At 40.1% G+C, this 143,226-nt stretch overlaps 10 protein-coding genes across 21 annotated transcripts; 4 read left to right on the top strand and 6 right to left on the bottom strand.

Moving 5' to 3' along the window:
* Window positions 1-33,318: 33,318 nt before the first annotated feature.
* nkx2.5 (NK2 homeobox 5) lies at window positions 33,319-36,483 on the top strand. Its single transcript, XM_067517599.1, has 2 exons — window positions 33,319-33,861; window positions 34,461-36,483. The coding sequence occupies exons 1-2, from the start codon at window positions 33,516-33,518 to the stop codon at window positions 35,072-35,074; spliced, it is 960 nt and encodes a 319-aa protein (XP_067373700.1). The 5' UTR covers window positions 33,319-33,515; the 3' UTR covers window positions 35,075-36,483.
* On the bottom strand, window positions 36,472-40,030 carry LOC137133736 (vesicle transport protein SEC20-like). Its single transcript, XM_067517610.1, is given in 6 exon segments — window positions 36,472-37,948; window positions 38,205-38,322; window positions 38,464-38,572; window positions 38,719-38,810; window positions 38,944-39,036; window positions 39,907-40,030. Coding segments are annotated over 6 exon segments (690 nt in total). The 5' UTR covers window positions 39,988-40,030; the 3' UTR covers window positions 36,472-37,751.
* Window positions 40,031-40,329: 299 nt separating this feature from the next.
* On the bottom strand, window positions 40,330-42,628 carry atp6v0e1 (ATPase H+ transporting V0 subunit e1). Of its 3 annotated transcripts, none has more exons than XM_067517609.1 (4): window positions 42,398-42,628; window positions 41,814-41,861; window positions 40,795-40,904; window positions 40,330-40,715 (listed from the first exon to the last, which is right to left on the bottom strand). In XM_067517609.1, the coding sequence occupies exons 1-3, from the start codon at window positions 42,499-42,501 to the stop codon at window positions 40,811-40,813; spliced, it is 246 nt and encodes an 81-aa protein (XP_067373710.1). In that variant the 5' UTR covers window positions 42,502-42,628; the 3' UTR covers window positions 40,330-40,715; window positions 40,795-40,810. The 3 variants fall into 3 exon arrangements, with proteins under 3 accessions (XP_067373710.1, XP_067373708.1, XP_067373709.1); XM_067517607.1 differs by having other exon boundaries at window positions 40,330-40,688; window positions 42,398-42,626; XM_067517608.1 differs by having other exon boundaries at window positions 40,330-40,685; window positions 42,398-42,626.
* Window positions 42,629-43,819: 1,191 nt separating this feature from the next.
* On the bottom strand, window positions 43,820-48,109 carry rpl26 (ribosomal protein L26). The gene is made up of 4 exons (XM_067517606.1): window positions 47,956-48,109; window positions 47,055-47,226; window positions 46,824-46,964; window positions 43,820-43,985 (listed from the first exon to the last, which is right to left on the bottom strand). Exons 2-4 carry the CDS (start codon window positions 47,220-47,222, stop codon window positions 43,857-43,859), a joined length of 438 nt encoding a protein of 145 aa, XP_067373707.1. The 5' UTR covers window positions 47,223-47,226; window positions 47,956-48,109; the 3' UTR covers window positions 43,820-43,856.
* Window positions 48,110-48,890: 781 nt separating this feature from the next.
* On the top strand, window positions 48,891-87,202 carry ppp2r2ba (protein phosphatase 2, regulatory subunit B, beta a). Of its 2 annotated transcripts, none has more exons than XM_067517596.1 (10): window positions 48,891-49,249; window positions 77,470-77,567; window positions 78,014-78,179; window positions 79,028-79,140; window positions 81,487-81,664; window positions 81,868-82,032; window positions 84,011-84,180; window positions 84,718-84,809; window positions 84,901-85,024; window positions 85,273-87,202. In XM_067517596.1, exons 1-10 carry the CDS (start codon window positions 49,171-49,173, stop codon window positions 85,426-85,428), a joined length of 1,341 nt encoding a protein of 446 aa, XP_067373697.1. In that variant the 5' UTR covers window positions 48,891-49,170; the 3' UTR covers window positions 85,429-87,202. The 2 variants fall into 2 exon arrangements, with proteins under 2 accessions (XP_067373697.1, XP_067373696.1); XM_067517595.1 differs by lacking the exon at window positions 48,891-49,249 and adding an exon at window positions 68,881-69,809.
* A 127-nt stretch (window positions 87,203-87,329) lies between these two features.
* Window positions 87,330-90,399, top strand: gpr151 (G protein-coupled receptor 151). The gene has a single exon (XM_067517594.1). It carries the CDS (start codon window positions 87,999-88,001, stop codon window positions 89,334-89,336), a length of 1,338 nt encoding a protein of 445 aa, XP_067373695.1. The 5' UTR covers window positions 87,330-87,998; the 3' UTR covers window positions 89,337-90,399.
* A 5,162-nt stretch (window positions 90,400-95,561) lies between these two features.
* adam19b (ADAM metallopeptidase domain 19b) lies at window positions 95,562-114,323 on the bottom strand. 4 transcript variants are annotated; one of them, XM_067517590.1, is made up of 24 exons: window positions 114,185-114,323; window positions 111,959-114,045; window positions 111,545-111,663; window positions 111,354-111,424; window positions 106,295-106,373; window positions 106,032-106,108; window positions 103,503-103,698; window positions 103,320-103,385; window positions 102,965-103,036; window positions 102,676-102,842; window positions 102,381-102,465; window positions 100,559-100,698; window positions 100,268-100,445; window positions 100,100-100,189; window positions 99,764-99,959; window positions 98,968-99,076; window positions 98,617-98,833; window positions 98,395-98,472; window positions 97,925-98,033; window positions 97,713-97,842; window positions 97,507-97,603; window positions 97,063-97,416; window positions 96,872-96,966; window positions 95,562-96,782 (listed from the first exon to the last, which is right to left on the bottom strand). In XM_067517590.1, the coding sequence occupies exons 2-24, from the start codon at window positions 112,071-112,073 to the stop codon at window positions 96,776-96,778; spliced, it is 2,847 nt and encodes a 948-aa protein (XP_067373691.1). In that variant the 5' UTR covers window positions 112,074-114,045; window positions 114,185-114,323; the 3' UTR covers window positions 95,562-96,775. The 4 variants fall into 4 exon arrangements, with proteins under 4 accessions (XP_067373691.1, XP_067373689.1, XP_067373692.1 ...); XM_067517588.1 differs by lacking the exon at window positions 114,185-114,323 and having other exon boundaries at window positions 111,959-114,072; XM_067517591.1 differs by lacking the exon at window positions 114,185-114,323 and having other exon boundaries at window positions 97,063-97,413; window positions 111,959-114,072.
* On the bottom strand, window positions 114,213-122,904 carry thg1l (tRNA-histidine guanylyltransferase 1-like). 6 transcript variants are annotated; one of them, XM_067517602.1, is made up of 7 exons: window positions 122,769-122,904; window positions 118,547-118,738; window positions 118,252-118,428; window positions 117,981-118,150; window positions 117,501-117,589; window positions 115,888-115,995; window positions 114,213-114,585 (listed from the first exon to the last, which is right to left on the bottom strand). In XM_067517602.1, the coding sequence occupies exons 2-7, from the start codon at window positions 118,726-118,728 to the stop codon at window positions 114,424-114,426; spliced, it is 888 nt and encodes a 295-aa protein (XP_067373703.1). In that variant the 5' UTR covers window positions 118,729-118,738; window positions 122,769-122,904; the 3' UTR covers window positions 114,213-114,423. The 6 variants fall into 6 exon arrangements, with proteins under 6 accessions (XP_067373703.1, XP_067373705.1, XP_067373706.1 ...); XM_067517604.1 differs by having other exon boundaries at window positions 118,547-118,735; XM_067517605.1 differs by lacking the exon at window positions 122,769-122,904 and adding an exon at window positions 119,652-119,792 and having other exon boundaries at window positions 118,547-118,735.
* On the top strand, window positions 119,862-123,221 carry lsm11 (LSM11, U7 small nuclear RNA associated). The gene is made up of 4 exons (XM_067517597.1): window positions 119,862-120,420; window positions 121,037-121,176; window positions 121,299-121,382; window positions 122,665-123,221. The coding sequence occupies exons 1-4, from the start codon at window positions 119,862-119,864 to the stop codon at window positions 122,971-122,973; spliced, it is 1,092 nt and encodes a 363-aa protein (XP_067373698.1). The 3' UTR covers window positions 122,974-123,221.
* Window positions 123,222-124,524: 1,303 nt separating this feature from the next.
* On the bottom strand, window positions 124,525-138,653 carry clint1a (clathrin interactor 1a). Its single transcript, XM_067517593.1, has 12 exons — window positions 138,479-138,653; window positions 134,949-135,053; window positions 133,663-133,759; window positions 133,291-133,399; window positions 132,872-133,036; window positions 132,581-132,764; window positions 131,630-131,852; window positions 130,817-130,907; window positions 130,022-130,087; window positions 129,242-129,546; window positions 126,771-126,972; window positions 124,525-126,637 (listed from the first exon to the last, which is right to left on the bottom strand). The coding sequence occupies exons 1-12, from the start codon at window positions 138,517-138,519 to the stop codon at window positions 126,357-126,359; spliced, it is 1,869 nt and encodes a 622-aa protein (XP_067373694.1). The 5' UTR covers window positions 138,520-138,653; the 3' UTR covers window positions 124,525-126,356.
* Window positions 138,654-143,226: the final 4,573 nt, after the last annotated feature.

Genomic DNA, 143,226 nt, shown 5'->3' with positions numbered 1-143,226 from the left:
AACAGACCATCCGCCAGTCACTGAAAAACATCTACCAGTAAGTGGTCTTTGAATTAATTTACATTATTAGATTTTGTTGGTTTGTTTTTACAACTATCAAGAATGAACCATCATGCTCTGTTAGTGTATTTTAATAAATTTACAGATAAACTTCAGTCAGGGTTGGGAAATGTAGGTGCAACCCCGAAAATTAAAACTGTCCAGTGAGTTCAGCATTAAGCATCATGAAGTGAATTATACTTTTAGAATCATTTAGCTCAAGCAAATTAAGTGACTTGTTGAAGGGTGTGGGAAATGATACTCTTAAGCATATTGCATATTTACAACTGCACCTGAATGCAACAGAACATGCCTAGCCTGGCAACGAAGCCAGGACATTCAGCGGTTTGACTACCCAAATGAATGAACATCATGCTTTAAAACTTTATTCGAATGGTTTAAAATAATCTTTGAATTTATGTTTTCCAGAAGAGCATACAACGAATGAGCAATCAGTGGCCAGTTACTGTATATTTTGAAACATACAAAATCTAGCCTATAAACACATGTATTTTAAGCAGGCTGTGTTTAAGCATGACAGAACAGTCTCAACATTCATTTAGTGGCTATTCGCTGCTTTCAATCATATCACATGGGTGTCCTTTACTTGGTTGTCATAGATTTGCAGATGTTAAATTTTCCATTTTCTAACTTCTCAACTATGTTCTATAAGAATAAAATTACATGTTTTCTCAGGACATCAAGGTGATGTTGCAGTTCATATGGAGACCTTCCACCTCACACACTTGTCATTCATATCCCAACTGCATCGGCTACAATCATATAAATACTGTCTAAACGCAACACGATGTTACTGTCATTGACTGGTTGCCAAAGTCAGCTGTGTCACAGCTAGAGGTGTGATTTTTTTTATTTATTTGTTTTATGTTCAAAGGCTTTTTCATGTGTGCTGTAGTAGATTGCCTTCTTTTGGTGACAATGTTCAAAAAAATGGAGATGCTTTGACACCAGCAAGGCTCATTCACTTCGACAGCTCTACTGAAAACATACAAAAAGCAGACGTGTTCCGAGTTGAGACCCCTAGGGCCCTGGCAAGTGATCAACTGATGAAACCACAACAGAAAGGCCTGGCTGGGGTCTGTGTGAGCATTTCTGTGTGAATGGGTCCGGGGGGGGGTCACTGCACTGTGATGGAGGCTTCTGTAACAGCAATTAATGTTGCCAGTTTAAAGACTTCTTATAGTACTTACGGGAAGCATGTGGCTGTAATTTGGCTACAAGTTCAAACTAAGTAATGGAAAGCTGTTAGAAACTAACTCTTCAGTGACCCCCTGAGAGGTTTCATTCAAAAATGTGCATTATGCTCTCATTTGACCCTGACTAATATTAAATATTATTAAATATGAAATGAATGGAAGTATTATTTGTTGTTTTCACTATGCATCTCAAATCCCTTCATTGTGACTTGAAACAAAATCAATTTGACCTTTTTAAATATGCCACATGATTCATAATTTGATACATATTTTATCAGGGAAATGTGACCTAGATCCGAAGAGTCATGTGGCAATTTATAAGAAGTTTAGAAAGAAAGAGAAATGCAGCTGCAGTGGAGCTGTTTGATGTTTGATGTTTGATGAAAAACAACAAGGGACTGAAGCGGTTGCCATACCATAAGCGTCTGTGGTAAATGTAAGAAAATGCATTGTTCAATCAAGACATTTAAAAGAATTCCAGTCCAATAAATGAAAGGTCATGAATCAGATGCATATTCACATTGTGCTTAGAGTGAGATGAGAATGTTGACACAGCCAATCAGCTCATCTAAAACTCACTAAAAACATAAAATCAAAGTCTAAAACTATTGATTTTACATTAATACTATTAATTTAACACTATACATTTTGTAGTTTCAGCAGGATTACCCTATTTTTCAGCTAAGGTAACCCATTGCTAAGTGCAGCTTCATAACTGTCAAACTAATGTTTGAGTGTCAGTAGGAAAGCACACGTTTTAAAATGTAAAATATACACAGCTTAAATTTATGTGACCACTTTAAACTGAGCAATAAACCTACACACAGAAAGTCAGAGAAAGCTGTGTAATGGCACATGTTCTCTGTTTGATTGACATATTTCTACACAAGCCTGCCAGTTGTTTGTTCTATTTGTAAAGTTATTTGGAATTAGAGGATCAGTTCACACTCTGGATTTGGTCACAAAAACTGTAATGCGACCAACCGGTAAGAAACTGCTGCAACCTTAAGAGCACGAGAAGGGAGCAGCGCTAGGCTGTGAGGAGAGAGGCCGTAACGTATCAAATACCAACGTCTTCGAGGAACCTGAAGATGATATCTTAGTTTCTAAATTTGGCTCAGTTTATGACTGTGTGCATTTGAGCGCCCGTGTGTGTGTGTGGGCATGGTGGTTGTGTCAGGTGAAAACCTTGTATCTTGTGAATGTGACTTCTTGTAAGGTGTATTTAAGAAAAGAAAAACATTAAGCATGTGCGTTCAGCAGGTTGACAGTGCACTTTTGGGTTTAACCAAGTGTGTTTTATAAGTGTAGGAGTTGAAAAACACTCTCATTTTATTACAGAGCATTTCAGCTTCACTGAGACGCGAAGCCGTTCTCCCTCTCCCCCATTAATGCAGTCTTTGGTGTGTTAACTCACCTGACTCGTGAAAAGAGAGGTTTTACTAGACCAGCTGTGCAGGCCAACTCTGGGCTCTGACTCCAACCAGTGTGAAAGCACCACATCTCAGACCCTCACGTAACTCACCTCAAACAATGTGCTATTATAGAGTTTTCTCTGTATGGGTTATATTGCAACAGTGCTGGCACATTACAAAGTGCTCCATCTCATTACTGTCCATATAAGCCTGCAGACCCTCGCCAGCACAAAGGAGTGATTGAGTGATAAGGGGAAAAGAGATGGGCCGTAGCTGCCCATGAGAGCCCTCACCTTGGCTGTTCCAGCCTCGATGAGAGCAGAGGTGATGTCATCATGCCTACGGACACGGGTTGACCTCTCTGATAGGTGGTCACGCTGGGACAAAAGAGAGCAGCTGGGAAACAAAGACCCCATTTAATGAGAGTTAGACATGAGGCCAGGACAAACTCCGTGGGTGGCACATAGTGTCATAGCTGCTGAAAAGACCAGTGAGCAATTAATCATCTGATTCAGAATTTGGGCAAAGGGCTTATTATGTAAGGATCAGTTTAGACAACATCAGTGAGACAAAGGGACTTTCTGGGTTACACTTCTATTTGATCACACTGATCCCCCACCTTTGCCTTCATCCCATAGTATTGGATCCAGGGATGCTATATTTATCATGATGGTCAGACCCAACAATTATGCAACATAATATGACACACTTATCCCTCATTAGAGATGAAGGGTCCATTGTGGCAGCCTGACAATCATTAAAACTTCTCCCCTAGCTTGGGTTGTTTACTCTTTTTATTGTAATTACCAGGTGATTGTGTAGCCTGTGACCCACATTCAGAGTCAGGTCAGCCAAGACATGGGGGATAATTGACAATATTCAGAGAAGTGCACGTAGAGAAAGAGTGTTAGAGTGGATAGTCATTTGTTCCTGCCTCATTAGACTGTGTTAGAAGACAAGCTGGCTCACAGTATTCCAACAATGGAACAATGCCTCCTTCCACTGTAGGACCAAAATGTGGGCTCTGGTGTGTCAATGTCGTTGCAAGGGCATATGGCAGCCTCATTTGTCTATTTATGCATTCATCTTTTCACTTACTGGTAATATGGAAAATAAATGAATAAACTGACTGTGTAATGTATATGTCTTCAAGTTGAGCTCATTTTGGCCGAATATAGCCTTCTGAATTTTTGGACAACTTGGCCCTTGAACATCTCCTGTCCAAGTGAGTGCACCACTTCTCCTGGCGGCACTCCTACCATGACAGAAACAAGTGACTGAATGCCTGGCTCAAAAACACACACACACACACAAACACACACGTACACAAACACACACCTACACACAACCTCTACCTTTAGAGGAGTATTCTGTCATATTCAACACTTTGAGGTCTGTTGGTCCAGGTCTGTTTGTTTAAAGGCATCCACACATGAAGGTAAACCTTGATGGTTATGTTAGGAACAGACACAACTCTTCAGTTCTTCGAAACAAGAAGTAAACAACTCGAAAAAGTCCAAAACATGAGGCTGAAAAAACTGAATGTAATGAAATATGACCACTACACTCTGTAGTAGGATTGTTAGTTTGGCTGCTTGCAGCCAACTGGAACTCTTACTTTTAGTTGCAGGTGCATCACCACTTTTGGTCTATGCCGTATTAACTGACTTGCAATTAAAAAACTGCAGTTAGCAACATTTTTAAACTGGAAACTTTTAATAAAACAGTTTCTAGTTTAAAGATCCAAAAAGCCAAAAGATCCAATGCATAATTCCCGCTATCACAGGGTGAGAGGCAGGCTATACCCTGGACCAATTCATATCAGGGCCACACATAGTTAGCTATTCACACTAACATTCACACCTATAGCCCATTTGGAGTCACCAGTTAACCCAACTACATGTCCTTGGACTATAAGAGGAAACCTTAGTACCCGGAGGAAACCCACACGGAGAGAACTTGCAAACACCACACAGAAAAGCCACAGCCAGCTGCAGGGCCTTACCCATGACTTTCAAGCTGTGAGGAGAGGTAAAACACAATGGTTCTGAAACAAACCCACTCATGCTTAGTTCTGATCATTGCACTCGAACATTGGAACACTCGAAAATTCACAATCCATATATTTAATGAACTATTTCACTTTAAAATGAAGTAAGAAACTGAGTTAAACTTGTGTTAACCACAACATAATTTCAGTCTTTTAACCAAAGCCCCGCTGAAATTTTAAACCAGCTGCTAAAAATGGCTAAAATAGCAGACTCATGTGCCAAACCCTTGAAGTAACAATATTTAATTTCCATTTCACTAACTCCTCAACTTGGTTTCATGTGGTTGTTTTGGGGTGATTGGAATATGGGCAGCCGGACTCCAAAGGACAAAGATCCAAACTTTTATTTGTGTCTGTGATTAGCCAGCGTTGCTCAGACATATCTTGGACCCTGCAGGACTATGCGTTGGTGAGCAATAATAATCTTGTTAGGTAGCTCATTATAAAAGTGTTGTTTGACATGGCATAATTGTAGAGAATTGTTTCTAAACTGGCGCCTGTGTTTATAGAAAACAGCACTGGACTGTTCTAGCGTAAATGTACCAGCCGTAAATAAGACTACCTGTTTGTAAAGAATAAAGCATTTTATCATTTTGATGAGGCGTACCATATGCATTTAGCCTTTTTCTTCCTTGTTTGGAAACAAACTTCCAAGGAATGAACCTATTTTCTGATAGTGGTATAATAAGCACATGATATATTTAGAATAGTTGAGGTTAATTAGCCAGCTCATGAATTAGTGGCTGAGTGCACATTAAACCAACATGTCACAGATGCTTGTGAACCTCAGTGCCATGAGGTTACAATTGTAGGATGTTTTGGGATATTTGTTGTTTACGATGTGTGTTCTACACTTAGCGGTGACTGATTGCTGTGATGGTGTGTGATTTGGAACATGTTGTGTTTTTCCGTAAGGCCAGCGGCTGAGAGGGGGCTGGGCCGCTGCAGCAGATGAAAAGCCTTCTAGGACCGTCCAACCTTCCCAGGAATTCCCAGAATTCCATTTCCTAATTATGACATCCACGTAGCAGAGGCCCAACAACCCCCCCTCCCGCCGTGACCACAACACCAATTACGAACACACACTTGCTGAACACATGCACACTCACACAAACATGTGCACACATTCCAGTTACCCTGCTGTGAGCATCACAACAGATGAGAGACAGAAAGTGACAGAGAGATGAAGGGAGAGGATGGATAGATAGGAAGGAGAAAGATGAGGTAGTCTGTTATCCACAGAAACACTTAAAGTTACTAGTTCTGTCTTTTTGGCAAGATGGCCCAGTTTCAGGAGGTTTTTAGGATCCATTAACAGGTAAGTCTTAAAGGTAAACCAACATGCAATCCCCACAGGTTGACTACTTTAAAGGCCTGCCAAACAAATTTACAGAGCTTTTTCTAAATAAGCTTGATTATCTTTGTCTGTAATTGTTCAAACAGAGCACGATGCAAAAAGAAAAATGTAAAAGAGTTCCACAATTGGTTCTGACTTTGGTTAAACCTGAAGAAACTTTTTAGCTTTTTGTTTGTCTCCACCAAGTCTTCAGGGAATCTGTCTCTTTTACAGCTAAATGGATTGCCAGGTTCACCAGCCACTTGGTAATGTTGTCTGACGGCTATTTGCCACTGGATTGAAAATGCACACTCAACATTTAGTGAAAATTAGCTAAAAACAGTTTCCTTTTGTGGCACAAAAACCATTACGAGAGTGGAGACAGTGAAGCAAACACTAAAGTTGATGATACTAAAGTGGTATCTAGAGCTGACGGTAGAGTTGCAGAGTAAGTTGATAATCCTCACTAAGAACACCCCCTTTCACACACCAGCAGTAGGAAAAATTGTTATATTCCCTAAGAAACATACTTTCTCTCTCTCTCTCTAACTTCCAAAGACTTTGCTCCCACATTTCCCATCCATATCGAGCTACATAGAGCGGGTTAACTGTGTTGTCAGCATGACTTTATATACAGCCTCTTCAATTCATTTGCCAGAAATGCTGTGGGACACAACTTCTGTGTTGTGAGTCGTGGGAGGTATGAACTGAGCACCGGTGTTTCTGTTTGCTCTGTACATTTTGTTCCTTGGGGAAATCTCCCTGATTAAGTGCTACTATTTTGACAATATGTCAACTCATGGGGAGTGAAGATAAATTTATGTGCTTGGCTGTTCTGTAAACAGCCTTGCTGACCAACATGTTCCCAACCTCATCCCAATGCTGACTGAAAAAAGGCGAGAGGACTGCCTATTTTAATGTTGCTGTCAGACTGAAAAACTATAACGAATCCTTTTAATTGAAACCCATGATGTTTTTCCTTTTGATCTTCTTAACAAATCTGTAGTGTAGCATCAATGACTGTGCATGGTTTCTCAGTGACACAAATATACCAATATCTAAAATGCATATGCATGTGTCTGTATTTTTAGGATCGAGCCCCTGGCCAGACCACTCCATGAGTCGCCGTGGGAATAAAGGGGCCCTTTACTAGAGATGGCACACAAGGGTCCTTCATAAACCCCACATGGGCACTTTATAACATCTGACATAAGCATTTGTGAGTCTGGTTGTGGTTCAATCTCTGCAAGGCTGATGGAGTCCAGTCTGGTGGGGTTGGAAGGCTCTCTCTTACACATTTTCTCTCCTCCCTGTCCTTAAACCATGAAAAGAAAAAAAGAGAGAAAGAGAGAGAGAAGCAATAAGATGGGGAAAAGCATAGTATCAGAAGAAGGATAGGAAGGCAAGGTCTAGTGATGCTGGACCAAAAACATGCAGAAGCAGTTGGATAAAAATCATGACGTTCATATAAAAGCTCTGAGGGGGCTTTGGCCAAAAAAGAAACTACTAATCATTATTAACCAGTGTTGTATAAGTCAGCATCAGAGGTGTACGCTGAATTTATTACTTGCTACACAAAGTGACTCTCAAACAACTCATGGGGTTGTCTCTGATCCCGTGCCCCGATCAGTGGGATAGCATCTTTGTCTGTGCACAAGACCACAACATCGATCATCTAGATCACTGATTTCTGATCTGATGCTGTAATGGTTTGGCTTTGATTAGGTTTAGACAACTAAAGCTACTTTGAAAATGTTAAGGAACATGCTAGCAATACTGAAGATGTACTGAAGGCAAAGAGATGGTTTGAAGCTAAATACTATAATGTCAACGTGTTGTTGCATGCTCATAGTTACAAATTTAACTTGCTGATGTTTAGTAGGTGTATTGTTAATCATGGTCACCATTATACCTCTGGTCATTACCTATAGTAATGTATGAATCAAACAATTTGACCTAATGATGGCCTGACGTCGTGTGCTCACCAAAGTCATTACAATTTGTGTAAGGTAGATGTCAATCTCTTCAACCGTTTTCAACAATTTAGTTGGATCCTGCCAAAATAATCCTTTGAACCATTTAAAACCAACAACTTATATTAGAATTATCCTCTAGATATCATGAATGTTTGTAAATAAATGATAATCCTTATGTTTCTCTGCATAATAATTTCTGGACTAAAATGGTGGGAAAACTAACCAATGGGCTGTCACTGCCATCTTTGGGGCCCTGTCACTAGTATGACTAAAACTACATTTAGTTAAAGATAGAAAACGATTGTGGTTTTTGCTACAAAATAACAATGCGGTATAGTTTGGGGAAAAAAATCGTAGCCATAGTTAAATATAAGAACTTCCGACGCTGATTGTAAATGTTGGGTCAATGGTGTCCCAGTTACGCAAACATCAACCAGACCTCTTGCCTAAGAGATTTGGCAATTTTTTTTAACAACATTACGCAGCTTCCACCTTTGTTTCTGACAGACAACAGTCATAATTCGCACAGCCACACGAGGTCCTTCTCAGAAAAAAGTATTTGCCATCAGTGATTTAAGACGTTTGAACAAACAACCAGAGCTACAGCTACGGGTTTCCTAATAAGCACCAGTCTCCAGTTTTAGCCAATATTTTCCAGGTAAGGAATGTCAGATAACCTGCTACCAGTTTTCAGGCCATGCCTGAGTGTTTGTGTTTGTAACCATATGTGTGAACATTCCTTGCAAGAGCAAGAAGCATTAGAGCTCAGTGCACAGACTGGAGGTGGGGGTAGAGGGGTAGGGGGCAGTGAAGTGCTATTAGACCAACTCGGTGACCCCTGGAAGCTTAGTTCATCCTTCATCATTACTTTGTGCTGAAAGATCATAATAAGAGAGGCAGAGCAGACTGTCTTTAGTTCTTTTAGTCCACACACAGAAAACACTTGTATCCAGGTCACAATCCCGTACCAACCCCTTAAACCCTTACTATTCATTGCTTCTAATAACCTTTTATTTAGTCAAATATGTAATAAACATGCTCTCTGTTGGATTTCAAGTTATTTCTCATGTCTGAATCAGACAAAAACCAAAGACCTTCGGCCAAGTTTTTAGATTAAAATGTTTAATTCTGTTTTCAAGACCAAAGAGAAAGCTCCAAATAAAACACACAGACATTTATATGTATTTAAAACTTTTTTTGTGCAAATATATCAAATGTGCTTGTATCAGTTTGACAAAACTCCTGTGACCCTGTGTCCATAATAAGCAACCACAAATAGCATCTCGACCCCAAGGTTGAGAGCTTTGGTGTAAATATTTGAAGCTCTGCTGCTCTTGTGCAACAAGTTGAAATAAACTGGACCTGTAAGTACTTGTTGCAATGTTGATGTCGTCCTCCAGTGCGAACCTTTTGTTTGGCTCTGAACTCTCTATCAGCAGAGACAACATGGCAGACCCAGGCATTTTAAGAGTCCAGGGAGCCTCAGTCCAACGAGGTGCAGCTTAGTTTCCATGACATTGCAATGGTGGGCGCCACTCATCTTCATGGTTGTGGATTCTAACCCCCAATCTGATGATTACACTGTCTTGGCCATTCCAGTGTGCGTAGTCATACCTGTGGGTTGGATGGGAGCTGCAGACAGCTAGTGAATTGAAGTTGAGCGTTTATGGTGTGAGAAGCAGCCCTGGGGTCTAATCGTGGTCTTAGTGGAGTCTGTCACAGTAGGCTTGGTGAAAGAGGCAGACAGTGGCTCCTGCGGTGCCTCTGTGGTTATAGGCATCTGTGGTTGGAGCTGATCCAGGCTACAGCATCACATAATTTGAGTTAGGTTAAACCTATATGTCTGTGGGCTAATGCTTCTGGTTAACTGGCTAGCCAGTTTATATGTGATGAGAGTTAGATTTAGCTGTTAACTCAAAGGCAGACTTCTTTGTGAGAAGCTGGATGAAGTTGCTGTGTGCGCTCCTTGCTGGCCGAATGTGCGCCATCGATTTCGGCTAGAGGGAGTTGGCCTGAGGAGCTGAGGATGTTGCAGACACAGTGGTGGGAACTATGTGGTAATTATAGTGTTCAGGACTGCCATATGTCAACTCTCCCCTTCTAGATATTTACTGGACTCACATTCCTCTTGCTGGATTGGTGGATGGGATGCACTATGTGTGTGTGTGTGTGCACGTGTGTGTGAGTCTGTGTTAAATCCATGCAAGCAGTACACGAAGTGATGCATATGGTATGTACTCCAGATTCAATGCCTTGGGCCATCTTCCATCACAATACCTCATTGTCCAGCCCTTCCTCTCTCTTTACTCTTTTATTTTTTCATGGTTTATATCACATCTACAGATTCAGTTTGTCTTCTTGAGTTATTTACATTTTTCAGAGATGCAATTATTCATTGAATATACAAATATGACTCAGTCTGTTTATGTGTTGTGTGTATGTTAAATTCCAAACATTCCTCTTGTAATGATGTGCAAAGCATTTGGTGCATTAGTTGTCTCTGTCTGCAAACACAGGGGGGTGAATGCATTCCATCAGAAAAACAAAACCCTTTTTGCATTTGTGGTTTAGCATAGTTATCACGGATAACTGTGCAAAACCACAAATGTTTTCCTTTCAAGAAAAACAAATAGGAAGATCTACTAGTTTGACTTTGTCCTCACCATTTGTTTAAAGTCTACCTGTCATGGTATGAGCTGGATTCACCTCCACAATATGAGTGTAGCTCTTGGCTTTGCAAATGGAAATCTATGAAGAGCTTACACGTAGGCATTTGAGTATTCTATTTGTGCTCAGTAGCTGGTAGAAATTGATTAAAAGTTTTTGTGTGAACTGATTTAAATCTGCAGGGAGTGATGAATAAATGAATACAGATGAATGAAGACTTGCTTATTCTCTGTCACTTTTTTGGCTCTGTCTCTGTTCTGACAGATGAAGGAACTGTGTTCCTGGTCTCAGGAGGGAGTTGCTTTAGTGGCATTGCCTGTGGAGCTAGAGCTGATTTGGAGGATTATTATAATCCACTCAGCTAACAAAGATATTCTTTTACCAAGAGCCAAAGGAGCCTGTAAAACTGTGAAAGTACAAGAAAATAGTGCACATGAGAGATATATATAAGACAGAAAGAAAGAGGCTGAAGGTCGTGCAAGACAGGCAAGTTACACAAAATTTATGTCTCTGAATATGCTGCCTCTCTATTACCAGAGATTCAAATACACCCACACTGTTGCTTTGGCCCAGTGATGGTTAATAGCTTATAACTCCACACAGGCCTACCTATCATGCCCTAACAAGCTAAGAGGTGTGGTGATTTCTGTCCGCGAGCTGCTATTGGCCACAGGCCAGGCAGATTGGTCACTTAACACAGCAAAGGTCCTCTGTAACAGGTATGATGTCTGAAATACATGCAGTGGGCAAGGCCCGAGCAGTAGTCTTGGCTGTCATAGTGGGACCCTCAAAAGAGTCTGTGTTGTTATAGGATGGGTCCCAAGCCATGGCATTAGCTCTTATTCCCCACAGCCACTCATGACAAACCAGCAGGCTTCAGATGTGGCTTTTCCACACAGAAGAGCAGAGTGGTTCAGACTAATATTTTATAGACCAGTAAAAACAGCACCATAAACAGAGGCCTCACCGAGTAGCACATGGTTGTCTCGTCCTGTAAACCAGCAAGCCAAGGAGGCAATGATTTTTGTGCACTGGTGTGCATGTGTATGTAGCCGTTAAAATTCTGGCACCATGACGCTGAGTGTTTAACCCTCATTTGTAAAATTAGGTGTGTGACAGCAGTTTATAACACCTGACAGTCTCCTTAGCACTATGTCAACCACGACTTTATTGACATCTCAGCTGTTCCTCAAGGGTCCTTGTTTCTCATGACAATAAATGTTATTTGTTGGCTGCATCTGAAACTGGCTTGACTTGCAAACTCACACTTTCCTAAATCAAAAATATAGTTCTCTGAAGCACTTTATAGTAGCCTGTTCCCAGAATATATTGTTCCTAGAAACCTGGGTGCTAAATTTTAGCAATGCGTCTGAAACCAAAATGTGGGCCAAATGGTTTCTACGAAAGTCAAACTTGGAAACAAGTGTCACCAAGACATTTTGGACCATCAATAGAGAGTATTATGGTAGGGGATGGGATTTTCAGGGGGAAGGGTGGGCTGGGGGGTTTATAATGATCATGTTGCTTATGTTATGAAGTACTGAGATGAATGATCCTCTGAGCAACATCTCCCCCCTGCAACCTTAATGGACTAGGTGGTGGGGAATGAGGTCGACATTGTTTTCTGAGTCACACAAATGCACACATACACACTGCAGGGAGAAAACCAGGCACGAGTGCCACCACACATGAATGGATATAAATGCAGTGAGTGCCTGAGGTTTCCATTGTGGCTGTGTTATATGAGTAAATGATTAAACTGCATAGTTGGACCCTGTCTCCTGTCCGCAGCAGCATACTCCAAGGCCACACAGCTGGTACCAATTTGCGTGCCCCCGCCACATCATGATCCAACTGCATGTGTAGGAATCATGGCTTATCGCGGCAGTAATTCACTCCTTCCTCTCATGCCGAAGCTATTCTTGGCTTTTCTGCCTCTTTATTTTTAGTCACGGCTGCTTCTCAGGATCATTGAAGTGGTCTGGATCTTGTGTGTCAGCTCAAAGCAATGGACCCCAGGTCCTAAACTGACATGAATCACCTTTGGGATGAATGCATCTGACCAACACAAAACTGCATTGCTTTGTTTCTTTTAAAAGCTGCAGATGTTACCAGCCACCTGGATGTAGTGTAACCAAGAATGTCCCCTTTGTTTTTTTAGTCTTTTCATGTTTGGGTGTACATTTACATGTAAGAGTGCGTGCCTGTTTGACTGTGCCCCACAGACCATCAGGTTTAAATGGTATCTTGCACAAAAGAATCTGGGCCCAATAAAAACACAAATAAAAATAGACTGGAGAGTGTCTGATAAATCTTTCTTTGAGCATGTCTTCTCTTAAGACATCAAAGTTGTCCCTCGTAGGACATGTGTTCGATTACCAGGCTGTGGCAGACCCCGAGATGACCTCACTGGAGGATGGACTGCCCCTGGGCTTCAAATTTGATGACATCATTCGCCGTTTGTCGAGAAATGAACTTGTCTCCCTGTCCTTTGTCTCTCGTCTCATACCCAGGTTCCTGGGTGGACTAAGAGCCACAGGGAACATGGAGTGCGTCCCAAATTAACATAATGGACTTAATTGATCAACTAAAGTTCAGTTGGGGGACAGTCTTTGAGTGCACTCACTTCTTTTGTGCTTGTTACTCACTGCGGTCCAAGATTACCTCACTCTATTCATTGCTTCACACCTGAATCTGAGCTCTCAGGTCACACTGATTCTAATGACAGCTCCCTCTGGCTCCTTCTCTTCCCTTGTCTTTGTCCAGCTGTCTTACTTCTGTTGAACTCATTCGGCACGTCCATAGATAGTTGCTTAGGTTCCCAAGATGAATGAAGAATTAATACCAATGTTAAAGAAACATTTTCATGTCTGGACAAATAGGCTCATTGTTTTTTGCTGAGATTTAGATTAGAAGACTGATACCAGCAAATACAGAGGTGCAGGAAACGCTATCTAACCTTAGAATACACACAGTCTGTTTATAGCCAGGCACAGTAACTTCCTATAGCCTCGTCATCATTATGAGTTTGCCAGGCAGCTTGCAATGACTCCAGGATAGAACTAGGCCCTGCCAAAAAAAGCCCAGCATATAATTCCCCATAAGGTTTTTATGCCTGGGTTTCTGTACAGCTATAACAAACTAGAAACTGTGTCATCATTATTGACCTTTAGAGGTGCCGGTAGGTGGATTTTGTTACATTTTAAATAGAGCAGGACCCAAATATGTGCCTGGTTGAATGTTTAGTCTTTTGGTAGGTATTCAGTTTTCAATTTTGGTGTTCAGATATGGTTTTTAATAAAATTTGCATTTAACATTTCCAAAACATGGAGGACCTACAGTATATACTGTCCCTGAACAAACAAATGAAGAAATGCAGAGGCATTCAAACACTTATTGTTCACTAGAAGCTTTGCATTTGAGATCATGCTACTTCCCTTTGTCTTCTTGAATATCATTCATAACAATCTGTAAAGAATGGAAAATGTTTATACAGAGAGCTGAAGGTATTGTCTGGGTTAGCCCCTGTTCCATTAGCATCAGCAAGTTAAAGTAATCTGCAATTAAAAATTTCTGTCATTATTTTGTTTTGAAAAAGAAACACAAGCTTTCAGAAAGTGAAACCATTGTGATTTTAAGAAAGTCATTATTTTTACTGTAATCACTGTAGTCACTGCAAAACGCTGTATAAAGCTTCTACATTGTCAGCCCAGTGTTTGTTAGGCCTTGTCATGGAAGTATTAAGAAATCTCGATGCAGCTTCTCAACGTTCCATTTCTTCTTGTGGCAACTTACGGAAAATACCCCTGCTGACCCAAAAGCCTTTTCCCTCTTTTATTTTTGAATCCATGGATATCTGTAAAACTTTACAAGAGCCTACAAAATTAAGTAAAGGGATTGAGGACGAATACGCCAACAGTGCAGCGCTAAAACATAAGTGCGCATGTGCAGTGGGCCGTACAACGTGGAAGCAAAGCTGGAAGCCAGAGCGTTTTCTTGGATCATACGCCAGGTGAGCAATTTTCAGTCAAGTGACAAGGTGCTATGTCTGAGTCCAATATCCAGCTCTCATAATCCATCCAGGGAACATATTCAGACAGACATTTGCACTGTGTGACAAAGTTCAGCAAGCTGGGTTAGCGTGGGTGTGTTGTTTCATGTACCAATGAGAAACTGTAATATGAGTTGGAGGAACAAAGTGTTTAAAACCTTATTGCATGCCAAAACACAACACTTGCTGCTGGATAACATCTGTAAAGTTATCCTGGCAGCATCTTTGGTTGAGAATATAATGAAGATCGCTAACACTCCTTTGACATAGGGGGATGACAAAATAATTATACAGTCCGTGTAAAGAAGAGTGTGTGCCACAGTTTTAATTTTCCCAGTGATAACTTCTATAACATTGCTCCACTATTCATTATCCCAGGACTGAAGACAAGACTGGCCTTGGTTCTGTGGAGCTATTCAGTGGTGTTTAACTCCCTCTTAACTCCTAACTGCAAATTATTTTACATTGCTATTACGGTAGCAGTCTATAAAATGTAAAACCTGGTCAAAAGCCTTCTGTATTTGAGCTTGGAATGGATTCCCACCATTCTGGGAGCTGAAACCATATTTCTAAACCTCAAGTGACACCAGACAGTCAGAGAAACCAAAGTCTTGCAGAGTCTTCATGTCTGCTGTCAAAATGCATTTGTTTGAATGGCATATATGGTTGCAGTGCCAAGTGTAGTCTTCATGGTGCAAATACTGCAGACATATACACATGTGGATTTACACGTGTACACACACACACATGCATACATATCTTACCATTATAGACTACAAATTTAAAAGCAAAGGAGTGAAGAGAATCAATGAGGCTGGTGGTGAAAATTAAGTTACACTCTTGTCAGTCACAAACCATTAGCTGTAAGACTGATGTTGTTGCTTGAGCTGACTCCAGAACTGTCATTAGGCTAGTTTAAATGGTCTGACCAAGCAGAAGTGCTCACAGGGGGTATTTAGCCAGCTGCATCTGACAGAGATGAGCCAAGATGCTGTTCATCCTTCATTTTCTGTTTCTTTAGTATTGATGCAGCCCTGAGAATTAAAAGGCAGAATACAGGCGGGTTATAGTACAGGACAGTTATGAAAAGTAAGGGAAATGTGTGGCAAAGAAAAGCCGAAATAGTCACCAAATTTTAGACTGCATCCAATCAGCCTGGAGAAAGATAAAGGGAGATAAAGAGAGACACATGGTTTGAGAAATCTGAGAAAGCACGCGGAATGAACAGGTTAGGTCCTGCTTACTGGCTTATGTAGATCAGTTTTCTGTTATTGAAATATCTCCCTAGGATATACGTCATCCTCAGCTTAGGGAGCTATGATTTAAGCCTCATGAAATAGTGTGTGACTGCTGAACTGTTGTGGCTTTAAAAGGTCTATAACTTAATGATGCTATGTCAATCAGTAAAAATAAATGTACGTGGTGTTTGACCTCTTCTACCATGACACTTACTTTTACTTACTTTTATTTTCTACAATATCGGCTATGCTTAATTTGTCATTTTGACCTGCAGTTTGCATTACCATTTGGAAGGGAGCTCCAGAACAGCCATCGGTCATTCAAACCAAAATGTAATCAATAATGTACATCTGTGATGGAAATACCCTATATTAGGGAGTTTCTAACAGAATGCTTCACTGAGTATGTCCATAATAACACTTTATGAGTGTCTCAGGTTATAAAGAGGATCCATCCCTGCAGACAATAGTTTAATTAAATTTATTCTAGAACAATTTCAATGTAAAGAAGTCCTGAAAAAAGAAATCCTGAATTATAGAGTAATGCTAAGCTTAGCTGACCCCTATCTACATGTTCAGTGTACACATATGACAGCTGCATCACTCATCTCATTTTAACTAGCAAAGCATGTGTTTCCCAGATGGGTAGAACTAGTGCTTTAATGCGCAATTTTCCAACTATTAATGAGGCCACATAGCACTAATATGAACTCTTTATAAAGAATGCTTTACTGTATATTGAAAAAAGTGGTACCCCAAAAATCTCGTGTGTTTGCATGACTGTATGTTTTTGTATCAGCCTGGATCTCAACATGGGCCACCACATCGGTCACCAAATCTCCTAAAATAACCTAAAACAGACAGAAAATAAAATGAAAAGCTAATTATGTTCATAAATAATTGCACCTGTGTATGACAGGATTGGGCCTCTTGGGACATTTTGTGTGTGTGTGTGTGTGTGTGTGTGTGTGTGTGTGTGCGTGTGTGTGTGTGTGTGGCGCCAACACCTCAGTTCTTTCAACGTCTGGCCAAACACAACACTGGCAAGGTGGCAAAATGGCCACAGCGAACGCCTGGCAGGGGCATCCAATAGAAGAATGCCAAGCTGAGGCAGCAAGAATCAAGTCCATGCAGAAACAATTCACCTCACCTCACCTATGTCCTGCAGTCCACGCTGCGACAACACAGGTCTGACTAGCCATTAACACACAATGCATTCTTTAAGGTACTTCCACAACAAATATCTAATGATGCTGGGTTCTTGCTCATATTATCCAATCTAGTCTAATCTTTATAAACAAAACCATATGCAGTGAGGCAGCTGAAGATAAATATAAATCAGGAAAAGCAGAGGTCCAGGACCGCTGACTTTGGCCACTTGCTGAGTGCGCTGGCACCAATATCGATTCATATTACAGACATTTAGATTTTTTCAAATTAAAACACTGAAATCTTTCCTGTATGTTATAGTGACATTTGTGCATTTCTTCTGGTTGCTCCATAATTATTTAACTGTTTTCTGGGAAAAAGAAGCACTGATAGATATTACTGGTCAAATCCAGTTTTTCCACCATTCATCACAGGAGTCGGGGTAATTGTGGAGGGTACAGCATATGGAACATTCCACAAAGGGAGGAATGATGGGGGTGGATACATTCAGCATCTCTCCTGTGCTGGACAGAAGCTTCAAACTGTCCTCCATTAAGGCATGGACTCTGATGAGTGATTCAGTGTGTCTATATTGGGCAGGAACTCGAAACAGTGACATAAAAACGCAGTTGGCAGCAGCTTCACAAATCCCACATCAGGCCAAGAGAAACCATAATCACCACTTTCATTTTTCAGCCTTGTTTATTTCAGAGGCTGGGGTTACAATTAAGACCATTTGCCTTGCAATTACTGTGTTAAAAATAATAAAACAATTTCAGCCTACCTAAAATACCTGCGTTTTGTGTAATGATTCAAGGCTTGCAAATTGAAATTGCAATGTTTGGACATTGTCAGGGAGCTGTGCAAAGCTGCCAGGGTGACAGAACTATGTTTGTCTGCTTCTGGATTGCTAGCACTTTGTCAGAATGCAGCCAAACCCTGTTCACAATTTCTGCCTGACCTTCACAGGATAATTTTAGCTGTGTGGATGTATAATGTCATGATTTACTGCAGGGATTAGTTTTTCAACAGCCACAACGTAACTTAGGAACGTCTTCTAAGGGCCAGTAAGTAAATTCCCCTGTCAGTAACCCACTCCCACTCCAATTGGTCCCCCTTTTACCCACATGCTCTCCACCACACCACTTAGCCTAATTTTCCCAATAAAGTCACACAGCTCAGTCAAGCTCTGCCCTTGCAGCAGTCATTAGCCAGGGATGTACAGAAAATACGTTAAAAAAATACTCCCCACACTCAATCTGTGGTTTAAATACGTCTGTAAAAGGTAAAACACATTTTCCTGCATGTCACTCAGATGTAGCTCTTTTTTATTAGCAGAAATCTCAAAAAGCTGCATTAGTAAATAACTTTGTGCCATTCCAGTGTGTAAGTCAAGACAAGACAAGGACTCTATGTCTATACTCATTGGACCCAGGGAAGCCCGACATACTTTCTCGGCACATGCAACCATTGCAGCTAATCTAGTTCCATACATCCACATACTGATGGCAGCAGTGTGCTGTGAAAGGCAGCAGAGTGGACAAGAAGATCATTGTAATTTGTCAACACATGAAGGTTCTTAAGATTATTGTATTGTTTTTTGCATATATTTCATGAGTAAGGAAATTCATTGAATGTATATTAGTTTATTTAATTCACAAAATGAGGTCTTTTGTCATTTTGTCATGTCAAGTCTCTACACTAACAGTTATTTATCTAAAGTTACCTCAAAACATTGCCACACTACCAGTAAATCTCCTTTCATTATTTTTTTTAACTCTATTTTGGTCTTGACAAAATGCTTGGGCTCTTTTTCTGCCACATACTTTGCATAGTTCTCCAGCTAGTTTCTAACTCTGTCAATCTCCCATTTGCCGCTGTACATGTAGAGTAGGTGTCAGTGGGTTTATCAGCAGATATGGCTGCTGCAGTAGATATGTGGACAGATGTTTAATCAGCAACAAATTCTTCATTTACAAATCCTTTACTGCTTTAACACAAACCTCAAGCACTGACACAATTCCACAACCACCTTTCTCAGTGTATTACAGCCATGGGCTGAGGGTCTTTCACCGGGAACATGCTACCACAACTGCTTTCACACTGATGTTTTGTAAAGAAATCTACAATTTGATATCTGCTAACATTACTGACCTTTATTGATTAAAGTTATTTTCTAATTGTATTTTAAATTTGTTTCCTTATGGTTTTTGTGAATATTGGGATGGAGGTACTGCAACACCCCCAGGCCACCACCAATATTTTGCACAGTTAGTTTTCTGTATGTCTGTCACCAAAAGCAATCGATTTCATTGGACCCAACATTTTATCCATTATTGATTAGGGCTGCTTTAGGGATGTGTTTTAGTAAACCAAACTGTGAAAGCTCATCTTGAAATGTAAACACATTTTCTCATATAAACTCTGGACAGTGTTTAGAAAATCTGGTCCAGGCATTGTCCATAGTTGCACTTTCACACGTGTAGCACACAGCAGAAGAATGTCCATATCAGATGTGTTCTCACCTACTGGGATCACCCCATTTGATTTAGGTGAAGAGAAGCACCTGGACAGAACATGGAGGAGGCCGAACAAAATGAAAAGTATGTTGCCAACAGGAATACATTGCTCACTGCTAATTCTCTGGACAATAGCCTGTTCTATTCATTTTCTACCAGCAATGGTTTAATGGAAAACGTGTGGGAAAGTGTTTTGGACATTTGAGTTTTCACATTCTGCTCCTCTGGGTAATATCCAGAGATGTTCAGGGTTGCACTGGATGTCATAAAATCTGTTCAACTTCAGCAACTTTATTTCTATTCTTTCTATAGTCTACTGGCTTGCCATTTTATCTCCTTGCATTTCTCTCTACAACTTTCTTTCCCCTGAGTATCCTGTTTTCTTTGAAAAGGGCCTCATCCACTCAGTCTTGTAAGTCTTGTTTGGCATGAGCATTACAGCGTGTGAGCGAGGGCAGCACAGATATGGATGTTGTGTGTTTTTGATCCAGTTGTTGTGGAATCTTATTTAGACTGTGACACATGTGCTGTTAAGATGAGAACTAGCAAGCCCATAAAAGTTGTGCGTCACATCCCACGCAATGCAGGCCGTATAGGCACGAGGTCTGGCTGTGCCGTGCGGGGGAGAGCTTGCAGCGCACGGAAAGCTCATGCCTCACATCAAGCTCTGCGCTGCAGGCCCACGTACACTAATTAGACCTGATATACAGCCTGATGTGTGCTGATTGAAAGCAGGTTCATCTAACTCAGGACAGGGTCCTATTGCACTGTTGCAGACTGCCTGAGGGTGTCCTTTTGTTTCCAGGCACTGGTCTGAGGTCAGTCTCATGGTCTTCAGACAAATGTCTTTGGTAGTGATTTAGACCACGTAAACCAGTGCAGATCTATGGGCATTATGCAGCAACTTATTGATGATGTAAAAGGATGTGGTGGTTTGAGCTCTTGAAATCTTTTGCAGCTCGCAAACAGCTGTCCATGTGGCGACAGCTTCAGCTTCATTTCAGAAATGAGTGGCACTCACCAAGCCACACAAGCCACAGCACACCACCTCTGTCCCTCTTGCAGCATGTGCCCTGTGTTGGATGTGTGAGACTATAGTAGCTTGCTTGAGGAATGATAACAGACAGACAAACAGTACACCTTCAATCTTGTTTTCCAGCTGTGTCTCTCTGTTTTTGAATCTGTCTTTCCCAAGTCAGATACTCATGGATGAAGACAGTCTGATTTATCTGTTGTTTTCCAGGCAACACTCTTCCCTTTCCTCTCTGCCTCTCTCTCATAAAATGGAACACTGGGGAGTTATTGAGATGGCAGGACAATTTCCCAAAGAGCTGTTTTCACTGGAATTGCAATCAAGCATCTGGAAGACTCAGCCATCTATAATCAGGCTTTTAGCCAAAGCTTTACTAATTTCTATTGAGACAGTTTATGTATCTATTGTTGTTGAGCATACTATTATTATTTAGGTGTGGATTCAATTAGGAATGTTATATAAGGTTGGATGTAAGGCTCTTCATTCAGTATAGCAGGATCATTCAGTAGATGTACGAGGAGAATGCTCCCGGTGACCTCCAGCCGAGTTCAATTATATAAAACAAAGAAGATGCTGAGACTGTTTAGCAACTCAGATGAATAGCATGTAGACAACAACCATGCTTGTGATTTTTACAGCTGGTTTGCAATTGCAAAGCATTTACAGATTAAGAAAACACAACTTGTGTCAATGAAATAATGGCAGCCCATTGACAAAGATGCCTTTAGCAGCCCAACACCTGGTGAAAGACCGATTGTTAGGTTTAGGAGCATGCTAGCTTGAAAAGAACTGGGAACATTGGGTTCATTTTTCCAACATTTGTCTTTGCAGTGGAGCAGTTTTCTCTTTGGGATGGGGTCCTGCCATTTATATGAAATTTAAAGAAGTTGTTTTTCAAAGTTTTTCAATTACCTAATTTGACACTCAAACACACACCCGTAGTCAAAATTGTCCCCTTTTTTCTTTCTTCTGTAAAGAATCGTTTAGTGTCCAGCAGAGCTGTTGATTTGATTGATGGTTGCTTTAACATTAGTCAATTTCCTGTGTGTTTGATCATTCAAAACTCTAACACTGGCACAACTGTCCCTAAAACAATGGTTCAGCCTTTGGTGGAAATGCACTCACTGGCCACTTTATTAGGTAAAATCTAATTCAATCCAGTGCAGCTCTGTCACCGTTTTTCTGAAAATTCCTCATTAATCTCATTTATTTCTTTGTTGAAATTGTCAGAAACGTGACTATTCTAATATGTGTTTATTATTGAGGTCATAGTGAGTCGTACTGGAGTGCACTATATTAGGAGGTGGTTCTAATGTTTTCATTCAGCAGAACATGCAGATTCAACTATATTTCATCACAGTGTGCATGAAAAAGAGGGGTTTCGTTACTGTCACAGAGTAAATACATGAGAGATTCAAAATGTTCACAGTGACATTATACACTACTACTATACAAGTCATCTCAGTAGCACCAGCTGAGGCCCACAGTAATTATCTGTTGCAGTTTGGAAACACTCACTAACAGAGTCCTAAAACCTGTCTGTGCTGAGATACACCTTGCTGTATGAGTAATGAGTGAAATGTAGAAAAATAAGCAAAATAAAGGAACTTTCATATATATGCATAGACAATTAACACACCCACTGGAAAATTGTCTAGGTACACCTGTTCAACTGGTCTTTAACACTACCTTAATGGGATGTAGGTATGTAGACATGATCAGGATGATCTGCTAAAATCCAAACTGCACATTGGAAGGGAAAAGATGGGTGATTTAAGTAACCTTGAATGTGGCATTGTTGCCAGGTAGGCTGGTTGGAGAATCTGCTGATCTACTGGGATTTTCACACACAAACGTCTCTAGGTTTCACAGAGGATGATCTGATAAAAGACAAAACATCCAATAACCAGCAGTTCTCTGGGTAAAAATGTCAGGAGTCAGAGGATAATGGCCAGCGTGGTTTGAGCTGATGGACGAGGTAACGGTAATTCAGTTAACCGACCCCTTACAACTGAGGTACTGTATGCAGAAGACCACCTCTGAACACATAACACATCAAACCCTGAAACAGGTGACCACACCGGGTTTCACTCCTGTCAGATCCAGAGAGAGATTTGCATCATAGGTGTACAGCAACAAATCTGTCTCCATTGTGTGATACTGTCATTTCATACCATGATGGATTAAGGCAGTTCTGAATGTATACTAACCAGGTACTAGCAAGGTGTACCTAAAATAAAATGGCCAGTGAGTGTGTATGTAAAAGGACATATGAAAGGGCACATGTCAAACTTTACTTTACGGATGATACAGTTTATAAAGAGAAAGTTGTTTCTGTTTGTGTTGTTTTACTTTTCCCTCGTTCGATCCATCCAACTTGCCTCTTCCTGTCTCTCTCCAACTCCTCCTCCATCCCTTTTCTGTCTCCCACTTAAAGCTGCTTCTCCTCTCTGTTGACAGCTTTGCTCGGGTGAAAAAAAGAAGCAGAATTACTGAGTAAAAGGGAAAAAGAGAGCAAATAACAGCTCTTAGAATGTTTGGATTGTGAAACCAGAACATTAGTACAAACCATAATGGCTGGCCAAGAGAGCCCTGCGCCTCTCCAGAACTTAACTCTCACAGGCAATGATGTAACGCCAGCCATTTCATATGAAGCATTCACTTGTTGCACTCCTTAAATTCTATTTATACCTTCTTCGTCTACTCAAAATAAAGCAGCCTATGTTAGGCTGATGCCCTTTAAATAGCTTGTCTGTTTAAGCTAAGGGAATAAGCATACAACTTTATGATAGCCTTGCTTAATTCTGGAAAATTTTGAATTGCCTAATGCCTGCAAAGTTGAAAAAGTGAACTATTTATCACCGAAATAATGAAGAAAACAACTTTTATTGTCAAGATCTTGCCCCTTTGTGATGATGCCCTGTGCTCAGATATCTGTAAATGACTAAATGAATGGACATAAAAACATGGGAGGCACAACCTGCTGCGCTGTTTAGGACAGATCGTTTTACTACTACAAAGTAGGGTGTGTGTCTGTGTATGTGTGTGTTACATGTGTGTTTGTGGTGCCAACCAGGCCTCTGTGTATACTACACAGCAGAATAAACAAGTCTGTGTCTGTGTTTGCAGTCTGTAATTAAAGCCGTATAAAACTGCACACGCATGCAGTAACAGCACACGTCATGGCCCTCAGCGGCTGTTTCCCTCAGCCCTCAGCATGGGCTTGACAAAAGCTGACCTAAACCACCTATTCATAACTTCTCTTCACAGAAAGCATATGAAACATAAAAATGTAACATAAAAAAAAAGCAGCAAATGCGTAGGCGGCCATAACGCGATTCAGGGGAGCTGAGAGTGCAGCATACAATAAATGCAGGCTGATAACTTACTGCTGCCACTCCCCACCGCTCATTGGAGCCTTACATCGCCAAAGCTGGATTCACAGCAGCTCTGTATCAGCCACTGCAGGGAATTTGGATTGTATTGGCTTATTTTGAGGGATAATCAGACCAATGGTTCCACAACCGCCTCAGCCAAGAATATTACCTAGACATGAAAAAAGACCACATCAAGCTGAATCCTGCCAAAGTGAGGATTAAACCAAGTGGCTCATAATCTACCGTGAGGTCAGCTAATAGAAGAGACCGTTCCAAGAACTCGTTACTAACAAATGACAGTTACCTGTGTGAAAGTTTGATTCTGGTGAGCATTAAAAGGAATTCTGGGACTAATAACTCACATCTTCCGCCTTTTTGTTAAGGTCAAGCATTGCATTTTAGTTGAGGGAGGCTTTTCTGTGCTCAGTAAGTCTGCTGTGCATTCAGACCTATATACTCGACAGAATGTGTAACACAGTATGTAATATAACCTGTTCACACTGTAGACTGTATATACTATACCTACTGTATATACTGTGACCATCAGTAGAGGAATGTAAATGCTGACATAGTAAAGCCTGTATGTGTTGTATAGTGTGGGGTGTGCATCTGTGCATGTAGGCACATGAATATTTGTGTGTGTGTGTGTGTGTGTGTGTGTGTGTTTATTCATGTGTGTGTGCTTTTGTGTATGTGAAAGTGCCTGCGGAGATTCTCCTTCATAGTTTCTGACCAGATTTTGCCCTCTGGTGGTGCAATTTAGGCAGCACTGGTTTTGAACCATCCCCCTCAACAAGTGAAAAGCATCACTAAACAGCTACAGACCACAGCTGAATGATGACTTGTCTCTTTAAATGACTAAATATGCTCCAAATGCAAACACACTGGACACATTTTTTAGCTTAAATTAATAGATTGCAAATGCAGGCAGGAAGTTCAAATAAAAGTCAAGCAATAAATGCAAAGTTGTTGAGAAGGCTATTTAATAAAATAACACAGCAAATAAATGGCTCTAGACTAGTGTGTGTGTGTGTGTGTGTATGTGTGTGTGTCAGTCACCAAACAGATACTATCTGAGCCAGTGATGGTCCCACGCATTTCCCATGCTCACTCACACCAAGCAGTGAGTTCTACCACACTCTCTCTCTCTTTTCCCTCTCCTATTTTCACCCTGTTGTGTCCTCTTCTGCTCTCCTTTTCAGTCCCTCAACACTGCTGTTATCATCCCACTTTGTTTTCAGCTGATTTTCAGCCTGGCCTCATCTCTGGAGCAGGATAATTACCAAATGGGGACACTGTGTTTTACAGTGATTTCGAGGTCGTTGACTCACGTTTCTGGTGTTTTTTTGTTCTCTTTCCTGACCCCCGCCACCAGGACCCCTGTGCATACATCAGTCCATAGTGAGATTGCTTTAGAAGGAGGAGGAGTTGGCAGGGAACCCTCCATGCACTGCATCTTGGAACATTGTGTCCATGCAATGCAAGATGTTAAAGACTGGTGATTGCAGAGAATGTGGCATGGTTTTGCAGAATGCCAGCCTTTTTAGTTCAGCCATGCCAAAGCTATATTTGTGTTCTAAATGCTCTGCTGAATTACAAAGTAAAACATACATTATATTCTCCTCACTTGAAAACACATTAAAGCCTTGGCTTTGCAAACAAAAGGAATCATTTAAAACTATATGTCTCCCTCACCATAATGAGTTTTTATTTGTGTATACAGCCTGAGCAGCTGCCAAGAGTGTGACCTGTTCAAAGGAAGGTGTTGAAGCAGGTGGTCAGTGGTAGATAGAGAAGAGTGATGGGGACCCTGAGTGAGCAAAGTAAAGGGCTAATGGGAACAGTGCTGGTATTCCACTCACCTTGAGCATGTAAAACACTATCCCTGTAGAAACAGCGTGAGACCTGGGGGGAGGGGTCGAACTTTTCTTCCCTACTTTCCCTCCCTAGATCATATAACTGGCCCAGCATGCGACTGCGCCTGCTTTAACCCGCAGGTAAACTACAAACAAACAAACAAACAAACAAACAAAAAACAATATGTAAAACATTCACATTAGTGTGAAGGCAGCATTAGTGTGACAGGCAGAACTAGGAATGTTGTGCTGCCTCTTTTTATTTTTTTGTTCATTCATATGGTTTTATTTGCGGTTCTATGCACGAAAACCAGTGGAGCATAACAAGGAGATGTGACGACATGAAGATGACCCTCATAGCTACCGTTCCATTTTAGTGCCATTTTAATTAAATCAGCCACATGCCTGAACCCAGTCCCATCACTACCCTATTCATTCCACAGCAGCACCCATCACTGCCCCTAAGTGTCAATTTGAAGGAGCAGCATTCAGGGAATGTATCTCATGTCGTACGTGCCTTGAGGTTGCTACAGAAATTAAGCACATAGGTGTAAAGAAATGCCAGTCAGGCTCTCCATTGCTCCTTCAGTCCAACTCCTGGCAGTGTGCTGGCAAGAGCCAGGCCCCAGGAATGCTGTGCCCATCTGTCAACACAGAGCTGCCTTCCCTGGCAGATGCCACAGAGAGGATTTTTGTAACCTGGCCCTGGGCGGATTTCATAACCTGGCCTGGCAGTATCGCAGAGGGCTGCAGAAAGATTATGTGCTAGGATAAGATGGAGCTGCATATATGTGTGTGTGTGTGTGTGTGTGTGTGTGTGTGTGGGTGTCAAGCTTTCTTTCAACAAAATGAAGTGAATGTAAGGCTGTTAAGGTTGCATCTGTAGGATTTACTGAGTCGTCATCTAACAAATATCTAACATCTACTTGTGCTGCATTCCTCCATCTCTTTCCCCGCTCATCTCTGTGCCCTGCCCCCCCCTCCTTCACCTCCTTCTCCACCTCTCATATCTCTTCTCACCACTCCCTTTCTGCTCCCGTAGCACTGATATTTATAATGAATGGTGTTCTCTATGTGGGGCCTGAATGTGTGTGTGGTGGAGCCAAGGGAGGCCCACCTGAGTGATGATTCTGTGTCTCACACACACACACACACACACACACACGTGGCCTGACCTGCTGGGAGCACAGTGTCTTGCTGTATCAGGCCTCTGTGGCAAGGGCAATTAGAAAGTCCAGACGGAGAATACGTAAGCTCTCTTCTCAAACTGTCCCTGTTACAGATGGAGAGACAAGCAGTAAGGAAAGACAGGAAGAGAACACATATAAACCCTCTTTGTCTGTCTCTCTCTTTCACACAAAGACATGCACTCACACACACACACACACACGCAGAGTGGTCCTACAGTAACGTTATGCAGCCCTGTGCCTGCTAAAATGATCTGGTTAAACACCAGGTCATTTGTATCACTGAGCATTATAATTAACCCATTTTTTTATTCCTCTCGTGTGCTCTTAGTGAGTGCCAAAGACAAGTGTCAAGCCATCATGTCCTTGAAGTCCACTGTCAAATACTGAAAATAATGGGGATGTTACAGTCTCCAGTCCATCCAGCCAGGAGCTCTGTGCCAAGATGATGACCCAATGATTGATACTCTAAATGCTGCCGATCTGAGTTTTTGTTAAGGAAGCAGCCATGATGATATCAAGGACTTTTTTATTTTCTGTGCAACATCCGTATCTCACATCTATATGTGTCTGTGTGTGTGTGTTTATTTGTGTCAGGACTTGATGGGTGGCCCAGGGCTCATCCTTAACCAGTGACGTGCACAGAGACCGGCGCTCTTTCCACGTCACCTTTGTCTCCAGATAAATTATCCATCAAGCCAAATGTGGTAATCAAGTTGCTTTGGCAACCCTTATTACAACATTGGTCATTTAGCCCACTAGCAATGCTCTTACCTCATTTCTTGGTCAACTCTAATTGCTTGGAAAACAGCGCAGTCAGAATGTGAAATGGGCTCAGGGAAAGCTGGGTGAATTAAGGGCCGTAAAGTGACAACAGCTGATACAGAACAAGCAGGCTTGTGGAGAGGATGCTGTAAACCTAAGGGCTCACAGCAGGTGTTGGGTCACTGGAGGGATCAGGCTTGACGGGTGTACAATCATAAAACTAATATTCAAAAGGACAAAGGAGGACACATGGTTAGACTGTAGGCTATATTTCACAAATAGGCTGAGCAATATGGAAATTGTAGAGATTCTAGTATGACAGTAAAGTCTAATTTAAAGTGTAAAAAGTCCAAATGAGAATATGACATTAACAAACTTTTGATACAAAGTCATAAGTAGTGTCAGCACACACACTGAGTAGCATGGTCACATCTGCATGCACATGTGGTCACAAATCGGTTTACTACAATCTGAATATGACTCTAAGATGAAATAAAATATCCTATAATGTTGCTTTACACACGAGTTGGAGGGATTATTGTTGTGGATTAAACTACTGTGTGATGCTGCCCCTCTGTGGCCACACTACATGCTCACACAACAGACTGATGCAGAAGCTATGTGTCACACTATGGTCGGGTTTTGTTGCTAGATGCGTAATATGTATAAGTAAGTAGGCACAATAAGAGTTAACAGCTGAAAAGGACAAAACATAAATCATAAATGTAAAATCATCCAGTGGCAGGAAACTTATTGTTTAATCCAAAGGTTTGGACTCCATAAAAGTCACTTTACCTTTCATTTTTACTACAACATGGGTAGACCAATCCAGGGAACGTCAAAAGGGTAAGCTCAAATTGGATTAAGACATTGGTGTTTTCGCCTTATATCACATCTCATCTAAGGTGACTGGCAATTAAATCATTTCTGTTTGGAGGAGTGATTAGGGCTCAAGGAGGAGGCTTTGGTAAAGATGTACAAGACATCTTTTATGGACATATTTTATCAGACTAAAAATGTATCAGAGCTGACTCGGGTGCCTTAAGACTTCATTGCCAAATGTTCTACACTGGGACATGAACTCAGGTGTCTTGTTACTTAATTTCTAGACAAAGGAAACAAAGAGAAATCATTTTTTTTTAAAGTTAATAGATTCATCAAAAAGTTTGCTTAAAGATTTGTTATTTTTCTTTGCACGTTGTTTGTTTTTTGCCTCTACAATACTTGTTTTCATGTAGACGAATATTCTGTGCTCATGGATGAAACATGACAGATATCTACAAGAATATTGTCAATTTTGACGATTGCTTTTTAAATCTGTCTTTTGTGAAGCCCCCAGCATCATGGGAGTCCCATACTAAATCACTAAAGTAGCCCTTTAAAATCCCTGTTGCTTGTTCTCTCTGCATGTGTCAACATGGCACAACCTGTCCCTTAAAATCCATTCATCAGCTCATGAGCTTCAACGCAGCAGTATTTCACTACCGACCACAAACCTCAGCTGTATAGGGCTGTAGACAAAACTAAATCAGGCACAGAGTAAGAGCCATCCTCTTATGTCCCTTGGGTGCCCTAACATCACCTTGAACTCAGCGGAAGACTGTGTGAAGCCAAGCCAAGTCTATGAACATGACCTCGTGAGGGTGTGTGGGGGATGGGGGAGGCGTTAGGGGGTGTTGGAGGCAGAGGTTGGAGAGCAGATGAAGGGGATGCTGGTCCTTCCATCACAGACAAGACAAATGATGCAAAGACAGATGGCACTTCACATCACTGCCATATTTAGCTAGTTTCCCGTTACAATAACCTGACTCCGGATCAGCAGATGCTTTTGGTGACACTCATGTCACTTACTAATAAATACTGCATGCTCACCAGTGAATGATATTTGCTACAACGGTAAAAAATTCAACAGTATAATTATTATGAAAAAATGAAATAGACACTGGATTAAACAAGGCTTTGTGTGTGTTCCTCCAGCTGCCACATGGTGGGGGTGAAGCCCAAAATGCAGTGATGAGGGCGAACATTCAAACACATCAGCGTTTCTAAGATTATGTGAAGCATGCATAGAGGGAAAAAGAGCATGAGAGTGCAGTTGCCAAGACCCGACCTTGAACTGGAAGCAAACTGGACTGCATGACCCACTAACTGATACATAGGGGGATAAGGAAGTCCACTGGGAAATATAATATTTAATGAAGCCTTAAAAAGAAAGATGGAAAAACAGGTGGTGATATAACTTTCCAATGTATCAGGCTACAGATCTCCTGGTTCACACAAGAGTTGTGATGCCTGAAGAGATAATGATACCAAAATTGGAATTAGTTCAATTAATTTAATTTTAAATTTCATGAATTTAAAACGTAGATCATGATTATTATTACGTGAACTTACTGATTTTAAGATATAGATCATGTCGGAGGTGCTTGGTGAGAGGGACAGTCTGGGTTTCTTTCTGGAAATGGAAAATTGGTTTCTTGTTTATTTATTTAGTTGTTTGCTTGTTTGTTTGTTTATGAGTCCTCAATTGTACAAGGTTGTGATTTTGATGGATTGCTTTAGAAATTACGTAAATTTCTAGGAAGAAATAAATCTGAATGAAATCTACAAAATAAAGTTTTTTCCGAGTAAATTTGTTATAAACAATTTAAATGTTGAGGGTGGAAAATTGTAATGCTCCACAAATTCCCAAAATGTGAAATTGGTGGATGGTTTACTGCAGGTTATGCTTGAATTAGAGAAGCAGAGTTGTGTTGCATTGTGCAGGCTTGATATGTCTGCTTATATTATCATTTTTTCTCTGGAGTACAAATTTTCACATTTTAACATCTACAAAATATGAAAAATGTTTTAAATGTAATTTTAGAATAGACAGTTTCTTAAAGCTGTGGGCCATAATTTTAGAAAGAAATTTTCTCTTATTTAGCTTAGACTTATTGGAAGTGACTGAGTGATTAAAGACATCAGGAATAAGGCTTTCTGCCTAATTTGAGTTCTAAAAATTTTCACAATAGGTTAAATAAAATGTGGTATTAATTTAACCTGATTCTAATATTTTATAAAGAATGTTTGCATTCCTGTGAGACATATATCTTAATGTGCGCACACTTTGATGTGATTATCTGTAACAGTGTATATAGAGGCAGTAAAAAAGGCCTATATAATAATGTGGGTTAATATGTAGTTTTGCACATGTATTTTTGAGTATCCCTTGTACTCGAAATGCATTGATGTGCAGTAGACTAATTATTCCAGGCCTCTAATGTTTTTAACGTCTGAGTTTTTATATATGAATTGCTGTTATTCTTTTAATTTCAGCTTCTCAACAATATCATGCAGTGAAAGGAATTTATTTTGTACTACAGTCACATTTTAATGCACTTTTACTTTTTTCAAAATCTTTCCTTCTGCATTTTAAAGGTTTTACTGACTAAATTATTCTAGTGGATAAATCGATTTGCAATTGAGAACTTCTAATATAAAACAAATACCAGCGGAAGGAAACTGAAAAAACAAACGGCTCATGTATAGTAATGATGCATCTATAAATTAGCAAGAGGACATCATGATTCTGCAGAATGAGTCTTTCAACATTGTACATATTTGCCGCCTTTTGCTTGTGCAAAGTGTTGAACGCTAGAAATGTAAAAGTGTCACGAAGTGCCATCATTTGTTTTTTAACAGATAATGAGAGTCACCACTTTATGTGAGGAAACTGAACTGCATGCTTATGAGCCTGTTCAAACCTATAGTCTAATTACCAAACAGTTAAGGGATCTACATAAACCAAACGCCTCCAGGACAGAGAACACCAGCCCGTAGAAAGCGGCGTCGTTTGCCGTCAGGAACCTTTGGACAAGGCGCTCAAGTTTTTTTTTTTTTTTTTTTTTTGGATGTCACACACAAACACACACACACACACACACACACACACACACACATGGATAGGCTTCTCACTCAAAATACTCACAGGTTCGTGCAGCGGAAGTTTTCAAGCAACCTTATCTGACGCTTTATCTGAGTTGGGGATGTGCTGAAGAAAGACAGGTCAAAGGGGACCGCGGGGCTGCTGCAAGACGAAGCATTAGGGAAATGAAACACATGCCAGACCTGTCATGTTCAATTTACAGTTGACTAAATAGTTTACTATGCAGTGGAAGTGACGACGTATTGCATTTGCTGGATAATTTACAGCCCACTTAATAAATCCTTTGAATTCTGGGTTTCCTTTTGCAAGAAAGCATGAGAAATAGCTATTGCGTCAAAACATATGCGCTCAAACTGCGCGAGGCTAATGACAATCAATCAATCGTTTACTTTATTTCGCCAATTATTAAAGCGAGAGCCGCGCCAGTGTTGACTCTCCGTACGCCTGAGAAAGATTTTACGGCCATTCATCAGCTCGTGAGCCGCACAAATAGTCTTTAAAACTATAAACACCATCGCAGGGTCGGAGACAGGGGGACCCATTTACCCCGTGGCTGCGCTAAACGCTGAAGATAAAACAAACGATAATACTGTCTGTCTCCTGTGACCGTCTCCACAGGCATTAATAGCAGCTTTAGTGCCAACCGTGCAGGGGGAGACACATGGAGGCCATGCGTCATAGTCTCCAATTTTCTGTGATGGCATTTATATTGTTTATATTGTTTTTGTATATATTACTGATTGTATGCTTAACTAGCAAGCTGCTTGGTTTTTAGGAAACTATAGAGACTTGTTGTAAAACTTTGCGCTTAAAGGCAACAAAACGGACTGTTCAACAGGTTAAATCCTGGGTGTCATATATGACACTTCTCTAGGATAACCTGGCCCCGCAGCGTGGGTGGGAGTGTGTGTGTGTGTGTATGCAGGTTTGTTGTAATCTGTTATCACGTCCTGATAAGGCAGACGGTGGCTCCAGAATCTCTTGGGGGCAGACAGAAGAGTGTGTCGCCCTTGGTTTCAGGTTCCGTGTACAGGGACCCAATCGGTTGTCTGCTCCGTTTCCCGTCGGATTAGAGACAGACCCAGACCCCCAAAATACAAACACGCGCTCGGTCAGGCCTTGGCTCGTTAGTGGTCGTTCCATCATTATGATGTAGATGCTTCTCTTGATACTTGAAGATGTGTGTGTGTGTATGTGTGTGCGCAGGATTCATCAACTGGCAACTTGTTTCTATTGTGAGCAATAGTCAAACCACAAAGCTGAATGTAACACTTCATTTAAGTTATTTTAATGTAAATGGGGGCAAGGCAGAAGGAAGGAAGAGCTGTTCACTGGTTGACTTGCTGAAGGAACACATATGGATCTACTGGCAACATCAGGCCTAACGTGTACCAGGCTTCACTTTACGTCATGAAATGGGAGTACCACTGGCTCCATGAAGATGGTCCCTCAGACTTCCCCCACCTCCCTCCCTCCCTCCCTCCCACCTCCTCGTCCTCCTCCTCCTCTCTGCGTCACCGGTAGAAGAGAGGGAGGCCAAGAAAGAAGTTTGGAGCCAGAGTTGACATTCAAAATGCACACTTCACTCAAGATCAGTGCGCTAAACTAATACTTAAATCCAGTAAATATTAGAAGGAAGGACGGAGTTTGTTGAGGCCTCGTCGTTGCCTCCATATGAAAGGTTAATAGAGTTTCTGCTTGACTTCTTGGCAATGTTTCCCAGCTCCAGCACGTCCACTCCCTTCTCTGTAAAGGATATATTGAATTTGGAGCAGACTCATGACGTTATGGTGTCTCCTCTGGACGTTTCTTCTCGCATGGACTACTGCACCGTGCCGACCTCCACCTCCTCCTGCATGCTGGCCCGTCTGAAGCAGGAGCCTCTCCGGGACATGTCTTCCGCCGCCGCCTCGCTGTTTGGAGAAGACCCCCACGAGTCCAGATCAGGCAGAAGTAATGCACTCAACTTTGCTACATCCTTTTATGGGAAATCTCTCCAAGAGATGGATATGGTGAAGGATGGGAAATCAGCTTCGTTTGAGGAGACAAGCAGAAAAGGTGAGACGATGAGAAGGATGAAAGTTTTATTTTTGTCGGCCTGTGCATAATTAGGCCTACAAGCTCCTGTTATTTGATTTGTGCAGAGTGAAGGATATATATAATGTAAAGGCAACACGACTAAAGCAAAAAGCACGGATGCAAAAACATCTTTGTAGCTGGACACAGAGATTTAAACTTGAATTTAACTCAAGTAAATAGTCTATAAACGCTAAGTTGATGGTCATCAAAATCCTGTAATTATTTGAAAGTATATCAACATTACAAGAACTGTAGGCAATTTAAAGTCTATTACATTAAGTCATTTAAACATGCCAAAATTGTCAAACGTGTGTAAATTGAATTTATTTTGTTACAGTGATGGTACTGAATGTATCGTGGATGGGCAACGGAATTGAACCACCAACCTTGGCCGGATTAGCTTAAACCTAAAACCAAATAATAGTAAATGCAAATAAATCAGGCTGTTATAAATACCTTTTGTTGTAAAAGTAAAACCCAAAAACGGTTTTCCTAAGGAAAACAAAAATAAAGTGGGCCTTGTTTAAAGTCACATTTGAACGAACGTTTCCCATTTTCCTTTTTCTTTCACGGTCTAGTTAACTCAGAAGAGTTCAGCCCTCCGGCTGAGGCTTCAGAGCGCATAAAAACTGAGGATCCGGAGAGGCCCAGGCCCCGGAGACGCAGGAAGCCGCGGGTCCTTTTCTCCCAGGCGCAGGTGTACGAGTTGGAGCGCCGCTTCAAGCAACAACGGTACCTGTCCGCCCCGGAGAGAGACCACCTGGCTGGGGTGCTCAAACTCACCCCGACCCAGGTGAAGATCTGGTTCCAGAACAGGAGATACAAGTGCAAGCGGCAGAGGCAGGACCAGAGCCTGGAGATGGTGTCCCTGCCGCCGCCCAGGAGAGTGTCGGTGCCGGTGCTGGTGCGGGATGGGAAGCCTTGTCTTGCGGCAGAAACAGCCCCCTACAACCCCTCCTACAGCATGGGTCACATCAACCATTTCACTTATAACAACTACCCAGCTTTCAGTAATTACACCAGCACCGGCTGCAACACAAACTATGCCTGCAATTATCCTGCAGCCCCAATGCAAGGATCCTCCAGCAGCGGGAGTTACATGAACTTTGGGGTGGGGGATCTGAATAATGTCCAGAACACATTTTCCTCCAGTAATGGAGTGTCTTCATTACATGGCATTAGGACATGGTAAAGCAGGGACATGAAATACCCGTGTGACCACTTTAACGGGACTGCATGCATTTTTAAACCTGTCAAGACTTTGCAAGAGTTTGTGTAACTTGTGTTTCATGTAAAAATTTACTTTTGGAAGCTTCCGTTCTTGTTTTCAGCACCGGTGTTTCAGTGTTTCACCGGTTTCATTTAATATTGTGAAATTGGCGCACAGATAGAAAATTAGAGTTTTTGTAATAATAATAATAATAATAATAATAATAATAATAATAATAATAATAATAATTTCTTTCACAATAATTCTTTATTATAGCATTGTTAAATATTGTTTTATATAAAACCAGACGAACAATTTAGATAAATTTAATAATAAATATTTATTATTATTATTATTATTTCTAACTATTTTATTCTAATTGCTTTGTAATGCGTTAGTTGTTCTGGCTATCAATATTTAAATCATTAAACATACTGTCAGATATGTAACTTTGGTGCCTCTGGGTGAAACATCTGAACAATCATCGTATGGTTTGTGTCTGGTTAAAATGTTCAAGTGGCTATTAGGAAACTTCCCTCAACCCGCTGCAACAGGATTAAAAGGTTGTTAAAACTTTTCTCTCTTTACAACTCGCTGTCAGCCACATGTACAACCCAGACACATGTTTAAAGGTAGCTGGGTGAGTGGTGGCTGTGAGCCATGACCTTGACCTGCATTACATGTTTTTTGCTTTTTAAATTAGGCTGTTAATTATATGACACTATAGACATTTAGATTATCATTAATTGTATACATTTATCAAAATTCACTGTGAAAGTCACTGCATTGTATATGAGAACCAACTCAAGAGGTACCTGATCCAAGACATTTAGATATTTTAGAATAGAACATTAGAACATAATTAGTGAAGATTTTAAAACTTTATATACAACTGTAAGTACTTGTTTCATTTGAAAATTAAACTGGACGCGTGCTCAGCAGTAACAATACACAGACCTGTTTGTAATAGTTAATACTATCTGACGAAAACTCTGTCCAGCATTTAAATTTACTGTGTGAACTTGGAGCTGCAGAGATTCCTGCTCGCCGTCTGGTTCCTGTGTTTACAACAACAGTTTGGTGCCGTAAACGCTCCCCTCAGACCTCAACCCACTTGTTCAGATACACACCAAAACACTTCATTGACACCATCACAGTACTAAATGCAATAACAGTCCAATTTGCTTGACAGAGAGCCAGAGGCCTTGCCTAAGTGTGCAGTTATACGAACAGGCTACAAACTGGCTCAGCACAACTGCCACCACTTTACATGAGTATGAGATGCTTAGACATCTCTCAGGACCCTCCACACACAGTCTGTTTCCTTCTAATTCATTTCACAGAATACCCACACACATTTAAGACACATAACACATTAGGGCAGAAGACTTTGTATTTATTCAATACTGACGATAGTTATATACAATAAAAACAAAATGGCAATGCCAGGCAATTGCACAAAGGGTAGCAAGGTCATGTAGATCCTCTGGTCACCCTCTTCTCTGAGGTGTTGAAAAGGCAACGTCAGATAACAGTGCCACACAAACCTAAAAATATCCCCCCTCACCCTCCACCCACACTGGAAAGGGAGAGGGAAACGGGGTGGAATAATCTGCTTTTCCGGGTCTTATCTGAAGAAAGGCAGAGATGCATGCTGCTCTATCTCTGCCAGTGTGATCACTGCCACTACTTTTCTGAGCTTTTTCTGCTACTCTACAGAGCAGGGTCAAGCTAACACCGATTCCGATTATCTAGCTAATCAAACACAAACAGGAATTAAGGGCTTCCATCCAATTAAAGTTTAAAAGCATTTAAATATTTCTGTTCTTAAAATTAGTATGTGCTCATTATGATCAAGTTATAAATTATACATTAAGCATACAGTATATCATTATAAATAACAATTTCATTTAAAAAAAAAAATGCAGTGACTTTTCTGATATCAGGTGACACAAAGTTAACACAGAGAGCATTGCTTGGGTAAGGCATAAGTTACTGACATGTTTAAATCTCACCAGTGTTCCCAACCACACATACGTCTATGATATTAACTTTTTTGATAAATCACATTTAGCACTATACTTGGCACTATTGTGTACATGGCACTTGTTTTGTCACAAACAAATGAAATCTTTCCACATTATTTTTCCTTGGATGCTTTACTCTTTTGTTTTACCCTCACTTTTACAGCTGTATGCGTGTAAATAAATTAGCATGAAAGCACACATCCATAAAACACAATTTTGAGCACACTTTAAATATTGTGTATAATAGTGTACATCTGTGCTAAATTTGAAAAGAACGCCATACAGGGTATTTCACAGGAATGTTCAGACTTCGTCCATTTTGTCCCATCAGACTGCACAATTTGTGTCATCACCAAGTACATCATCTTTAATTAGTTATTTCCTTTGTGTGATTAAATTAAATGTAAACCAGAATCTTTTCAATAAACAAAACGGAGCATGGAGTTGTAAGAGCAAAGGTTTATCTTCCTCCCTGTGCAGTGTCACAGCTCAGCCGAGCAGGCGGTCGACATTCCACTGTTGCAGCCACTAATGCATAATGTGCGTAATGCGACACACAGTATTTAGAGTTGTTTAAATCATTTACACAGACTAAGGAAAGTCCTGTAGGTGATTTGGTAGTGCCTCCGCATCTACAGGAAGGGGAACAGTCTCTTCTTAAGAATATAAAGAACTGTGGCGAGAAAGAGAGCGAGCGCAAGAAAGATGAGCAGTTTGTCAGTAAGCTCTCTCCGGTTGTACTTGGTGATGAGTTTCCTCCCGAGCTGGATGGTTCCTGTCATGGCCTTAAATTCCTCATTGGTCTCTTGGACAGTCTTTGAGGAGGTTGCTTAAAACAGAAACATTGCAAAAATAACACAGAACACAGAAATCAATTTAAACACAAAAATATTTTTAAAAGAAAGGTAGGGTTACACATGCATATACAGTATATCTTTTTTTTTCAGTAAATCAAAACCTTGCAAAGTTTTTATATATAGAGATGCAGCTCAATCAAAATAATAAAAAAATATTAATTCTGGTGTATTTCACGGTACAAAGTGGGTAAGTTCCTGAACATTCCTTACAATAGATGGTTCACTAACCTAGTGACGTGATAGACTCCTCACTCTGCTGAACCTGCTGCGCCATCATCCGACTGATGCTCATAAGATTTTCAGTAATGTCACTGGTTGTCTGAGCCAGGCCCTCTTTGTCATCTTCCTGAGAAAGACATACAACTAATATCTGAGATCCTAGTGATTAATGTATTTTACTGATAAAATTTAGCACGTTTCTGAAATATCTATATCTATATCTATCTATATCTGTCTCTTAATGCCTCTTATTTATGGGCCTATTAGCTCACCTTTGTCTCACAGCACTTTCTGCTCCACTCAGAAGTGCCTGCTTTTCCATATTGTCAATTGACAGCTTGCTAGCAAGGTTGGCTTTCCTCCAAACTGTCTGGTTACTGCAAAATACACAAAAAACGTGTTACAAGGAAGCAGAAGGTATTCATAGCTAGGCATCTCCCAATAAATCTCCCCAAAAACTGAACATTTTACAGAAATGTGATACACATACAGTAAATAATTCAGTAATCTTGACAGTTATTACCTCAGCATCTGTTTTCTGTGTCCTTCTATCTGACTGATCAGAGCTTGCTTGTCGGACTCTTTGTCCTGCTCCATTGCCATCTGCTCTAAATCCTGTTGAAAAAAAAACAAAATAGAACATGCATTTCTGTTACATGTTTTATCATCATGCTTCATGCAAGTATTTCATATAAAACTCAGCATATTTTGATGTTTGCAGAGAAAATCCACAAGCAATACTTCTCACCTGAATTCGCAGTCTTAGGCTGTGAAAACTCTTTTTGACATCTGCGTTTAGTTCTGTCAGCTTGCTTTGAGGGCCTGTGCACTCACTAATATCCTGGTGAGACACGACAACAAGTGTGAGACAAAGTTATGAGCAGTTTTGCATATTTCTTTTCATCGTCCATTTAAAGTTATTGGTGTTTTTTTTTTTGTGGCTGTAAAAAAAAACAACAAACAAAAAACCCTAACAGAACTTTCACACAGAATCATCCAATGTGTTTATCCATCAAACAGAACAATGTACAATAAAACACATATTCTGATTATAATGCAGAAGCTGCAGCTCCAGGACTGCGGCTGATGATTATTTTTAGACTAACCTGTACATTGTTTATCGTCTATATGTAAATTTTTATGGATAAAACGCTCCATGTCCCATGCCCTTGTCCAGCAAACACGGAAATTAGAGAAACCGGAATTACCCTTTTAACAATTCACCTCTTCTTGTTTTGTTTAAAAATGATGTCAATTGACTTGATGGCATAGTTATTTCAGTACCAAATAGGCTTATTCACTCAGCCAACTGAAGAATATTAAATTGCCTGTAATCATACAAACATGCTTTAAAACTGGTCGTGGAAAAATATGAGCCAACAAAACTAAGCAGTTATCAGTTTCGATATGACAGAACGTGACCTTTCTAAAGCCAAATGTCATTATTATTATATAGTAACCGGTACAATTTTACTGTCCTTTGAATAATTATTACTTTGAATAGTACAACTTTGACTTGTCAACAAGCACATTTGGTTATTTATAATTTAACACTTATGATATATTAAAGCTCTTTTCGTTCATTTACAGCACATTCGGAGAGCTGCTCTAGGATAGATGCCATCAGACAAAACAGTTTCCACCAATGACGAATTCAAAGACATTCCCTGAAAGTTAGCACTTAGTAACTTTAGCAAATTATAAATTGTACCTGAATGAGAGCTTTGATTTCCAAGTCATATTTGAGAATTTCTTGTTCACATATTCGGACGTGCACATCTGAAGACGCCATGTTGCCAACGTAGTCGGCTCGAGTACGGAAAGCGGAAGGTCAATTTTGACATTCGACTTTGCTCAAAATTGAAAAAAGTTTTTAACATTAACTGTTTCAGTTTGGCTGTCGACAAAAACTACATTGAATCAGAAGACCTTATAATTAATAATTACATTAAACACATTTTTATATAACTGCAACATAACCCATTAATAACATTAATTAATAATAGCAATAAAATGCATACGCAGTATTCTACATTATTATGAGAAAAGACATTATTAAATTATTTACTTCAATGGGTCATTACTGTCAACAACAGAAAAACCTTAAGTTCAAAAAACCTTATGGACAAATGGAGTGGATTATACATTTATTAATTTACAACTACTTACACACATCATTATTTACTAACAGGTAAAACATGATCACATCGCACAAAGCACACAACCATTCAAAAGCAAGGTGATCCATTTTAACAAGAGCATTAAACACAATATACATGAACACTAAAGGGAGGCTGCTTCATAAAGCAAAGCACATTCGCTGAGACCTCTCAGAAGTCCTTTAGGAATCCTTTTTGTACATGGCACCAAGTGTGTGCAACTCTCAATAATCATAAAAGGATCTGAGTACAAGGCAATTCAGAAGAAATGTCATCTGCGTGAAGTGAGGTGCAAACATCCATTGGTATGCAGCCAGTCTCTGGTCCTCCCCTGCTGACAGAATTGACAATAAAATTAAAACTAACTAAACATATTAAAATATGCGCCAAGTACAGAATTTATAAGCTGCCTAATAATAATCGCAAAGCTTTCTGTTTACCTGCCAGGAGTCCTGGTTAAGGCCAGTGATTTTTCAGGTACCAGATTGTGTCATTGGACAAAGCAGGCCCAAACAGCGGGTTCAGCTGAGACAGAATTGCTATCAACCAACTGATAGAATAAAAAAAGAAAAAAAGAAAAGAAAAAAAAACACATTAAAAGTAATTTGTGACAATACAAAATTACTTTGCAACAAAACTGCACTTCAAACTCAACAAGTTCAATGGCAGGAGCCATGTTCTGCTCTCCAACAAGATGTGTTTCTAAATTTAGGCAGATATTTCTCACAATACCAGAGACATGTATTATAAGTTTTTACACAACATTAAACTGAAGACCTTGGGGAAATGTCCTCATTTGGTTGCAACAATGCTTTGCCGTTACTGCCCTCTTTCTCATCTGACATGTAAGACGATTCCTTATACACATTCCCACCTAACCATGAACATAAATAATGAATCACGAGAAAACCGACTGGGACAACTCTAGTGACAAGGTTATTTTTTAAATGTTACAGTAGTGGACAGCAATGTATACAGTATCAAAGTGAGAAAGATTTAAACCGCACTTGTGGATTGTTTCATTTGAACAAATGAAAGCCTTCTATTTTTTAAATAAGTGATCTATCTTCTTTATAATGTATAGGCTGTAATTACTATAAAAACGGCCAAACAATTTTAAAATGCCTTGTGATTTTCATTAAACCCAAGGTCACATTTTCAGATGTCTTTATTTGTCTGACAATCAAAAGCCCCACATATTATGTGGTTATCATCACATAACAAGAAAAAGAAGTGAATTCTCACATTTGGGAGACTGGAACTGGGGGTGGGACCAGTTATTTAATGTTAAGTAATCTTCTGTCAATTGACCGGTCAACTCATCATTTCAGCAATTTACATGACACACTTAATTTACTATATAATGTTTGGTTAAATGTGTTTAATAGGTTTACATGATAAGCTAACAATATTACACAGTGTTAGAGAAAACCTTGCCCATATAAAGGATAATACTTACAACAAGTAACAGCAAACTGCAGTTAACACCAGCATTATGACAATAACTCTGTGGGGATAAGAGAAAATCAATAATGAGGTATATTTTACACTTAATGACATTACAATTGTTTTCAAAGATGTTTCAGGTCATTCATGCACCAACACAGATCTCGTGACACGACTGACAAATAGGGCAAATTAGGGAACTTGCATTTTCCAGACATATATTCTGGAGTCTCACATCTGGACAACAGCAAATATATAACTATTTATTGTAGAGATGTCAACAATGGGAGTAATAAGTATAAAGCTTTCACTGCGACTTACCCAGGAGGAAAGTTGTCAAACCAGCTTTAGGTAACATTAGCTAACTTAAGCTTAACCCTAAACTTGTATTTACTAGCAACACACGTTTCACTAGGGTTAACATCTCTTAAATGGTTCTAATAGTAACGAGAAACGATTAAAAAGCAATGCTAAATTTAGATCACACATTTTATCACCCCCTTGTAGCAAATGAGAGTCACGGGACAACATACAGTAAAATTTAACTTAGCTAACTCTTTGTAGCGGCTGCAGCTAAAGAGAAGCTAACAAACTTACCCTCTGTTTGGTCCTTTGGGGATAAAAAAGGGCACTACTCCTCCAACAAGGGCCCAAAACAGGGTGATTACACACATGGAGATCACGAACCTTAGATCCGACATGGTGGCAACGTCTTATTTAAAACCAAAAAAGAGCTCAGAAGTACAAACTTTGGACCTGACTCAACTTCACTTCGGTTTAACTACACCTTACACCACCCGACGACGGAGAAAAGGCAGCAGGATCACATGACCACCGCCCAGTGAGGGAGGAAGTAAAATAAGTCCTCGTGCAAACGTCTATTTGTAAATATGGCGTTTAAGACTGAAACTGTGTGAAAAGACGCAACGTTGGTACAGTGAACAGTGAAAGATGTGGCATCTCTTTTCAGATAAAAAGATCAACAGTTTAGATAAACTTTTTTGTAAAGTTGACTTAGTACTAAGCATTATGAGCATTTATCACGAGAATCTAACAATTTATGCCAGGCAGCAAAATTTAACCGACATACAATTTCTTTGTAAATTATACATTACTATTATAAATTTGGGGGTCTAGAAAATACAACTGGTATGAGGGGAAGGTGACGCCTACTGCTGATAAGGTGAAACTGCACAAATTAGTCCCTTAAAAGTAACCCCGGCATAAATCTTACTTTATTCCAATTTGATTAAAAAGCATGAATCGTGTATATTTAAAGTGTTCTCATCCATCAATACAAGCTGCAATTTTCATGTACGATCAGAACCGAAGCCTAATTTCAATGTTCTGTGTGAAGTGCAATGTAAATATCACATGCAGAAATATGCATTTCTGGACTTCTGAATTTTGATTATTGTAAATGATAATATTGATAATGGTAAATGGTCTGTGCTTTTCTACCTATTGGCACTCAAAGCGCTTTACACTCCTTCTTATTCACCCATTCGCACTCACAATCACACACACCGATGGGGGAGCTGCTGATAAGTGTGATAAGTTCAGTGTCTTGCTCAAGGACACTTGGACATGTGTAGAGGTGGGGATTGAACCAACAACTGTGAGATTGGTGGACAACCACTCTACCTTCCTGCGCCAGTTAATTGTAGTTTGAGGTCCTTTTATGGTTAAAAGACAGGCGACACACATCACTGTACTTACACTCACTAGTAAGTAAAACTCAACTGATCAGCACCCTAATTTTTATTCTCTAGGGATAAAAACATCCATTTCGATACAAGATTTACTTTAATCCAGCACTGCATCGAAAACATTGTATGTGTGGCTTCCCTTGACTGACTAAAACTTAGTTACTGTGCAGTACAACAATTTGTTAGGACAACTGAAATTAGTTATGTATGCTTGTAAAACTATTTCACTTAAACCAGCTCAAACTGTCTTTAGAACCACACAAGGACAAAATTACCCGACATCTGCAATCAAAACACAACACAAGTTAAGTCCATTTATACAATTTATTGATAGCAAAAGATCAAAGTCACTCCTGCATCTTCTCAATGGTCTCCTCCTTATATTTTCCCTTCTCCTTTACACCAGCGCGAGATTTGGCCTTGCGCTCCAGGATCTTCTTACGGTCCTTGTCCAACTTTAGCCTGGTGATGACCACCTGCAAAGGGGAAAGACACCATTACAGGGACCTGCACAACACATTTTAATGACTATTGGGCATTTTGTTGGTACATAACAACCTAAGCTTCAGAGTGGAGATGGTGATATGCTGTTGCAGTGTTTAATTCCAGTTAACCATGTGATTGAGTCCAGGTTTGGGAGGAGCAATAAACACTTGCACAGTCCTGTGCCTTTACATACACGGATGAGTTCTGGTAGCCAGTTCCAACTTTGATCGGATTCCAAGTTTGAACAACATCCAGAGTCATAAAACTTTGCGGTGAAACAAATGTTTTCATTTCGGTGTCTTTAATTAATTCAACAGGTTCTTTGGCTGTTTACCAACATGTGATAAGTCAGTGACCCTTAGTACGGTGGAGAGATTTAAATACTCTTCAATTCACTTCAATGTCAATGAACCAGAGAGATGTAGTATCTGTTAAAAGATGCAACAAAGGGAGTCCTTTGCTTAATCATGTGGCAAGCTTTCATTGGGTTTGAGTAAAAACTTGTCGCATGGGTGGTAAATATGAAATGCTTAGCCTCAGCTTACTGCCTCTACCACTACAAGTCTTCACCTTGTGATATTGCTTGCTATGCTGTTTTTAAATTGGCTTCTAGGGCTACAGCTGTAACACAACCTCTCAAAGCATTGAGTGAATTTGTCATTTCAGTTACCTATACAGTTTAGCTATACAACTTTTTACAAGTACAAAAAATTACAAGTTGAGGGAAAACCATGTTTAAATAGAATAAGTTTTTTTTTAAAGTATTTTAATTTCATAGGAGAAAAGCACAGGTGTAATCAATTAAGTAATCCCCATACTTTTGCAGCGCCAGGTGTGTGTGAGCGCTTGTTACAGTATAGAACATAAACCTGCATTACCTGTACCTATACTTTTTCCACCATGACATGTCAAACAACAGGACCATTGCCAGTAATGTAACTGAAGCTTGCAATGGCCTGTTTAGATGCAGCTGTGAAGCAAAGTAAAATGCTGCTGTCTTGTTTTTAAACACATTTGTGAAAGTGTCCTATCACGTGCTCACAGCCCAATGACATTCTGTACTTTATTGCTGCAGTCATTCCACGAAAAAGTAAAATTTCAAAGGTAAGAAAAGGAAAAGATTGACATTTTGACATGTCAAAGTAGGAAAAGCACAGGTGTTAATACTGACATGAATGATGGCTCAGATTTATTCAAGTGGAGCACTTAGCTACAACACTGAAGAAGCACGTACTTACAGAGACAGAAACGTACCTATATGCTGGGCTTTGTGTAAAAATGTTGTCAGGAACAAAGGAGGGCTACTGACCACTGGCTAGCTCTGCCTACCAGGGACCTGTTTTGGAGATACTTTGAGACAAGTTGTCCCACAATCTGACTCATTTCAAAGTTACTTAAATCCTTATGCTGCCCATTTCTTTTCAAGAGCTCTCTATAATATATTCCAGCTGACAACAGTCTACTGTAACAAGATAATCTCAGTAATTTTAAAGATTTGGCTGATTAACAAGTGCATTTAGATGAACTTAAGTAACCAGGCCATTGGAAATCTGCAATTACGTGCAGCAGACAAGAAACCTGATTCCTCCTTCACCTCTGACTTATATTTAAAGTATAGCGACATAAAACACTGCTTTCTGCCTTTTCATTTGTGTGTGAGCACGTGTTCATGTCGCAGCAGAGTGGCACTGCAGGCGGAAAAAAGGGAAAAACATGCAGCTGAAGTACAACAGAAACTGTCTAAACTTTTAACAAATTGCGAGGGAAAGTTACTTAGACTTCTACAAGACACTTTGTGTAAGTTACAATTTATGTCAGACTTTAAGCAGACTTTGTTAAAAATAATAAAGATGAGGCAGCCTCTCCCCATTAATCTTTACTTCCATTCATACTTGCACTCAGCTGGATGTTCCTTTATGGATATATATGATTAGATCCATTATCCAGATAATGCAACACTCAAACAAAGATCAATGGCCTTCAACTTCGCTACAATGGAACATGTTCCGCACGTTGGCATATGTGTTTGCCCTTCCTGCCGCAACCCTCCCATTTCTATCTGGGCTTGGGACCGGCACCAAGGGTACCATTCGAGGCTGTGTGGGGCAACCCCTGGTGGGGTGGGATTCGAACCTAAGGCCTTCTGCATGCCAACCCAATGCTCAAAAACCATGTTACAAGATTCACAAGCATCTTCAACAACAGTTACATAATAATGAGTAATAAGTAATAATTTACTTATATGATCACTGCATACAGGACAAAACTTAAGGGTCACATTAGGTTTTGCTGAAATATTGTTTTATACTAGAACAAATCATTGATGATTGAATTAAACTGTGTTAAGTTGCTTATGTGCTTAGAAAAAATGATTTTCCCAATAATTAAAGCAAACATTTTACTTTTAGCAAAAACAACTGTTTAGTTGTTAAAGGTAAAACAACTCTGTAACACTGTTTTATGTTTTCAATCTGACAAAGTTCAATGTTGCCACTGGCATTACACTGCTGGCAGATTTATGCGACACTTAATTTAAACTTATAATTACATTACTCCTGATACATAAAGAAAGGTTCTCTGGTGCCTTAAGACTTTAAAAGTGGAACAGACTTAGTTTTTGCACTTCCAATTTGTGGCAGTTTTACTTTACACAAGTAACCTATCAGGTAAAAGAACACATCTCAAGTGTGGTACTTGACAAGTGCATATACATTATTTAAAAAGTTGGCATCTGCTTAGTTCCCCAGTGTGATTGGCTTCTACACTTCCATCTGTTGCATTTTGATTGAGAAACACAACACACATCAATTTGTCGAATTAAACCTTACCTTGCTGGGGTGGATGCCGACATGGACTGTGGTTCCATTGGCCTTTTCTCTCTGTACACGCTCGATGTAGATGACGTACTTCTTCCTGTAGACCTGCACAACCTTGCCAATCTGCTGGCCTTTGTAGTGTCCACGGACGACCTTTTGGTAAACAAAACAAGCAAGTTAGGCAAGCAAACTCACTTTTTTATATCAATCATGACAACGTTTTTGCAATATGAACTATAATACCTGGACTTCGTCATCTTTGCGAATAGGCATGGACCTCACGTTGTACTTTTGGCGGAGCTCCTTGGACAGAGGGGAAGACATGATCTTCCTCCTGATGTGTGAGGGGGCATTGAAGTGCCTCTTGCGATTTTTACGACGGGAGGATGTTACAAATGGATTCAGCTTCATTATGCTAGAAGCAAATCAGACATACAGATTATAACCAGGCAACAACCTATGTTGTCAGAACAGCTAAAAATGTCAATTATGCTAACAAATGAACACATTACATAAAGCAGTTGATTCTAGTTAGCAAATTTAAGCTAATTCACATCCTTTAAGTTTTTCCCATCTTAATAATTTAACCTAATTCACATCCTTTAAGTTTTTCCCCATTTTAATTATCCTATATATCATATTCCCTGAAACACAAAACATAACTTTATGCAGCTACACTCGGGATTACTTACAATATTTGCTAATGTTTCGCGTGTACTAGCTATGCATTCAAAACTATCGTATGCTAACGTTAACTTAGCAGAAATAAGCTAATCGGTTAGCATAATATAGCCCACATACAAAAGCAATAATGTCTTTATCTACAATGCTTCAATGTTACAGAGCAAGCTGAAGAATAAGAAGAAAAATATCAACTGCAAATAAAACCAAATATTAATCGCAAACAGGAATCCAGCGCCTTCATTATGTGTAGCGAACATGCGGATACTGACGAACCGAACTGGGTGACCAAATACTGACAGATTTTATTTAGTCATCTACTAATAACATGGGCTCAATATTGATATTTTTTTAATTATGACAAGATTTACAAGTACTATGCACAATAAAAAGAGTACTTTGTGACACTGTGCAGAGGATGGACAACGATAACGTTAATGAATTGTCTGCTTGGGTTTCTTACCCTGCCGTTTGCTCCCCTATGGCCGGCCGAAAAGAGAGTCGCTATGTACTTCCGCTGTCATTAGTTCACATCGAACTATCGCGAGATATCCCAGAAGTAGCAGAAACACATTAGATCACAGTAGAAATGGACTGATATTTTATTGTCATCGTATTCAATACAATAAGATTTACAGCTGCAGCAGAACATACAAAGTTATTATTAAAGAAGAATTGACTAACATTTGCACTCAGTCTCACGCTAAAAATAAAAACCCAACGGACAAAATTAAACCTATAGACTATGTGTATTTAAACATTACAAATTTCAGAATTAAAAGCCCCGTTAACAAAAACGCGCGCGAGCACACACACGCACGTTTAAATTCTTCATCTATACAAATACATCTATGAAACATCTATCTATCATCCACTATAAAAGTCTTCATCTATAAAAATACATCGAGGGTTTTTTGAAGCTTCCGGGTTTACTCGTTAACGCTAGTTGCTGTAAATAATAAATATGACCACAAGATGACGCCAAATTAAACTAATCATTAACATGGTCAGCAATTGGAAACAAGTTGTGCTTATGATTCATCAAGTTTTGGCCTGCAGCTATTGCACACTATTTAGTAATAGCGCAAATGTTCTAAATAAGAAAGACGACCTCAAGAACAATTATTGTAGGACACAAATATTAGGACAAAGTGTACGTCTATACGTTTATCACACGGGCTCCATCTTGTTTAAACAAATCTATAGGTCCTATCAGATAGTGTCATTTTTAACGTTGGTAATTATTTGATGTGCGAGCAGTTGGTTTCAGAACATCATTTGTCGTTTCACTCCTGTAAATTGACAAACACGAAAGGGGGTGTTTACACCGGCAGAGCACACGCTGACCTCCCATGCAGGGCAGAGGAGACCCCCCTGTCCTGTTCCCTCCACTAGCCCACACGGAGTGAACTCCCGACACGGAAGCGGAGGCGCGCTGACACCGTGCGCTGTTTGCTCCGCGGGCAGCGCGCAGTTTCACCGGAGCCTGCTGCCTGCCTGTCTGCGCCGTCTGCTTGCGAAAAGTGATGCTGTCATAACCCCGCTGCGCCGCGGACAGAGAGCCTCTCCTTCTCCCGCAACCCCCCGGTTCCTCTCTGGCTGGCTGTCGCGGCGGCAGAGCGGATGTGGAGCCCGCAACGCAACGCTCTTCACCCATCGGAAAGCACTGGAGAAGAAGATGAAATGTTTTTCCCGTTATCTCCCGTACCTATTCCGCCCTCCGAGCACCATCCTGTCCTCCACTTGCCACACCGAAGGTAGGGTGGGACGCCAAGGGGGTTGTCAAGGGGCTGGAGTTGCTTACTTTGAGCTTGTGACATGAATGTTTACGACGCGGACATATGCAGCATCCTACAGCTTACATGTGTGCAGAAGTTAGACTGGCCAGTTGTGGGGCTACATAGCCCACTGCAGATTTGGCACAGTGTATGAAGTTGTTGGAGCTGAAATCTAGATATGGGGCAAATGTAAAGATTACTGATGCAAAAAATTAATAATAATTTGGGATTGGGGTACAGGCTATGTGTGTGGTAGTAGTGCATGTCAGATGTAAACAGTAACAGTCCTAGTCTATCTTGCTTTGCTTAAAGAAAACAGTACACAGGCCTACAGGCAGCAGAGACACTCAGTTTGTGGAGCTGCATGATAAGTTCTCTCATTCATGTCACCCATTCACCCTTTGACAACATGCATGCAGAAGCCTTTTCAGTTCTCTCTATTCAGTTAGCGGAATTTCCTCAAAATGTCAAATCATTTCCTATTTAACTGGCTACAACCAGTCCATCCAGAGTTATTACTGTGTTGTACTAAGTTAAAACGTGGAATTGACTCTGGCCATAATAGCAATAGATGCGTTTAGAAGAGCTGGCCAATTTATCCTCCTGATTGTGCTGTCAGAAGGCGCAGCCCAGAAGAGTCTGAGTGTTTGTATAACCAGCCATTTACTAGGTCATAATGTAGAGACTGAGCCTCTGCATTATTTAGCTTTGTATGGTTGCCCTCCTTCTTGTGTGTGTGGTGCCCTCAGCCCTGTGGCACAGGAAGAAGGATGGTGTGATATAGTGTACAGTGCAGTCTGTGATGGTCATAGTCACAGACCTTTACAGCCTGTAGAGCTGAAACTGTATATATCCTGGGAGGAAGACAAAATGACATCCATGCGTGTCAGTCATACACTCATGTATTCTCCGGCTCATCACATCCGATACCTTTTCTCTTTTTTTCAGAGTTTTGTATCCCATTTTCTCTCTTCTGCTGTTCTTCTAGGCTTATTAGTCCTTTGAAATATAATTAACTTGCTCTTATTTTGTAAGGTACGTTTTCTACAAGGGTTAAAAGAAAAATAAATAAATCAAAATGTTTGTATATTATACAAAAGATAAAAAATTAAACCAAAACCAAATTATAAAAATAGAACAAAAAAAATAAAAAATAAATAATGTTTGTTAAAAGGCACTATCACAAACATGCATAAAATAAAAAGTAATTATAAAATAATAATATTAATATATGACATTTTATAAGTGCCTTTCAAAACAATCAATAACGTGTTACACTTTATTAGGTACTGGAGTGAATTATATTAAGATGATGTTCTAATGATATGGCCACCCTATTTAAAAATTACCTTAAAAACTACATTAGAACTACCTCTTAATATAATGCACTACAGTATGACTCCATCACCCACTATGACCTTAATTAGAAACACATAGACGAATAATCACCTTTGTGACAGTTTCTTCTTAAAAACTGAGAAATTAATACGTTGTAAAAGTAGAATTCATGGCAGAGCTGCTGTAATGGATGTATTAGATTGTAACTAATAAAGTAGTCAGTGAGTGCTTGTGGGTTAAAGGAGCCCAAGAGACATTGGATTTCAGACAGATTTCTGCAGAAAACGAGCCATGGATTTACAGACTTCATATAATAGCTGTGACAAACTATCACCATGACATGGTGAAATAGTAATAACGAAAAAGTATTAACTTAAAGTAGTTACAATATTATCTCTGTGACAGCTGAAAAAGGGCCATCCATCCATCCAGCCATCTGTAGAATGTAACTGAAATCTCTGGAAAGTGGCTAATATTATAGAATTGAAGATCTCTTTTCAATTTCACAGCTGCGTTTGCATCGTTTCAAAGTGATGTTTGATGTGACGTTGAATTAATTTGACCAGTTGGGTCCTTTATGCTCCGAGATGTTACAAAGTCAGGTCAACAAACTATGTTTCTCTCTTCACATCCACTCCCACTCTCTTGGCTCTTATTTTCAATCCGTCTGCCTCAGACAAGGGAGTGGTACAATAGAGGAAGTGATAGATCAGTAAACATTGAGCTTCTCCGCTCAGCCAAAGCAATATGATATGTGATCCAAAGCAGCACTCTGTGTGGAGAAATAGAAAACAATTGTACTCAGAGAGAACGAGTGAGAGATGTTGGAGCCCCAGTGCTGGAGGCCAGCAGGGTGTGATGACACAGCAGATAACCTTGGAAAACATATGTGTAAAAAAATGAGGCTATCCCTTCTGCACGCAATCTGCTGTCTGCATGATGTGTTTGTGCACAGTTTGGATGATGCACATGTTTACACTTAAAATAAACAAGTGCCTTAGTGTTTGTTTATGCTTATGTTTGCACTTCCTGCCATGACCTTGTTCCCAGCATTTGCCCTTCCATTAGAGCTGCTGGTCTTGAGGAGCTGGTTTGTGCTTCCTAAGTCCTCCTTGTTCTTCTCAAGACTCCTAAACCCCTCCCTCCCACCTCTTTAGCATCTCCCAGGATTCATGTTCACGCCAGCTGAGCAGAGTTTACCCCAGGGGAAGATGAGTGTGCAGTTACCATGTTAGTGGAAAATATCTTATATAAGCCAAGTACTGGACCATACTGTGTGTTCCCTTTTTTAACTGTGCCATTGTGGAGATCAGTATGCCAGTATCACTTGGATTCACCTAGGTCTCAAGGTCTTGAAGGGATTCAGCGCCAGCTTTTAACTCTGTCTTTTCATCATGTGTGTGCCTTGTATATATCTCTTTGTATACATTTGAATTTTGACCCATTCTCATTTTCCCAATTCTACGTGAATCTGTCAGTTCTGGTGTGATGGATTAAGTCTTAAAGGGTTCTGATGGGTGTGTGTGTTTGTTTGTGTGGCTCCCATCTGCTGTCTTGAGTTGGTGTCAGGGAAAAATTTGTGTCCCCAACTGACACCTCACCACATCTCAAGCTGCCATCAATCAACAGAGCCAGTCCTGCCTCAGCTTCCTCATCTTCCTCCTTCATGTTTCTGTAGTGTCTGAGGGAAATACTCTGATACATTATTTGTTTGAGTGTAACTATAAAAAGAAAAGTAGAGCAGTAAATATTTAGGATTAGATCTGTGACAAGGACGTTTTTGTGATTATGATGCTTGTCATGTGTCTTATGGTGTAAGGTTGTTTTTTTGAAGATTTGGCATTTTATTTAAAAGAAGAGCTGCAAGCTTCTCATAGCAGTGCCCGAGGGGGACCTCTGTTGGCATTTTGACAAAGTTTGACATCCAGTTGGAGTTTGGTTGGTGAGGTGTGTATGTATGCCGTTATCTTACATCCTACAGTGTTGTCGTTATCGTGACAGACACCCACTTCACGTCCCATCCTTGCGTGTCGCCAGAGACAAACACCCTACATATAGACACTCACATAAGGATTCCACACAATAGTACATAGGACTGTTCAGTTTCAGTTTGGTCAGCTTTTCTGTGCAGAAACTGGAAAGATAAAAAGGATACCACAAAGATAGACAAAAATGTGGTAGAAGAGTGTGGTAGTTTGGAAAGACCCCTTTGTGCAAAGAACTTCTTATTAAAGTCATTTTGGCTGCCCTAGACAAAAGATGTCAAAACATGGGCAGATCTTCATTCGTTGTTTGAAAATGCTGGTCCTACATCCCTGTGTTCAAAAGTTTCAAAAATGGCCATAGGGACTTGCAATACAGCCCGGGACACATTTCTTACAGTGTCAGAAATGTAGGATGACCATTTCACGGTCTAAATGTTGCTGAGATCTACAACCCAGCCAGTAGAACCAGAGCTTGACTTGACACTTGTATGATGCTCCAAGTTCTTGCTGGAAAGACATTTCAGTCATCACAAAGTTAGGTTTGTGTCCATGGAAAATGACAGCTCATATCAGTAAGATGCTCATGTTCATGCTTATGTAACATAAAAAAATAAGTCCTTACCTCAAGTCTAACCGCATTCATGTTGCACAATGTGACGAAAATTTCATCATCTCTTCAGTCCAGTCCCCAGTCTGTAGAGGGACAAACTGTCCACAGCCCTGGTGCACTGACTGCGAGTGTGCCAGGACTTGTTTCACATGTAACATTTATTTTAATGTCTTTAACACAGTTTATTTATTTATTCTGTACTTTTTCACATGATTCAGTCAAACAAAGAAAAAGCAGTGCTTCTTCTCGTTATTGCTACTGTCCAGTGTTGCCCTTATGTTTTGGAGTGAGCATGTGTGGAACGTGTTCATGTCCATGTCCCCAACTGTCAGATAAAAAGGGAGCCTTTGCACATCCCATGTCTGTGTCCATCTCTGGAGAAGGTTATGAGGAAAGTAGGAAATAGGGCCTCAAGACAGCTGCTACTTTATATTTCACAACCCTACAGGTTTAGAAAACAACTGCCCTCAAAGGGTTTTGCACTCCCTTAAAGTTGGTTTTTAACTGATGCATTCTACAGTTCCCATATTGTTGCTCGATCGTGTCCTTTATTAGACCCTGTTGCACTCATGCCTTTAAATTCGTGTACTGAATATCTTAACATCACCTTTCTTTTTAAATGGGAACCCCGTTAACATCACAATGATATCGTTAGGGTTATTTTTTCCAATGTTAAAACTTTACAGAAAAGATAAGTTATAGGTATAGTATGGTATAGTACTCTCTATAATGAAAGGAGCTCCTAAAAGGAGCTTCATCTGTAATATTTGTGAAAAGTTGTCCTTTAAAGAGAATTATACATTTACAATCTGCTGTGTCAACATCTGCTCTGCAGAAATGCTCTAGAACAAGTTCCGTTCATTCTTACTTATTCAACGTGTTCTTCTACAGCAGGAATTTGTTACAAAATAAGAAATTTGTGTCTGTTTTTCGAACGGACTGAAGTATTGAAGCAGTGTTATTTTGCTGTTTATTTATAAATGGCATTTTTTTCTCTTTTGTTTTTTTGTTTGCAGGTGGTAAAAAGGGGCCAGATTAGTTAGACTATCAAGAAACTAAGGAATGTGTGTTAGTTGTTCTGTAGCATGCTTTATGACTTCAACTGTATTGTGCTTGTAATGTAGTAAAGTTAAAGCTGCAAAAATCAATAAATTATATAAACAATGGATGTGTAGATTGAAAGGTTTCATTCCTAATGACAAAAACACAAAGAAATATCACTACTGCTGTTCCTAACAGCTCTCTGGATAATTTTAGCATCTTTTAGCTTTTTGTTTTGGTTTTATGCTCATTGCATCATTTCCAGCCCCATTATAGAGATGCTAGCAAATAAGCTCTGTAAGAAGAAATCCGCTGTATACTACCAGCCGATAACTTGATGTGACCCTATGTATTAATATAAATTAAGAAAACCAGTGAAAAAAACCAATAGCATGTTTTGGAAAAATATGAAGTGCAATTAATGATTTGTATAAGTATGAAGTAAAAGCAACATGTAGTTGCGCTGAAATGTCTCCTTTGAATTTCAGTAGGTGGATCTCAGGAGTCTCAGGGAACTTAAACGAATGTGATATTGCCCTCAACAGAGAGAAGAAAACACCATAACAGATCAGTCTCTTTCTCACACAGTGTTATCCAAAGTGTCACCTTACCATAAATACTTCCCACTAGGTCTCTGCAGTAAGCTTACATGAACACAGGGAAAGAAGAAATCATCACAGAGGGTCTCCTCATGCTTACAGCCTCAAAGGAGGTGGTGCATCATTACAGCAAACACAGTAATTCAATTCTCTGTTTTCTTTCTCGCTGATTTAAGATGTAAATGTTTCACCTCTGGCCTCTAGCATCATAGTGATCCTCAGTGTTTTGAACTGACTGTGTTACACAGCATTGCCTATAACCCTGTTGGAAGCTTTAGAGCCAGACAAAGAGGCTCCTTATGGAGCCCAGCTGCTGGGCCTTTTTTCTCTCTGGCAGGCTACAGCTCAGAGACATAGCCACTACTGGGTTTGGAGTATATATATAGAACATCACGATGGGTTTCCTCTTTCTCTCAGTCTCCCTCTCCATCTACCCGTTTCTGTGGTTTTTGTAAAAGTTCCCGATTGGTTGTTATGTGCAGAGCTCCAATAACATTAGTTCATTGAAACTTAATGTAAGGCAAGGTTCTTTAATTTTATGTTGTTTGCTTTTAAAATATTTTTAAATCAGTATTTGGTGCAAATGTTATAATTGGGAAAATTAAACCAGTGTGAGATATAATTTGATGTGGTGTAGCAACTTGTTAGTATAGACATGGCAATGGTTTGAATACTTTCTTGATGTAATTAAAAATGGTTTCCATTATGTTCTCTATTCTTTTTGTGCTTTTCATTGTCATCTACAATCAATACAATTAAAATTATGCTACCCTTGGCAAAGCTATAACCAGTGTTTGGCATACTCTGGTGATACAAATGGAAGACTTTCTTGTCTGCATCCCAGCCTTTTAAAAATGTGTGAAGTTAAGCTAGAAGAACAGACTAGCATGAATGAAAATTTAATGAGGTTGTGCAGCAGTGGAGATAATAATACAGGAGATGATAAAACACTGTGTTATTTGGTAGCAACTGTACGGATTTAAAATAATGCAACTGAAAGAAGAACAAATTCACAGATAAAAAGTATGTACAAGTCTGTACAAGTTATCATACGTACAAGTCAGCCTAATATTGGTACCACACTGAATATTTTTGTAGTTTAGGGACACGAGGAAGGATGGCTGAATGGCAGAAAAAAATTACATTTGGTTTTGTTGTATAAGAATTAAACAATTACACAAAAGATCACAAAATGGTGGTAGGCTTACCTCTCTTACATGTATTGTCCAGACAGAAATCACAAACCTTAACAACATCAACCTTTGTATGATTAATACTGTTCAAATGGTTACAATATATATATGTTTACATTAACAATGGATCAACCTTTCTTTGTGGCTTCCCTTGTGTGGGTTTCCTCTAGGTACTCTGGTTTCCTACAGTTCAAAAATAGGTTAGGTGTGCTAGGTTAATTGGTGACTCCAAATTGGCCATTTGTAAATTGTGCAAGTGTGAGTTGTTGTCTGTGTGTCTATGTCTCTCTGTGTTGGCCCTGAGATAGACTGGTGACGTGTCCAGGGTGTACCCTGCCTCTCACCCAATGACAGGTGGGATAGGCTCCACCACCCACACGACCTTGAACAGGGTAATGGACGGATGAATCAAATACTAAGGATAACTGAAAGGGATGCTCCTAGTGATGGACCCACAGAACTTTGTCTCCAGACTCTACAGAAGATTCAATTCATAAAATATTGTCTTGATTCAGCTTCACTGCTTGCATTATCTTTACGGCCACAACAAAAAGAGTTAAAGGAATTGGATGCAGTTCCACCATTTGGCCAGAAACACAACTTTGAAGAAATGTTCAGTACCTGCTGGATGTGTAACACATAGACAATATTCTAAATTAGCTGCACATATACAACACTTTTCTATCTAATCTGTACTACTGACAACAAGACAACTGCAAGATGCTGGCCTGGCCATCAGGAGCAACTTGGGGTTCATTGTCTTGTAATATTGATTAGTATAGTTGCGTGAGCAGCACCAGCAACAAAGAACTTTAAGTGAAAATGAATGACTATAAAAACATATTTGAAAAACATTACCCTGTCCTATTACAACACATGTCCCTGTTACAAAATTAAAAAGCTGGTGAGAGAAAAGGAAGTCAAGGAAGTTGTCCTGTAATCTGTTTTGAGTGTGAAAATGAATCCATGAGTTAGCTATGAATGTGATGAGGATTTTTCTAAGGGAAACTGTGACTTAATAAGAAAATAAGATTACAGATAGAAAAGATAGAGAGCATGAGGACCCAGCTGTTGTTTCCCTTTCTGATTTCTCAGAGTGCCCCTGATCTGACTGACCTTAGTGTTCCCTGGAGAAAAGGGTTCACCACAGGTTTCCTAGGATTCCTGACAGATTAGGAAGACTGCATGCTCACACCCATCCTGTATAGGACAGACAAAGGACAAAGCCTGGACACACACTTGTAGTTTATCTGTACCCTAACCAAATGCTGCAGAAAGTCAAGACGTGTGACTAGAAGAGAAACATAACAATGCTATCTGGCCTGGTGGACAGACAGATTTATATGACCTGAGGGGCCCTTGGGGGTGAATCTCAGTTTCTTGTAGAAACCCAACCATACCAACATGGGGAAAAGCTGTTCAGTTATTCAGTTAGATCTTGATTTAAATGCCCATTTATAGTTTCCCAGCAAACGTCTCCATATCCCTCTGAAAATAGCCACACTTTGTTGCAGAGTCATCACCGTCCTGCTCGCACAGAATAACCTGAAACTTTAGATCGAAATATTGCAGGAATCAAAACCAAAACATAGTCTGGAGCAAAAATAATTATAAAGAGCTGTTGAGGAGGTGTTTGTTGTGTTTTCTTTCTGTCAGCACTATGGACAGGATATAGTGGCATGAATTCTACACATACAACATAACACTGAATTAATAATACAGTCTAATGCTTCTGCATAAAGCAACAGACAGCAGTAGTGGATGAAGTACCAGTCTGTGTCTACTTTCTGTCTCTGTTTTACTCACTCTGCAACCTCACAGCCCCCATCCCTGAATACACAAGTACACACACAAGTACAAAACAAAACTGTGTGCATTGATAGATGGAACATGTCACATGATGAGTCATAAATCAGCTAACCCTCTCTTTCCATCTGCTCCTCTTTTTATAGTGTTTTAGATTTCTGATATTCACAATTTGTGATAAACAAACTGTATACGCAGCACATTTATACAAGTACACACAGCAAGAAACATCTTATTTATAGCTGTTCTTGTCATGCAGGAAAGGAGGCTGGTGGAGTACCCCTGCATGAACATTATTAGTCATCATCTACGCCTATTTAAGCCAGTATAATAGTGGGAAGTAAAAAAGCAAAACATCAATAGTCTTTTTATCAAGAGCCATGCAAGTGTGTCATCACATGTTACACAAATTACAGGACATGCTTCTCTTCTTAAAACTTTTCTTTCTGCCTGTTTTTTAAAATCATGTATTACTGATCAATAAATTACTGCTAATGTGTCTATATCTTCATTTTTCTTGAAACAAGCAGTTGTAATCTTTCTGGAACTGAATATATACTGTAGCCTATTGACAGGCACCATATTGTATCTTACAGGAATTTATATAGAATAAATTCAATACAGAGACAGCGAAAGGGATGATTTGTGTTTTTCCTTTACACTGCTTGCAAAAGAAAATAGTCAGCAGTCAGGCATTTATTTGATGAATCTGGTATTTCTGGCCAGATTTACTGGTAAATTATTTGGTTAAAAATTTTCTCAGGTTTTATTTTTCGTTTAGCATTTTTATTGTTATTCTAACAACACTACTGAAAAGCTCTGCCATTGTGGTCCAGGCTGAATCTGAACAATCACTTTGCTGTACTTTTTTTTCTGTACTAATTTGCAAATGTTAACATGCTAACAACTAACAGTGAACATAATAATCACTACATTCACTACTGCCTCACAGAGCCACTGTTGTGGCTCTAGTCTCTTTATGTCATGTCTATTTGAAGTATCCCTCTTCTCAAAAAATATGTTTTGCTTATGTTTTTTTAACTTTCCTTTTTCGGAACGTTTGACACTCCAATTAAAGTATTTTGGAAAATAACCAGAAACTTAAAGAAGTGTGATATGGCTGATAACTTCTACAATATACAATAAGAATGGTGAAAGAGGAGAATATTTGTTTTGAGCCGTTAAACTGGCAATGAACAATTTTTAAATGTTTAATTTAAATAAAATTAGAACAGGTTGCTATTAATAATTTTTAGCTTTAGTTAAATGGAAGTTTTTGTGTAAAACCTATATGAGATGGTTCATTGTTCAAGCAGAGTTATTTTAACATCTTGATGATTACTGGACTGGGGCCATTAACTGGATTTGTTAGAGAACAATGTATAACTGAATTTAATACTAAATATTTAAATATTATACTTGCATTGATGTTGTCATACTGTTGCAGGACTACACTTTATAGTCTTTCTATATTTAGGCCCATGCAACTTTAGTTCTGCAAATGTGCACAACATCTCTGTAAGTCTGCCAGTGTTAACCAGCTGGCTAATTTTCAGCTGCAGTTTTTTGGCAAGATGTTCACAAACCATTGAAGATGCCACAAAAACAGTAAGAACAACAAAATAAGCATTCTTAAGGCAGGTGCCATGCAGCGTAAGGGAAAGTACTATTACAGCAACAAAATCAACTATCCTGTACTTGTACTTCGCACAAGCAAAGTAAACGAACAAAACAGTCAAACAATACTAAATGCAGAGCAGTAAAAGTTAATTTGTACAATGGAAGTATCATGCAGTGTTGTAGGGCAGAGCATGTAGGTTTGTTAGTTCTCATTTATTATTCTTTCTGAAATTCCTTTTGCATCTGTTGCAACAATTGCCATTACAATTACAAACCGACATCAAACAACTCAAACATCACATGATCCATTATGAATGAGACAAAAGAAACAACTGTCATTTCAAAGGATTTCTGTGCACGTGCAGTCCACAGCAATACCGGCTTGTAACTGATGGTAACAGTGCTAGAAATTTGTATTTTCCTTTGTGTTAAGTAGAAGAAATGTCTCCAGTCAACTAATTGATCCACACTCACCTGATACTTCATCTAACATGACCAACTTTTTGTTTGTATAAAGAGTAAATAGAACCAGAGTGAAGGTGCATCCCTGTGGGGCCTCTGTGTAGACAACAAGAGGGCAAGGAACTCCACATTTTAAGATTTTAAAAACATTTCCATTAAAATACCTGGTCTTATAGTCTCTCTCTTACAGACAGATGAGAAATCTATGAACAATGGCTGTTATCACAATATATCAATGCTACTAGTCAAAAACTGCTTAAAACCACTTGTTTTTAGCACATAAACTGTAAATGAAGGAGTAACATTCTTGCATGTTATTGTGTGGTTATAAAGGTCAAGTGTGTTTGAGGGTGGATTCTCCCACAAATGTCTAATTTTGACTGAAGGATGACAAAATACTGTATGTCTAAGATCATACCAGACATCTTCATCTTCACTTCAAATTAAAAGAATTAAATTATTTGTTAAGTAGTTGAGTGTTTTGTGTGTTGACCAGCTCTGTCTCCCAGGAATTTAAACAGATTCCAAATCCCACCACTGATGCCATTAGCATACTATGGATTCACTTCTTTCTTTTTTCCAGTGGGATTATCCAGACGTGACTGAATGAGACTCTGTGGGATCAGCACTTGTTATCTCATTTGCTCAACATATTCAGAGGCAAAAGACAAGAGGATGACGTGAACCTAAAATTAAAAAAACACTTTAAATGACCTTCCTACGTACCTAACAGCAAGGGTATCACTATAACAACAAACTGTGTTGATAGACATAGAAAGTTTGTTCCCATTCTGTTATATATGAGCTATGTTCAGTTTGTTCCCAACCTTGGCTCTCAGTGATTAGCTCACATTGATCTGACCAAATGCCTCTGTAACCCACCTAACATAAAATGTGTTTGGAGGCCTGGTGTGTGACAAAGTACAATACTGACTCTAAATTAGGTTTTCGACCAGCAGCCTATTTAGCTCTCGGAAATGACTTACAATAAATATTTTTGAGTGCCACGACCTGAAAAGACCGAAGCAATCTATCCTAAGAGGCATTAAGTTTTTTCTTTCGTTTGTAATGACCTGCACATTGCCTTATACCATTCCTGCTCACAGTGACATTGTTCCAAGTACGTTTTGTAGTATTCACTTTGGCAAAACTGTACTTGGAAATGAAGCAGCTCAGGAGAGCAGTAGCATTGCTGTGATTTAGATGCTGTGGGTAGTGGGGTGTATTTCATTGAGCCCATCTGGCCTGTTTGAAAGTGTTGCTGAGTCTAAGAGAGGCGGTCAGGCGGTAGAATGGAGAAGGAGATGGATGGGGTGATGGGTAAAGGGGGGAGGGGAGAAGATGAGAGTGCAGATTTGGGGGGAAAAAGAAGCTCTTTTCCAGCAGAGTTGAATCTCAGGCTTGGCTATGGCACACTGCTCTGCCTGTTTTCATACCAAGTACTCGGTTCTGGCTCCTAACCAGCTTCAACCAACCAATGTTTCTGAACCCCCACAACCCGCTCACTTTCTTTTCTGTTTACTTCGCTGAAGTTTTGGTTCAACCCTCTCTTCCCCCTCTTCATCTTTCTGACTCCTATTAGTGCCTTCTTCTTTTGAATTTCTGTATTCATTTCCTCTTACCTTAAGTCTGTGACAGCCTCTTTTCTCCAGCCTTCCGGTAGTACAGAGGAGTGTGGGATAGGGCCAAGGCCTCGAGGTTTCCATAGTGATACTTTGTGCCTTGATGTCATTAGTATTGACGGTGTGCAACTAGGCCAAGCTGTCCTGGCACAGGGGTTGGGTCCTGTTTACCCCAAACTTAAATGTTTATTGTGAGCATTTGTGTGTCTGTGCATTACTCAGTCTGTCTGCTGCTATGCTATATTATGTATTTAGATTTGTATAAAATCAAAGTATAAGTAAGTCCCATGAAAAAGCTCTTAGTGTGAAACAGCATGCTATGTATCCAGAAGCTGGATTAGCACCAGGGAGAGGCTTGGCCCTGTGGAAATGGCTGTTTCATGAAGAAACATCCCCTCTGCTTGCTCAATGTATGATTACTAAAGCGTGTCTGGAGAGCACAACTCCCAGCCCGACTCCCTGTCTTGCTCTTCATTCCTTTGGCTGCTTCACTGCCTCGTCTGTCGGTGGAGATGGACGTCTCCTTAGCACCACTCCCCTGAGAAATGTATGCGTTTGCTCATGTGCCCACGTGTATGACCTCATATATCTTTGGCTAATACTCAGATGCAAAATATCAGCTGGCAGGTTGTGACCTCTGTGTTATGGGTGTAATTAGTTCTGCTTGGTGACTGAGGCCAGGGATGGACAAAATATGGATCCTATATTGATGACATGCAGGATAGCACATGTATAGTGCTCACGTCCACAAACATGATGTTTTTATATAAATAAAAAAATCTTTGCCACAAAAAAACACCCACTACAAACAATTCCAGAAAAGTTGGGATAATTACAAGAGAATTTCCAAGGCACTGAAAATCATTGATCGTCCCTAGAATATCCCTCTAAAAGTGTTATAAGATGGAGAGGAGTAATAGGTGTTTAAAATTAAATCAAAACTGTCATAATATTTGTAAATATTTGTAAAACTCTAAATATTACAATAAGTTTGATATAGTTTTTGGAAATATTATTGTAAATGAAAAATAAAACAGACTATACGTAGCATTAATTTCCTCAGGTTTAAACAAAACATGTAATATTTCCTTTTGCCAGATGGTGGTGCTCTAAGATCAGCTCTTTCAAAAACGGACGTAGAAGACACTCAAGTTCTATTGAATGTCTAACGAATGTTTCTATTGTGTATAGATAAATTGACAGACGGAGGGATAGATGGGTGGACCGACGGACAGACAGACATAAAGATAGATAGATAGATACATACATCGATACATACAGTACATTGTACATTTTTATTTGAATGTTTAATACTGTAGACAGAATGAAATGGCCTCATTATTCATAGAATTTTATTGTTTCATTACCTGCATATCTTTTTATGTCCTCAGAAGAAAGTGTTTTTGACAGACAGCCAGCATGATAAACAGACAGATGGACAGACTACTGTTGCCAGCCAGTCTCCTCAGTTTCCTAACACAGTGGTGAGTGCCCGAGGCTACAGAGATCCCTCATCTCAGATCAATACACTGAGCAGTAAGACCAAGCCCTGTTCAAATGAAAACTGGCTGGGCAACCCCACTGACTAGTGACTGACAAGTGGCATGAATTTATCATCACACTGTATGTGTGTGCGTGTGTGTGTGTATTTGTGTGAGGTGCATTGTGTATGTCTGGTTGATAGAAAAGTGTGGATGGACAGCTTGCCACCCTATGGGCACCATGACTACACTCTATCTGTGAACCACGCTGGCAGCTGCTCTGCCAAATGGGATTTTCCTGGAGATTATAGCCTTAAGTGTGACATGTATGTGTTTGTCTTTGTTGTTGATGAAGGATGTGTGTGGACTATTGTAATAAAGCCGTGCGATTTTTTTTTTGTGTGTGTGCTTGTGTGTGTGTGCATGTGTGTGTCTGTGTGTGTATGTTTAAGTGTGTGGGGGAGTCTTGAACTAAGGTGCACAGAGAACATGTTCTGTTGTCACATGGGGCGGGTTGAAACATGACTGCATGGCTGCAGGGAACCCTCTCTGGCAAGCTGTGATGACAAAAAGGGAGGGAATATGTTCAGATTCGGGGTTAGGCTTTTTCCACACTGCTGCAACTCTCATTAGTAACATTGGACAGATTCAGTGATCACCTAATAATGGTTGGTACAACACTGGGTCATTTTCTGAGTTTCATACTGATTCAATCAAGAAAAGAACATTTCCAGGTTGGGATGGGATAATTTTAGGATGTTTTTTTATGTATATAATACTTGGGCTTTAGGAATTTAAAATAGGGACATTTTTGGCTATTTTCTGACAGTTCATAGGTCAAAAAGTTATCTCATTTATGAAGAATCTAATCTACTGTTAAATTCAAATGAAAACAATCTTTATTTGCAGCATTAGAACAGATTATTTTGTCATTTAACAAATCATTTAGCTTATTATAAACTAGTGGCAAATGCCAATCACATTTGGCTAGAAGACAAAATAAATGTCTTAAGACTAGAATGCAAAGCACACAATACCATATTTACATTTTTAGCATTTTGGATTACATAAATGAACAACTTTGAAAATTACTGCAGTATTACTGTGAATTTCATTGACTAATAAATGTATGAACCCTATTATTCACTAATTGTTCAACAGTTTATTATTGATATACAACAAAAATGGATAAAAAAATCTGAAATATCTGGATATTTTTTTGTTTGTTTGTTTGGCTGTTTCATAATCACAATGTTCATTTCTGTCTAACAAAAACTCTGGCCTCTGCCATGCTGCCCCGTATGAATCCCATTTTTAGAGTGGATTCTACCTTTAACCTATTTACGTCTACTCTGCGAACATAAGCTTTGCGTGGATCTCTGGTCATGTATAGGAAACGTACCTTAGCAGTCACTCACTAACCTACTTAACCTACTTTCTACTAACCAGTCGGTTATCTCTTCACAGATAGGAAAGGGCTTTCGGATAAATATAGCATACATAACAATACACGCAATCCGTCCAGGCTTTCCAGGGAACTGAAATGGTGCCGTGCTTTGTTGTACTTCTGCATGTTCGCTCTTAATGCAACACTGATCATTTCACTAATGAAATCCAGCTTTACTACCAACATGAACTCCTCATGTTTGGCCCATTAACCCAACTGGTAGAAAACGTGTTGGGATGTGCTTGAACATGGATTGAGATGGATATGACCAAAATAATGACATTTTAAGATCTTAATTGTCCAATTATGTAGACAGCTGTAATGCTGCATTGCAATGCCAGTTCAATTGCAGTTTCCTAGCAACCAGAGAGGTACAATGCAATGATTTTTCTGTTAAGTGGCATAATTTTCCCTCAGTGAGACAAGTCTCTGTGTTCACAAAACAATCTAAACCCACTATGTGTGCATGCCTATTCACCTTTAGGGTAGGGTTTATGTCATCCTAGCTTTCTTGAATCACTGTAATGCAACAGAAACAACTGCATGTGTGTATGTATTTGTGTGTGTGGGCATCTGTGTACCCTCGGGGTGTAGTAGAGTCTGAGAAATAGCTGTATACCTGCAAACAAAATTATTTCAGTTGATTAATTTTCATCCAAAACTCTCCGTCCTGCGCTAATCATTGTACATGCATTCTTTTCAATTAGTTCATTATCAAGGGAGGTAGAGAGAAGGGGAGGTTGGGGGAGGGGAAAGGAGAGTCATGGGGAAACAGAAAATCCAATCCTGCTGGTCTGAGGTCTCGAAGCAATGGAGCATTAGTCTCATCCTGATGTAATTGGAATGGCACCAAGAGTAAAGCCTGCTGATTTAGGGAAAGCCTCTAGGCTTGATTTAATGCCCTCTACCAAAACTGTACATCCATCTTTTTATCTTTCTCTGCTTTCCTCTCCCAGGCCCTCTGATCCCCTTTCGTCACTCCCTCACCCTGTTTCGTGCACAGCCATACTGTACCTCCACTTATCTCCATCTGTACTCTATTAACAGAACAGTAGCCATATTTTAAATAGATTTTTAAAGCAAAGAGGTTATAAACAGCCAGCGGAGTGAGTATTTTCCGGCACTTTACTTATATACTGTGGCATTTTCTCCACTTGAATGACTGTGTGTTACCCTGACAGAGGTGGTGCTTTAATACTGAATAAATATCTCCAGAGAAGAGTGCAAAGACAGGGCAGATTTAGCAGGTGTATACAGGCCAGGGTGCTGCATGCCTGCGGTGCGCTGCTGCTCAGTCCCCTGACAGATGGATTGCCAGGACAATCCTATTACCCCCACTTGTTTAGCAGGTCTTAATGCCAGGGTGGGTTGCATGGCTAATCCAAGGAATGGACATTTAAAGGACGAAATTCTTTCCACTGAATGATGATTTGTAATCAGCAAGAACTCAAAATGATGATGTCATATATAAGCAGCTCTACTAAAAAGGTGTTACTGCCTATGTTTAATAAAATGGGTCATACTTTTGTTGTAAAGATGAAGAAAGTGACTTTTTAACTTTCGTTTTTTTCACAACCGTCTGGACTATGAACCACTGTGTATTACACTGTTATCATGCTTGCTGTGCATATGACATAGGGTTGGTATTATGATGACGTACACTATGCCATGAGATTATTGTATAAAATGAGATGTTGTGCCATGTTATTTCTACTGGAGTACATTGCACCATCTCTGGCTGCATCAAACACTTGTGGGCAATACTATAAATCAGTTTTGGTGTTTAGTTAACACTATCATCAGCACAAAGTTAAAGTTTTTAACCAAAGGACCAAATATCTTAAAAATAACATTTCTATCATCTCAATCGAGTGTGCTTCATATTTAGTGCTAATTAAGACGTGTTAACAATCAAACAAGGTAAAATGCGGAACATAATACTTGCCAAACATCCGCGTTTTTGTCGTGTGCATGTTAGCATTAACATTTAGTTAAAAACAACAGTTTTGCGTCAGTGTAATTGTGTATGTTATCAGTTCAGACACCACAAAAATCCTAATTTTATCATGATAAAAATGTATTTTCCATTCTTTCTCATGATGACTGGACTGAAATGTGGAAATATTTTTATCGAAAAAATAGGAAATCATTATTTTCTTTATACAACATTTTTGTGAATAAAGGTAGTACACATTATATACATTGTGTTCAATTTTTGTTTCACTAAAGTATCAAAGATTTTATATTGGTTTTAATGACAAACACCTTATTACTATGAAACTGAATTACTATAAAATCCATATACGTAAATTACTCCCCAATGATACATTTTCACTTTTAGTTGTTCCTTCCATCTATCTCAAAATATAATTAACAATATAGGTTATAGATAGATTTTGGATTGATGTGCCAAAAAGATGAAAATATTCTATACCTTACTGTTTATTTAAACCATACATTATTGAGTTATTACAGTGAAGCTGGAATAACCATGCTATGCAGCTGCTGTGTATGCAAATATCTATAATCTGTGTGGAAGTATATGTTCATGTGTGTGCTTATATGTTGCTTGGTATGCAGACAGCGCCTTTGCTGCCTTTAGCCCTACGCTGGCTTCCCCAGGTCAAGCAATTACCACACATCAAGGAAAGCAATTGGGCATGACTAAAATATCATTGCCATGTGATTGTGTCCCTATGTTTGGTGCTGCTAGAGCCTAATTTAACCCACTTTGTCCATACAATCAAGTAGAATTGAGGACACGCTCTCCAAGTCTGGTGGCCCCCCGAGCATTCCCCTCAAGTCTGACACACAGCAGCTGGGCTGTAGACGCACTGTCACTAGTCTCTACCCAGCCGAGTGGGAGATGGGGGGTAATGAGCGAAAGTGATGGAATAGAGGTGAATAGGTAGCTGAAGGTCCAGAGGAGGAGAGCATAAAATGAACTATGTGGTGCAGAAGCTTGAGATCTGGTAGTTTGAGAATATCTATATGGGACTTGGAATTATTAAGCCAAAATCTAAATTGTTGCTCTTTGATGTTTCCTTCCAGCCCAAAAGCTAGTGTGTCACATTTTCAAGAGTGATTTGGCAGGAGAGATGGGGGAATGGGAGATAAGCTTAAGGGGGGCAGAGGAGATTGGTGTACAGGCACACTGAGCAGGGACTGCTCAGAGATGCTGGATGGTATTAGGGAGACAGCACTGATGTCAGGCTCTGCCTCAGATCAGCATCCACTGCCTTTTCCTTCAATATACAGTCGAATATCTCTGTGCCTTTAAATTCGACTCCTGCCCTTAATCTGTCTGCCCCACCTCTCAAACAATCCCACAAACCCGAACCTCTCATCCATGAGGCTTCCTTCTTCTGAAACCATTGTTACACTGATTCCATTTCGAGTTAATTCGGTGTTGCTGCTCAGCTGTAACTTAGCCAAAGTCTTTGTTCTGTGTGTGTTCTTTTGTAACCGTAGACCCTGTTTAAATATTGATAGAGACGGGAACTACGCTGACCGTTCAGTCAGATCTCAGAGGGTCAAGGATGGCAGAGTTTCTGTGCAGATTTCATTATTGGAGCAGAGGACTGTAAACATAGAGGCATGGGAATCATATGATCTCGCAGAGCCCTCATTATACCCCTGCATGGATAATGCCTAGTAATATATTCTGATGGAGGTTGGAGGGTGATGGGGTGTAAAATAGCATGTGTAGGAAGCCCTTGTTTTTTTCTCTATGAGCAACCTGCTTCCCTCACAGCCAGATCCCCATTAGTGGAGGAGCAGAGGATTGGGTGTGCAAATGTTCCCAAGGATTAGCGCGCTAATGCATTTAGGAGAGGGGGCTCCACAATCTCTTTACTGCTGCTGATGTGTGTTAAAGCTCGTAAAGGGGAGATACCCAGTCCCTTTGTGGAAGCAGAGAGATTTAGGGTAAAGTGAGTTGATAAGGGCAGGGATGCACATGCAACCACACACATGCACACACACACACATACACTCATCACTGATTATAGCTTGGCCAGAAGAATGCTTGTTGTACAGTATGTGGTGTTATTAAGCTCAGCATAGAAATGAGATCTTTCCAGAAAGAAGCCCAGACGGTGGCCCTATAATCTAATTATTCAAAGTCGGGCCTTTTTTCTTTTCTTTTTCCTTTTCCTCTTTCCTCCCTGTCACAGTTTTCTCCTAAACTCCATCTCTGTTTCTTTGGCGCTCCTCTGTATATAGCTTTGCCCTGATTTCTCTGAATCTGAACCTCCCATCCTCAGTGTTTGGATAGAAATGTGCCATGTCATTTTCTACTTAAAACATGACTGATCCAGCTTGTCTTGTCTTACCACAGCATGGATTGCTGCTGTTGGTGAGCATACATAGAGGAAAACACAGAAAGTCTGTTGTGCAGTGTAGAGACACCTCTGCAGCAGAATGGAGGGATGGTGATGCAGGTGTCAGATTTACAGGAATCCTAACCGGGCTGATGGTCTCTGGGCGCATCACTTTTGCTGCTTGTGTTGTTTGAAGAGCCAGCCACCGGTCAGCAAGGGAGGGGCTTTCCTCTGTTGAAGCGCAGCAGTAGCAACAGCAGCACAGTACAGCACACCTCTGCGCTATCCGGTACAGTGAGTCAGCTGAGCCGCCGGGACCACAGGCGCCGGATCGCAGGTGAATGAATGAAAAAGATTTTGAAGACTCTGAAGGATCGGGTGACACACAGAGAGGCAAAGATGCAACTCCGGAGAACGTGACGTGGATGTACCGAAGTGATCGGAGCTTGTTGACGCATAATCCCACCCGCCCCGCTGGCACTGGGAGGGGGCAAATCTAGACTGTCTAAACTCAAATCCTCCATCAGAGATTTACGGAGTGCGCTGCCGCTGCGGGTTCAGGCACCTTATAGAAGCCACAACATTTTTTCACATTTTTACCGAATGTATTTGTATATTTCTTGGAGATTAATTTGCGTCCATTAGTTATCTGAAGCAAAACACGTAATGCGTTTTAATAATTAGGCGATACAATCCACTTTGGAATCGACACTGTCAGTGCGTTGCGGACACTGATGCGCCCTGAGGTTTGGACGGGACTCGCCAGTAGATCATCATTATCATCATCATCACCACAAGCATTTGATCGTGTTTCTGTTGATTACACCGGAGATCTGGAGCCATGACAGGCCCCCCGCTGGTGCCACAGCCCGCCTGCTGACGGTACCCGGCAGGATGGGAGCAGATCTGACGTTTTCAGGATCCCGAACCAGCCGATTTATCAATGGAGGAGGAGAGTGACACCCGGAAAATCAACAACAGCTTCCTTCGCGACCACAACTATGCAACCGAAGGTATTTCAAACGATCGTGCAAACTGATTTTAATCTGTTTTACTGGCACTGCGAATAACCCAAGGCTGGGGCCAGGAGGAGGCTCAAATCAAAGCAAAAATATGTGTCTGGGATTATTAAAGCAATCAAAGAAAATGTCATTATGTAATAATTCTTGTATTAGACTTAATGTCAATTTAGCCAACTCGTGAAGGTTGTAGTAATATAAATGAAACTGCTTAGACACACTCAGCTCTTTTAAGAATCATCTTTCATACGCATTCAGCTTGTAGGTTAACCTCTGGTTATTAGGTGGCTTCCCATTATGCCTGTTATTTTTGGATGATCAATTCTAATCAAGGGGAATAAGGCCTTTAATCTGTATGGACTATTGGAAACAAGGGAATCAAGCACCCTTATACAGCTGCTTCAGCATCTGGAGTCAAAAATGATGAAAAAAATCCTCATCCTGTGTTCACTTGTTGAAATAATGAGATCGAGACAGGAAAGGTGGCCTAATTTTAGGAGACAGCAAACTGCAAAATGAACCCCCCACCCCCACACACATTTTACTGTACATCTACATAACATTGAACAATAGCTGTTCCCATCAGAGCTACGAATGCTGCTCTTGCATGTGTGTTTCTTCCCCACTGACCATCACACATTAGCGTCTTGATTATCTGCCTATTGATGCTTCGTAGTTCCGTTCTGTTCCACCAGTCAGCTCTACCCATCTGCCACAAGCTGCTCATATAACTGATCAACATAAAACATTGAGTTACAGGTAGAAGCTATTATTAATCCATAGCTGACTCCCCATTTAGTGGTTATACAGATCAGCTATGGACATTAAGTGCTGTGCTGATATCAGTAAGACAATAAAAGCACTGGGGCCTGAAGGGTTTCCATTATACAGACTAAACTCATCATAATGTCATTCTGGATTGCTGCAATGCAATGTATTGCCTCTGATTAAAACAGTTTTTAGTATATTTATACCACAGAGTAATACAATACTTCAGTCAGTGTCTATTAATGATCCAAATGCTGGATATTTTCACAATTATTTGGTTACATATTTTTTAACGTTATGCAAAAAATGTTCCCTAATGTTTTAAACACCCAAATCAGATTGCTTGATTTGTTCAAACCAGAAGTCCCATATCTAAATTTAGTCTAAGCGAGTCTAATATACACATTTAAGAAGCTAGAACTACTGAATATGAGGTATCATCTGCTTGAAAATAAACAAAAAAACGAATTGAGTACTAAAATAGTCATCTACAGAGAAAAGTCGATCTCTTGTGGTTCTATACTTTTCTCTTTGTTAAGAAGAGAATAATTATATTCTTCTTAACAAATAAGTAAATTATAGATAATGTGCTGTTCTCAGAATGAGCACAGTTTTTATCAGTGTTGTAAAATCATGCCCTTTGCTTTATTTACAGACTAGTCAGGTGTATTAATAGTCACTGCAACACTGGGGAAGCCTTTAACACATTTTCACCGCCCACTTCCCATAAGATTTCAAAAGAAAATTAAAATCAGACAAAACAGAAACATATTTGAATTCTAAGTATGATGGAACCTTGCAAATCTGAATACTCAAATGATGTATCCACAAATGATTTACAGAATACCAGACGGGATTGGTAGGCAGTTGGAGGGTATATGTGGCTGCAGGGTGGGTCAAAGCAACCACAGTTTCTTCCATTTGCCCTCAGCTTAGGTTACCAGTGCCACTGCAGGATAGAAGAGAGGCAAAGTCAAGGCACACAAGGAACAAAGTCTCATTTTTCTCGTTGCTTTTCTGGTTTTCTCTTATTTAAATGAGGGAGAGCATCATCATTTGCTCATCTTTGACACTTACTGATGATTTCCTGTCACTGCTAAACATACAGTCACTGGTTCATAGCGGGAGGAAGTAAAGTGGGGGTAGGAGTGGGTGTGATGGATATCTTTGTATAATATGTGCACTGAGAAGAAAAACAGGAGGTGATCTTCTTCCCGCTTCTTCCTGTGTCTCCTTCTCTCTGTCCCACTCTTTCACGAAGTCTCAATCATTGTATCAGGAGACAGGGGAATCGAATTATACAAGCTGTAAAATATCCTTTTAAAGCAAAGGAACTGTCTCTTCTGTGGCCCATCTGTGCTTTTCAAACAAGGACTCTACTTTTGTTATGTTTTATAGCTGTAATTTATGACTGAGCTTCACACCTCATTTATCTTGAATGTGTGTGTTCATGTGTGTGTGTGTGCACGTGTGTGCATGTGTCCATTCACGTTCGTGTCTTGTAAGTACTATGAAGTGGATATGCAGGCAAAGATCACACAGGCGGCTTCCTGGGTCCACTACCCATTCTCATAAATTCACCAAAGTGCACATGTTCCATCGGGCCAAGTCTGTTCGGACCCCCCCCCCAACCCAACACACGCAAACACTCACACAGTCCCTGATGAGTTGTGGTGAGCTGGTAGGGATTTCCCTCAGGCTGCTCTTGCCCACAGCAGCAGGACACTTTAATGATGTCACATTTTAATGATGTCACTCATGCTGACCTTTGCCTTGCACCAATCTCACGCCTCAGTGGGTGTGTGGGTGGTTACATTGAACCCCTTTGCACACACTCGTGATAAAAACTGTGATGGTCATCTGTAGTCAGGTATGCAATTGTTCTCAACCAAGCAAAGTTCCTAGAGAACTCGATGTTGTTCAGATAAAACAAAATTACATTACAGTGTCATTTGCATTCACCAGCTGCTTGTAGATGAAACATTGCTAATGGTGATAGGATGGATGGTATGTGTTTCGTTGCAGCAATGTATATTACTGTGTGTTGAGTCAATGGACTGTTACATTCATAGGACATTGGTTCTGAATTCATTTTCATAATCTCCACCTTGGATGTTTCGATAATAGATGAAATTGTTAAATAGCACAACATCACACTCTGTATTAAAATGTTAATGGAAACCTTGCTTCTCCCTCCTAATGTCTGCTTTGATATTGATTTCTAGTCCTTTACAATTTAGCCACCAGAACAATAACCTAAAGATCTATTGGTAGGACAGGTAATCCCTTCCTCTTTCTCTCCCCCCGCCCCTTTATTCTCTGTCTCTCTTACTCGCCTTTGCTGCTTATATATCTGTCTGATGTGAGTACAAGCTTGTGTAGGATGTGACCCCTCTAGCCCTGCTGAATACTGATGCAGTCCCATAACAGAAAGCTCACAGCCTTTATTGCTGCTGCAGATGAGAGCAGAGGCAAACCTGGTTGCCTGTGCCAAGGCAAACGGCCCGAGGCCACACTTTAGGACCCCAGCATAAAAAGACTTAGCCCACCATACCCCCAGGTCCCATTCATTATTCACTACGAAACACTCAAAACGTAGAGCCCCGCCTCAGCACACGGTGCAAGAAAGATAATGTCTATGCATGTGTGTATTGGGGGTGGTGGGTGCTTAGTGGCAAGCTGTGAAGTTGGGGCAAGTCACACTCCTTATTCAGCAGCTGCTTTCATCCCCTGATTAGCTTCTTATTAAGTCTGCAGCTCCATGAAAATTTAATGAGAAGTTATTAAAGAATACCCGTGGTATTACTACTCCAGGATGATTACAAAAATATCATATTTCTCAATTGAAAAACAGCTTCCTGATCAGTGGATTTGAGGTGCTGCTGTGATAGTGTGTGAGCCATTTGGTGCACTGCTGGCCTGAAGGCTAAGCAGTGTTTGACCTTTCTGGACTTTATACTGGGATATTTATAAGTATATATACCGATGGATATACTGTATACAGCGATGTATCTATCGCCATATATAGATATCTATATCTATATATTTATAAGTTTTATTATGTGATTACTGTGTCCTGTGGAAGAGGCAGCATCACTTGAAGTTCTTCATGTTTCGGTTATAAGGTCACAGTAGGTACAGGATTTATTATGTCTGTACAGCTGCAATCTCATCTTTGATTCACTTTTCACAGCCTAGAAAGCACGAAGATGAAAGAGATTGCATTAAAGCAACACACACAGACAGATAGAGAGGGAGAGGCAGCTTTTGTTTTGGCGGTGGATTATAATTCTATGCGCCTTTGCTTCCCCCCACCATCCCACTTCTACATCTTGAATTTCTAAGAGAATACCAAATAAGAGGCATTTGAAATGATCCCTCTTAGTGCAGCTCTCAGAAATCGATCACTTATTTCAACGCTTTTCACCACTGCACCACTTGCCTTGTTTAGCCCTGACCTTTGTTGTGTCTGTAGTCAGATGTGTGCTACGGCGAGGTGTTAATGAAGTGTGAGAAGTGCAGCAGTAACACGTCTCGCCCATTTCACCCTCAAACCCCTGGTGTGCGGGGATACAGAAACGCACGCACACATACTGCATACTTGAACAAGATTCTACACACCAACATATTCAGACAAAACACACATACACACACTGTGTCTCATTCTCACGGGGCTGATCCAGAAGAAACCAGGTTAATTAGCTTGTTCACTCCACATCTTACAAAGAGTCCTCCTCCTCGACTGAAGAGAGCTGCATTGTGCTCTGCTGCTTTGTATGCAGCTAATAAAGCCTAATAAACCCTTAATCATATGGCCAGCAGATAGCACACAAGTAGGTAGCAGGCTAGATTCAAAATTGTGATTGATCTCTTTCGTTGCTTTCAGCTGCTTATTCAGCACAGAAATGTTCTTCATATGCAGATACATAGACGTGTGTTTGTGATCCTCGAAGAAAAGACTTGCTGATTGATACATATTGCTGATTATCATAGTAGGAACAAGAGTGGCGAATGAAGGAGTGCGAGAACAGACCAGAATTATCCCCCAACCTGATCCACTGACGCAGGGAGCTCAGCACAAGTGCTGTAATCCTCTCCTCTCCAAGTCTAATACTAACGAGGTGTTGACAAGCCACTATGTTGCTCGTGTCCTTCCCTTAACCTGGAATTACTGTCCACTATGCAACTGGCTCATCATGCAGTTACAACATTTCTCTTTTGTGTGTCTTACACAACCCTCCATTGTCACTGGATCCTACCTCGGTTTGTTTTTTATTTATTCCACTCACAGGATTATCTACTGTCTAGGGGTTAGCGAGGATGCTCCTATTTTAGTCTTTGCTTGTGTCTACCGATGAGGCTCACTGTACAATCTTTTTTTGACCTACTTACAACAAACCTCCCTCTCCAGACTTCTTTGCTCAGTATCGGTTCTTTTAGTCTCCCCTTCTGTTATGTGTTATAGATGTTACATGCGCGGGCATCTATAAATACATTCAATAATCTCACCCCCACCCCCCACCCTGTGCTTCGGGCACCTCGTACATGGCTTCCATTCCAGAATCAATGCATATCTATGTTTCCATCCAACTGATTTGACTTCCAGTTCTATATTGCATGCTGTGGTGAATAGAAACAGATAAGAGCTTTGCCATGCCTGTTTTATTTCACACACACACACACACACAGACATACACACACAGCAGACCAACAGTCCTGTCTGTTATTACTGGTGATGGATGTGTGTTATCTCGAGCATCCCTCTGATGCATCAAGAAGCGCTGACCTGTCTGTGTCAGACCTGGCTGGCCACAGGATTTATAGGCTTCATCTGGTTATGGTCTGCTGATTAAGCTGTGTGTGTGTGTGTGCGAGGGAGAGTGTAAGTACACATTTGATCAGCCAACTCACCAGCCTGCTGCAAATTCAACACCACTTTCAACTTCCTGATTCTCAAGTAACAAAAATTTGATCTGATACAAGCAACAATTATTAAGGAAAACCTTGCCCATCTGCACCTCTACTGGTAATGATCATGTTTCCTATGATTTCATTTAATAAAAAAAACTGCATGTTCAAACACAATTCCATCAGTGGCTTGAGTACATAGTTCGAATACATTTGCATGTGAAAAATCTTAATTTAGGGACGCTTTCCATCATGTTACAGGGAGTTTCAGCTTCATTGGCTCTATCCAATTCTTCATTCAGTGAGATGATTGAAGGATTTATTCATGTGAAAACTCGTTAAACAGCAACCATCAATTACTGTTTCTCCTCAGTGACTTAATGTGTTAATGATGAAGGAAGGAAAGAGGAAAGTGTGAGTGAGGGATCCAGGAGAGAGAATGAAGGACAAAAAAGAAAGAGAGAAAACCTTTGAATTAGGATTGCTGACCGCTAAGCTGATTTCATTGGATACACACCAGTAGTTTTGGCTTGACATTGTTGGGAAGACACCATAGTGTGAACCTGTGTTAGTGCATGTTGGGGGCATCACTGCATGGCTATGAGCAAGCACAAGGTTGATGCATTCAGATGCAGAAAGAGAGAAAACTATGCTGTTTGAGCAACAATATGGTGTGACAGTGGGGTTCTCCAGAGCTGTAATTAGGTCAGAGTGTCTGTGAAATGTTATTAGTTTATAGATTCGAGTATAAACCAAATAATTCTACCTTATGTCATTGGCCATTAAAATCCATCTGGTCTCAATTTCTGAATGTGGCTCTCTCATTGAAATAATACAAGGTAAGGACACACACAAACACAAGACATAATATTCATTTCCATCATGTACAGCAGCCTTACATGGAAAGATGAACTTGTCTTCGGGGACTCTATTGTCTGAAGTTGTGTAGTGCATTGAACTGCACACATTCACCCAGATGCAGTAGCAGGTTTTTCATTCTATTGCAGTATTCTCTCTGTCTGCTGAATTACAGCTAGCATCAGCAACTAAGTCTGAGAGCTATTGGCGTGCACGGACACAACCACACACACACAGACAAACACACACCCCTCTGACTGCTGCTAGAGATGGAAACCGTCTCCATAGCAACATTCCCCTCTTCTGTTCAGCGCTCCACCAGTAGCAGGTCCGCGGAGGGCGTGGGGGGTACAAAACAACAAGCTCTCTCTCTCTGTCTCTATCTCTGTCTAATATTATTGTCACTGTTAAACAGAGGGCTAGCCTCTGCTGTGCTCTGTGTGTGTGTGTGTGTGTGTGTGTGTGTGTGTGTGCGTCAGACAGACATTATGCTCTCCACTTTTTAGCCCGAGGCTGTATAATAATTACAGTCACCATTAGCCTCTCCTACACAAATTCAGGCAGATGTATGTGTTTGAGGTGAAGAGGAAATGCTACCTTAAGGGTAGTTACTTTTTGGACAATCTCTAGCTCTAAAGAGACACTGAGAAATGTTGGCTTTTTACAACTGTGGATACATGCATAAGATGCAACACAGTTAAGGTTTTAACTGTGTTTTTAATGAACTAGCGGGAGTTTCACTGAGCAGTATGGGGTCTTGGAGCCAGAAGGAGAGAGATAAATGACATTATTACTGTAGCTGCATCATCATTTAAAAAGAGGGAATACAAATAAAGGACATTGATTGGCTCACTTCAATCAGATAAGTGGCTGAATTGGTTAATATCATGCAGTGACTCAAGCAAAGGTTAGTCCTAACCCATATTTCATCAAACTAGGGTATCCTGAGTCCACTGTGGGTTTGTCATGAGATTCCCCTCCCTTCTGATGATGTGTTTTCTAGAAGTCACTCTACCACATCTCACTGAAATGTTATTTTGTCTGACTGGTACCTTGACAGCTTTGTGCATGTCCACACTGACATTTTCTCCCCCTCTCTGCTCTGCTACCTGTGTTACAGCTGACATTATCTCAACGGTGGAGTTTAACTCATCGGGGGAGCTATTGGCCACTGGGGACAAAGGAGGCAGAGTGGTTGTTTTCCAGAGAGAGCAAGAGGTAGGAAATGCTAACAATGCAACTCTAATCATGCTGCCCTTCTGTTGAAAGTTTGGTGTTAGATAACTAAGCTACTGTAACTATTTATTCCAGCTGGGGACTATCATTGTAGATACATTATATGGAAAGGCATTGTTTATATGTTTATAACCTTAATGTTTTCTCTAGTTAAGATCTCAAGATTTTCAAGGATTTTAAAAGTTTTCTAGTTTGGTCAAATTTTAACCTGATAATCAGGCAAGATGATTATAGCATTGCAAAAGTGGTTTGAATTCCTTGGTTAATTCCTTGGTTAATTCTGTACTACATTGTTTGTCAGTCTTTCTAATTGGAGTCCTAGTGCTTGCAACATTTTAATGGTAATTTTAGCTGAAATAGAAAGTGCAAACGTCATCTCCTTAAGGAATTCAACTCTCGTACCAATTTTTATGTTCTCTCTTGTGCAGAGTAAGAGCCAGCCTCAGCGTCGAGGGGAATACAATGTTTACAGCACATTCCAGAGTCACGAGCCGGAGTTTGACTACCTGAAGAGTTTGGAGATTGAAGAGAAGATCAATAAGATCAAATGGCTTCCTCAGCAGAATGCTGCCTACTTCCTGCTCTCCACCAACGGTCAGTTAGTTTGCTATGGTGACCATGGTGCAGTAGGAATGACACCTGTGACAAAATGGCAAAAAAATTATAAAAGTATATTTGAATGTGGGCATAGTGCAGCGTAGTGTCAACTAAAGGCATGAATCATCCCTCATGCTGCAGAATGTTCAGATGATGACTACTTTTGACTACTTGTGTGAATTAACTGGTGTTTCATTTAGCTGAGCAAGTTATACCACCACAAATATTGGGGTGGACAGTGTTTTGACATCTATCTAACATTACTAGCATTCATTTTTTTCATTAAGTTTAAAATTATCATGTGGTGTTGTTGTGGCTGAGAGAATGTGCCACCACACACTATAAATGCACACTAGCTTAGGGCACATGCATCAGCAGTTAGACGTCTTGCAGATTGTGGTCTTCGTGCATGGCTGCTACAGAAGTGCTAGCTGTGGCTGGAGCAGATGGTGGAGGGTCCTGTGGTGATGGCCTTGTTCTTCCAACACCAATATTCACAGCGGAAATTAAAAGAAAGAAAAAAGGCAACAACCCCTGCTGCCACCATCCCCTTCACTAGACCAAGAAGATGGGATGTAACTGATGTTTATGTGAGGCAGATTTGAAATGTGCCCAGATGGCTTTTATCAGGGAGCGCATACACTGCAGTAGGAAAATGTAGTCAACTTGTAGATTGATATCAAAGACATCAGAATCTACACAGGAGCTGCCATTCATCATCCTCGCTGGCTTCTGCCCAGCTACATGGCAGATTGGTTGCCCAACCCCCCGCATCCATCTTGTCTCTGAGATTTACTGTGGTGAGCCATGATCTAACTGTGTTTTATGTGATGTATCCACCCCAGACAAAACAGTGAAGCTGTGGAAGATCAGTGAGCGAGACAAGCGCCCAGAAGGCTACAACCTGAAAGATGATGACGGCCGAATCCGAGACCCAACGACCATCACCTCGCTACGGGTACATTAATGTATTCATCCAACATCACATGTTTACTCTGGTATTAGAGGTTAAGGCAGAATATATATATAGAAATAAAACTTTTCAAGCAGCGGAATGGGAATACATTCAATCTTCTCTCAGAGTAAATAGAAACTCATTAGAGTGTAACTAAAATTTGAAATATGCAAATTTACTATCACTATTTCCATAAACATTTAATGAACCAATCAAAATCTTCAAAATGCATTAACGCTGCATTAATGCTGTAAAAATTATGAATAATACTTGGCAACACTGGGAATCCAAAGGGCCATATAAACAATGACATTACTAGTACAATATCAGGATTCTGAAACTGAAGCAGGGAAATACAAATCGGCCATATTCATTTTATTATTACAATGTGTGTTTCTTGGGGGCTGTAGCTCAGTTGGTAAGGCATCCACAGACATCCACAGACCACAGGGTCAGTGGTTCAATCCCCATATGTCGAAGTGTCTCTGGGCATGACACTGAACCCCCATCAGCCCATTCCCATCCCCAGTGCCAGTCCAAGCCCAATAGAAATTGGGGAGGGTTGTGTCAGGAAGGGCATCCGGCATGAAAACTTTGCCAAACATGCGGACAATGATCCACTGTGGTGACCCTGAACTAATGGGATAAGCTGAAAGGACAAAAAAAAATTTAATTCTGTGTTTCTTCTACAGTGATGTATGAAAATGTTTTCTGTGCAAAGGCCTGTCCTGAGTCTGAATAAGAAATTTGGCATTTAGTCATTATCATATGAGCCATTAGCAGCATCTTAGCAACATATACTGCTAAATATCTCTCAAAGTTTATGTAGTTTTTTTGAGTTTTATTAGTAATAACCATCCACCACCTATTTGGAAAATTTTGAGCTTAGACTGGCAGAAGAAACTGAGAAGAAGTGATCAATATGTGCAGTGAGGTCAAAACCATGAAGGGACCTCTCCTCTCCCCCCTCTCTTCCATTCTTATCACTTCACTACCTCTTTAATTTTCACACAAAGCAGACAGGCACATAGGAAAGTGTGTGTGTCTGCCATAGTAGATTAGTGCTGTGTTCAGCGTGTCTGTCCCTCTTTGTCTGCCCGGCCAGGGGATCATAGCAACCTGGAGGACGGGACGGGACTGTGGCAATCCTGTTTAGTTGCTGTGAAATCTGAGGGGGGTGGGGGGGTGGATGGGTATGATTTTTTGGGAGGAAAGGGTGAAACAAAAACTATAGCAAAATTATAGCAAAAAATGTTAAAAAATGAGCATACATTATGAAATACATGATTCAATATCTTGATGATTCAGAAAATATGTATAAAATATGTTCTTTCTTTTTTGTGAACCGACTTTAATGGGCTTGTGTTACCTTTTAAAGTAGGGATAGTGTAGTGAAAATGATCTATTTGGTCATTATGAAGGTACGGGGAAGGCTGATCAGTGTAACTGTCAGTGTTTGGGGGTTATGGGTTAATACGATCTGTGTCTCTCTGGACAACCAGTGAAAGACATGGAAATGAAGTGACATCCATGGAAGTACAGCAGCCTGCTGGGCTGCCATGTCTCTCTGTCAGTGCCAGCAATGGACAAGAGAAAAAGGGAAGAAGCAGTCAATTTGTTCTCTTCTCTCCCTCCCCTCTTTCCTCTCTTTGTCTGGGTTTTATCTGGCCAACGGGGGGTTGCATGCAGAATGGTGCTGAGCATCTTTGAAGCCCGAGCTGCACTGTGCAACTGTGTCAAATTGTGTGTGTGTGTGTGTGTGTGTGTGTGTGTGTGTGTGTGTGTGTTTGAGAGAGAGAGAGAGAGAGAGCTCATCTTAATTCTGCAGAGTTCAGTTATCATTCCTCAGCAGGGCCTATGATGCCCTCAGGCCCTCTCTCTTTCTACCTCCTTTGCTTTCTCAGTTTTTTCTCTGTTTCTTTGACACACACACAAACACACACACCAAAGCCAATGTGACTTGTTTAGCACTTACATGCGAGAGAGAAAAGGGATGGAGATAGAGGGAGATATTCACATTCTGATTGAACCATCTCATCAAACAGCTCCAGAGCCCCTCAGTCACTGTCTCTGTTTCATTAAGATTTGTGGAGTAAATGTCATGTGTCCCTGGAGTCAACCGGTTGTGGCTCACACACATAAATACTTGTTATGTATTTTGCACATCCAGAATTCATTTCCACAAGCAACCATGTGCACAAATAACTCAGAACCCAGAGTCAAGGTACATTAAATATTGAATCAGTGTAGTCCCATCAAAGCCTGTAAGAGGAATGTATTTCTTGCTTTATGCTTTTTTGCTTTTATGTGGTTCTTTATATTTTCCATTGGACTTATCGTCACACTTAGGTACCAGTGTTGCAGCCCATGGACTTAATGGTTGAGGCTACAGCCAGGCGTGTATTCAGCAATGCCCACACCTACCACATCAACTCCATCTCTGTCAACTCTGACCTTCAGACATTCATCTCAACTGATGACCTCAGGATAAACCTGTGGAACCTAGAGATCACTGACCGCAGCTTCAGTATCCAGCTATCTGGGCATTTTCTGTGTTGATGATGTGTTAATGTTGCTTAAAAGGGGGTGGAAATTAACCCTGTCTATTAAACTTGATATGTGTCAGTTGATATTGTGAACAGTAGTCTGATGTAAAGGAATCATGTTATCATAATATCACCCACATGACCATCTAAAAGTTGGAGTTTGTCCTTAGCACCCTTTTCTCAGACATTGTGGACATTAAACCAGCCAACATGGAGGAGCTGACGGAGGTAATCACCTCCGCAGAATTTCATCCCCAGCATTGTCACACCTTTGCCTACAGCAGCAGCAAGGGCTCAATACGCCTCTGTGACATGAGACAGTCTGCACTCTGTGACAAACACTGCAAATGTAAGTATCAAAAAACAATTTCATACAGTACCAGTGGATCTGAAGCTAAGGTTCCTACGATACTGAGGTCATCAACCTAAATGCTCCTACTATATTTGACAAGCTATCAAAATACTGTGAATCTGTTATTAGAATTTCAGTTTTCCTGCTTCAGTTCTACCTTTGTGTGAATTAGACAGGCAGCCTTCACCCCGACTAATATGCAAGGATTGATAACCAATCAATAGATCTTTCTGTGTGTCTCAAACAATGAATGGCCTTCTCTAAAGCTTAACATCACTTGCATTCACTTTGGTTGAATGACTAATGAATACATTGACATTTTCGCTGGAAAAATCAATGGCTTAAGAGCAATCGCATTAGTCCTCATGGACACACCTGGTCGATCAATAATGTCAGTCACTTCCTCAGACGTATGGTATTGACGTGTCCGCTGGACTTTATGTTAATATGGCGCCTGTTGAATTTCACATGAGCATTTGAGGGTTAAGTTAAAATAAATAGTTTGAATTTGATGAATTTTAGAGTAAACATGAAGTTGTAGCTTTCACAGTTGGCGTCTGATTGACTGTATATGTCATTCCTTGACAGGGGCTTGCTGAGCTTACATGAATGCACACACACACACACACACAGACACACACACAAACACACACAGAGAGCAGGCAGGTGCTCTTGTTAGCCTCAGGACAGGCCTGTTAAATCTGTCTAACTGCATGAATGTGTAGGCTCAGAGCGTTGTATAATGCACTCCCACCACAAACCCACACCCACCTTCCTAAACCCACCTTCCTAAACCCCCTACACAAACAAAAATAAACACACAATCATACTGTATCTCCTTCTACACCTCTAATTCTGGGAGGCTGCTGCTATCAATCAGTGTTACAGCAAGGATGGATGGATCAAGGCATAGAAGACTGCCAAAGCGCTAAGGCCCAGGACAGAGAGAGAGGGACCAAACAGTCCCTCTGCCAACTCCCCAGGGACCCTATTATTCACCCCTAGAGTGGGACGGGAGGGAGGACAGAGATGCACACACATGCATATATACATCTATACAAACCACACGCCTACTTATACACGGACACACATTCACTGACAAACACCCACACCCACACACACACACATAAATCCTGTGGGGCTCAAATGGGCCCAGCACTTTGACATTGATTTGTTTTTCTTATCCCTTCCTCATCCCCCCATTTTTTCATCTCTCACGCTATATCTCTTGTTAGACTCCCCGTTGACACATCATAGAGCTATTCTCCAGGTCTCAGTTTGAGGAGGGAGCGAGGAGATGGAAATGGGGAGGGGGGAGTATTTTTTGAGAGATGAATAAGAGGAGGAGGAAAGGTAGGAGAAAAGGAGGAGGAGGAACAATAACTTGACAGCCAACGATGGAATGCCTGGCTCTTATCCCCAGCGTGCTGGCCTGCTCATAGATCAGCAGCTGCCAAAATCAATATGAATCATAACCAATATTTACCCAGCATGCTGACCCATGACTGTCTCTCTAAATACACAGAGAAATAATCCTGTGAAGAGATGCAGCTGCTGCAGCGAATCCCACATGCACGCATTGTTGTGGCTGTTATTGTTCGCTAATCACGGCCCCCACCACCCAAACAAAATCTGCAAAGTCTTTTGTCACTGTGAATGATTAAAAATACATGTGGGACAAAAAACCTCTTTTAAGCAGTGACATCCAATGGTGTCTGGTGGTTCAGTGCCTGAGCATTGGGTTGGGAGGAAGGAGGTCGCGGGTTCGAAATCCACTCTGCCAGGTGGGGCCCCGCCCATCCATCAAGGGCCTCCTTGGTGCCGGCCCCCAGCCCGGACGAAAAATGGGAAGTTTGCCGCAGGAAGGGCATCTGCCGTAAAAACATGCCAAATCAGGGAAAAGCTGAAAGCAGTTGATCTTTATCCTGTGGTTTCTTTGTCAGATGATAACTGCTTTTTGTACCCTCTCTTGTAGACTTTGAGGAGCCAGAGGATCCTTCTACTCGCTCCTTTTTTTCTGAAATCATCTCATCCATCTCTGATGTGAAGTTCAGTCACAATGGGCGTTACCTGATGACAAGGGACTACCTCACTGTCAAAGTGTGGGACCTCCAAATGGAGAACAAACCACTAGAGACATACCAGGTATGCATTCTTCATCCATTTGTGGGCCTGTTGGACAACTAGGAGGGCTGCCCAGATAAATCTTAGCTGGTGAAGTTGGTAAATAATGTTTGGCCTTTGATCAATTGATTTTTGACTAATCACTCAACATAATCCTGTTTCACTGTTACAATGTAATTTATACTGATTACCCCGGGAGGTCTTATTGACTGTTCGTAAAAAAAGACAGATAGTTTCTGTGCTGATGCATCCTGAAGGGCAAAACCTCCCATTGTGTGGTCATTGGGGTCAGACCCACTCGGTCTGATCAGAGGAAGCCATCTTAAGGCAGGTCATGACTGATAAGGCCATCAGCTAGGCTCAAGGGATTCTCTGTCCAATTCTAGCACTGCCTCCACCTGCTACCTAGCATCTTAGTGTAGGTCACCAGGTCTGGAGGGATTACTGTAAGTAGAGCATATGGTTGTGCAGCTTGTGGTTTCATGGTTGTGCACTGAAATGTAATGTGATGAAAAGTATTTTTAACTTGAATTTTAACTTTTCTGGTTTGTTTGTTAGGTTCATGACTATCTACGGGGCAAACTTTGTTCTCTGTATGAGAATGACTGCATCTTTGACAAGTTTGAGTGCGTCTGGAATGGATCAGACAGGTGAGATTTCTTTTCATCCTTCCTGAGTTTGTCCTTCCATCAATTAATCCATCTATTTCTATAACCCCTTACCCCCTGTGTTCCTCCTTAGTGTCATTATGACTGGATCCTATAACAATTTCTTCCGAATGTTTGACCGGAACACCAAACGGGATGTCACACTGGAAGCATCCAGAGAAAACAGCAAACCCAGGGCCATTCTCAAGCCTCGCAAGGTATAAAACTACAACTCCTCATTAATACCAGCCACCAAGTCAACGACAAGCACAGATGTGTTGTAATGCCCATTCCCCCTACCAGTCAGAGCAACTACTGTGCAAACACTGTGTAAAGTTTATAGGACAATGTCCGTGTTGTGATTGCTGCTTGTTTCCCTCCCCCCAAGTTGCCAAAAAGTCCATACACCTTTATCTTGTCTGGAATCTCATATCATTACACCTCACTCTCCCCTTTTTTCCTTCAGGTGTGTGTAGGTGGGAAGCGGCGTAAGGATGAAATCAGTGTAGACAGCCTGGACTTCAGCAAGAAGATCCTTCACACTACATGGCACCCACATGAGAACATCATCGCTGTAGCGGCCACCAATAACCTCTACATCTTCCAAGACAAGGTCAACTAATAGGCCATCTGTCCCTGCTGACCCCTGACCCCCCATACACACGAGGAGCAGTGGGGAGATTTAGAGCTGGAGAAGGAGAGAGATGGAACTCCAATCTGCATCCTTCTCCTCCTCTCCATGTGTCTTGTTGCTGCTGGTCTCGCATTTTGCCTCTCTGCTAAGGAGGTGCAGAGTTGAGTATCCAGTAACTGAAGTGGGAGGTGGACATTATAATTTCTGGGAAGCGGGAAATTGATAAAACCTTGGATACAACCCATGGAAATTAATGGATCTTCAATCTGACTTCTAATTTAATTTATTTAGCCATGCGGACACTTAAAGAAGTGACTCCTTTGCATTTATGCAACGAGAGGATTGCTGCATGAATAACACGATGTAGCAGCCCTTTGGACCCTGAACAACAGGGCAGATGTGGGAACACTGAAAATTAGAAGAGCACACAGACAGAAACCCTAGCTTACATGATGGTGGCTCACTCTCATGTAGCAACAGTGCCCTCTTTCTCTCAAACTGCTCATGCAGTGCATGTGATCCAAGTGTCAGACAGTGCAACATGCAGCAGAAATCCTGCAGAAAAGTAAGAAACTGTTAATTGCTGCCCCCAGAAAGTTAGTTTTCTCTGCTTGTCACACAAGATGGTAGGTCTTTTGAGTACCATTTGTGTCTCTTTGCTGAGACCGCTGTAGTGTGTAACGTGAATGAAGCCCCTCAGGGCTGTGTTAATGGTCTTATTTAATGCTGTTTTATTGAGTCATTCTCTCCGTCAATGAGTCTGTTTAGAAGCTGTGGTGCCTTCTTTTGGTATGTGGGGGTTTAATGTAGTGGGATGTGGGAGGGGGGAAGGGACTGAGTACAAGGCAAGAGTGTGAATGTTTCAATGAAATGTTAAACTTAGTTTTTTGGGGGGGTTATTTTTAATTTTTTCCTCTTTCACTCTACAAAAAGATACACACACTCCACTCCATGATTACAATACAGCACTGACTACATACTTATAAGTTCAGGGGAGGACGCTGTCGTAGTAAAAAGTAATTGTTACTCTTATCACATAGCTGTCACTCTTATGTCTTCAGTTTGCAAGAGACACAATAAAGCCACAAAAGTAATTCTTGTTCAGAAAAATAAAAGATAATCAGTCACGATGTTTGTTTGGATAGTCCTGAAATGATCTGTAGATGGCAGATCTGCAAAATTTCTACGTCAAGAATTATTGAAAAAAGAAAATGTTCAATTTCTTGGCATACCATAATGCCTAGCCTAGCTCTTGATCTTGTTTTTGCATGTCTTGAATCTGAGTAAGCTGCATATAGTTATATGGACATCTACAGATCATCTGAGGCACTATGCAAAATACTACTTTGCTCTCTCCAGAAAGAGTTAGTTTAAAAATGTTTAGGATTGCTGTGGCACCTGTCCATGTTCCTCCTCTTGTTTAAGATGGGTAACATGAAACAGTAGCAGGTTATATTTCAGCACTCGGCTATGATCCATTTGAGGATCATAACTTGTGTCAGATTTTGTTATGAGCCAACCCCATTAAGAAAAGCATTCAAAGGTCTAAATGAACTCTGTGAAATCAGGGAAATATAAGTGTGATTCCTTTAAACAGTAATGTCTTCTAAACAACCTCCTTTGTGACACTTCTAATTGAAACAAAAGAAAAACTTTTATAGCTCAGAATGTATTGAAATGCAATTAATTACCATGCAGTCTTTATGCTTACTGGACTTTCTTTGAATAAAAAAAGAATAAAGATGTGCAAGTTCAAATTCTGTATTGTTTGACTTATTCTGTCACCAGTGCTGATGATTCGAACTAAATATAAATCAAATATTTCATTTCCTATATTTATTCCTGTTTGTGTAACAAGGGCGCCCTCATATGGACAAAAATACAGCAAACAATCTGTCTGACGGGGAAAAAAAAGGAGAAACCAGATTCTCATCTGGACACAACTGGCGGCTAATTTCAGATTATTAGCACGTTCTCTAACATTTGTTCCTTATTATTCATGCTTTTTCATGCAACATTGATGTATCTTTTAAGAATGGACAACTAAATGTAGGGTGCTGACCCACCCTAACAACTCATACAAAAAATGACCTGCAAAGCTGTGAATGTCTCAAATGTCACATTTCATGTATTTATAGCACATTTAAAAGAATCTGATTTAATACCACTGATTTTGTATGTCTTCACCCCGTAATGACTGCTAATTCTTATATACACACACACGTACACACACAGTATGCTCATGATATATTGTACACACACATTATGCACAGATTTCTAATTGGCTGCGTTCTACACATATTTTGCCATTTGGGGAAAGCAGCTGTCAATCAAACCACATCTTTATAACAAGCCACAGGAGCTGCATCATTGTGTCTCTGCATAAACCCAGAGACACACAGGAGCCACACCGCGATTATCTATTGTCAATCGATACGTTCTTTGATGTGATTTGTGTAACAGATTAAGATTCAGAGTGGACATTTCAGAACACTTTTTCTACACATTGTCCTGCTTTTGAGTTTTCGTCTCTTTTTAACTCCCTATTTCTGGAGAAGATGGATAAGTTGAGTGGGAGCAACACGACGGGAGTGAACAGATCCACAGACAGATGGTCAGTCAATGAAGGTGGCTCATTCCAACACCTGGACTACGAGGAGTTGAGAATTCTGTTGCCGGCTATTCTGGGAGTTATCTGTGTCTTGGGTGTGGCTTGTAATCTCACTGCAATAGTGATCTTGTTCTCAAATGCTCATAAAGGCAAACTGTCTCTCATCAACTCTCTCATCTTCAACCTGATGTTTGCTGATGGTCTGGTGCTGGTGTTTACAGTGCCATTTCGAGCTGCTTCCTACTCTAAAGCCAGCTGGAATCTAGGTTGGGTGTTGTGCAAGATGGCATACTGGTTCCTCCAGTCCTGCATGGCAGCAAAAAGCTTTACCTTGGCAATTATGGCCAAAGCGTGCTACCGCTATGTGTCCAACCCTAACAAGCAGGTGAGCATCCACCTGGGCTCTATCCTGGTGGTGCTCTTCCTCATCTGGCTGTCTGCCTGCTGTGTCACCATCCCTCACTGGTTGTTTGCTATGCTACAAAGAGAGATCCACGGACTAATGTGTATGCTTATTGTCCCTGCTGAAGCCCGGGACTTCATGTCGGTGTATGTCAAAGCATACCCCCTGGGAGTCTACTGTGCACCTCTCAGCTTTGCCCTGATGTATTTCTGGAAGGCTTATGGCCAGTGCCAGCGCCGCTCCAGTAAGACTCAGAATCTGCGCACACAGATCAGATCCAGAAAACTCACTTTGATGTTATTCAGCCTGACCATGGCCATGGCTATTTTCTGGCTTCCTCAGTGGGTGGTGTGGATTTGGGAGCATCACATAGCAGAGAAGGAAACCGGAGGAGCTCGTCCCCTCATGTCCTCTCCTCCCCTTTTTCTAACCCTCTCTGCTCAGTTGCTCACTTTCTCTCTGTCGCTGGTAAACCCTCTCATCATCCTCTCCCTCTCTGAGGAGTTCAGAGAGGGATACAGGGGGTTGTGGAGGCGTCTCACCCTGCGGAAACAACCTCCACCAAAGCCAAAGAGCGGACCTCACAACCCTACCGCTAACAAGTCACCTTGCCCCAGACCTGAGACCTCGGGCCAGCTGAGGGGAGAGAAGAGCCTTCAATCAAGCTCCAGTCAGTGTCCGAGCAAAGATGTTCTACTCCCACCACAGAACAGTGGAGAAGGAGGAGTAGGAGTAGACAGGGAAGTGGACAGTATGAGCCTCAAAGATGGGATTGTCTTGCCTGATGTGGAACAGTTCTGGCAGGAGAGGGAGACGGGATTGAACACAGAGGAAAATGATCCTGTGCCGTGGGAGCATCAAAGCAAAGAGGGGAAAAAATAACAACCACTTTTAAAGCTGATCACAGCATTACGTTCACTTCAGTCCTCAGACAGCAGCAGCTTCACCAACAGAGCTCAGCAGAATGGAGTGCTGAGTGCTGCAACATAAATGGTATTCTGTCAGTTGTGTTTACATTATTCAAAGGCAAAAAGTACAATTATTTTGTAATGACCACAAATAGAGCAGTATCACCTGTATATACGATAAATTTTGCAATGTATCTTTTTTTAAGTAGATTATACTTGGCGTTAAGTGGTGGCTGTAAATTAAAGCTTTTGGTAGGGATGACAAAGTAAATTCAACATTTGTATTGTATCTATATATTTTCATTGTGACATATAATGAATGAAAATGTAAGTTGCAGATTTCTTGAACTATGTGCAAAAAAGAAATAGACTTTCACGTTATCATTTAAGTATAACATTGTAATTGGAGGTACAGTAAATAATAATGCTGATAAAATGTGTTTGGTGCTTCCTGTCCAACATTCTTCACTGTTGTATATATTATTGGGGTATTGTAACATGATATGGAAGTCTGCAATTTTTACGTGAATGTCATCCTCTTTCTGTGAGATTTTTTTGTAATTTTTGTGTATCTAAAAATCCTCTTCACAATAAAGAAAAGTGTAAAGAAAATGTATAGCTGCTCACATGTATCTGTGTTCAATCATCCCAGTTTATATATAGGATTATACAGGACAATACTTCATCGCTAAAAATCAATTGCACACAGACACACATGCACAGCACAGTATTAATGAGATAAATCAGACATCAGTGGACGATTTCCTGCTGACACTGGGTCATTTAATGGTCTTTTTCATGAGGGCATCTATTAGAGCTGCAGGATTTAATTAGAGGTAAAGAGCTTTAATCTAAACTCAGATGGAGTTGTTTCAGTGGACTCGCCTCAGTGGGGGTCTCACAGCCAATACTGTCTTGATTGCATCCAGTACGATGAGAGAAAACTGGGCCCCAGCTAATCTATGAATGATTTGTCTGTCTGCTGTAACTGCTATGTTTTTCAGATTTTACTGACTTACACTAGTTTGTTTAAAACCATGAGGTCGGCATTATAAAACATAAAAAAAGCAAGAAAAGTTGAAAAAAAAAATAGAAATTAGTCATCCTATGGTTACCCAACACCTCTTTGTGCTCCCTCCCCTCTCTTATGACATTTTCCTCTCATTAATCATTTATGTTGACCTTTTATTGCCAGAAGCAAGTGCTTCAATCAGAGCAACATTTAACTATACAACCCACCATCGGTCCCGTGGGTAGTGACCTGGCCTTAAACACACAGGGAAAAAAGCAAGTCACTAATTGTTAGACCGAAATTTTAATCTTTATTGTACAGTATAAACACAAAAATTATTAAAGCTAACAGTACAACAATAACAGTGAACACTGTAACAACTCTTTACCAACACACCAGTGCCAATCACTGGCAGTCAACTAGCAGAATACAGGCCACCACACATGAATGAGGCAGATGAATGAAGCCCCTACATGGCTATGGCACAAGAGCCAAGGTGTTTACTTGTTTTATCTGATTAGACCAGAACTGGGTGGGTGCTTGACTTACTTCTCCATTTGATTGACATTTGGAAGCACTATCCGCCACAAGTGACAAGTGCAATGTTGCATTGTGGGATGATGAGCAAAAAGCAGGGCGTGTTTTTATAAATCTATAACTATACATGCTAATTGCATGTACTGTACTTTTCAAGTTTGTTTTATTGTTGCCTCGTCATCACCTATAATTTATTTAATTTTTTAAAAATTAGCTCTGTGTTGAGCTAATTTCCTGGAGACTTGTGCTAAACCTCACCATAGCTCTTGCTTTTATAACCCTTGACGTAAATCTAACCTGAAACCCAAGCCACAGTGTAAAATGATTTTGTGTTGAAGACCAGCATTGTCCCCACTAGGAAAGCAAAACTACACTTGAGAAACATATAAACAGCAACTAATTTAAGATTAAGGACAACTTTGGTGTCCTTATGACAGCTCAAAGAGGACCACGAAACCTGAAATCTGGCCAGAAATCAGAGTCTGATTGCAAGAAAAAAATGAAAAAAATGGTGAAATAATCAACACTAACTAGAAAAACAACTCTGGCTTAATTAGGTCATTATACAAGGCAGGGGAGCTTTCAGCAGGTGAGATCCTCCCTTAACTGCCCTCCTCCTTCTGACTGTGCCCTCCCCCTACTGTGAGGGGAGGTGGGGGTGTCACCTCTGCGTTTCATCCCTCAGCCAATCATCATTTCTAATAAATGAAACTCCACAGGAAATTACATGCTAGCTAACACTAATTATGCTCAGCAGGAGGGGCTGGTTGCAATTAAGCCACATGCTAAAACCTTTGCCTGCCAATGCCTCGTCTCCCCCTGAGTCACAGCTACATTCAGTTGCCTTTGGTCCTGTGAAAGATCACCTGGCTCTCCGGTCCAGAGAGAGTCAACCATAGAGACGGTGTGTGTGCGTGGTTATTTTTGTGTTTGTGGAAGGTTGATTCAGGGGGTCGGGCCTTGGTATTTCATGCTCTTAATTAGAAGAAATCAGCAAGCTTTCATCTCAGTGAAGGGTGTGGACATCTAAAAGGGCAGGAGCATTCAGAATTAGCAGCACCTCTAAGAGGGTGGGTCATTTAACCTACACACTTTCAGCCTACTACTCTTTGGAAAATGCATAAAATGCATTGAAACATGGCTAAATACACACTGACCTCTAGAACCTCGATATTACCCGCTTTTTCTGAAAACAAATATGCTTCTATATGCAAATAAAGGAAGTCTTGTCAAAATACCACTTTCAAGAGTGATTTTTGCGTGAGAGAAATTTGTTTTGCCCTACAGTCGTGATGCCTGTCGACAAATCCTATTTTAAAAAACATAAAATACTGTTTTTAGTAAAGGGCTACATGCAATTGCATGATTATGCTTCAGTGTCCACCAACAATATCAAACACAGGAAGCACTTTTTTCCAATTAAGGTATTATATATTACTTACTAAGTATATTGACTTTCACCGTTTGTCCTTTTCTTCATTTTTAATGTCCTTCTGGCATATTCTGCATTAAATTTTATTTTTTTATTTTACACTTTCTGAGGTTGCACATTGAAACTCATTCACAATATGCACTGCTGTTCTCTAATGTTTGAAAGTTAGTAGTAGTTAGGTTGGATTTTGACTGAAATATTATATATTTTTTGTTTTATATTTATTTCTTGTATTGGGGCACTTCTGTGAGCTAGCTATTACTCATTTTGTGTTTCCTTTTTTACTTTAGAAACTAACTGATCCTTTAAATCTCCTTTATAAAAGCTAGTCCTCACTTTAGATGAGCTTTCAAAAATATTTAAGTAATACAAATGTCTTTTAACTACCTAAAATAATCATGATTTAAAGTAGGAATATGTGTTGAAAAGCATTTAAAAATGTACAATTAACTTTCTAAATGATCCCCCTAAATAACTGCTTTCTATGTAATTTATTACTCAATTTAAAACTCATAAATTGATCATTAATAAAATATATACATGCAGTTATCGAACGCATTACAGATATACTTTTTGATCCACAATAAAGCATTTATAACAGCATTTATGAACTGGTTGCTAATGCATTTTAATGAAGGAGTAATGCATTCTAAATGATGAGTTAGCTATTTACTCATGTTTAATGCTTCATAGCGTGCACGTGTGCTCATTGGGGGTTGTGCATTGTGTTTGCTCCACCGTGGAGGCACATTAGTGGTCAGATTATTGCACTAACTCTACAGTGTGAGCATGTTAGACAGCATTTATCAAATTTGCTCCATGTGAGAGCACTTTAAAGGGCATTTTTTTTTGCAATTGCTCCGCTTGAGGTCAGGGGTGTAAATGGTATGTTTTGTCACGATACAATCTTGTGCTGTGTCTCTGAGCCAGTGATTCTTAACCCAGGTTCCTAAGGGACTTCCTGCCCTGCTTGACCTACGCACTGCAGATTACCTAGATCAGGTGAGTTTAAACAGAAGTTGAAAGATACCATCTTAGATTAGAGTGGGTTGGGGGAAACAAAGTAAATTGGTATCTTCCAACTCAACAACTGCACACACCCGATTCAGCCAGTCAGCATTGGGTGGGGCACTAGTTGGGTAGGGATAGTTGGAAAAATAAGCAGGAAAGTTGGTCCCTGAGGACCAGAGTTAAAACCACTGCTCTAAACCAATTAGCCAATGTTTGCTAATACATACAATTCTGCCACAATGCAATTTGGATTTGATTAGATTCAGGGACCTGTATATATAAAGGATATTATCTGCCTACTTCACAAAGTTACATTTCATTTGCTGAGCTCGGTCAGGATAAAGGGTTATAAAAAGGTGCAAATAAGAATCATCAGTTTTCAGTAAACCTTCACATTTGTTGTACGTCATTAACAAGAGTGTCAAAAATGTGTATTGATGACGTCTAAAATGGATTATTTGATTAATGCATTTACCAAGATCAATGGATCATTATACTTTAGGGGCACCTTGGTGTGCAGATTTGTGATTTTTCTCACTCCTAGTGGGCAACAGGGGAGGGTCGCCAGACCATTCAGCAAATAAATTAAATGAAAATTCTACCCACCTACCTATATAACAGACAGGACAAAGTAACTGACTAGCTAGAGGTCATTGGATCACTTAACAGTAAAGGAAAGTAATGTAATGTTTCTTCTTCTGTGGTTTTTACTAGTTGTGAAGCATTGAACTTACAGGTGCATCCCTGCCACCTACTGGAATGGACTATGAAACACTAGAACACTAGAAGATTTCACTATCCCAGTCTCCTTTTAGTATTTTACCAAAACACTAAAAACTTTCCACTGAGGGCTCCTGAAAGACAAAGTAAACAAGATTTCTACTTTTACTTAACTTCCTTCAGTGATGTCACTAAATCCTGTGTCATTTCTATTGTGTCAAATTCTGTTCTCTTCAATCACGATGACTAGGGGTTGGAAAATCTAAGCTTTTCAAAGAACGAGTTGTTAAATTATACCTTATTTTAGATTTTAAAAATGGTTTAAGTTTTAGTCATAACCTTGATACTTATGTGCTGTTAAAAAATAACATCCAGAAGCTCCAGGTCTCTAAACATGATCCAATTTGTCCTGAATGTAAAAGTCTTTCTTACACCTACACAGAGATTTTTGGCAAACGGTTCCTTAACTTAGTCACCTAATATTGAGTCTGGTCTTTAATTCAGAAAATTGTATGATTTTGGATTTCTTCAATGCCTTTAATACATTCTAGCCTGTTCTGCTGAGAGAGAAGCTACTAAAGATGCAGGTTAACAGCTCCATCACCTCATGGGTTGACGACTACTTGACCAACCACACAGGCCTCAATTTGTATGCATGGTCAGCAACATAGGAGCAACATAGGGGACAGTCCTCTCACCCTTCCTCTTCAACCTGTACTCCTCTGATTTCCAGTACAACTCGAACTCCTGTCACATTCTCTGATGACTCTGCAGTGGTGAGGTGTATCAGTGGTGACGAGAAGGCAGAGAACAGAGAATTAGTGGACTGCTTTGTGGACTCGTGTGGAAACACCCACCTCATCTTAAATGTGGCTAAGACCAAAGAGATGGTCGAGGACTTCAGGCAAGCTAGGAGCCCGGTCTACACTAGGTTCTCTAATGTGTGCAGCGATTGTAGAAGATGTTTCACCAGTCTATTGTGGCCAATGCAATCTTCTTTGTCACCATCTGCTGGGGCAGCAGCATCAGAGCAAGTGAAACTAATAAACTGAATAAACAGATTAGGAAAGCTGGCTTTGTACTGGGGATCTCTATGGAAACTCTCAGATGCTGAACAAACTGTTAAATATCATGGATAACAGCTCAAATCATCTCCACAAGCTGGCTTCTTCAGGTATGCTGTGACAAAGAACGTTACAGGAGGTCATTTCTGCCAACAGCCATTAAGCCTGTACAATGTATCAAGCATTTTTCTTTATCCACTGTGCCACTTTTTGTTGATCAGCTGCTTAAGACAGTTTACGGCTGACTCTGCACAATTGCACAACATTCAGTGTGTAAATAGTAGTTTTTTTAAATTTATATCTTATTACTTTGTATATATATTGTATTATAACAGTTACTGCAACGCATACATTTCCCCTCAGAGATTAACAAAGTAGCTACAGTATATATCTATCTGAACAAGATAGTAGTGAAAAACACAGCCGGGTATGACATAATTTTATTTGTCACTGTGTTTTGTTTGGATTCCAGTTGCAGACAGTGTGGCACGGTGCCTGAGTTTGCATAGGTCAGAAAGAAGATAAAACATGGCAGCTGAGAGAGCATATTTCCATATTAAAGATAAAACTTGTTTATCCCCCAGGTAGTACCTTACAATAATGCTAAAGTTATCACATTACATCCTGCAGACACATAACGGAGTCTTATCAAAAGAAGCATTTTCACCATGAGGGAACTCACACTAAACAGTGCTGCGGACAAACATGCTAAATAATTAAAACTTATGGTGCAATTGAGACGTCTCACTCACACATTAAATTATGGCTCGGTTTTGTTCCTAAAATGAAATAATTTTTGAATGTTGCCCTCGACACAGGCAAATTCGTCACTAACTGTCAGTGACACAACTAAGATACAAAAGTTAGGGTGTAAACTAGCAAGATCAACTTGATGGGATACCCTAAACATTTTTAAGATCAAAAACTAACCTCCTCTTGGCTCGCAAGATGACTATTACTAGCTGATTAATGGAAGTCACCTTTGACCCCTGGGGATGGGGGTGAGTATTTGATCCTAAAAGATCATTGAAAGTGCATCACTACAACAATATAAAAAAGTTTTAAAAGTGATAATAAATCTCTCACAACCATATACTTACAGCATGCATGCTAGGATTTTACGTATCCCAATTAGTCCATTTAAAATCCTAGTGTTATTCACACATAAACATAAGAACTTCCCCACCCTTTCTTAATATAAGACATCCATCTAATGTAATTAAGAGGCACCATTTATACTATATAGGCTACACTGTAAACCTGAATCTTTCTTTGTTTTGTTTCAACACTGTTGACACACATGGATCCATTTCACAGTTTCTTTAAAATTTTGGAGGATAATTATAAAATAAAAAATGTACAGCTCTGGCGGTTTCAAGTGGAGAAAGCAATAATAACTTGGAAAATATTGGTTAAGCCTAAAACTTAGACAAGGTGATATGTTTTTTAGTTCCTTGTAATTTTGTTTTCCCAAGTTGCACAGCAGCATAAATATAATGTAATTCACGGGCCTAATGTATCAAGTATTTATCTTTACCCACAGGGCCACATTTTCTTAACCAGCTGCTAAAGACAGTTTAAGGCAATCCATTTCTGGATAATAGTGGTGGTCCCCCATATCTTCCTGATGTCTTACTTTAGGTTCTAAAAGGAGACAAAAAAAACAAAACAAAACAGAAGTTGACTAAGGGTTTGCAGTGACTGACAGTAAAACAAAATACAAGATGAGTTACCTGTTTAGCCTTTTCTCTCCAGTAGGTGGCATCAAAGCAACTTTTCCTCTCTGCGGGGAATTAGTGGCAACCTGCAGGCTTCTCACATGTTGTTCCTGCATAAAAATGAGAAGTCAGCCTTTTCATGCTCAGATCACTTAAAGATAATGTGCCTATGGTGTAACTTATAAACATGTACATCATGTATTCACCATTATTGATCTGTTGACAGGACAAGGTGGTGGAGGCCTGTTTGGGGGCTCCGGTCGGGCTTTAGGTACTACTAAAGGCTGTAAGGGTCTTTTGGTTTCCGGGGTAGGTAAAGGTGGTGGAGGAGCCTTTCTTTGTCTCTGCTCGTTCAGTTTTGCACATGGAGGTGGAGTAAAACCCAGAGGAGAGAACTGTCTCTGAGGAGCAGCTACAGGCTGGATCAGGGAATGAGGTGTCTGCTCTCTTTGACCTGCATTATACACAGGTATAGGAGGGGGCTTCACTTTTGGGCGCACAATAGCAGGTCTCGACCCAGTTGAGCAAGACGGGCTCAAGTGAGGAGAGGACTTCCTCTGCTGAAGAACACAAAAACTAGTTTGTTGGTTTATTCTAAACTTCAAAAACAACAGAGACTATGGTGATGTTTGGGTCCTTAGCTACTATACCAGGTTGGCTGCTTCATGCTGCTTTAGCAAGAATGTCGGGTTGGGATGACCACTGATGTTACCATTGGCAGACTTGTTCTCGACTGGGACTGAGCAACTGAGAATAGAAATATGGATGGAAACTGGTGTACAGAGCTATTCTTCCAATTGTAATGTCATTAATTAAAAAGCAGATCACTAGTATTTAACACTTCAAGACTACAGACCCTGAAGCTGGAGTCGAAGTTGAAAATTTCAGTGGGTGGAGTTTATGTCTGTAGTAGCACCATAGTCCAACAATTGCCAAAACCACAAAGAGAACCAGAGGGAGTACCACCAGGACTGGAACCAGACTGCCTGTTGAAACATTAAGTTTAACAAAGAAGCATTATTTCAAAGAAGCATTTCAAACTGTCATCATAAATGAAAAGTTCCTCACTGTGGGTGATGACAGGTCCACTCTCTATACTTCCACCTGAGCCCTTCTGGTTACAAAAAGGAGGAGCCCAGCCGGAATCACAGTGGCAATTATGGTTGTTGTTACAAAGCTAGTGAGAGAGCATATTCCCCATTATAATTAAAGGAATAATTGACAAATGAATGAATGAATATTAAAAATGCTATAAACCTTTGCCTCTCTACTTGGCAACCCACTACAAACCACTAGTGCTACAGTTACGTTGCAGATACTGATAGGGATGCTGTAGAATGAGTCCTTTACCTTTGGTTACACTTACAATTTCCAAAGCAGTATTTGTACTTGCATCAGTTTTTTTACATTGTTGTGATGATACAGTACTTCTAATTAGGTAAAGAACCTCGATACTTTTCACTCCACTGCCAAGGTTGTCATTTTTCATTACAGTTGGCCAGCAACCAAACACTTTCAGGAAATCCATGGAAACTTACTCCATGTCCATGGCACTTTGCAGTGCACTCATCAGCTTTGAGAAAAGATGCATTGCGGCATTGTCCATCAAAGCAAACCTGTTGGAAGAAGGAGAGGTGTGAGGATGAAAGTCAAAATAGCACAAGCTTACTTCATGAAAATCACAAACATCTGAGCCACAGAGCATCTACTGTTTGCTCTCTATCACAACATGAAATTTACTTTAGTTCATTACATCTCACCGAGTCATCGCCACACTTTGTGCCTGTCATGACCAGGCCTGGGTCCAGAGTGTCAATCGGTGCCTCCTTGTCTTCCTGCCCAAGCTTGTACACGTGTGTTCCCATACACTGGATTCTCTTGTTGCCAACAGTCACTGACGTTTCTATGCGAACAGCATTATTTCCAATAGGCCTGACAGCCGAAGTTAAACACTGGATTTTTCCACATTTAGCGTCCCTGGAATAAATATTAAAGAACATCATCCTTTGCTGAGACCAATGCTTAATGCAGAAAAGGCCACGGCTTCTTGTAGGCTTGCCAATTTGTCCCTCCTTCCTGAGTACATACCAAAGAAATCATATAATATTTACCTTTCCTTACAACTCCTGTAGTTCCCAAGGGAATCTTTGCCACAGTTTCCATACATGTCCCCGGCTTCATTTACTTTCCTAAAACACAGGTCAGGGGCGAGGCGACTATCTGTGATTGCAACAAAGACAAAGCACAGAGAGACATAAGTACTGCTGCATACACACAAAACCAATAACACACACACACACACACACACACACACACACACAAATGCATGCACGGTGTGTTATACGACCACCTGATGGAGACCAGATGCCATCCCTTACTGTTCTGTGTGGCTTCTGTGGTACTACAAAGGCTCTCTAGGGAAGCTCTGTCACAACGTGAATATGGAAACTGTCCAATAACAGTCTCAACCATTTTTACCCACTGAGGGTCCATCTCTGACTCTATTGGGCAGCCTCTCTGCTTCAACATACACAGAAGATCAAACTGCTTACAATGTTAATGTGAAATTATTCAATTTAGACAAAACTGTGTATATTCATCAAGTTTTTTCAATTTTTGTGTGATTAGGAAATTAAGTTTGTATTGCTTATCTTTATAGTGAAATATTGCAGACTTTTTGCAATATAAAAAATTTATTTAGCTAACCCAACACCCAGCAGGTAAAACAAAATCATGAACTGGTTTCCACAATGTCTTGTATTGTACCAGTTAATCTGGTATAATACACAATAAATTACTTTAAAACTCACCAAAAGAATTCAAATCTTTGCTAAATCAGCAAAGCTGATGGTGGCTTAAGACTTTCACACTGCACTGTATTTTAATGTAAGCAGTTAGTTTAATCACCTCGTCCCCACAGTGACTGACATTGCTGCTCCAGCGTCAAACACATGCCAGTGTAACAGTAGGCCTGTCCACTTGCGCATGATGTACCATCCACCAAATAGAAGTTAGCAGGACAAGATTCTGCTTTCCCATCACAGTATTCTGGCAGGTCACATGGCCCTGAGGGAGCACGGCACAGCACCCCTGGGCTTTTTAGCTACACAATGAGAGAACAAGAGGAAACAAGATATTCAGCAGACATAGGAACTGAAGTGTTCTAATAGTAATCTAATGGTACAAATTATCCCACAGGATGCATTCTTCATGTTCCCCTTCAATAACATGACATAGTGTTACCTTGCAGTTATCACAGCAGACGCCATGGGCACACTCAGCTCCAGCTTTCAAAGTGCAGTTGTTGGCATTACAGCAAGGACTCGTGCACTCCTACGCAAATAAAGTGAGTTTTGAGTCCCAAAAATCATCCAAAATAAACACAATCCAGAGACATGTTGCAACATCAACCTCTTCTCCTCCACAGTCACACTCTTCGCCATCCTCCAGGTAACCATTGCCGCAGCGCTGTCCTCCATACATGACTCTGGTGTTCGGCAAATTGAAGAGACACTTTCCACCTCCGGAGCTCAGGTAACTCTTCAGTTCCTTTTGGTTACAACTATTAAACACGCGTGGAAACGGGTCCCTATGCCGAGGAAGAAGCACACAGTATTTTCCAATCAAAAGCATTTTCTAAATTCCAAGTTTTTCTTCTGTCTGTATACACTTTACATGTTATGTTAGTAAACTGTATCTTACCCAGTAGCAGCAGCCATGATGCAACCTCCCTCCCCTTCTTTTGCCTGACAACAGCCTGTACTGTCGTGGCTCATGCCAAAGTTGTGGCCCATCTCATGGGCCATGGTGGCAGCAACCCCAACAGCCAACTTTGAATGGTCCTATTGAAGAGTGAAATGGGATCCTTGTCTTTAACATTAGTATAATGTCATTATTGCTTGATGCGTGCTTGAATTCCATCATGTACAATGGAAGACTTAGCAAACCCTTACTCTGAAATGGCAAAATGAGTAAAACAAAGACTTTTTTCTATCAATGTTATATTTAATGCAGCTAGTACAAATGTCCCTTCATCATCAGAAAAAGGGTTGAGGATTGTATACAAAGAAAGTTATAGTAACACTCAATGCTTGACTATGCCCCAGGTCCGTTCAACTGGGCTTGCACTTTCAATTTCCAAGTATGTAGCTCTCCAGGGGTAGTCTCAAGCAGTTTGCTGTATCCTTTCAGGTCTAATTTTAGCCCAGTCTTTATGGCATCATTATTCCAAGTCTACCAGATTGCTTGGTTGTCTGCTGTGTACAGTCTTTACTCAGGTTTTCCGTGATATTTCAGTCTGAAGAGGGGTAAGGTCACAGTAAAACATTCAACTTAATCTTTTTCAAATATTTCTGAGTTGACTTTGTATCGATCACTGTCTTGTTAAACAATCCACTGCCTCTTCATGTTTAGTGTTTTAAATGATGGTAGGAGAACATCAGTGAGCCTCCGCTTTGTTTGACTTTGGGAATAGTGTTCATCTCTAAATAGACAGTGTTTTACTTGCCATATATCTACATATATACACATAGCTGTGCAAATTATAACCAAATAATTCAACTTTGGTCTTATCAAAGCATATAATCTTGTTCCGAAACGCCTTTTTGTCCCCATGCTGCTTTGCATGCTCCTAATGATCTGCCTTATGCCTAGAAATAAGCGATGCCTGCTTTTCTCCCAAACTATCCACACTTGTGCATACTACGCTTGACTGCACAGATGAAAACTTTTATTCCAGTTGCCTCTAAGGACTTTGTCAGGTTCCTTTCTGTTTGTTTTGGATTCCTACATAGCTCTTGAGTAGGTTTCCTAGACCCTCTTTCAGTTATTTTTCTTGGTCTTCCACTTTCTGGAAAAATCCTAGTGTGTCTATCTTTCTTCCATTTCAGGATGAAAGCCTTCACATTTGCTACTTGAATCCCTAAATGCTTTAAAATATTTTTATATCACTCTCCAGCTTTAGGAAGGTTTACCAGTTTTATTTGAGGTCTTCCAAAAGCTACTTCCATGATCCCATTGGTTTTATTTTTGCTCTCAGCAAACTGCTTGGGACTTCCCCTCTAGATGTGTTGACAGACCTAATAAAAAATCAGCTACCTGATTAAACAATACGTTAGTACTTGCGTGTATTTTAGTATAACTTTCTTTTACTCCTTGACCATTTTTGTTACGTGTGATGATAAACATTTGTACTAGCTGAAGGTGCATTAAAAATTTTGCTGAAGAAAAAACTGTCTTTGTTTTACGTTTTTGGCATTTCAGTGTAAGTGTATGCAAACTTTTTCACTTAACTGTAAATTAATTTAAACCTTACTTATAAAAGCTCAACAAAGGAGTCTTTTTGATATTTTCCATAAGGATTTGCTATTAAACCATAACTGTTATTCTCATAAACACGTTTTTTTATAGTGTTCCAGCAGGTTGATTGTGTTGATGTTGCTGTTTTCTGATGAGCAGAATATCCTGATTTACGTTACCGTATACATGCAGGGCATTAATGTTTATTTAGATAATTGTTTCTCACCATGTTCACTCCACCAGACTGGTAGTCAGAACACATGACTTTCAGAGGTGCCAGCCCAATTGTGGTGCCCTGGAATACCTTCCCCCTGCACACAAAAATGCTTATTTGTTCCATCAAAAGCCCATCGGAGTACAACTAGTGTCCATACTTGTCACACAATGACGAAGAAATCTGCTGAAAGATCTGTTGCATGAGACACAGTGGTTGTAGAGGGAAACTTAAGTATTAGAGAGGGTGAAGAAACGATAAATGAGAAGACTAGTGCCAGAAGAGACAGCGTGTGAGAAACACTCACGTGACGAGCTGAGCATTGTCATTGGGAAGTGTGCGGAGCTGTCTGCGCCTCCAGGACAGGAAAGATGCCAGAGTGCTGTGTGGGTTATCCAACACGTTAATCTTGTCCTCGTCGGTCCACACCTCCAGACCAATTAATGCCACACGTATGCTCAAAGCCTTATAGTACTGCAGGTGTTAACAAACACAGGAACAACTACTGATGCAGTATTGTAGTATTCATCACTAAATATTGGCCTAATAAACTTGAGAATATGTTGGTGGGTTTATTATTTCCCATCAGATGTTACCTTGTCAACCAAGTTAGCAGCTTCCAGTAATTTCTCTTTGGTCTTCTCAAGACTACTGCCATGGTTCTCATACTGCATAAGATAGTAGCATTGAAACAGACAACAACTCTAATTATTTTCACACCTTAGCAAAGCTCAAAAGGGTCTTTCCACACAAAAAGGATATGAAATGACATTTCTGTTATATATATTTTTATTATTTATAGATTTTGTGGTTGGTCTAAAACATTTAAGTGGAGATGGTACGCTTATGACCTAATCGTCATGAGGTGCAACCTCTACTTCTATTTGAAGATATAGTAATATAGTTCCTGTTTTGGCCAAATATGAACATAATCAAAAAGTGTGTCCTCACCTCGGTTTTGTCCGCCACTATCAGCAGTTCTACATACTTCATATTCTGGCTCAGGTCTCTTTTTTCCTGTAAATGGAAACAGCACAGTTTGTTACACATTATGCGGAGGACATCATGCCATGCTTTGTGGGCAACAAACAGGACATCAGGCAGGTTATTTCTTGTGGTCCTGCCTGAACTCACCCTCTCTGGTGACATAATTCCATGGAGGAAGCCACTGAGGCCCTCCTCATTCTCCTTGTTGCCATGGTGATGCAAGCAGGTACCTCTGGGTAGGTGGAGAGTCTCGGCTCTGAACACAGCATGACGCTGTGTGCCCGTGGAATTGGGAAGAGGCTCTATCAAGTAGCTGACGCTTGAGTTCAGAGAAATCAGTCCCCTGGGGAAACAAGGCACTGTTGAAGGTTCCATTAATCATAGGGGATTGAGAAAAATTGAAGCACGTCCAGCATGAATGGCGTTGCTGTCTTTCCATCAACAGATTATAGCATATTATAGATTTAAAAATGTTTTTATTACAAACATTGTCAACAAAATTCCATGTGCTAAAATATTAAAACATGAGATCATATGTAATTTCCACCTGTAATTAATCACAATTTCAAGTTAAAGCATTTGGAAAAGCATATGGCTGCATGCCAGATCATTTGGCATGCAGCCACATTATTTGTTTATTTTTATTCAATCACAGGTCTTATTAGATTTACGAGTTTAAGAAAATCACACAGTGCAATACACAAAGCATTTCAATTAATATACAATATCGTCTTTTGGAGTCTTCACTATAACCACTCATGAGCGCATACGCTTATACATAAACACGCAGGCATTTACACAGCAGCAGGTCAAGCAGCTGTAAGAAACATCTGGAAATGTCAGACGCCCACATGTCAGTGTCTCTCTATGCCGTGGTTGCATTTCTCCACAGGATCTACATTACAAAAAAGACATATTAATCCACTCATCCTCCAGATGCAGAACAATGAACCACACACATGTGGTTTCTGTCAATACTCGCCAGTAACGTCTCTGTTGCTGCTCTCTCATCTCTGAGTGTCTCCAGCAGGAAATTTCGGCTGTGCAGAAGCCACATGAGAAGAAAACACAGGATCTCTGCACTCAGTGAACCAACTCTGGAGCCAGTGACCTACTAACCTACTGGACTACACAGGACATGGAACAACTGCTTCCTGTCACCTTATCTATTTGACCTTTGTTTGACTCTGAAGGATGCTTTGCCTATAACTTAGACTTTTATGTGCCTTACAGTCTTAAACTGCCTTGTGAAGAATCCAATCTGGGAATGTGTGGCTGACAATGGTCCAATTTTTTTCAATTAAAATCAGAGAAGAATCAGTTACCTCAAATCTGCTCATTTTAACAAACTGATGTATGGAAAAAATTGTATTAAGCTTAACTTGACTTTTCTATCAATCAGCACATATTTATGCATGTATATATCATTTTTTTTGTATTAACTTGCATCATGCTTGGCATCGTGTTGCAAACCTCAGCTAGGTTTTCTCTTTCTATGTAAACTTTCTTATCAGTTGTTTAAATGTACACATGTGCATGACTAAGCCAGAGAAAGTGAAGTTGAGAGCTGGAAAGACTCCTAAGCGTTTGGCCTTTGTACAGTACCACATTCAATTTAAAACACTCAACATGGGAGCAAAGTCCAGACTTTCAGCTTTAACTTAAGATGCTGAACTAAAATTTGGCATTAATCATTCAGGAATCAATTTCATCTGCACACCCCCCTTATGGTGGCTTATAAATAATGAAGCAAACACATAATTAGAAAACATCGACTTTCATACTTGGAAAGAAAATCCTTTGCTGTCAACGACTTCCTGAAATCTTTGTCAGGCCTTTACTGCAGTTGGCTTCAGCTGCTGCTTGTGTGTTGGTCTCTCTGCCTTCAGTCTTGTCTCCAGTAAGTGAAATTAATGACCATGATGTGACGATGGTTTATGGGCTTGTACTGTGCATTCCTTTTTTCAGAAGTGGTTTTTCTAAGTGTTTCTAACAAAGTCTAATCTGGCTTTTTTGTACTTGAGCATTACTGGTCCTTTCAATTAGTTGTGAAGCCTCTGTATTTTATCCATTTCACAGTCTCTGAGTGTAGACCTCCTCAAGAGCTATAATTGTCTTCTGGGGTCTTCCAGGCCTTTTGCTGTTGATGGTCTTGCTACTTAAAAGTGGTCCAAACTATTGTAATGGCCACACAAATGTATAATTGTTCCAATATTTATGAGCATGTCTATATTTTGGCATGTGGAAATGTTCTACAACAGTAAACTGCCTATTACACAGACAGGTGCCTTAGTCAATACGTTGGACAACACTGGGGAAATTGCCTTGTATTCATTAATTTTATTTTGCACATCAGCAGGAAAACAAACTGAGGCTATAAAATGTGCGCTAATGTGGTAATATCTATAGCAGCTTGAATTCATTGAGCAACTGGCAAATGCTGATGAAATTAGTCAGAAAACGCTCTTGTCCCCGTCTAATCTGATATAGATTCACTAACTTCCTGTTATTTGTCCTATTAGTCACTTCTTGTAGCTCTTTACTAATTTGCTGGAGAAACTCTTAGAGTACAGTTCTTAACTATAGGAACCAGCTTCATAAAAAGCTGGATTTATTCTTATGGGAAACTTCTTAGAAAAGACTTCAAATATTAAAAGCAGGTTGGGCTTTACTTACCTGAATCCTGAACATGTGCTAAGAGCAACACTGGAATATTCCATGTCCAAAACTTTCCCATGGTAAAAACAATTTCTCTAGGAGACAAAAAAATTTGCTCAACATGTAGCTGCATCTGTGTAGGGAAACTATGAATTAGCAAAGGCTGCCATTTAACCAAAGGATCCTGAGCAGAACAGACCCACATTCAATGAAATGTACTCAACTGTACTGACTTCTATCTCTTTTCTGTAATCATTCATCAAACTGTCTCTCAGACTTACAATGTTGCCAGGTGAGGAGGACTTGCGAGTTCCATCAGCAGTGTACCATATTTCCTGATATCCAGGGGCCAGTAGCTGCCTGGGCAAAGACAACAAAAACTCAGACTCAATTTGCAAGAGAATACATTTGGGGTCAGAAATTCCATATAGTGGCACGATGGTAGAAAATATACAGGGTAAAAGCTGCAGGAAACTAAAGAGACAGAAGAAAACAGATTCCCTCTAACATCCCACAGCTCATAAAACATTCATTGTGACAGAGACACAACGGAACCAGCCTGCTTTAAAGATTTGGGCAAAAGCCCTCTTACAGATAGGACTTCACAAAAAAGAATGTGGGAAAGTGAGAAGATGGTACCATCCCTATGTCATGACAGCTTAAGTTTGTTTAAATGTCCAGGCCACATTTGTACATTTACCATTGTCCTCCTTTTTTTTTCTATCTATCTAGAATTTCAAATATTGCGGAGGAGGATAATAAATCAGGAAAATGTGCAGATATCGAGAGAAACAACAATTGTATTGTGATAAAATATCACATTCTTCATTCTTGCCATCTGTATGTATGTGATGAAGAAAGTGGTTTTGCAATCATCCTCTTTCTGGCAAACTTGTGTCAACGTATCGGCCTAGTATTTACATCTCAGACAGATGCTTGTTTTCCTGTCTTTCTCCCAACGCTGTCTCAATCCATTCTTCCTGTTCTCATTCATAACCTCTGTCCAACTCACAGATGGTTTCCTTTTGCTTCTTCTCTCTCCTCTCCTCTTTTCTCCCACACACTAACTTTGATTTGCACCGTTGCTGCTGGGAAATCAAAGTGTAGAGAAAACTACAGTAAACTCACTTACTGATGCTGGTTGAAACAGTGCATTTTACACGAGAGGGAACTAAGATGTCCCATCATGATCCCATATAATATTTACTCATTACATTTACAACAGCACTATCAAATATATACAAATCCATCTGTTCCTTCAGTACAAAAATTGAATGGAAAGCCATCAAGTTGTGGTTTTACACAACTACTTTTAGTTGGTCATAGTGATCTTCTCAAATCTTCTCAATGGTGCATTTTCTATTGACTATTCACTTTGAAGGATGATGAAGACAAATGAAAGGAAGATGGGGATTTTTCTTTTGTTCTACCATCAGATGCCCTGAAGGAGACAAGCCTCCTGAAACAATGACGGCCTATTGATGAGATCAGCTGCAGAGAGACCAGAAATGGCTGCTTCATCTTTTAACAGATTACCACACCGAGAGTTAGGGGCTATGTTCAAACACACAGGCTCACGCAGACACACACACACATGTGCGCACGCACACACACACTTTGAGAGAACCCTAAATGGGATAACCCCCACTGTGTTGTGATTTGACCCTCTAATCTCATCTGGCCTTCCTTTAATTTCCTTGCTTCTCTACCTCCCCAAACATTCTCACCATGTTTTCCTCTCATTTCATGTCACTCTGCTACAGGAAGGAAATCACTTTTTTTATAAGGAAATTACGATTCTTTCTCTCCTTCATTCATATTTACACTGTAGTCAGACTATGCTGACTAGAGTCCTTAGGGAAAACTCAGTGTGTACACTCCCATACTTGTTCTGTACCAGTGTGACCTGTACCTCTACGTGAAATACATGTGTTAATTCTGCCAAAGCCACTAGAGTCACCGAATCTCATCTGGTGCTATTAAAGCAGAAATAACTGAACAAAAGGTAAAAAACTGCACGTATCATCCAGCTAAAGCAGAATTACCACAACCACATGGGTGTGCTCAAACCTATAGTTTCATTTTGGCTCATCATTTGACATTGGCTTTCTTACCACAGCAAGAAAATGTCTGTGAAGAAATATTAGGGGTAACACATGCTGATCTCTGCAAGCTTAGTTCATAATTGAATTTTTGGTGTATAAATGGCATGGATTCTAATATATACCCAATTCATGTTCACTTACAAACCCATTTGTGCTTGATGATCAAGCCCAGTATTAGACTGGACAAGAGGACCAGCAGACTGTGACTGTGAATAGCTGACTATACATAATGTTTGCAGTCTGTGAAGTGTTACTTATAATGCATCAAGCATCTATCACCATCTCTGAGACCCCCATGTGATGTCTTTAGATTTCATAGTTTTTTTGCATTTTTCAACCAAGAGCCAACCAGCTAAAAACCAAAGATATTTACTGTCACATTTGGCAAAGACAAACGGCAAATTCCAAACCGTGGAAACAGCAACTTTTTTTCTACGTAAAAAAAATTTACGCTGATTTCTGATATCCCTTATGCTTAATTGCATAATGGTATTTCGTAAATACTCTGGCAGCTTTCAAATGAAGATGTTAAAAACCTCTTTGTGATGGCTGTAGTACAGACAGGGTTTGGACGCACCCAGAATCAAGACAGTTGCTGTAACTGAGCAGAGAAATACTGCCTGAATCAGGACTTTCTAAGGCTGAGACAAAGGCTTGGTTCAGCCTCAGAAGGAGAAAGGAGGGGTGTGGGAGTAATGCTAATGGAGTTGGGAGATAGTGAAGGCAGAAGGGATGAAAATGGGACATGGGGTAATGCATAAGGGTCAGTGGGTCGCATTCTCTCATAGTATCAGATGACTTCACTGCAAATGGGTGAAGGGAGGGAAGGAGAAGGCTGATGCAAAGTCAAAGCACCACTCAGCAATGGATGATTTAGAGGCTTTTACAGCACAGGGAGGCCAATGTTCTGTTGTGTCAAGACCTATGGGAATGTTTGTGTGCATGCGTGTTTCCACAACATAGATGCTAACACTGAGGCCTAAAGTCAGAAATCTAAGAACACATGCTCACACTTTATTGAGACTAAACACAGACAAAACGGAAACAAGGAGAAGCAAATGAATCCCTTGTCCTCTGCTTTCTAGACTGGCAATCTAGCAGATCTGTGCTGTAAGTTTTGTTTGTGTTCTTTTTGGGGTGCTGTGTGTGAGTGTGTGTTTGTGTGTGTGTTATGCTGTTTATCTGCGTGTGGCCATGGTCTCACAAAACCTGACCTCAGAGAGCAAGTGGGAGATATATGTTTGTACAAGAGCCCTGGGGAATTTCAGATGGGGCAAGAGAGGCAAAGAGATGAAGGATGGGGTGCTCGTTTTTAAGCTAGACACTGTAGGACATCTGAGGTGAAGTAGAGATGAGAGGAGGAAACAGACATGTAGAGGTGAGGAAATATGAGATTAAAGGAGAGAAGAGAAGAGATGAACAATACTGTTAACATTTCCCAACTGCCTACTGAATTCATGTTCGTGCACTTAATGGAGTGCAGGAAGGGTGTTAGAAGAACACAAGAATGCAAGTCATATCTGAAACAGTCATAGTCCACAAAAAACACCTCCCACCCTCTTTCTTTATTTATCTCACCTCAACTCTTCTTATTCTGGGTAACGGTTACGAACATTGACACATAGTCTCCTCCGACCTCCCCTTTCCTGCACTCTGAGTCAGCATATTATAACCCCTGCCTGGCCTCTAACCAAATCAAACCTTTACGGGCACAGCCTTTCATTAAGATAAAAGCTCAGGCAGAAAAACAAATGCAAAAATTAATGTGCGCACACACATACATGATAGGGGAGGACATAACTGACTTGGGTCTGGACTCCAGCTGTTAGGAATACCAACATCTACATCTACATCTTTGCATTCAGTAAAGAGCAAATGAGGTGGACTAGATTCAAAAGGAGGAGAGTGTAAAAACAAAAAAGATGTAAATTCTAGCAAGTGAATGAAAAACAGATGAGATCAAACCCATATTAGAGCTAGTTTGAGTCCCTTATATCTGCAGACTGTCGGTTGCAAAAGCAATGAGGTAACGAGGGAGTTGCCAGGACACAGAGATGGACACTTACAGCATTTTCTCTGGCCTCTGTCCAAACTCTGACATTGATCTTCATAGACACAAACTTCTGTGTTCCTCAGTGGGGCTGTGCTAAACCTATAGTCTAATAACAGGGTCTACAAAGAAGAGCAGGCAATCTCTTTCTTTGATCATTCTAAAAGTATCTTGCAAGGGACTGTAAAGAAACTATTTGGGGAGGGGGTTACGATCTATGCTATAGATGTAGGAGGTCTAGAAAATGAAGACGAGTGAGTGAGAAATAGTTCAAAGGTTTTGATAATAACTAGTCAATAAAAAAATGCTAAAAGAGGATCAAGAAACATCTACGTTTGCAGGGGACGAGGAAAACCGGTACTGAATGGTCGTGATCTTCAGGAAAGTCGAAATCTGTCCGAGGAGTCAAAACTTTAAATTCCTTTTGAAAATCATGGATGTCATGTTTATTTCAACAGCCCAAAGGCAAACCACATTCTGCCCCAGGATGAAAATCTAACAGTCACCTGCTGGGGAGGGAGGGCAAGGAGTTAAATCCCTCAGGGGACGGCCAGTCAGACACAGTGGAGTCACGGACTGTTATGTGTGTGCCTGAGAGCGAATGAATGACAGACAGAGCAGACATTAGATGGTAAAAACGGGCCTCATTTCTAGTGCTCATAAAAGCTTCCCATACCACTTCTGTGCTGGCTCACGTCCAAAAGAATAAACCATAGCCCTGTTGTCACCACTGACATCTCAAGAGCTGAGGTCCTGTCTGCTGTTCCACCCAGCGATCACACTGCCCAATAACTGGGTGAGATACTCTGCTTCCTTATCACTATCCCATTGTTACTGGACAGGAACTGCTCCATTACATTACAGGACGCGAGGTGTGGAGGTGCCGTCTTATTTCCTGTTTGCCCAAGGCACACAGATCGGGTGTCATCCACAATCCCCACCCTCCCTTCACCCCCTTCTACACTCATAGGGGCACTGACCTTAAATATGTCCATGTAACAGATAACATCTGGGCAAATAAACATCTTGTGAACGTTTAAGGATAATGTAGGTCAGCATTGTATCTTGTCTTTTTTATTAAGTGCTGTAACCACACCAAATGTTGCCAGACACTAACAGCGACTCTTCTTCTTATTCCATGTTTTAAAAGACTGCAGTGCACTTTATTTTCCTTAAATCACTCACTCATTTTTCTCCAGATGTAGTCTGAGCTCTTGACCCTCAGCTGAGATCAGAACCTGTGCCTCTGCGGGATGCTGGAATAAAAAACAAAGGCACCATTGCTGTAGGTGGCAGGAGGACATTGTAAAGCTGACTTATGTCAACACTTAAACATGTATCAGTGTTTTCTTTTTAAAATAGACAGGATGACTCACCTCTTTGTTGGCAGACCTCCTGTGTCGGTGAGGATGCAGCCATATGGGATAAGTAATCTCATATCTCTGGATATGCTCAAGGATGCTCTCAGTTCTTCGTGAACCCTGCTCATTTAATACTGATGAAAAATGAAAAAGAAACCAAATAAAATGTACAGAATCTGGCAAATTACAATTAGGAGGTCTACATCCTATGCATTTTGGTGACCTACTAAAATATAGATGCAAAATGCACTTTTAAAAGATAACAAAAAATTACTAGTAAAATGCACATTGTGCACGCTGATGAAAAATACAGCTGGTGTCAGAGTGAATTGTAAACTACACTGTAGTGAAATGCAATAGCGTTACAGCTGCTACGAGATATTTAAATTTCCAATTCCAGATATAGCTCCCAGAGACAATCAGACTCACCATTATGAACAGTGGCTTCAGAAACAGCAGCCTCAACACAGTGGAGGAAAACTAGGAGGCACAGACGCAGCGAGCACTGCGCCGTGTCGAGAGGAGGACGCGCTCCTGGACGCATTCTAACAACAAGCGGCTCCCAATGAATTTCATAAAGTGAGACATAAATGTGCAGTTATCTGGTCTCCGTATTTGACATCAAAAGCCTGCGTTTTACCATCGCGATAAGCCGCTGCAGCACGTCAGTGCGAGTGAGATTGGGAGAGCGCGCATCTCCTTCACCACTCCCCTTCACATGCTGCCTCCACTGAGGTGCGGCGATTGGATACGGTGACAAAATGTAAGAATGAGCCACAGACACTGGAGTCACGCTCCTAGACATGGTAAGAGTTTTTTTTTTTTTTTCCCTCAGCCGCTGTTCAACACCTCTTTGGAGATTGTGGACGAAATAGTCGTGCATCGTTAAATCAAATGATTATAACCGTGGTCATCATTCAGCACCAAAACAGCGGAGGTGGTTAAGCACCAGTTTCAGCATGAGGTGGCGGAGTTAGCGCGCAATGCCCAACGTGGGACAACTAAGCGCAAATGCACCTGTCTCTGCTTCCAAATAAAAAAAAAAAAAAATTAATAACCCTGCCCCTGCCACTTCTTCATGACACATGCTTGATTTTTCTACGAATCGTTTTAAAATGTTGATGTACAATTAATAATTCCGACAATTCAAGTCTATTGTATGTTTGACATTTTGTTCGATTTCCCTCAATACATAAAGATACATATGATTTCCTGGTTTTGTAACAGTAAAGCTCCGTAATTACTGAAGATACACGATATAGGTGAATTGCACTTTGGCCTTACTGACCAGAGACCAGAGATTGATATGTCCTCTCTCAATATGCTATGTAATAGTTTATGTTATTTATAATATATAAGTATATTTTATGTTTCTATGCAATATTCTAAGATTGTTATACCAACTCTTGCACTACCAGCTTTCCCTTTAACACAATATCTGATGCTGGTGTAAAGTTTTTCTCACTTGTTTGCTTGTAATTTCAGTGTAAATGATATTATATGAATGCAACATGTCCCTAAAATTAAAGTGGTTTTACTAAGGTTCTGCATACTATTGTCCCCCTATTTGTTTCCCCAACAAGCAGCCCAATGGCTTTTAGTTAAGCCCTACATGTAACCACATGCAGTCTTTAAATAACTACACCACTTGCTTCCACATGCTCTGGTTTCCTGGTTTTCCCCCAATCTCTAAAGCCATATGTCAAGTAATACTATGTGTTGAAACCAGAGACCAGCTTTAAGCCCAAAGTGGGTTTTTCGTCGTCAAGGAAAGAATCACATCTGCTTTTATAACCATTTGTACATTTCACTTAATTGAGGTGACGTGAAAAGACAAATCTGACAATGAATTTGATTGCATGTGAAAAAACCACAACAGTTGAATCCTGGTTATATAAAGTACAGTAGCTACATGCTTTTAGCAGGGTCACCAATTCAAAAATACAGCTCTAATACCTGACAGTAACTGAGCCTACTACAGTAAAAATACAGTAGGCCTATTGCACTTCAGGCTTCCAGCAGCCATTCATACTGTGCAGGTCATTTGTAAGTGTGATGATAAATATGCCACAGAGCACATGTCAGAAGGACAGAGTGTTCAAAGGGTGTGTGAAGTATTCTTAGCACTGATGACAGTGCAGGCTGTTGAATCCATTCACATTGCTGAATGATGTCCTGGCAGCAAGTTGAAGCCGCTCATTACTGCCAAAGGATTGGTTTCTGCTTTACTCTGCTTTTTTCTACCTCAGATATGCTCTTTCTTACTATAAACTGTAGGTGATATTGAACACTGCAGACAGCTTCCTGAATCATTAAACCATGGGATGGCTGACATTTAAAATGCCGACACAGATAAAAGCCCATCAGGGGACCAAGGCGGCTAGGCTAGCCACTAGACAGGCTCAAATGACGTCATCTGCTTGGTCATACTACAGAGGTTATAGTCTTGGTCGACCTGCTCTTCCAGAACTCCTCCAGATTACAATCTGCTAGAAGCATTCACATGCATGTACTTCCTGAAATAGAACCATAGAAAGCAAGTTAAAAAGTTGCCCCTTTAAACATGCAGAAAGATCAAGTGATGGCAGTATTCTGAATGCAATATATGATATCGAACAAAAATATATTTTTGGAAAAAGAAACCTGATGCATTACACGAGGCTAAGGAAGTAAGGGGGAGATGTTGTCCTATTTCCAGAGAATGTTACGACGAACTTTAATGTATAAAAGTTTGCTATGAGGGAGTAAACATAAAAACATGAAAAGGTTCAGTCTCAAACATTGTTTCAGGGCTCATCCGTCTATTTTAGCCAGTGTCAAACCATAGCTGTCCCTGTGGCCTGTTCTGGCCAGAGTCTGTTCTACATTCTTCTCCTACAGCAGCACAGGAGCTGTTAGCAGGTGTCATCCTCCAGGATGTCTGGGTGCTTCTCCCAGAACTGGTCTCCTATAATGTCACAGTGGTGGGCCTCCACAGTTTTCCTTCTGCGGGTCACAGCCACATCTTTCTCCTCTTCATTTGGAAGCTTCATGCTTTTTGTCACAGTTTCCTCCCGCTAGAATAAAGAAAATAAGAACTACGATTAGTGCTGCTACATGTAACAATCTAGGAAAGACAACTCTGTCTGCTACATACTGCTGCTTTCTAAAGTGTCTGTCATTTGCTGCTCAACCAGTCCACTAGCACTCAGGACCCTGTAAAACCTTTTTTACAATTTGGATTTTTTTATTGGACTAACAAGCATGTTCTTTGGGATAAAACTCAGAGATGCTTTTTGGGAGGGGGGGGACAGAGCAAGACTAGTTGTTTCCATGTATGCTTCAAGACTTTTTGCTAAGCTAACCATCCCCCGGCTGTAGCTTCAATTTAATGGAAAGTTTTGTGAGTGGCATCATTATTCTTGCCAAGCTCTCTCGCAAAAAAAGAAGGTCAAATTATTCCTTAAAAAGAAAATTAAATCTTCAACATTTATGTGCCATTTAAAAAATTGCTCCTCTCTTTGTGTGTGTCGATTTTTGTAATTTTTTCTTTGGTCACCTTCCTCTAGCTTGCATAATATGTTGTTTTTTAATATCTATGTCAACCAATTACCCCTGATGTAGCAACATCACTATGTGCATAAATGTACATGTACCGAAATGTTTATACAGAAAGTGCACACAATAAATGATGAGAAAAAGATGACTGAGCTAAAGTAGTTCTGCACTTTTCAACACTACAGATCCCACTTACTACCCCTCGTCTTCACATCTTCATATCAACTGACAGATTACACTGTGGGAAAGGCCATTTATACACTAGAATTATGTTTTTATTAATGCAACTGTAGTGACCAAAACTTAAACTATGCATTTGAAGAGTTGACAATGAGGCCTTTTCATTGTTTTCTAATCGATCACCTTTAAAGTTTTCTGTATAATGACATTACAGGCTTGATAACTGATTGACAGCCCTGGCCCCAAACAATCACATCAAAAGTCATTTGTGATAAAATTAGGGCTGCAACGAACGCTTATTTATTTTTTCGAATTATTTATACATTATTGTCCCACCCCTTATAATTCACCGGGTCGCCCGTGGGACAAAGACATAATCACCTACAGTATGTCAAAGTAACACCAGTCTATCCGGGACACAACTCGAAAAACTATAACTTATTAGACAGCAGAAATCCTCACGATTCCAAAGATATAAACCAATTTAAGATCAAAAGACCAAAGTAACAACAGTTTCTCAAAAAAAAAAAAAAAAAAAAAAGACAAAACAGGTTGTATTCACACAATGTCAAAGATATTATACAAAAGTATACAAGTGAACTTTTCTGTCATAACGGTTCAGATGTTTTTAAACAGCCCACCTTTTCCCAGATGAGAGTGGTGCCCTTCCTGTGGAGGACAGGTTCATTGTTGTAGTTGATGTCAAACTCTGAGAACAGGATCTCATTTTTACCTGCAGCTAATGTTCCCTGAAAATGGACAAACACATATGCACGTACATTTTACTATACATTAACCATATTAAATATAACGATCATAAGTGATCCCTCACAGGGTGTGTAGGGTACAACTTTCTAAGAGTCATCTCATCATCCAGTCTACAATCAAAATAACTACACTGCCCATTAGTTTGTGGTTTGAATTAGGAGATCTTTGTCTGTTTTGTTTTGGTTTGTCCATCCATTCCACCTCCCCTCCCTTATTTTAAACTCTTATCCTGTTGAGGGTCACAGGATTGATCCCATCCAAAATGAGACTGGGTTTGAGGCAGGGTACACCCCAAACAGGTTGGTTGCTTTACTTTTCAAAGAAATGATTGAAAGCACAAAGATTCCATCGATTGTGAATAAACTTGAGTAGGAACATTTCCGCAACTTGTCAGCTGTCATTAAATCATTGGACTTTCCCTCACAGCCCACTGGAGAATGAAGTGACTGACACAGCTGCATCAGTGAGTGGGAGCTGCCACACACACAGCTACAGACCTGATGTTCTATATTAAGATATTACACCTTCTGTTGGTTTAGATGTTTTTTCCCTGCACATATTTATCAATATAATAAAAACGTTTGCTGTGTTACAAGCCACAATGAGCATGAGTTCACCCTTAACTAGAATTAAAAATAGTGATGAAATGGTGACGACTCGTCTACAGTGTACACGCAACAGCATTTTCCGAAAAAGTATTTTTGGTAAAATAACCAACACTTAGCTGCAACAACTGTTTTCAAGACAAGTTTCCCACAGACACACAAATAATTTATGCAGAGGCAGATAAATTCTGTTATACTTGAGTTGCTGATTATACTTTCCTTTATTATAGTACAGGCTCGTACTTGTCCAGCTAACCTTAAAAGAACTTTTTTTTTCTTTTTATTTGTCATTTTTATTTCTTTTATTTTAGAAAAACTAAACAATGAATGGTTTTACCTTTAAGACAGAAAAAGCCTGGAATCCTGCCATTTTGTTTTGTTTTGTTCGGTTTAGAGGCAAATTATTTTTACAATATCTGATAAACTATCTCAAAAAAAAAAAGCTTGCACACTGACTTCCAGACAACATTCATAATTTTCAGGTAAATTAAATAACAGCAGAATTTTGCACTATGCTTAATTTACAAATAGAAATGTACAAAAGATTCCTTTTGAATTTTGTCACTTTGTATTTTTTTGTTTGTTAAGCAAATAATGTTCTAGTTTTAGTTTTGTTTCTGTAAGGAAGGACAAGAGTTCACAGACTAACAACTTAACATTCTCATTAATGAATTTCCTTAAAATTGCCAGATTTCCAGAAACTTTAGAGAACTATTAGTATGACAAGACAATGTAAATTTGTCTTTGGCACAAAGTACAGAATATAATAGTTTACTTAGTTTACGATTTAAACATTAGTGAACACTTTCAATATTATTTTAACATACAAATGTACACAGAAGCATTGATTAATTACCTTAAAACTTGTGTTTCTCTCTTACCTTTAAGCGATCCTCTGCCTGGACAGTGGTGAGTCCTCCCTTCTGTACTAATGTCCAAAACACCGTGTTGTACAAATTATTTATATGACCTGAAAACCAAAAACAGATGAGCACAGGTCTGGCACATTTCACCATACGCCATACAACATATAGTGTATTGATCTAGAAATCAAATGTTTTTTTAGTCCTTTCAGCTTATCCTGTGAGTTCAGGGTCGCCAGGATCATTTGTCCACATGTTGATTTGGCACAGTTTTTTTGCTGGATGCCCTTACTGATGCAGCCCTCCCCAATTTATACCAGGTTTGGGACCGGCACGGCTGGGGATGGGCTGTTGGGGGTTCAGTGTCTTGCCTGGGGACACTTTGACATGTGGTCACAAAAAGCGGAGCATGACCCTCTGACCCTATAGGTGGTAGGGGGCCACACTATCAACTTATCCACTGCCGCCCCTAGAAATCAAATGTGTGTATCTACTTACAATCAGCTTGTCTCCAGCTGAGGTAGTCTCTGAGATTGCGGTTGCTAGGATACAGGACCACACGTCCATCAAAGCCTGGTGGGTACAGTAGGGGCTGTTCCCCAAAAAACTCCTTCCAGTAAAACACAAATGAGGAGGAGAACTGGGACGCCACATGGGTCATGAGCTTACTACAAGATGAGAAAGATGGAGAAGTGAAGGCAGACAAAAATAACAATGTCTGATAAAGCATGAGTGAGGATGACATTGTTCTGCTGCCAAAACTCATTACCTGGCTCTCCTTTTGAACCAGGTGGAGGTTCTCTTGAAAACAAAACTGAACTCATCACTTTGACCATAAGCAATGACAATATCCTCTAGTTCCTCCATGACAGACCGAGCACTCCTGGTCATAAGGCCCAAGGCTCTGTTGTCATTGGGCTTTGAAAACTTGTGTTGCTCTGCAAACCTGACGCAAAAAGCAAGGAAAAATAGGATTATTTAAAAAAAAAATCAAATAAAAGGTTTTCTGCATTACTTATGTGTTCATGGAGGTGACAGATGTGTAGCTTGAAAAGCAAACTCACTTGTGGAAGTTTCGGCCATCCAGTCTCACAACAATGTAGCAATTACGTAGACAAGTGTCATCTGTTTCAAAGTTGCGGACATATTCAAACTTGCTCTTTGCCATGTTGCTGGTGCTGGTAAAAAGATGGGCGACTCTACACTGGACGTGTCTACCTAATGTGCGAACCTTTCCAATCAGCATGAGGCTGCTGCTGAAAAGAAAAAAAAATCAATCAGCAAACACACGAATAAACATATTTCTCAAAAAACGAGTGTCTTTATATTGATCCAGAACAAGACTACGTCTGACATCAAAGGTAATTTACAGATATTTTACTAATGATGAGGATCTTTGTGGGATAATGATTGTTAAACCGGGCCTATTATAACAGTAAAGCTAGTACTTACGCTTGAATGTGATGTGCTGTTTTCTTAGCCCTCTGCACCTACATAACCATAACGTTTGCTACTTATTTAAATTTGTTCATGCGCTAACAACTAACTATCCTGTTAGATAAAAACTCAAAGGTTTAATTAGGTAGGTAAGAAAGCTACACAATCAACTCATATGTACGTAACATTATTGTAACACAGTTGTAATCTGCTCAAACATCTCACGTTGACTTGTGTACAGTCCGTCGGCGATTGCTGTCGTAGTAGTTTCACAAACGAAACGACAAAAGTTCCGCAGCCAGACCAGACATTATCAAACAATTCACTAAAAAAGGCATTTCATTGCTCTCACTTGTTTTGACACACTCTTTAAAAAAGCCATTTGTACATAAGAATTATTCATATGCTGCTAATTCGTTATTGAGAAAAGTTTTTTTTTTTTTTTTTTTTTTTTTGCTGAGGCAAACATCATCTATATTTTATCGCCATCTTGTGATAACCAGAGAACATTACAACCAAAGATCGTCTATTAATTAATAAAACGTTTTGTGTGTTAGTCCATTAGCAAGTTATTTCACGGGAACTTTTGTTCCGTTTTTAATAATTTACAAGCCATTACCATTAGATTGTTACATTTGGCACCCAGCGCACAAAAACAACCTCGCGACCGAAATGTTGCTGAGCGATGTTTAGTTTTTTCCTAAAAAGGTGCGAAGGGAAACATCCACCTACTGCTACAAATCTTCCAGGAGTCCTGGCTTCACCGTGGGGCCGAGCTGCTGTGAATAAAAGTTTCAAAGACAGGTGGAACGAGTTTGTTGTGGATGGGGATAAGCAGAAAATAGCAGCACTGACCGTGAAAGGGAGGGCAGAGCAGGAAAGACTGAAGGTTATATTAGAATATGCGCGTGTGTGGGTGGGGGACAACTCCTGTAGGAGCACATGAATTCCGGGAGATGGCGGCAATTCAAATTGTGGCACGCCAACACTAATAAAACCCAAAGAAGAAGACACTTCACGGTGCACTACTCTGTGGTTCTTTCAAACATGGAGGAGAGAGAAAGAAAAAGTGCAAAATCAGACAGTAAAGAGACGAAATCAGCATCCTGTTCAACTAAACTGCCGGAATCGGAGCACGGACCCGAGGCAGAAAGCAAAGCTGAAGACGCAGACAAATTAAACGTCTGCTCGGACAAGTTTGACCCTCTCTTGGCCCTGTACTCTCCTACAGTTCAGCTTCCTTTCCCAAACATCCGCTCTTTTAATAATGTGGCAGAGTACGAGGGCTTTCTGAAGGGCGGCCGGGGCAGAGCCAAGCCAGAGAATGTGGAGAAGAGGCGGCAGAAGGCGATGAAAGGGCTGGCGGACCCGGAACGCATCGAGAGGCTGAAGAAGCTTATGGTCAACAACCCGGTGCCAGAAGCAGAGGAGGGGGAGAGCAGCAGCGCACCGCGGAGGAAGAAGCACAAAGCCCCGAAGAACGTCCTGACAAGGATGTCCCGTAGGTTTATACTGCTGCTTTTACCACATCACTGCGGGCCATGGTGGAGAACTGTGTCACTCAAAGTCTACCATCATAACCTGTGGCGCCTCAGTAGTTTCAAACATTTGATTCGTGTGCAGACACTGAACCTTTTTTCTTTTCCTCCATGTTACGTGTAGTTTTCCCTACAGCAAAGAGTCTTAGGCAAAGTTTTAGGCATATCCAAGACATAGCATATTAAAAACATACAGCATATGCTATGCAACTACTCTTGCACCCAATGGTCTCCTGGTACATCACAAACCCACATCTGCTCCCTTCAGGTTCATGGGTGTCAATCTTTACATAAGCCAGAGCTACTAACAGATATGTCAAAACAGTCTTGCATAGTTTTTCAGCAATAACGTTTTTTTATTTTCAACTGCAGAAGATCCTACACTGTACACACGGTGGTAACAAATCCGCTTTTCAGAAAATTGTATTTTTCGCTTTAAGTATTAGTAAGCAGTGCACTAAAGGGCAGTTAATTACAGCTGCAACAGTCCATTGAGCTCAACCTTTTGGCCTCTAAGTGAAGCCTTTTATGCAACTTATTAGTAGTAGTAAGTGTAACCCGTCTGTCATGTGTCTGCAGTGTGTAAAGGCAGCCCTCTGGGTGAGCTGTTCCGCTGCGTTGAGGAGAGGATACGGGTAAAAGTTCACATTAGGACCTTTAAAGGACTGAGGGGAGTGTGCTCCGGCTTTGTCGTGGCTTTTGACAAGTTCTGGAACATGGTGAGTGACTTATTTTTTTTATTGTTTGTTTTGTTGGTCCCCATTCATATTTTCACATAAAGCGTATAAATGACAATTCCTGGTTGCAGTATGTTCTACAGCTTTTTTAAAATTTCTGTTAGGCAATGGTGGATGTAGATGAGACGTACAGAGAGCCTCTGCTTGGAGAGGCATTGTACCATGAGAAAGCCCTCACCATTACACGGGTATGTGCTAGTTTTTACTGTGTATGTGATTAATATATAGTTGGTTGGGAAAGTATTTAGACCCCTTCACATTCTCTGTACTGCAGTGTAAATTTAAGTTGAAGTGTGGAAGAATCGATGTTTGACCATCAGAGTACATTCAGTAACCCATCATTTCAAAGTAAAAATATGTTCTTACAAATGTTTAAAAATTTATGACAATAATTACAGTATCTGAAATATCTCTTAATTAATACTTTGTAAAATCCCTTTTACAAACTTTTCTTCCTCCTCCTAATCTCTGTCTGATTGGATTGGAACGGTCAATAAACTTCCATTGTCTAGTTTGTCCACAGATGTCCTGTTGGGTTTGGTCTTTGGCTCGGCCACTAAAGGACAGTCAGAGACTTGTCCTGAAGCTACTTCACCTTGTCCTGTCTCTATTCTTTCAGTCAGTGTTATGCTGATAGGTGACCCATCAAACCAGTATCAGGTCTCATTCACACTGCATAAGGTTTTTTGTCAAAGATTTTTCTGCATTCAGCTATTTTCACCCTTCTCTAACTTATGACATAATGTCTGAAGTTATGCACAAAATGTGGCTTTCATTTAACCACCCTACAATTATTGGCTGTTTTTTTTTAAGTTGGCCTTAGAGCCAACTCCAATTCAGCTTTGGTGGTTCAAAACTTCTTCCATTTCACAATTATTAAATTGTTACTAAAATGTATAAAACTATTTTTCATCATTATTGGATTTTCAGTTCTTCCATTTCAGATAAAAGTTACAATGCATTAAAGTAAAGCAACACATAAAGGGGTCAAAATACTTGAATGTTTCCAACTCTGTAATAGTTATAATCCTGAAGCAGTGGCAGTAGTCAGAAATGTTGAGTATAGCTCAATGATTAATGCAGTGTTAGTGTTACATGGCGACACTGCAATCGGTGCGTGAGTGAAATGGTGAAGGAGACGCAGCATTGTAAAGCTACTTATTCTATAATTATAACTTGAAGTAAAGCGCTTTGGAATAAAGCGTTATATAAGGGCACATTTACCATTTAGAGTGTGAAAGTGGAGATCAATGGGATCAAATTAAAAACAGTAACATGGATGCACTGCAATGTGAATCCAGCATGGTAATGCAAAACCTGGCCAGTAATTATAATACTCACTATCTAGAGAGGTGATTAGAGAATGTGAATGTGTTTAGGGACTATTGCTGAAAAGACATTGCTAGATTTAATAATTATAACTTGGAAGTTTCATCTACAAATATTATTGTGCTTGAAATCTTTGTGCAGCTCTTTGAGAAACTAAAGTTCCAGGAAACCTCAGAGGGAGAGGAATCAGCAGCGAAACTCAAAGCTCCCAAACCTACTCAAAAAAGCAACTTTTCTCAACCTACCAGCCACAGAGGGGACACCAGGACAGAGTCCACACGATCAGACGCTGTTAAATCCAAACAGGATAAACATTTACTGAAGGCCCAGGGTCCAGGGGCCTGTCAGGAGAAAGACTCCCAGACGTACGGCAAAGTCCACACACGTCACATCAACCAGCTTTTCATCCGGGGTGAGAACGTCATCCTGGTTAACCCTCAGCCACTGTGATTTCCATTTTCTGTTTGATTTTTGACCGAAACAAAACATGTTATTTTGAACGACTGTGCTATAAACATGTCTTGTTTTTGTCAAGTATCTGTAATAATAGGGTAATATTTCTGCCAGATAGCTCTGACTGATTAATTAGAATTGGGAGAATCCAACAAGGTTTGTTATTATATCATATTGATATGGATGTTTTTCTCTGCCCAATAATGGAATTTGTATTTTGATGGATTAAAGCTTCTAAGTGCTAATCATAGTTATTGTTCTTGTTCAGAGTTTGACAGACACAAAAACAAACAGTTTATTCTAACACTCTTCTGACACAGCTTCATTGACTGTGTGTCTGTGTGGTGGTAATTCCCCAGCAGGTGGCAGCATAAACACATTAGTGCCTTTTGGGAGGCCTTTGTCATCTCCAAGAGCTTGTCCCTTTATGTTGCTTTTCCCCATTAGTTTGAACAGGAATGACAGCGCAGTCTCAGCGGACTTCATAAATGCATTATGAATAATTGAGTTTGTGAAGCCAGAGATTGCAGATGGCACTCAAAAGCTGTCATTTGTCTTGACGTCTCCGATTGCTTTTACTCTTTAATGGGCACATTACCCATAAAAGCACAATTTACTGCATCTCGTGGAAGTTGTAAAGATGTTGTTTTTTTGTTTTTTTTAAATGGCAGAGGTTACTTTTGGATGATGAGTGGCATAGAATGAATTTATATTGCCATAATGTTTCTATGTCTGCTTAAGAGTTTTTGACATATACTTTTTGGATTTTTGACTAAATGTGGAGAGTTTAATTGACCCTCTATGTATTTTTATGCCATAAATAGGACAAATTGTATCAGTAGCTAAGCTATTTATCTGTATAGTTACTTTTCATATAATGTATGAGAATATTAGTAGTATAGCCCATTTTATAGTCCTCTCCAGAGAGGGAAAACGGGGTAATATGTTTAATGAAAGCTGTTTTCTAGTCGCGTTTGTCTCAATTGTGTGTTAACATTAATACTATATGAAGGGCACAACTCTGGTTAAGACACGAGCCACAATTGGACCACATAATATTTCATGCAAGGCTGTTATATTGGTAATCAGGCCATCCTCCTCACTAGGAAAACTGAATTTCATCAGTTGAATAAATACTGAAGCATTAAGGACACAAACTGTCAACAGTTAATACAGAACCAATAGCTTTCATCACTCGCAGAATGCTACAATTTGCTGTTACATAAAAGCTTAAACAGTGGACACTTGTTTCTACATATGGTTTGTATGTTGGAATGGAAATATCGATTTGGTGTCCGCTGTATTAATGCATGCAAATCAGCTGATTGTCAGGGCACCTTCCCTAGGCTTGAACTCTTGGCTCTTTGCCTTGTTAATGTAATTTGTAAATGTTGGTATTTACCGAAAGCCCTTTTATATACCACGATAAAGTTAACAAAATTGCATCAACTAAAGTAATTTCAAAGTCAGGCACTGTGGCTTCACTTTTGCTGCTTGAAGCTCTTTTGAATGAGGCTAATGACACAGCACACCAAATAACACACACCATTAACATATTTCAATCATTTGTTTAATGTTGTTGATAAAGAATTGCAATGTGTAAATCAAAATGGAAGTAATGCAAATTTTAATTGTCTCTTGATTTTTTTTTTTTTTTACATTTGCATATATTACTAGTGTTTCAATAATAATAATCATCCCATTTTAAAAGATCAAAATGATATGAAGTACAAAATAACACAAAACAGTCTACTCATATTTTAGAAAAACAATAGATTTTGGTCTTTATAATGCTTCAAGCTACCATATGTTATTGTGCTCAACCTCGTGAGCCCTTGGGAGAGCAGGAAATAACAACTTCAATTCTTATGGGGCTACAAAATTCACTGCCTTCTCTGGTCAGTGAAATTTTTATCTCACTGACATACCCAAATGTCAGGCAGCCTAGATTTACTTATCACGCATTTTAAGGGTCAGGAGGTAACCACCAATAGGCACTTGAACCACTAAAGAGCAATGTTTGGTACATCTACCAGTCGCTTAGCTAGTGTACAGCATAATGGCATTGTTCATGATGCATTACCCCACAGCACATGTTCATCCAACAACCAAAATGTACTCTGTGTAATTCAAACTACTCCAACTTTTAAAAGCGCTTCCTCTCTCACAATTTCAACAGTAAACACCGTTATTTTTAAATGTACCATGATGGAAGGTAAGATGGCAGCATTTAACAAGATGCACCGATAAACATTTCAACAGAGAACAGATGCATGATGCGATACTAATAACAGTCTGTATCAACACTCAGGGTGCTAATTTAATAGGCACAATAACCTTGGTGTTTTTGGAGAACTTAAGTAGTTGCTGGCCTAAACAGAAATGTGCACAAGAAGAACAAAACAGAATCTGTGCAATAATTACTACGAAGGCAACTGATATCTGTAATGACAGTACACTTGGCTTGAGGTGTAGGTACACATACGTTTGTACACAGTACAGTTCTGGTAGCTGTCCGCAACACTGCACAGTCACATTGTCACTTCATAGAGGTTAACTGAAGAGGAAAAGGCAAAAGGTCTTTCAGGCACTCTGTGCTGTAATAATGAGCACACAATCTTTTTATGGGGCTTTTCCTATCTGCTGATTATCTGATATGGATGAAATTTGATTAGAATATTCTTCATATGTAAAATATATAGATATCTATTAATAAAAAAGGCCACAAATTATGGTCTGTTGACAGAGAAACACCTCAAATTATTTAACAGCTTTCACTCCAAACAGATATGTGTTACTTTAACTGACAAGCCACATTTGGACCTTGTGGACCCTTTAGCACAAAGAGAAAGTGTCAATGTGCTTTATTATAAGTCTTCACATTGTCACTGCCTCTTTTTTGTAAAAGCTCCTGAATCCTATTTAGACATTAAAGGAAGAGCCAAAAAAAAAAAAGTAACTTGACATTCTTAAATGTACATTAGAAGGTTAAAATGGCTGATCATGTCATCTATACTCATTACGCAGTAAAGTTAATGAGAATCCATTTCAAACAATTACATTGCTAGTAATGTATATATGTTTTTTCTGTTCTGTTGATTTCACTTGATTGAGGTTATAAATCTCCCTGCCATTCTTCCTCTAACTTGTAACTAACCAACTGGGCACAATATAATCAGTGTGTATGTCTGACCACCCTAGACTAGACAGATCATTGGTTCAAACAACACACGTAAAATAAGAAGATTGCAGGGTGTTGACATTATGATAGTTGACATTATTCAAGTACTCTTTGTTTGCAGCTCATAACAATCCTTCACCAATGGACGGAGAGAGAGGCCGATACCGCTGCTCCTGATAGTCTATGCTCTCCAGCTCCATCACTTTCCAAAGTTGCCGAAGTCAGCAAAGGCATCGTGTTTGGGCTGTTGTACAGCAGGGTTCATTCCAATGCCCATCCCCATAGCACCAGGCATCCCCATGGTCATACCTCCCATGTTCATGCCTATCCCCATCATGCTCTGGTGGGGGGGCATACCCATGCCCATTCCTATGCCACCTCCAGGGTGCATCAAAGGATTAATGGGAGGTCTGACTGTCGCAGGTCCAAGGCTCATATTTGAAAATCCCTGGGAGAGCACATTGGCAGTGGGCTGGTTACCTGGAAATAACACAAACAAACCAAGTTAACTGAGGTGCCTAATTTTTCACATGTGATGTGTGTGTGATTTGAAAACAAGGGCAAATACTGGTTACACTGTCACTGCCAGTTCCAGATCAAATGTTCTTTTCACCTTGTTGAAGGGTATTAAGGCTTGGCTGGCTAGGCTTGGGAGGATGCATGCCTGGACCCAGGAAGTCCAGGCTGATGTTAACAGAGGGGTCTGACCAGGTGGGGGGAAGAGATGCTTTGGCTCCTGCACCTTGAAAGGCCACCCCCTGTTGCACAGGCTGAAGGGGCTGTGGTTGCAGAGGATCCCCCATGTTCTGGAGGGGCTGAGAAAGACACATCCAAACACAAATAATACTATATTAGAGCGAAAGATACACAGCAAACTTCAACATTGAAATTCATTATCAAAAGATACAGTATGTGCCTTTTCCATGCACTAAACCTGTAGTGTAACCTATTTAAACCCTTATAAAAAAATACCATCTAAAGTAAGTCAAGTAAAAGGAAGAAGTGGGAGTCTTTTCAGTCAAAGTTTTTTTGTTTTTTTTTTAAAGTAGGTCAACAACCTTTTAACATAGAAATACAAAAAGCATAAAAACCATCATATTTTGACTGTAACACAAACCTGACTCCTGTCATTCTTTGTGTCAGTAAAAAGTGTAGGTGGTCTGATAGGGAGGTGAGCAATTGGTGAGACTGGATTTTAACGGTCTACCAGCATGCTTGTCCTCCATTTTTCCACCACAAGTAAAGTCTCTATTATACATACATAGTGACTGATGTGGTCAACAAGTGCCTCTGAGAAACAGGGAGTTAAACTGTGGAAAATGGAGAAGTCTTGAGCTGAAGAGATTAAATAACCAGTCACATATACAACCCCTATTCAAAAAAAAAAAAAAAAAGATGGGATGATGTGCAAAACGTAAATAAAAACATAATGCAATTAATGATTTACAAGTTTCATCAACCCATATTTTATTCACTATAAAACAACATATCAGATGTTGATACAGACATTTTACCATTTCATGGAAAATGTTAGCTCATTTTGAATTGGATGTCAGCAATTCATCTCAAAAAGTAGAAGAGGGTGATTTTGTGTATCATCCCACTTTTTAACAACTGTAAATGTCGGGGAAGTGAGGAGACCAGTTGCTGGAGTCTTAGGAGAGGAATGTTGACACATTCTTGTCTAAGGCAGGATTCATCTGACCACAGAACAGTTTTCCATTTTGCCTCAGACCATTTTGAATAAGCTTTGGCCCAGAGAACATGGCAGCATGAATTTCTGAAATGGTTACATAATATTTAGACACCTCATTGGTGTCTCAACATTTGACAGACTCTGCCTCTCTGAAAAGCTCCTTTTATGCCCAGTCATGTTCCTGACCTGTTGCCAATTAACCTAATTAGTTGTCAAATTCTCCTCGATTTGTTTTTTTTATTTGCAGCCATTACTTTACCAGCCTTTTGCCCGTCCCAACAAGAGGTGTTGCTGCCATCAAATTCAAAATGAGCTAATATTTTCCATGAAATGATTAGACTATCCTAGCTAGACACTTTGCAAATAGAGTTGCAGTCAATCCTCCCTCTCCCTGCTCTGCTAAGATAAGCTAAGCTCTACTATCTTCATCCCATCACCTCACGTAGGTGTAGTTAGTTTTATGAAATTACAATAAACGAGAATGCTCCAAAATTTAACATTCAAACAAAAACAAATGAAATGTTCAAACTTGTTGAGGGAGTGTATTACTTATAAACTTTCTGTAGTGAATATCTCTGCACTGCTGGCAGCACCGTTCAATGACTCTGGGTCACATTAAGCTTTCACAGCACCTCCCCAATATAAGTTAACTTTCCAGGACACAAAAAACAAAACAAACCTAACAAACTGTAGCATTAAGTAACCTGGCTACTGTAAAGCTGCAGCAAATGAGTAGTCTGGACTTTTGATAGCAAGGGTCTTTCATTTTATCTCTGTTTCTAACTGTATACTGTCAACCCTTCTGACATTGCCCTACTTCTTTTTGCTTTTTCTGAGTGTGTTCCTGTCTGTGTTGCAGCAGACTGCGCAGTGAGAGAAAATCAGGCAGTCAGACACAACAACACCCCTTTTCAGAGCGTGAACCAGCAACACTTTTAATGCAAATACATGGATTTAGATGTCTACAGGTTACTTTGCAATAGTTTTAGTCAGACTTTGGTTAAGAACATTAATGCTATTGGTAATAATTAATCTGAAACCTGGTGGCTCAATGGGTAGAGCATCAAGTTGGGATTGAGAGGGCCGCAGGTTTGTATCCCACCACACCAGGTGTGGCCCCACCCAGCCACCAAGGGCTACCTTGGTGCTGGTCCGGAACCCAGATAAAACTCCGAGGGTTGTATCGTTAAAAACAAACAAACAAACAAACAAACAACAAAAAAAAAAAACACTCATGCAAAATCAACGTGCGAAACAATGTCCACTGTGGAAAAAACCCAAAAGCTGATTTTTTAGTAGTAATCATAATAAGTAAGTAAACCTAATTCTTTTAATGATGAGTAAATTATCAAAAACAAATGTGAATGTGTTTGTATAATAATGCATACCTGTGACCTAGACTGGGGCAGGATTGTGGTGTTTATGGTCTGCGTGCTGTTCATGCTAAAGTTGAGGCTCTGGGATGAGGTGAGGGACTGTGTTGGCCCCATCAAGTCAAACAGGTCTGCTGAGGCAGGACCAGAAGCAGGAGTTGAGAGTGGAGCAGGGGCCAGGGCAGCGGCAGAACCTGCTGTCATAGCTCCAAAAAGGTCATTTCCACTGTTGTCGACAGTCTGTGCAGATGCTGGTATCTGACCTCCAGGGAAGGCATTCCAATCTCCAAATTCTCCATTGCTGCTAGAGGCAGGTACTGCTGTAACAAAAATAGAGAAAAAAATACAGTAAAGTTCTGCACTTACAATCCAAACACTTTGTTTTTTGTATTGTGAGCTCTGTAAATAATTGCAAAATTCTGCAAACAAAAGTCACTCAAGCAGACTTGAACCTGTCATAGCAATGAAGAATAAACAGCTGAGTAGTGAGGCCGGTTTGACTTTAACCAGAACATTTGAGTGACCACTGGTGCAATGTTTTAAATTTTCATTGAACTGGCCGATCTTGTTGTCTTTCCCTTTCTCAGCTGCCTCCACCCCCACCAACTTCCTCTGTCCCTGTCTCCTTGTCATCCATAACACAAGTTGATGTGTGTCTGTTCTTGTTATGCAGAGCAGGTAGCAGGCTCCATATGGCCAGGGCTCCTTCCCAGCAGCCCTCTGAATATTCTAGTAGTATGGTTGCAACAGAATAACACACATGCACATGCTTTAAAAAAATAAAATAAAACGAACCAGATCCTGTCGGGAGGCTGACTGAGGCAGCAGGCGAAGAAAAGTCAGCAAATCCACTGATCAGGTCTGCATTAAAATATAAACATAAACATGTCAATTTTAAACAAGCAAGCTCCAGGTGTCATTCTATCATCAGTGTAGGAGGGAAGGGAGGGGAGATGAGGTGGCAGTGGATAGGTGGAGGAGACCAAACATCTGTTCAGCTGCTACCCTCTCTATTCACTAGGGATTGCTCTAAAAACATCTGGCGCACTTAGTTCTCATACTTCAACTCCCTCCCCCCGATGTCCGGAAACTAGGATCAGCAGCTGGATACTATCACTGCATAGAATCACGAACACAATAGTTAATGCAAGACATAGCTGAAGAGGAGAGGAGCAGACTTGTTAAGGTGGGGACTGCTTCTGCAGGTGTTTACGTTTATTAGTACAAAACTAAAAAAGGCTGCAATGAACTAACACAAGGAGAACTAATGTTCAGAGAAAGAGACAGCACAGAAGTTTGGACCATGTGTGCTTGTCTGCCCTTAAGTTGGAAGGTCAGAGAGCTATATATAATGTATATTTTTTATTCACCCAAGATTTTAAATTTATAATCTCTATGTATGTATGATGACACTGCCCCATATAAATATACATGTAGTCCGGTGTGAAAAAAAATAAAGCCAAAAACAAAAATTAAAAAATGGCAGTAAATCTATATAATATATATTAAAATAATGTTTAGGCTTTCTGCAAATTTCTTCTTTGCTAACAACTTCTTTACTGAAAACACCATTAGAAATAAATGACATACCTGTGGCAGCAGGATGACTTGGTGTTGTGTCCACCATTAGTAGGTCAGCTAGTCCAGTACTGGAGGGCAGAGGGGCTGCTGCTGTCTGGGGCTGTAATGTAACAAATATTTACGAAAAGATCAGGACAGACCATTTACTTCATAACTACTCAAAAAACAATGTATAAAAGCCCTAAGAATCCAGAGATTTCTCTTTTTTATCCTAACAAGGAACTGGACAATATTTGGTGGATATCAGATGATTTGTATTGTGGGATGGCAACTGCTGAGTCAGTACTTTAGATAATATGTGGTACCTGATACCCATAATGTTTTATCACAGATAAAATCAGCATTTCCTCACAAATAATACACTTAAGCAGGCTGCCAAAGAATATTTGACCACCCATTTTGTTTTTAATCTCACTGAGAGAACAAGGCAATCCACAATCAATTAACTACTATATGCCTTTGCTGTACTGCACCAGGAGACGACATATTGGCTACAATGTCAAACATCAGATCAGATCTACTGTCAGTAAATTCCATGATTTAAATTGATATGTCAAGACAAATGAAATGTGTTGCGAGTGGATGTGCTTTCTCCACATTGATAAGGAAACAGGCTTCAACACAACACTGCTGTCACTGCCACATATTGTCTCAATTAGGTAAGAAGTATAACTCTGTAATAGCTCTGAACACCCAGAGTGTTTGATAGTGTCGTGATTAAAGAGGATCTAACTAGGATATCATGATATCCTGTATGGGTATCCTGAAAACCTCTGGGTTCTGGAGTACTTGCACAGTGTAAGAGTTTAAAAGTGTTCATACTTCCTGTTGGTTGGAGAGGTTTGGGCTCTTGTCTCCTGTGTAGTGGGCTGCTGCCCCCAAGTCTACCTTCCTGGATGGGACCCCTCCTCTCTTCCGTGTTGCTGTTGTCTCTGTTGCTTGGACAATGTGTACACTTTTGGTGGTAACAGTCTCTTCATCATCTTTGAACTCTTTTCTGGACTGCCCATTGTGAGAGGAGTTGCCCCGGTCCTCCTCGTTGTCACTAGATTAAAAAATAACAGGTCAAATGACATTATTATTATTTTTTTTTTTACAGGTTAATGGAATTCAAAGTGTTTTACAGATGGCTGGAACGTTGCTAAAAAGACATACCAAGCAAGGGCCAAAAAAAAAAAATTCATAAAAAACACAAATTCCCTTTGAAGCATGTCTGAGAACAGATTAACAGTCAAATTAAATTTGCAAGTTTAACTTTAGTTTTGTCAAGAAAAATAAACAAAAAAAAAACACCTGCAGCAATAACTGCCTGAAAATCCGAGGCTTTCTACTGATTAGTATTTACAGATTTTCAGGTGTAATTTCCTGCCAGAGTTTCTAAAGAACTTCCTAAAGGTCTGCTGAAACTCCATGGGTTTCAGATCTGGTGATTAAATGGGCCAAGCCATAACAGAGAGTATCCAGCAGCTACTTCCTTCTCCAGATAATTCTTACAGTACACAAACTGAAACGATGCTTGAAGTAAATGCTAAAAGGTCTGCACTTGTATAGCGCTTTTCTAACTATTAGCACTCGAAGTGCTTTACACTGCTTCACTCTCACACACACACACACACACACACACACACACACACACACACACACACGATACCTTATATATGATGTATGCAAAACCTCCTGTGGTCAAAGCATCTGCATATCATCAGATTCCCACCACATTTGGAAAATGGTGTGCTTTTTCAAAATTAATACATCGCTAAATTCAGCTCCTACCTAATTCGATCTGGTGAGTCATCTCTATCCTTTTTCCTAAATCTGCTGATGGTATCATCAATGGTGCTCCCGATTTTTTCGCTGATCTCTCCCAACTTGTCACTGAAGGGGAACTGCCCTTTATTTTTGTCCCAGTCATCATCCCATTTTTCCCGGGTATCGCTGGAGTCGTACCTGTCCCCCGCTGAAGTTTGGTGAAAATGGAGATAAAAGAAGCAAGAAAAGTTATATTAATTAAAAACCAAAGTGTTCTGTCACTAATTTATAGTACTTGCTCAACTGAGGACTTACAGTAACTTCGATATCCCATGCTGTCAGAGGATACTCCTATGTATTTGTCTCTGTTCTTTTTTGCTTTTTTCCGTTCTTCCCTAAGCCTCTCATCATCCTGGACAAACTCCACCATCTCCTTCACTTTCTGACGAACATTCACACCTTGGTCCTTTCCATTTTCATCTGGGCATAGAGACACAATAATAGAAATGATTGAATTTTGTGTTAATTTTAAAATGTACTGAAGCTACAATTAAATACAATAAATAGAAATATCTCTGTATAGGAAACCCTTAATATAATATTAACTATTAACCTAAGCTAGTATTAACGTGCTGCAATCTATTTGAGAAAAACCAATTTGATGATTGATCATGGGTGTGTTGTTTGTCTAATATGTGGAGAAAGGAAGCAAAAAGACCAGAACGAAACCTTACCTACAAAGTGATAGCTTTGTAATGACCTCAGGTCATACAGATGCTCTCTAGCACTGGTGACAACCCTCTCTGATCCATTTCTGATTAGATGGGCCAGCAGAAGCAGAGCCTAAGAAAAACAAAAAACAAAAACACAAAATAAATAAATACATTTTTAGTCTTAAATTGGAATTTGTTGAACTCATTTGGATAATTTTAAACTAATAGTTTTAGCCCAAGTCTGGTTAACACCAAATGCGCATAGGCTTAAGTTTGGTCTGTTCCAAACTGTTAGCATGATTATAACTTTACTTAGCGCCCAAGCTTTCACGCTTCATGTCATAACTGAGCAAGTTTACTTCTGTGATGTTGTAACAGGAGACTACAGCAGACCTTGTAAACTCTCCTCCAGTTCTTCTTGTTGTCCCTCAGCATGCGGGCCCACAGCATGTTCATTACCTCCGGAAACTGCTCATACATGAAGGTGGCTCTGTTTACAGAAACATTCCCAGAAGAAAGAAGGATGAACACACTGTACTTTCACTGTATCTAAAGACGTTTTTATTCACAATAAATGACAATAAACAACAGGACTGAAAAGTTTTCTTACAGTCTTTGACCAAACACTCCCAGGAACTAAATTGGGGTGGCCAACTCTGGTCCCTAAGAGCTGCTGCTCTGCTAGTTTTCCAACTCTCCCTGCACTACCCACTGCTGATTACTGGATCAGGTGTGTTCAGTCAAACAGAAGATGGAAACAAGGATAGCTGGAAAACAACAAGGGCTGCAGCTCTCAAGTACCAGAGTTGGCCTCCCCTGAACCAATATATTATACACCAATGAAGCATAACATTATGAACACCTATGCACTCCAATACAGTGGTTCTGGCATTCTACTTTTACAAGGTTATAATCTCTCAGTTTTTAGTTTCAAACTGTGATCTAAGAAACTGAGAAAATAGAACCTATAAAAATAGTATTCATGGTAGAAACTGTATTGGATTGCATTAAAATCATGCATGATTATGCCTGATTGGCATATAATAACTTTTCTGGTCAGTCCTTTCATATTTTGTATCATAAGAGACTTCCTAATTACATAATTTTTTTTGAGGGGGCATTTGTGCATTCACAGCATTTCAAGCACTGCAAGGACTAAAGTTAAAGCCAATTACACAGCAACAATGTGAATGTGGAGGAAGTTCCGACAAGGGCTAGGTGATATAGAACAAAAACTTGTATGTTGGTATTTTTAGGATGAATAGCAATACAAAAGTATTCTGTATTCATCACACTGTTGCAATCTAAATAGAATGGTCTAATCCTTTACCCCATGTTAAAAATATGTTGATATACCTAATAAAGTCAGCCCTTCTTATAGTCACTATCTTGTTCTTTGTAATGTATTGCTGTGAAAAATGTACATAACCAAACTAGGAAAAGATGTGCAGAGGGTTAATTGGAGTCAAAAAAGACTCCCCGGTACAGTACAGTACCTTGCAGAAAAATACAGCCTTGGAAACAGGAACTTTTACAGGCAACCACCCCCCAAAAAGACAGCCTCTTATACTCCAAAAGCCAATACATTTCCTTAGCTCTAGAAAGTGTTCTTCGAAATTTTTACAAATAACCTTGATCTTTAGCAGCACATACTATACAACACCATTTACTGTCCTTACCTTGCAATTTCACTCATCAATTGTCCTGATGGTCCCCAGGGGTCATCATTGGTGGCCTCTCTGACTTTAGACTCAAGCTCCGAGTAGTTCATCACCACATTGGTTCTATAAAAGGTGGATTATTAAAAACAAAAAACAAACAAAAACAACATCACTACACACTTCAAAATATGTGGCCTCTACTTAGACCAACAATATAGGCGATAGTAGAGCAAAAGTACTCATGTCAACCACACCCAAACACTCCCTACTGTTCATTTGTAGATTAAAAGGATAAAAGGGAATGCTGGTGTGTGTATTCTGAATCTAACCACTGGTGAAAACCAAAAACAAGGGACTAAACAACCAACATGCAAATCTGCATCCAATATAAACACATAAACGAGGTCTAAAATGGCAAAGAGTGAAACAGACTTTGCTCGCTACAGGCGAGCTCTTGCCCAATGACATTCTGAAAACCTTAAAATAACAGAAACATATAGATGACAAAGAATAACTCCGCCGTAGCCTTTGGAAAATCTCTGATTAGAGTAAGTGTCTATAAATAAGGGTTTTCACTGTATGTAATTGCAGAGTTACCAGCCACGTATATACCATATGCTCAAAGTGAGTTTGACAGCAGATTAACATATTCAGAGTCATGATGGCTACACAAACTAAAGCAATGAGCAGTGATCTTTATCTATTCAATCTGATTACAAAACACACACGCTGTCACAACCATCACTTACCATATGACAGAAAACTAACCTCCTTCTTAATTTCAGTCAGTACAAAGTATGTTGTGAACGGTGTTAAAAAGAACAAAATATTTTCCAAGCAATTCATATTCTAGAAACAAAGGATGTGTGGGACAATTTGTGTAACAGTTGCGGCATAGAAAGTATTTTTGACAAAGACTCCTTTGATAATGATCAGTGATGAGATAATGAATCTCTACTGTTCCAGGTTTGTGCAAGGAAATGCAATAAATGTTACATTATATTATCAGCTCAGGAATGACTGGATAAACAGGTTATTTTACAAATTCAAAGAATGCTTGCTGTATGTGACGTTTGACTACTTCACTTTTACACTCAGGAATTGCCCCAAGAGTATGAGTAGCAAGTGTAGAATGCAGCCAATTTTCTTTGGCCAGTGGTACAACAATACAACTACAACAATAAAATTATAGACATACCGATACATTCATTTCAGACAGAGTCCTGTCACAGCTTTATCTTCCTCACTACCACCAGATCAGCAATAAAATGTACATGACCTGAATAAGCAGCACTGGTTTGAAGCTAAGATCAACAGAAATACACTGTCTCTAGTTCTAAAGAAAGGTCATATTACTGCTGGGAGCTGCAGGGTACGGTTGTCAGGCTTACAACATACTCTCTTTTGTGAAAATTGGTCTTTGCCAAACAAAGTAATACCCCCAAGTCAGGCTATGGTAACTATATTCAATAAGAGATGTCAGAGATTTCCTTTATGAAACTGAATTCTGGTGGGAATATTCTTCATATTACACTCTGGTAGGCCTTGGTCAATGGTTAAGCTGTGTTAGGGAAAGCAGCGATCTGGTTTAAGCTCACCAGTCATTGTAGTTTTGAAAAGCCCGATTACTTCACGATATGTTACTAATTGCAACTATTTTAAGGATACTGCACCGCCTTTGCATGAATGACAGCAAAACCCAACACATATAACATGATGTAGTGATGCAACATCTTATCTCAGCACTATGGTGCCTGTTGTTCTAGAAATCTTCCAGATAAAACGGAAGTCTTGATACTTTCAAAGTGACAGTCTTCCGCTGTAGTGGCTTTATCTGTGAAAAAGTATCTCTTGTAGTTAAGCTCATGAACCCATCTGTACTAAAATCTTCATATTCTGCAGTCTTTCACTGCAAGAACTATCTAAAATAGCACAGCATAAAAAAAAAAAATCTTCTCAGCAAAAAGCTCATCATACAAACAGGAAATGTTGCATTTTGACACATCATTATCATACTTTTGGAAAATCCCCTCCCCCCCAAAAAAACAACCCTAACAAAACAACAACAACAAAAAAGACACGTAAAAACAAATCAAAATGAACCTGAATGCAAACCTTAACATACATGCAGTAATTTGGAAAATGCTTTTATTCTGAGCAAGTGAACACACACACTCCAAGCAACATGGGACATTCAACATGTGGACTGCAGGAACCAAATGAAGAACCACAGATTCTTCAATTATTGGAACACCTAGTCTACTTCCTGACAGCAATCTTTGAAACTCACATAATCCCATCTTTCTCTCTGTCCCAGTCCCTGTGTTTCTATTGCTAAAATAACCCTTTTCCAGAAGATCTAAAAGAAGTGCATTCAGCAGCAATACATTCTTAGATTACAGAGCATAGCAGTACTGTGCTCTATAATCTAAGAATGTATTGCTGTAGGTCTGCAAAATTAGCCACAAGACCTTTCAAAGGAAGAAAGGTTGTGCAATAGATAATTATAGCCCTGCAGTACAAGACAGCACAACAATTTATTGTCTGTATCTAAAAAAAGTAATAAAAATCCAGGGCAGGACAAAATATGCACAACCCCTTAGATTCAACCAAAGTCCGCCAATGGCAGGTAGTTTTGCTACTGTTCATGCAGGCTTGAACTCATCTTGCCAAATGAACTACAATCATCATGAGTGCCCAATAAACAATAACGCAGAGTAGTTTATTTACATTTTTTTTTTTTGGCCTGACAACTACATCCCAATGTATTTTATCGATCACAATTTAATCAAATCAATCAACAGCTGAAAAACTATTATTCGGCACTGCCACAGGCAAATTAGTCACTAAAAACGCTTTTAAGCGTTGTTGTATTTTTGGTATAGCGTTAAACGTCTTGTTTTAGTTTGTCTGACCAGTTTAGCAGCAGGCTTTAGTGTGTTTCGTGTTATGTAGCCCTCTGGCGTTAAGTTTACCTCACTTTACTTACAGTAACGTTTACGTTATGTTGAGTGAAACTTACCAAGGGTCATAACAATCACAATGTTATCGGGGACCACCGCATTTCTACCGTTAATCAAGCCGTAACATTACCAGACAATTATACTGTTACCCAAACATTAAACACTCCCTACTGGTTTTTCAGCCCAGGAGCTGTCAAACTAGCTTAGCTGGCTAACCTGGTCAGCTAAAGCTACCTAGCCAGCGGCTAAATAATTAGCTTGTTAGCAAAAGTTAGCTTGCACAATCGGGGAAGGAACACGAAGCACATGCTAAGTGGTTTCATAAGAATGTAAATGTTATCTCATACTATCTCATAGTATCCAGACACACAAAACACAAAATAACTGATAAAACACGAGTACTCATACTTTGACAAATAGTATTTGTGAAAGTCAGCTAGCGGTTAAGAAACTTGCTAGTAGCATACAGGGTAGCTAACTTGTTCGACTGACGTGACGTCAAAGTTTTGGGTACGTGTCTCTTTCAAACAGGTAAAGTAAAACACAAAACACGAAACAGGCGTAGAGTAGTTAGGAGATACTCACGCTTTGTCAACTAACTCTCTAACCTTCCACATATTAAGCATCTTGGCTCTGTAAAAAGGGACTTTCTGCCTCGGCAAAACCCTTTACTCCAGACGAACACCAATCCTTGAACTCTGTAAAGTTAACTCTTCTCCACCGCTCTTTATAGACAGGAGGCGCAAACGAAACACCAGGCAGACAGGAAAGGTTACTGTGGGTAATGCCTCTGTAGCGTCATCAAAACTGCGTAAAGCAACATTGGAGTTGTAGTTTCTACTTTGTATTCAGGCGCCACAGGTCACAGTCTAAGTACACAGTGTTTGTTTGTTTGTTTTTTACAGCGGTCAGCATGGTAGCTACACAGTAATACCTGATCGGGAGAACATGAAAACATAAAGTGTTAGCAGAGACAAGGTGAGAGAAAAACTTTTATGTTGTAATAACTAAATGATTTATATGCACGTTGTTGATCTAATAATTACAATTTATGCAATTGTTACAGAGAGTAACAATTATTGAGAGAAACTTAATAATAAGTCGGACTGACTTGCACCCTTTTATGTGTAAGCCACATAACTAAAAGGAAATTGCAGTATCCCACGGGAGTGAACAGGTACATGCAAGTGACCAGGAAGTAACACGCTATAAACACCACATGTGCTGGCTGAGTAAAAGTAAGGGTGACAACTGCCACCTTGCCCATACTCTGTAGAGTTACGTTTTGAATATTAATGTATCTCCAGTTTTTGTTTTTGTCACATTTTTAGATGCAGTTTCAAAAAATATAATGAAATAACTTAAGCCTACATGTATGTCCAATTGTATGTTTAAAAGTATGGTTTAAACAAATTTAAGGGATCCTTTTGCGTTCATACTGCAAACCAATCCTATTTGCTCACATATTTTCCCGTTTTACCCAAAAACTATGGCCTACATCATAGTCAGCAGGTCACCACCCTGTGTGTTCTCCATCCCTCCTCATCTGGCATTCAGGCATGCTACAATGACCCAGTGATGCTGTGTGACAGGCCAGGCAGGGCACTTGCTGTTTGTGTCAATCCAGATCAATCACTCCCTCTTCTGGACGGACAACGTCATCAACTTGCCGAAAGGTCACAGGGTGTACTCAAGCCAGGCCCGATGCGGGGAGCAGGGAGGTCAGCATAGGAAGTAAACAACCTTGACTGAGTGTCATCAAATACAGTAGGCACAGTTGTCTTCTAAGTATGATGAAGTGGTGGGTTTCTTTGGTTTCTTTGATTTTTTTTGTAAAGGAAGAAGTCTGGCAGAAATTATTTAAACTGCTTTTAAACCTTTTTGATTCTCCTGTGACTGGGCATATATAAAGTATTAAGACTCTTTGTTATATTGATTGATATTCAAGTGATCCAGAGGGGTCCTATTCTTTAATGATACGTGTAAATATGGCCTGCTACTTACACATCTATAGGAGAGCAGAAGAAACAACACAATAGCTAAAATACAACCCATTTGAGAAAAAACACAACAAGAAACAGCACTTCACGGCCCAGAATGCACTGCACCCAAGGGAGCAACCTCAATTACTGTTACACGTCCGAAGAGAAGAACTCTAGGAGAAGTGATTGCTGAGATGGAAATGGCTTTGTGTGGAGATGTTTGTGCATGTGTGAGTGTGTTTTTGAGTAAATGTGAGTGAGTGTGTGTGCGTGTGTGTGTGTGTGTGTGTGTGTGTGTGAGGGAGATGGCGGGGGTGTTGGATGGGGATGGATAGAAAGGCACTCAGTAAAAAGATCTTTCAGAAACACTTTGCCTCAGTGACGTTGACATGAGCTGTTGATTGACATGCACTTCTCGACAGAAACCAGAACTATCAACCTATCTGCCGCACATTAAGTATGGCAAGGTCCTCGGGGAGGGGCCTAAGTGGTAAATGATGTTGCTCAAAAAAGTCTCTGTCAACAATGTGTGCATATTTGTGAGTATGCAAGTGCTTAGGATGGCAAAGTATTCAATCAAAGCTTTGTTTGAAAAAAAACCCCCATGTCCTTAAAGATCAGAATTCTGTACAATGATAAATCGGTTACATGTATGTGTATGTGGGGGTGAGACTGTGTGCTTTGTTTTAAAAACTGTATGGTTCTTTGCAGTCAGGGGGAAAATGTAGTTGGCAGATTGTTTAACTGTAGAAATCGGATCTCAGATTATATTTATGCAGTGAAATAATTGTGCTGTCAAAGCATGCTTTGGAGTTGTTTTCCCAGAGTTTTATTGGCAAAAACATTCTCTGTATCTTGTAGACCCAAATTCCCTCTTTAGAAGCGGCAACAGTGTCAGCCTTTTCTTGATCTTTCATTGTTTAAAACAATGTTCTATTCATTTTATTACTCTTTGGTTGATCATCAATTTGGTCCACTGAGATCTCATTGTCACAAACAACTTTTGAGTATCAAGTGATGAAAAACTAAGCAGGTACATGATGTAATTGTAACACAAGCAGCACTAGGGGGCACTCTGGGTTTCTTGCTTCTAGACATTGTTGATTGTTGCACAGGGATTGAGTGTGCTAAGCATCTGGGCACATGTGAGTCTGTGTGTGTCAGTCATTGTGACCAATGGGGGTCGAGGCTGTGTGTTTATGTGGCTGTTCCAAGTTCCCAGGCAAATGTGGCCAGAACAGCATCTTGAATTGGGAATGTGCACAAAACAAGATGCTGCTTCTACAACTCCACTATTATTCTACAAACATGTGCTTTCAATCTCTGGAAACACTTTCTGTTTTTTTCATTGCCGTTTTACAATGTCATTACAAAACAATGTTCTTTGTTTTGCGCATTAGCCATGAATTAACAATCCCGTCCATCTTTGTGCCCAGAGAAGAGGTTCTGATCTGTTTAGTCACTTGCTGGGGCCCATTTTCCCTCCTGTCAGAGTGAGGGTTCTTTCACTGCTGTTATATTTCAGGCTGTTATTGTTGGCTGTCTTGCAGCCCCGGTAAGATCTTTAGTCCTTTTCCCAAGCGATATAACCCCCACACACATCACACAGTATCTGACCCCTGTCTCCATGACACATGACAGATCCACTGTGGTGTGTGGGCATGGGAGCAGGCACTGATGTGTGAGTATGTTTTTGTGTAAATGTGTATCAAATATGTGTGTACTCCATAGATATGTGTGCAAGTGTACAGAGCATATCTGGCATCGTATGTAGTTATTGAATATGCTTAAACAATGAGGCCACTTGTCATATGTTCAAAGTTGCACAGACAGCCCGCTGTGATCTCAAACCACACACACAGATGTTCTTAATGGGACTAAAGTAGCTTTCACATTCCTGTGGATAACCAGCCTGTTTATTTTTCTCTCTAAACTGGACTGGATTACCACTTTCCCTTGGTGAGAAAAAAGACGGAAGATGATAAAAAAAATGTGAGGAGGCTGATGAGAGAGGCTCCCACCACAGTTTAGACGTCCAAAGCCAACTGTCAGTACAGCTAAACCAGCAAACAGCAGCAGAAGTTGCTAGAGTGAAGTTCTTTGCTAGTTAAAACCGCTGTTGTCTTATTCCACAACATGAGGAAATGGGTATGGTTTAATTCTCAAGTCTTATGTTTATGAGTCAGGGTGTTACAGTAAATCCCCGTGTTTTGTACATGGGTGAGAAAACATACACATGCACATAGTGAAACCCACACTCAGGTATGCTCAAGTCCTCAAGAGCATCTGCTCCTTTACAACCAGATTGAATTAGCAATTACAGAGAGTAAAAACCAGAACAAAACATCTGGAGCTGTAAGCAGCAGAGGTTATAAATCTGAGAAGTGGGAGGGTGAGGGGGGGGTAGTATGAAAATGAGCCAAAGTGAGATTCTCAAGGACAGTGCCTCTGATTGGCCCATTAACATGCCAGGGGTGTCAAAAAGGACCCGAGGCAATGGGAGAAATGGGACAGAGCACAGGGCTTTAGAGGGCATATGAAACACCAGTGAACGGGAGTGGTAGAGGAGTGAAGCGCAGTATTAGAAAAGACTGGCTGGAGAAATACACACACAGCGTTTGTGTCTTGAACCTCTTCAGGAAATCACCCTGATAAGAAGAGAGAAATCTGTGGAAAAAGCTAAGGGGAAGTTATGAAATAAGACCTAAAGGGGGGCTGGAAAAAGACCTCGAGCTGTGTGGGTGCAAGAATTAAGAAATAGAGGCTGAAGATCAGCACTTTGCCAAACCATAATTATGCATGTTTGGACACAGAAAGTGCCCTAAGTAAACACGAGGGTGGGTGTTCATAAATGTATCTTAACTATTATATCCAGTTTAGTTTAAATCCATATAAATGTGAGGTTGGACAGGCACAGTATCATTACAACATCTGTTTTTGCTATTATTGGCACAGTAAATTACGTAGGCAATTTGTTTGTGCTGTTGTTAGAGTAATAGAATCAAATTATCCCATGTTAGGGAAATGATTATGTACGAAGCGGAACCCATCAGGGATACACAAGGCAATCAGTGAAGTAAGTCAGAGCTGAAATGTTCGCGTTCTGCATGTCAATTGTTCCAGGTCCTCTATATCATTTAAAAGAACAATCCCGTGTAGGAGAAAAATTGTCTGGTTCATGCAGAAGAAAGACTGTTTTACACACTAATCTGGCAATGCTAAGAGTGCTCTGCCAATTCAGAACCACAATGCCTGTGGCAATAGCTCTCCAGTACAACATCAATCCGGTAGAGCTGGAGCTGAAGTAAGACAGGAGGACAGCTGTAATTGAAAGAGCCTGACACAAGTGAA

Source organism: Channa argus, chromosome 10, assembly GCF_033026475.1.
Source record: "Channa argus isolate prfri chromosome 10, Channa argus male v1.0, whole genome shotgun sequence".
Lineage (NCBI taxonomy): Eukaryota > Metazoa > Chordata > Actinopteri > Anabantiformes > Channidae > Channa > Channa argus.
Note: the sequence above shows the minus strand (reverse complement) of the source record. Positions and strands in the feature narration are given on the sequence as shown.

Bases quoted from the DNA above. Each gene is read 5' to 3' on its own strand.
- rpl26 (XM_067517606.1), bottom strand. From the start codon at position 47,222: ATGAAGCTGAATCCATTTGTAACATCCTCCCGTCGTAAAAATCGCAAG. The intron at 46,965-47,054 runs GTATTATAGTTC...GTTTACCAAAAG, and splicing joins GCAAAGATGACGAAGTCCAG to GTCGTCCGTGGACACTACAA. The intron at 43,986-46,823 runs GTAAGGTTTAAT...TCCCCTTTGCAG, and splicing joins TCGGCATCCACCCCAGCAAG to GTGGTCATCACCAGGCTAAA.
- clint1a (XM_067517593.1), bottom strand. From the start codon at position 138,519: ATGCTTAATATGTGGAAGGTTAGAGAGTTAGTTGACAAAGC. The intron at 133,400-133,662 runs GTCTGCTGTAGT...TGTTTTTCTTAG, and splicing joins ACTGGAGGAGAGTTTACAAG to GCTCTGCTTCTGCTGGCCCA. The intron at 129,547-130,021 runs GTTCGTTTTATT...TTTTTGTTACAG, and splicing joins CAGCCTCCCGACAGGATCTG to CAGTACCTGCCTCTAGCAGC.
- atp6v0e1 (XM_067517609.1), bottom strand. From the start codon at position 42,501: ATGTCGGATCTAAGGTTCGTGATCTCCATGTGTGTAATCACCCTGTTT. The intron at 41,862-42,397 runs GTAAGTTTGTTA...TTATCCCCACAG, and splicing joins CCCAAAGGACCAAACAGAGG to AGTTATTGTCATAATGCTGG. The intron at 40,905-41,813 runs GTAAGTATTATC...TTATTCTATCAG, and splicing joins GCAGTTTGCTGTTACTTGTT to TTGGTTGATAGCAATTCTGT.
- lsm11 (XM_067517597.1), top strand. From the start codon at position 119,862: ATGAATTCCGGGAGATGGCGGCAATTCAAATTGTGGCACGCCAACACT. The intron at 121,177-121,298 runs GTGAGTGACTTA...AATTTCTGTTAG, and splicing joins TTGACAAGTTCTGGAACATG to GCAATGGTGGATGTAGATGA. The intron at 121,383-122,664 runs GTATGTGCTAGT...ATCTTTGTGCAG, and splicing joins AAGCCCTCACCATTACACGG to CTCTTTGAGAAACTAAAGTT.
- gpr151 (XM_067517594.1), top strand. From the start codon at position 87,999: ATGGATAAGTTGAGTGGGAGCAACACGACGGGAGTGAACAGATCCACA.
- nkx2.5 (XM_067517599.1), top strand. From the start codon at position 33,516: ATGTTTCCCAGCTCCAGCACGTCCACTCCCTTCTCTGTAAAGGATATA. The intron at 33,862-34,460 runs GTGAGACGATGA...TTCACGGTCTAG, and splicing joins TGAGGAGACAAGCAGAAAAG to TTAACTCAGAAGAGTTCAGC.
- ppp2r2ba (XM_067517596.1), top strand. From the start codon at position 49,171: ATGAAATGTTTTTCCCGTTATCTCCCGTACCTATTCCGCCCTCCGAGC. The intron at 79,141-81,486 runs GTACATTAATGT...CGTCACACTTAG, and splicing joins CGACCATCACCTCGCTACGG to GTACCAGTGTTGCAGCCCAT. The intron at 84,181-84,717 runs GTATGCATTCTT...TTTGTTTGTTAG, and splicing joins AACCACTAGAGACATACCAG to GTTCATGACTATCTACGGGG.
- adam19b (XM_067517590.1), bottom strand. From the start codon at position 112,073: ATGCGTCCAGGAGCGCGTCCTCCTCTCGACACGGCGCAGTGCTCGCTG. The intron at 102,466-102,675 runs GTGAGTGTTTCT...TTTTGTGTGCAG, and splicing joins GACAATGCTCAGCTCGTCAC to GGGGAAGGTATTCCAGGGCA. The intron at 100,699-102,380 runs GTGAGAAACAAT...ACTCTTCAATAG, and splicing joins AGTCTGGTGGAGTGAACATG to GACCATTCAAAGTTGGCTGT.
- thg1l (XM_067517602.1), bottom strand. From the start codon at position 118,728: ATGCTGATTGGAAAGGTTCGCACATTAGGTAGACACGTCCAGTGTAGA. The intron at 118,429-118,546 runs GTGAGTTTGCTT...TTTTTGCGTCAG, and splicing joins GATGGCCGAAACTTCCACAA to GTTTGCAGAGCAACACAAGT. The intron at 115,996-117,500 runs GTAAGAGAGAAA...GTCCATTTTCAG, and splicing joins AGGCAGAGGATCGCTTAAAG to GGAACATTAGCTGCAGGTAA.